At 59.0% G+C, this 137,015-nt stretch overlaps 6 protein-coding genes across 14 annotated transcripts; 3 read left to right on the top strand and 3 right to left on the bottom strand.

Annotated features, from left to right (window-relative positions):
- Positions 1–7,635: 7,635 nt before the first annotated feature.
- YTHDF1 (YTH N6-methyladenosine RNA binding protein F1) lies at positions 7,636–20,690 on the bottom strand. 3 transcript variants are annotated; one of them, XM_065921641.1, is made up of 5 exons: positions 20,389–20,690; positions 20,137–20,161; positions 18,952–19,031; positions 11,919–13,439; positions 7,636–8,895 (listed from the first exon to the last, which is right to left on the bottom strand). In XM_065921641.1, exons 1-5 carry the CDS (start codon positions 20,413–20,415, stop codon positions 8,869–8,871), a joined length of 1,680 nt encoding a protein of 559 aa, XP_065777713.1. In that variant the 5' UTR covers positions 20,416–20,690; the 3' UTR covers positions 7,636–8,868. The 3 variants fall into 3 exon arrangements, with proteins under 3 accessions (XP_065777713.1, XP_065777712.1, XP_065777714.1); XM_065921640.1 differs by having other exon boundaries at positions 20,137–20,194; positions 20,390–20,690; XM_065921642.1 differs by lacking the exons at positions 20,137–20,161; positions 20,389–20,690 and adding an exon at positions 19,915–19,963.
- A 9,949-nt stretch (positions 20,691–30,639) lies between these two features.
- BIRC7 (baculoviral IAP repeat containing 7) lies at positions 30,640–33,984 on the top strand. Its single transcript, XM_065919676.1, has 6 exons — positions 30,640–30,997; positions 31,763–31,862; positions 32,104–32,185; positions 32,292–32,337; positions 33,555–33,626; positions 33,791–33,984. Exons 1-6 carry the CDS (start codon positions 30,640–30,642, stop codon positions 33,982–33,984), a joined length of 852 nt encoding a protein of 283 aa, XP_065775748.1.
- Positions 33,985–36,187: 2,203 nt separating this feature from the next.
- Positions 36,188–50,025, bottom strand: NKAIN4 (sodium/potassium transporting ATPase interacting 4). Its single transcript, XM_065919165.1, is given in 11 exon segments — positions 36,188–36,287; positions 36,995–37,082; positions 38,137–38,197; positions 41,072–41,130; positions 41,133–41,225; positions 41,228–41,328; positions 42,247–42,326; positions 43,315–43,452; positions 48,348–48,497; positions 48,602–48,722; positions 50,009–50,025. Coding segments are annotated over 11 exon segments (1,008 nt in total).
- A 4,191-nt stretch (positions 50,026–54,216) lies between these two features.
- Positions 54,217–64,733, top strand: ARFGAP1 (ADP ribosylation factor GTPase activating protein 1). Of its 6 annotated transcripts, XM_065921633.1 has the most exons (14): positions 54,217–54,364; positions 57,237–57,300; positions 57,502–57,611; positions 57,725–57,896; positions 58,355–58,455; positions 58,844–58,930; positions 59,233–59,329; positions 60,040–60,096; positions 60,569–60,601; positions 61,301–61,330; positions 61,985–62,041; positions 62,518–62,577; positions 63,109–63,185; positions 64,085–64,733. In XM_065921633.1, the coding sequence occupies exons 2-14, from the start codon at positions 57,241–57,243 to the stop codon at positions 64,425–64,427; spliced, it is 1,284 nt and encodes a 427-aa protein (XP_065777705.1). In that variant the 5' UTR covers positions 54,217–54,364; positions 57,237–57,240; the 3' UTR covers positions 64,428–64,733. The 6 variants fall into 6 exon arrangements, with proteins under 6 accessions (XP_065777705.1, XP_065777708.1, XP_065777707.1 ...); XM_065921636.1 differs by lacking the exon at positions 62,518–62,577 and having other exon boundaries at positions 63,115–63,185; XM_065921635.1 differs by lacking the exon at positions 62,518–62,577.
- Positions 64,734–67,724: 2,991 nt separating this feature from the next.
- On the top strand, positions 67,725–94,912 carry COL20A1 (collagen type XX alpha 1 chain). The gene is made up of 36 exons (XM_065919163.1): positions 67,725–67,761; positions 68,809–68,900; positions 70,901–71,011; positions 72,273–72,416; positions 72,570–72,717; positions 74,080–74,234; positions 74,592–74,711; positions 75,264–75,428; positions 76,124–76,288; positions 76,484–76,638; positions 76,897–77,026; positions 77,812–77,957; positions 78,076–78,199; positions 78,355–78,494; positions 78,945–79,074; positions 79,295–79,437; positions 79,540–79,672; positions 80,006–80,148; positions 80,337–80,466; positions 81,421–81,456; positions 82,112–82,250; positions 83,033–83,175; positions 83,274–83,383; positions 83,783–83,941; positions 84,034–84,111; positions 84,629–84,715; positions 85,322–85,375; positions 87,230–87,283; positions 87,389–87,442; positions 87,745–87,798; positions 88,588–88,659; positions 89,029–89,064; positions 89,172–89,220; positions 89,422–89,568; positions 94,554–94,622; positions 94,725–94,912. Exons 1-36 carry the CDS (start codon positions 67,739–67,741, stop codon positions 94,910–94,912), a joined length of 4,026 nt encoding a protein of 1,341 aa, XP_065775235.1. The 5' UTR covers positions 67,725–67,738.
- A 1,405-nt stretch (positions 94,913–96,317) lies between these two features.
- On the bottom strand, positions 96,318–109,558 carry CHRNA4 (cholinergic receptor nicotinic alpha 4 subunit). Of its 2 annotated transcripts, XM_065919674.1 has the most exons (6): positions 109,483–109,558; positions 107,862–108,013; positions 103,660–103,704; positions 103,464–103,573; positions 99,016–100,351; positions 96,318–96,443 (listed from the first exon to the last, which is right to left on the bottom strand). In XM_065919674.1, exons 1-6 carry the CDS (start codon positions 109,556–109,558, stop codon positions 96,318–96,320), a joined length of 1,845 nt encoding a protein of 614 aa, XP_065775746.1. The 2 variants fall into 2 exon arrangements, with proteins under 2 accessions (XP_065775746.1, XP_065775747.1); XM_065919675.1 differs by lacking the exon at positions 109,483–109,558 and having other exon boundaries at positions 107,907–107,975.
- Between the last annotated feature and the right edge of the window lie 27,457 nt (positions 109,559–137,015).

The raw sequence follows: 137,015 nt of genomic DNA, 5'->3' as shown, positions 1-137,015 counted from the left end.
AGCCACCTCCTACATGCTCCCATTCTCTCTGCCCTGTTCTGACCCTGCCTCCAGGGTAGGGTGCCCTCAGGTCCAGGTACCCAGCAATCCTCTGGCCAGGGCAGAGATCAGGAACCCAGCTCTCTGACCCATCTACCTGGTCACCTCCTGGCCTGGCAGGGACCCTGAGAGCACAGTTCACCGGCACAGCCTTCACCCCTGGGCTTCCAGCAGCTGAGTGGGGTGCAGAGCAATGAGTGACCGTCGAGAAGCAGGAGTGGTGCAGGGCTGTTCCCCAGGTTTCCCAGTAGGAAGAGGGGAGGGGGCAGGGTCTGCCACTGTGTGGGGTCCCTATTCCAGAGGGACTGAGAGGTGGTGGGATCTTCTCATACACACACACACCTCCACCGCATCCCCTCCACATGCCCACGGGGCTGCAAAGTAGAGATCACAGAATCAGGGCCCCCACACTCAGGCAGTCCCTGCACTCGGCACGTCCCTCCTCAGTGTCACATCCTTGTTCTCCTTGGCACAAAGAAAACAAGACCAGTGCATCTCCTAGGGTGGATGAGAGAGGGGGCCCTGGGGAAGCCAAGGCTCGGCTGACCCCTTGGTTGAGCTGGGGGCATGTTATTTTGGGGGTGCATGGCCATACACCCCCTGTCCCACCAACATTCCTGCAGCTGTCCCCACCTCCACATAGGGACTTACCTGGCTCCCTGGTGGACATCAGCAGCCTAGACAAGAATGGACACAGAGACCAGCACAAATCTGCCCTCCTCAGGTCCACTGCCCGCCCCAGCTGGCGGGCTGGCGCCTCAACATTCACCACCAGGGAGCTTGAGCCGGAAGTGACCGGGGCGAGGCCTGCTGTGCTGGAAGATGGGGGCCAGAAGTGACTGGGGCAAGGCCCCCCGAGAAGCCACTCTGGAGACACTCTGGTGGGGGTGACGACAGGTGAGCCCCAGGGTCAGGGGGAGATGAAAACACACAGCATCCCCAAAAGATAACAGGGTTCCAGGCCCCACCTCAGGTCCTCAGCCTTGTTCAGCAGGTCCTTTCAAGCTGCCCCCAATTGCCCGTGGGCTGCCTGACTCCCCACCCCAGGGTCACCACCCGGTGTGGGACACCACTCTGGCCTTGGAGCCCAGCCTCACCAGGAGCCCCAGGTACTCGGGGAGGGCACTTGGGCTGTCCTGAGGTTGGACCACCTGTACCCTCCTGCTGAGCGTTGCAAGCTGGAACCAAGTCCTGTGACCTGCCCCGGGGAAGATCAGCTCTGTGAGCAGTGTGCACCCCACAGGCATGATGACCAACAAGACCAGGCTTGGGACACTCCCAGCTCCAGGCTGTGCCCTGTCACAGCTCAGAAGGCACAGAGGGCCAGCTGTCCTCAGTGAGTATTGTCTCTGCAGGTCAGGACAGGCCGCTACGCAAAACACACGCACCGGGGTCTGCGTCCAGCCTCTTGCAGATGCTGGGACTTACCACATGAGGGCGCCTCTGGGACGCTGCGGGATTCTACTGCAGCGTGTGAGAGCGGAGGGGCGCACCTAGATGCTTTCCTTTCTTCATTCAACAAACATTTCCCAGCCCGTTGCGGGGGACCAGGCCACAAGTGCTGCCAAGGTCTGGGATGGGACCCTGATGGGTAGAGAGAGGTCTGGGATGAGACCCAGATGGGTGGAGAGGGAACCTGACCGGAGCTGAGTCTGGAACAGACAGAGCAGGAGCCTCTTGATAACAGCAGGCAGGAAGTCGGCCCCTTAGTCATCGGCCACGACCAGTCTCAGGCCTCACCGAATTCTTTCACCTCTCTGTGCCTTATTTCCTCATCTGTGGCTGGAAGGTGAGCTCAGACACGTTCACTCAGTAAATCATCACCATCACCATAATGGTCACCACCACCATCATCTCCACCATCATCACCATCTATATCAGCAATGGCATACCATCATCACCATCAGGGCCCTCACAGGATGAGGTCGTTCAAACACCCTCTGGCTTGTCCTGTTTTCCATCCTTTGAAGCAGCAGGGGTGGATGAGTGGAATGAAGATGCAGACCCATGGGAACTGTAGCCACCCAGAGGTCACCCATGGCCACTCATAGCACTTGAAAGACCCACGTGCTCCTAGGAGAGTGGCCACATGCTGAGGACACAGGAGAGGCGGTGACAGGGTGAGGCGAAGAGCTGAGAGTTGAGTGGTGCTGTGTGGGGTTCTCAGAGACAGGTTGCTGGGTGTGACGCTCGGGTCCCTGACCCCACACAAGACAGCTCTCACCAGGCCATGGAGACCGCCACCTTCACTGCCCAGGCAGTCCCAGGCTCAGCTGACCCTTGGACAGTCTCCAATGTCCTTTCCCCACCATCCTTCAAAATGTCAGGAAAGACCCCTGTCCTGGCACCCAGATCACATCTTCCCAACCACGTCACACTCGGAGAAGTATAGACCCCACTGCAGGCACACAGCCTGCCTCCTGGTTTAGAATACACAGGGGCTATCCCTCTCAGAGCTTGCCTGTCCAAAGGTCACAGATGATGTCCCAGAGCCCACGGAAGGCCCAATCCCAGGTAAGCCCCACTTCCCTCACGCAGACCACCTGCCCAGATGGAGGGTCAGGCAGGATTCCTGACAAGCCGCCCTTGCCCATCTTGAACCACTGTCACCTTCACAACTAGCCATCGGTGTGGCCAGGGCCCATGTGCTTGTGCAGGGGTGTGGATTTGTATATGTTCACGTCTGTGTGTGTGTGTTTGTAATGGGTTACATGTGTGCCCACAATCGGGCACATGTGCTTGCTCATGCACATAGCCATGTCTGTATGTCTGGTGTGCACATGTGTGCATGCAGCTGTGTGTGTGTACAGAGCATAGAAGGCAGCTTGAGGGTCAGAAAGAAGCAGGGCCCTGTGCACTCCCAGGTGCTCTAAATGGAAAGTGCTTCCGCCATCCCCACCGGCTAGATGGCCCTCAGGTCTCAGCTCTGTCCCAGCTGCCCCAGGGGCAAGTGTCCCAGGGCACCCGTACTGTTTGCAGTCATTCCCCAGGGGCAAGTGTCCCAGGGCACCCGTACTGTTTGCAGTCATTCCCCAGGGGCAAGTGTCCCAGGGCACCCGTACTGTTAGCAGTCATATCCTCACTCCCTCCAGCTTCTGAAGCTAAGCTGGCAACCCTAGAGTCCCTCACTGGCAGCCAGAGAGGCCAGATCAGGACCTGTCCAGGGTTGCCGGGGTCTGTCTACCTTCCTCTCCAGCCAACCTCTGCCCTCCAGTCCTGGCAGGGCCTCCCCACAGCCCCATCTCCACCCCATCCTGGTGCCACCAGGCCGCCCCCTTTCACAGTCTGTGGCAGAAAAGCTGTGGCTGGAGGTGAGAGTGAAGCCAGCTCTCGGCCATCCCCTCCTGGGACCCCCAGCCTTGGGAAGGGGGAGGGGGTTGGATGGGCCCAGCCCTGAGCTTTGCTGCCTTCAACTGCCCAGGAGTAAGGCACTGGTGGGGACTGTCCCAGGAAGGCCAGACAGAGCCGTGTGTTTTCTGGCAGCACCTACATTTACACCCCACCCCCCACCACCAGTGCCCCCAACTCCACCACCAGCACCCCCACCTCCCATGCAGCTGGGACCTGGAGCACTAGGAAGTCCCCCTGTGGCTGGGCCTCACCCCTGGCTCTCCCTGTCCACCCCACCATCATTCCGCCGTCTGCTCACCATCCAGATGTGCTCTGTGACCCTTGGGGCCCACAGGGGTAGACACTGTGTCAACAAGCTTTGAAGAAGGCCAGTGACCAGAGCTCCAGAGGCTGGCTGAATTCCAGGTTCCAGTGACTGCAGGGCTTGGGGACAGTGGGAGGCCCTGGGGACCTGCATGAAGGTACATGTCCACTCCACAGGGTGACACCTTTCAGGTGTCGCACCAGGCATGCACTTGGGCAGGAAGGAGCCCGGACGTCACTGGGGGAGGTGACCAGGGCAAAGGGTGCCATTTAGCAAAAACAGGTGAGCCACAGGCCCCAGCCCCTCCCTGGAAACTACTTCTGGTGGAACTGACCCAGGGCTCAGGCATGAAGCATGGGGCCTCATCTACCAGGGCCACGTCGGAACCTTCGTTGCAGCTGTCTTCACAGTGGGTGCGGGCGGGGAGAGGCTGCCCAGCCTGCTACCATGGTGGGGCACTGAGGGCAGTCATCACTCAGGACCCCTTGGATGATGGGCCTCCCGCAGAGCTGGTGGCTAGTCTCACATGAGCAAGAGGACACCGCAGTTCATCCTCCAGTGGGGTGGGTCCTGCTGAGCGCCTGCTGGCCCACCCTGGACCCTTGTCCCTCCCTCTGCCAGTGGAGGGCCCTCCCTCCGCATGGCCCTGGGACAGCAATTGCCAGAGGAGGCCACTGTGGGGCCGGCCACCCAGGGAAGCCTGTAAGATGAGCTGGAGGGGTAGGAGTGGGGTAGGGTGGGAGGTCATCATCCATGGCAATGGCGGGGGAGGGGAGGCCCCGCCAGGAAGTACCCCCTCCTCCCCCAAGATGCTGCCAAGGACACTGTTGTGTTGACAACCAAACTGGGCCCAGCTGTATCCACTCACTGACGCCTAATGTGCTGCAGCCCAACACACAAGGGCATCCGCTGAGAGCTCCACACAGACCTCCCACAGGGCGAGAACATACACGCAACCTGTGCATACATGCAACACACATATACAGCAATACCTACCTGTACATACACATGCATGCGTCTACTGCACACATCTACACACAGATACATGCATCACACACCTACACACATATACAACAGTCTACCTGTACACACAGCCCACACATACAACACATACCTACAAACACACATATACATCATAAACACACACGCACCCCTACATGTGTGTGTGTATGTGCTGAGTTGCTTCAGTCATGTCCAACTCTTTGCAACCCCATGGACTGTAGCCCTCCTGGCTCCTCTGTCCATGTGGATTCTCCAGGCAAGAATACTGGAGTGGATTGCCATGCCCTCCTTCAGGGGATCTTCCCCAACCCAGGGATCGATCCCCCATCTCTCTCATTGCAGGTAAGTTCTTTACACCTGAGCCACCGGGCAAGCCCAACCCTACATGTACATATGACACATACACACAACACATACCCACACACACATATACAATACATACCTAGGTACATACACACAACCTTCCACACACATACAGCACACAAGCACACACACAACACACACATACACATACAAGACAGGCACACCTGTCTACAACATACATGTGTATGACACATCCATGCAAACGCAGCAAGCAAATGACCAAGGAAGTGGGGCCAAACACTACTGACAAGCAAATCTGGGTAAAAGTTGTCCTCTGTTCTCTTCTCACAGATTCTCTGTAAACTTGACATTATTTCCAAATTAAAAGTTTGAGAGCAAAGAATGTGGCTTCCTCGCCAGCCCCACACTGGTCCCTGCCCCCAGGAATGTGCCTTTCTGAGCAGCCATCTCAACCGGAAACCAGGGCTCCTCTCACAGCACCTGGTACCTCCCCATCTCCAGGTGCCTAAGCCCTGTCCCGAGGGCTGGCAGGTCCCCCAAAATAGCAAAGGGGAGCAAGGCCCTCCTCTGCCCCATGCAGCAGCTCTGTCAAGGGACCCAGATGTCTGGAGGCTCATCAAGCCCACCCTCCTGACTACTCTACCTAGACTTAGAAATAGTACTTGCTCCCCCTGTCTCTCCCACGAAGTCAGCGGTGGGGCTGGCCACATCTGCCCTGGCGATGGCCGAGGCCACCACTAACCCAACCCAGGCAAACCATCCAAAGACAGAGGGATGGCTGAGGGTGTCCTCCTCACTGGTGGAGGTGGCAGCAGAACTGACACGTGGTGGGGAGGGGCACTGCCTGGGCTGGACACCGCCTCTGGCCACTTGCCCACAGTACTGTACCTTGGGTCCCCAGCCTGGCAGGCCCCTGCCAGGGAGGGTCCCCCTTCTCCCCTCCACCTACAGAAGTCCCTAATTTCCGAGCCAGTTACACAGGGCTGAGGTGATAGGGCCCTGTGCTCGCAGCAGGGGCCACACACCAGCCCCTCATCTCCCTTCCCCTCCCAGGCCCCCAAGGGCATGCAGCCTGGTCACATGAGGAACCATCACCCAGACTGCCAGGCTGCAAGAGCCCAGAGTGGTCCATGGTGGAGGTCCAGCCATCCTGCTCCTGCACCCTCCCAGCTCCACACCTGCCAGGACCCTCACCCCATGTCACCACAGGGACAGCTGGTCGGGCATCTGTTTGCTCCCAGAGTTGCCCTCAGGAAGACCCCCACCAGAGGTGGGCCTGAGGCTGACATTGCGTCCAGGTAGCACTAACCTTGCACCTGCTGCCCGGCGAAGAGGGATCCTCTCCACCTTCCCCACACCCTCCTCTAGGGGCCCTTCCAGAAATAAGAACACTGTCCACCAGTGATGGCTCAGCTGGAAAACGTTCCCCACGGGACCCATCCAGTCGCTGGAGTGAAGACGGGTGGGACCGCTGCTCCAATTCCTTTACAACATGCTGGTTTTGGGAAAAAAGTTGATTGTGCAAATCTCAAGTGACTTCAGGATACAGGAGGAACCAGCATAGATGTGTGTGTGTGTGTGGGGGGGGAGGAACCAGTGCGTGTGCGCGTGCACATGTGTGTAGGGGGAGGAACCAGCATGTGTGTAGAGGGAGGAACCAGCATGTGTGTGTGTAGAGGGAGGAACCAGCATGTGTATGTGTGTAGGGGGGAGGAACCAGCATGTGTGTGTGTGTGTAGAGGGAGGAACTAGCATGTTTGTGTGTGTAGGGGGAGGAACCAGCGTGTGTGTGTGTGTGTGTGTGTGTGTGTGTGTGTGTGTGGAGGAGGAAGCAGCATGTGTGTGTGTGTGTAGGGAGAGGAAGCAGCCTGTCTATGTGTGGGAGAGCAATTTGCAGTTGAGCTCTTAGTTCAGCTCAGCTCTTGCCTCCCCATCCTGGAGATCTTGGATGGCAAGGGGTCAGAGGGGCAGGGCCCCACCAAGGGAGAAGGCACTGGCAGGCTGAGCTCTCTGCGGACCAGCCCGTGAGGATGGGGTCTGCAGTCAGACCCTCCAAGGAAACCTCTGGAGCTGGAAGGACTGCGTGGAGCACACCGAGCAGATGAAACCCATCATGGAACTCCCGCATGGCAGGCTTCTGGGTGAACAGAGGGAGGACAAGGCGGGTTGACGAGCTGGGTGTGAGGGGACAGCTGACAAGCAGCAAACCCTTTGAAAGCAGGATGGGACATGGCGATCATGCGCATCCCTGCAACCCCTCGCACACCTGCATGTGTTGCCCTCCTCGGCACATTCAGTCCCAAGTGTCTGCAAAGCCAGCGGGGGGAGGGGGGGGACACCTTCAGAGCAAGTCAGCAGCCGATCCTGCCCTGGCCTCTGCCACTGGCTGGCAGGAGCAGCTGGATGCCCTGGCACAGTGCGGCTGTCGGCACATCGCTCACCGACCACGTGCTGAGCCAGGAACCACATGCTGAGGCTGCCCGAGGACCGAGCACACGTGAGAAATGGAAGCAGATGTGGGGGACACACAGGCCTCTGGAAAGTTGAGTGAACCGGCTCTGCAGTTAAAACGTTAATTGGTAGAGGAGGAGTGAAGAATGAAGTGACAGAAGACATGCTAAACGGGTATTGTTTATTAAGGCTTGTATTCTTCTAGAGAAAGTTATCCGATGTCATCCGAGACTCCGCACAGGCGGTAACGGTTCAAAGAAAGTGACACGCTCTAAATACAAGTCTAAATAAAACTGTTTGCACTGTGACTCGGAGGGCCTGTCGAGCACACAGTTTTCAGAAGCACCTGCACTCTGCATGGGAGGCCCTCTGCTCGAATCGTGTGCAGTGAGCGTGAGGCAGGCATGCACACCACGTTCATGCTCTAACTCCCATGGCGAGTTCTTCAGTGGCCCCTCATTCCACAAAACATGACAGCAAATTAAGTTTCTAAAAGATTTTTTTTGTTTTACCCATTCAACAGGATAAAAGAAACTATATACCCCACACACTGAACTTTACAACCGGCAGCATCATCCATCACACCCCTCTGGACTACCAGATCTCACGTTTAAAGCTCAGTATTATTGATATAAAAACGTGAAACAGCTCGAGGACTCTCCAGTGAAGAAAAGGGGGAAGTAAAATGGTCTGCACACAGAAGGAACCCCTCCGCACCTGGCCTGTGGTCACCTCCGCAGCAGACCCCAGGTGCACACGGAGGGAGGAGGCAGGTGCCAAGGAGACAGCAGGTTCACCAAACTTTTCGAAAAACTGAAATTTATCCTCTGCCTAGTAGATATCAAGTGGGCAGATTAGCATCTCAGACACATAACAGAAGAAATGGCAAAGCAGCCGAACAAGTCGGTCATCAGCCTGGGGACTTCAGCATCCTGAAGGGAAGCAAAATTAAAACACAATACGCAAAACGGCAGACAACTCATGGTGTCTTATGTTCAGTATTAAAGCAAAAGGGGTGAGAGACAAAAGGTCTCACATAAAAATGTTAAATGACTGTGAATATAAGAATAGGAACATAAGGTTCCCCCAAAATAATAAATCTTTGGGATGAATTAGGTTTTCGTTTTTAAGGATACTTACACTTCGTGTTAGGTCAGTGTGATTGATAAGCTGACAAAAACATAGTCCTTTATTAGTGAGTTCTACAATACTATATGATACATAGAAAAAATACAAATGAATGCAGATTCATCTGGGCGAAAATAAACTACAAAGGACATAAAGATGTGAGCAGGCGAGCACTGCACGAGGCCAGCAGAGCCGCCGCCGGGAGACAGCACCAGGCACACGCCCTCAGCCGCGCAGCCCCACGTCAGAGGCACGAGCCTGCTGCACTCTCACTGCTTGCTTCGACTCTGCCGTTCCTGCAAGGAAAGGAGAGAGTGTGACACACGGGTCACCGCGCACACAGACAACCTGCCTCCAAGTCCAGCTGCTGTGGCCAGATCTGGACCCTGCTCCCCGCTTGGCCACCACCCACGGCAGCTCCAAGCTACAGGGTCCTGGCCACATGGGCCAGGCACCTGATAACCGCCGACATGTGGTGACACCTGGGCAGAGAAGGCTCCTCTGGCGAGTTTGCTTCCTACTGCCCACAAGACCACCTTTCCCAGGGCAGGTGTGTGAGCAGCCTGTGAGCACAGTTCCAGCCCTCCACGTCCCCACATCTGCCCGCCTGCTGAAAGCCATCTCAGCCTCTCCTTACGATATGCCACTTGACTCGACTGCAAATGCGCCAACGTTCCCTGCCGGCGCCACCCCCACCTCCACTGCCCCTCTCGATAGGATGAAGCTGGGAAGGACCCTGCTGGGCAGAGGCTGGTCGATGACACGACACGCAAACAATCAAGAGTCACTACTCATGTATAGTATAATGCAGTAAAAACGCTCTCTTTTGCTAAAACTGACCTCAGGTACCTTCAGGTTAACAAGACCCCAATACCCTGGTCCTCCATGTCATCACCCAGGGCTGGTCAACCTCAGGAGCACCTGCTGTACTTTTCTTACTATCCTCTTGTCCCGAAAAAGCCCCAAAATATGTGGGTGAGCAGGCAGGCTGTTGGACAGCTACGACTCCAGGAATTAACTGTGCCTCCCAACCCTGAACTCTGACTGGGAAACGCTAGGAGTTGTGTGTCCTGCATCCTCCTAGAAAGAGCCCAGCTCCTGCCCCTCCTGGACAGCAAGGCCGGACTCTCTTCTGAGTTCAAAGTGGCTGCGGCTGAAGTGATGCTGACAAGGGCAGGCGTCTCCCATAGCCCAGACTCCCTCTAACCATGACAACGACCACCACCTTGAGATTGGAAGAGCCCCTTCTCAGACCAAGCCCAACAGAGGCCGACTGTCTGCCTCCTCAGCAGAGGCTCAATCCTGACCCTCCATCTCTGCCCAGTTTTCCATGCAGTCGCTATGTCTGCAGAGCTGACTGCGGGCCGCGGCCAATCTGGTCGTATGAGGAACTCTCCAGCTTGATTCTGTCACTTAAAACCTGCACTATTTTAAGCGCCCTAGGGAATGGCCATCTCTAGATTTAAAGCCCAGAGGCTTGCAGGCCTGGGTCTGACCCAGCTGCCACAAGACCAGGTGCTTCCCAACAGAGCCAGCCCGCTTTCAGATGGACAGCTGAGGTGCAGGACAGTGGCACACCTGCAAAATGGCAAGCGCATCTTACCTTTCAATGCAACACGTTGCTAAGTGTCACAATCATGTCAAACACCAGCTGATAAACAAAAAGACTACCTGAGAATCTCCAGGGTGGGCTTCCTGGTGATGGTGGCCCCACCAGCAAGCTCAGAGGTTACAAGGGAGCTGCTTCAACCCTCATCTCCGTCACGTCTCTTTTAAGGACACACCCAATTCCTGCCAGGAAATCAGCACCAGTTGCCAACTCCAAAAGAAACCACAGGAACAAGTATCCTGGTAGACGTTTGTGGGGCCAAAACAAGACCCACCCACGTTCTTCCACAGTCCACAAAGCCCGAGAGAGACCTGAGATCTCTCCAGGACAGCAACAGGTTGGAGTTCCTAGATGTGAATTAACCTAGCACTGACCCTGTGGACAAACGCAGCTGGTTCATGGTGTCTGCTTGTGCAGTACCCCTGCCCCAGGGGGAGGGACAGCCCAGGGAAGCCTCCCAGCAAAGCCAGAGGACAGCCCTGCTAAGGAGACTCCCAGAGGAACAGCTGGAAGCCATGGGCCCCGAGGGTCTGGGCTTGGGTGGCTCCTCCGTCTACCTGTTCCCGACATGCAAGCGCATCACCACAAGGCAAATTCTAGGACAGGGGTACCTCACACACTCACCAGGACAGGGCAGAAGTCTACCCCTCAGCTCATTACAACCACCAGAACCAAGGGCCACAGTGCATGAGACACACATGTAGAGCCAACATCTGGTCACCAGGAGCCTCAAGTCTCGTGAGCAAGACCTACATCCTATCCAGGCAAATTCAGCATCTCTACGTTTCATTTCATCCCCATTTCACACTAACTGAAAATATAACAAGACATCTCTTTTCTGCCCCAGAGACAGTGGGACCAACCTATTTCCAAAGCTTTGCGGATGGTCAGTCTGTGTAACTTCCCAACTGCTACCAGCACTGTGCTCTATGTCCCATTTATAAGCCTTTCTGTCAAAAAACACTCAGGACACTGAATTCCCAGATGGGCAAAGCTTTTTTTCGGGGGGGAAAAAAACAAGGAAGACTATAAAGGGTTGAAAATCCACCTATCATCAACTGACATTTCATGAAAGAAAAGACAAAAAAATACCCCAAAAAAAAAAAAAAAAAATATACCAAAGCAGCAGGAAGAATCTCAGGCTCAACACTTAACAAAATGGCTCTACCAAGTGCGTCACAGTGTCCCTTTCCTTCCCGTTTCTGGGCCAGTCTCCTACCAAGCAGACTCACCCCGTGCACTGTCACAGGAGATGGGGACCCACTCAGAGACCAGTTCAAGGGTCTTTTGTTGTGCTTCCAGACACACACACTCCAGTTATGAACTGTCTGCATCCCAATCTCCCCTGCCTGCTGCTTACTAGATGGAGCAGATTCAAGTTCCCAGAAACTGCAGCATACTGGGTTTTTAAGACAAAAGAAATAAGCAGCCACTTCTAGACTGGAATGTCCCCACTGCTGAGGGCCACGCCCAGGTGGGCCTTGGTGGGGGCATCTGGCCCAGCGGCCTCGCCCATCCACCCTGGAGCGACAGAACTCTAAGTGTTCTGGACTGGACAGAGACTGGGAAGCCCTGTTCTAACGAGTCACCCAAGTCCTCTACAACAGTCTGCGACCCAGTGTTTCTGAACAACTGGCAAGGACCCAGGTGCTGTGGCGACAGCTGCTCAACGTCCGTGTTGGGCCAGGGACCCCGCCCGGCCAGGCTCACCTTGCGCACCACCTCCTCCTCCTCCTGGCGCCTCTCATAGTGGGAGAAGTCATCGAAGATGGAGGTGCTGTGCCTGTAGGAGGCGATGATCCGCAGCACCTGCCGCGCCTTCTCCAGGGGTACCTCTTGGGTGTCACGCGAGTTGGTGACCGGCTTGTTGTCGTTGTTTTCCAGTCGGATGTGCCGCAGCTGGCTGTTGGGCACGTCCTTCACGAAGATCCACTTCACGTCGAACTTGCCCTTCCACTTGTCCTGGGACCAGACCCCGGCGCTGGTGCCGTAGTCCACAGGCGACTTCATCTCGGCCACCCCGCAGAAATGGCCACTGCCATTGACGCTGAAGAGCAGGTAGACGGGCCCCTTGCTGCCCAGGGCACGGAAGGCACTGTCCAGTCGCCGGTTGCCATGCTCTGTGCTACACCAAAGCGAATACTTGATAGAGCGGTGCACGTCATCCTCTGAGTAACTCTTGATGATGAACACGCGCCCGCTCTTCAGGTTCCAGTCAAACTCCTTGGGGTTGTAGCTGTGGGCGGCTTTCAGTTTTTCTAAGACGGGGTGGGACTCTGCGCTCGGGGTCATGCTGGGCTGGGCGCTCCCAGGGGAGTTACTGTCACTGCCGGGGCCCCCGGCCTGCCCAAACGCCGCATTTCTGCTGCGAGGGGCAACCCAGCGGGTCTGGGGCAGCTGCTGAGGGGCCGTGTGCTGTGGTGGGGCCGGAAGGGGAGGTTGGGCGGGAAGAGGTTGCATGGCCGGCTGGAGCTGGGGGGCCGCCGAGGAGGCTGGCACCTGCTGGGGGGCCGAGGCTTTGGGCACAGACCCCTTGTTGTCCCAAGTACCAATGTCCATATTATGTTTAATAGGTGGCGGGGGCAGCGCCCCCCCGATGGCAGGCCCACTCTTGGCCTTCATTTTCGGTTGTGGTTTGGCAGGTTTGCTGGCAATGGCAGCCCATGAGGTCGGCTTCGATACCGGCAGGGGCACACTGGTCCCACCATTGCCAGAAAGGATGCCCGTCATGGCCACACTGCTGACGACTGACCCTACTGTCTTGACCGCAGAGGTGGTGACATCCCCAATCTTCAGGCCCACCATGCCCTGCTCCAGGCTGTTCATTCCTGGTGCCTTGTTGAGAGTATCACCGTGAAAGCCTGTCTGTCCGTCCACAATTGTGCCACCCAAGGAGCTCGGCGGGTAGGTGTAGCTGTTTCCATACGCTGAACTCTGAGCCTGTTGACCCTGAGACCCACTTGTTCCCCAGGCTGAAAAGGCAGGATTTTCAGGGAAAAAATTGAACCTGTGCTGGTAGATGTTGCTCCCCAGTCCCCCAGGCTGCCCGAAAACGGCATCGTGCACGAAGTGGTGGTCTCCGTTACTGAGCTGTCCGTAGGTGGTGAGGTAGGGGATTGGAGGGTCCCCTCCTGTAGACCATGGTGCCTCGTTGAGGGAATAGGGGAATCCGATGGATGGTGGGTAATAGCTGGACAGGTAGGGGTCGGCCATGGAGGGGTAACTGTTACTCTGTGGAAATAAGCACGGGAAAAGTTAGGCCGTGACATGGCAAAGACGCTACCGTGCCAAGCACATCCGCTTCAGCACAGGCATGAGCAGCACTGACTCTGCACAATGGGAGCCCAGGCAGGACACAGAAGGTAAACATCCAGACGACCCACATGGCCACCCAAATGCTCAGTACCACTTGTCGTGATCGTGACTCAAGTCAGGAAACGCCCCCCGCCCCGCCACTCTAAGAGTGACCGCTCACAGGAAGCAGCCTGAGGGCAGGTCTCTGTCCTACAGCATAACGCTCGAGCGGGACACGGGCAGCACAGGCACAGAGTGACAAAGTGCTCGCGAGGCAGCAGGCACGTCTAACGGCAGCCCAGGATGCTCGCTAGTGACTCCCCTGACGGATATCTTTCCCTCTCTCAACCCTCAGGACTCCCGCCCCTGTCAAGGGCCGCCCCAGAGACCCCTCCACAGGCTTTTCTTAACATCTGCCTGGACCCCCAACCCTGAGCCCAAAGAGTTCTGGCCCCCCGTTTGCTGGGCAGGCTCTCAGAGGGGACCCAGCTATGGGGGATGGGCAAGTCTCCATAGCGTCTCCACATGCCAGGGCCCCCCTACTGGGAGAGCTGGGCGCCGAACCAGCCCTGTCCGACCCCTCCTGACACTGTCTATCCCCACAGGACCACGGGGCACAAGCAGACTGTGTGCAATGACCTCCGGCACTGGGAACCGCATCCATTTTCATTCCCATCTCACTGGCAGCCTAGTCCCACATCAGCCAGATCTCCCTCCAAACTCTGAGAGCGAAGCAGCAGAGTAACAGGTGAAGCTGCAGGGATCAGCAGTGTGCGTCCCCTCCCCACAAAGATGGGGCTCAAGGCCTTCCATATATGGTCCTTAGGCCGACTGTCCAGGCTCCAGGTCACAGAGCAACTGAGCTGCACTCACTCTGTGAGCTGGGCCGCGGGGCCCACGGTTCGGGCTGCTTGTGATCACCTCAGTCCCTCGGAAGCCCGCCTGACCGCGCCCTCGGGCTCTACAGACACGCTCCCCAGCTGGGCTCCTGAGACAGCAAATACGCTGTCTGCTTAGTCAGCCATGCAACCGAGGTCAGGAGGCTCAAGCTTACCCGCCAGGGATATGGGTGCAGAGACCAAACGGATAAAACAAACTGCCCACTTCCTCTGAGCACACTAACACCTCTGTACAGCTATATCACGGGTCTAGTCAAAGGAGCAGTCCAGAGCAAACTCAATCTTAAGGAGGACTCAGGTAAAACAACCCTGACCACTGCTTTCACACAGGAGACGTCTAATTACAGCCTCTGTATAATTTAGGGCCTCAAAAAAGGAAGGCTGACAGGTCTTCAAGGCAGAATTAGTCCAGTGATGGTAGAAAAAACACCCCCATGTGTTGGACTCTTGGGGCACCTCCTTGTGACCAAATCAGTCACAGTGATAAGCAAAATGGACACTCCCAACAGTATAAACTCAGAGTTGTTGACAGTCAGCCCCAGGCGACCTTTTTCCAAAACCCAAACAGTAAAACACAATAAATCCATAAATTAATTCTACGATTAAGAGTCATTTTATACTTAAAACTTAGCCACGTTAGGAAAAAGAGTCTCTCATTCTCAATGACCAGAATCACCTTTTAAAAAGTTGAAATGTTTGATCCCTATATCCATTTTGCTGAGAAGAAAGAAATTCTGAAATTACTCAAATGCTTTAAGTTTCACAAACAATACAGTGACTCAACCATTACAATGACCAAAAGAAGGGACTGGAGGGGAAACAGAAAGGAGCCTCCAGAAGCCCAAGACACACACAACACCTGCGGAGCATGCTGAGGAGCATTCACACGGGGACAAGCCAGCTCGACCTCGCAGGATGGCGTGTGAGAGATGGTGGACATGAGGTCTTGAGGTGATGCCACGCTGATCCCACAGGTGGAGGAACACCACCCAGCACTTGAGGGGCTCTGCCCACATCTCATCAGAGGACACGACCAACGGCAAAGCTTTCAAAAAGGCTCCCAAACGGGTTTAAACTGACTACCAGTGAATCAGCACTAGAACTTGAAACGAGTAAATTTACACAACATTCTTTTCTTAGGAGGTGAACGTTTCTCATTACACCCAGAACAACTGAATTATTCAAGACGAAAAGCGAAAAAGGTGACTTTCCCCCTTTCTGTCAGCACCAGACGCTGCTGAGTCTGCCAACAACCAGATGCTCAAGTGAAGACGCTGAGCTCCGGGGCCCCCTCCGTCCACACACTCGGCCCTCAGCCAGCCTGTAGCACTCACACCAAACTCAGAGGCACTGTCTCCAAAACTCTGAGCAGGAATTTTCCGGGTCCTTTCAGTTTTTCCTTACCTTTCAGAGGTAGAAACAGAGAACCGCAAAGCAGGAAGGCCCTGAGGAGGGCAAAGTCAGGACAACCTGGTAGCCCCAGAAAGTGAAAGTGAAAGTGAAAGTCGCTCAGTCGTGTCTGACTCTTTGTGACCCCATGGACTATACAGTCCATGGCATTCTCCAGGACAGAATACTGGAGTGGGTAGCTGTTCCCTTCTCCAGGGGATCTGCCTAACCCAGGGATTGAACCCGGGTCTCCCGCATTGCAGGCTGATTCTTTACCAGCTTAGCCACAAGGGAAGCCCAAGTATGCTGGAGCGGATAGCCTATCCCTTCTCCGGTGAATCTTCCTGACCCAGGAACTGAACCGGGGTCTCCTGCATTACAGGCAGACTCTTTACCAGTTGAGCTACCAGGGAATCCCCAGGGCCCCACCCAAAGCCTCTCGTCCTAACCCCTGGGTCCCCTACCCCAGCCCCGCTGTCCTCCCCTGTGCTTTCTCTACCCTCATCATTTCCAAAATATTGACTGACGAGTATGTCAAGTCACAAAAGAAGATCCAGAGCTGATACATAAGGACACTCCTTGAGGCCACTAGGAAAAAAAAACACACCAGAAGCAGGGACCCAGGGCCTCCCCGAAGAAGGCAGACCTACCAGAGCACGGTACAAGTTACCTAACTTAATTGACACATGTGCTTTTAAATGTTTTCCAAATCATTTGAAGCCTTAAGGTTTCCCAAACCAGAAAACCAGTGTCTCCAACTGACTACTGCACACCATGTCTGGGTTAAAAAAAGATAGGTAAGCACCATAAGGCTGAAGGATATACCCAAAACCTCCACCTTAGCAACAGCTCCACAGGTGCACATGCATACCAGGGAAAGGTCACATAGAAAGCTGCCTTCTTTAAACACATACAGCTCATCTCATGTCAACAACACCTCAGTAAAGGCTGAGTGCACAGACAGGAAGTGGGCACTCACTTCCCGGCCACACCAATCACCACGCAGGCCTCCTCACTAGCAGCCTGGAGGGATAGAGCAGCAGAGCCCACATCTAGAGGAGGGACTCTTGATGGCATCACAGCCCTGGTGAAGACAGGAGTGGCACACACAGGACCCATGGACCCTGCTGCACACCTGAAAAGAAGTTCCGCCCCTCAGTCCACAGCCTGGCTCTGCCACTGGGCATAACAGAGCCTCTGTGGCCCTCACGGTCTGTGTCCCTAATATGAAAAGGCCAGGAAAACCAGGATCTAAGAGCCCTCCTGAGTGGCAGGCTTCCTACACAATTGGGCATTTCTGGACAGTCTACTTTCAGTCAAGAGTTTTCTCAACAGAGTCCCTCTTAAGTGATGTGCTGTCTAGCCATCTTGCTAAGAACTGCACATCTTAACACGCAGAATGAAGGGGCTATTTTTTAAGTGTCCACTGACAGCACCAACCTACCCCTGTCTTTCCAAATGGCCTCCCCAGAGTAAGGCAGCTACAGTACTCCCCTGACATCAGAAAGTCACCTACTCAAACATCCCTGGTGGTCCAGTGATTAAGAACCCGCCTGCCAATGCAGGGAACATAGGTTCAATCCCTGCTCTGGGAAGATCCCACATGCCACAGAGCAAGGAAGTCCGTGCACCTCAACTATTGAGCCGGTAGTCTAGAGCCCGTGAGCCACAACTACTCACCCCATGTGCAACAACTACTGAAGTCCACAGGCCCTAGAGCCCGTGCTCCATAATAAGAGAAACCATCACAATGAGAAACCCACACACCGCAACAAAGAGTAGCCCCTGCTCACTGCAGCTAGAGAAAAGCCCACATGCAGCAATGAAGATGACCCAGAGCAGTCAAAAATAAACTTTAAAAGAAAAGAAAGTCATCTACTCTTTTTTAAAACATCCTACCTTATGAAAGTTTGTTTTAAGTGAAGCAACCTCCTCTCCCGATATTTTTGGTTAAAATTTAATCCATAACACTGCTGGAGCAAATCATGCAAAAGAAATATTAAGTCTGCTCAACTTCCTGCCACACCTCAGGCTGAAAGGCCATCACCGAGCAGTCCCTTGTCCTGCCCAGAGGAGAGGTGGGTTCTTGGGGATGGGGTGGGGTGGGACAGGGTGTGTGTGGCCCTCAGCCTCTGTCCTGCCAAGTGGAGCAGGAAAGAGGAGAATGGAGAAAAGTCCTAAGACACTCCAGAGAAGAGCAGACAAGCAAGGAAACAGGCAGCCCAGCTTCATTCCACAGGAAAGAGGCAGAGCCTCATTTTATTCTAAAGCAAACATACACCATGCACTTTAGAAGTGGCAGATGTTTTGTTTAAACTTGAATTCAAACTGACCTAGTGGTTTTAGACAGGACAACGCATCCCCCCAGAAGACACCTGTGACATTTTTGGTTGTCACACGGGATGGCATGCAGATACTAATGACATTTCATGCAGGCCCAGGAGGCTCCTAAACATCCTACAATGTGCGAGATGGCCCCCCAAACAGAGAGCACTTCAATCCACAATCCCCTTACTGCCAAGGCTAAGAAAATCTACAACACCTAACAGAACAGGTGGCTACAACTCATTAGGTATTGCCTTGAGCTCTAAGGGCACCCTGTCATCTCACCCTGCCCACAACGCTGTCAGGAGTCACCTCTTCAACTGTCTAGAGAAAAGTAAGCGAGCACAGAGGGGGCAAGCCATCAAGAAAGCGTCACAGTCAGCAGCAGCGTGAAGAACCCAAAGATGGAGCCTCACTCCAGAGTCCTGCTCTAGCTGCTCCTAGACCAAAATTCCAATCGCTCAGAGCTAAGAAAAAAAAAAGTCACTGGAAAGATTCAGAGAACTAAGTGCTGCTCCACTTTGTAAAACGCAATGCCATCACTGACCCAGCAATACTGAGACCAACCAACTAGAATGCTGCATGCCTGCCAGCCCTGGTGGGATGTCATCTCCTCCAGAGAGAAGACCAGCTTCACTGCACTCATGCCCCACCTTCGATGTGATGCTGCTCTTCAAAACAAGCCTTTGTCAGCTTCTTACTTTATCTCTAGTACTTTATGGTCTGCATCTCTGTTGTTCAGGATGATAAAGTTAGAAATACAGTAGTAAATGTGCATTTACTTTTTAAAGCTCAGTTGAACTAAATGCAAACATGTTATAAAAAGATAAACTCACCTGGTTTGACTGTCCGGAAAGGTAGGGCTCAAAGTCATTGTCGTGAACGGTATCCTTCTGATGTAAAGAACCATTTTGTACTGCAAGAGAATTTGCAACATATTACCTTTGAATTCTTAAAACACTGCCTTTAATCATGGAAATTGGAAAAAGTCAAGTTTATGTCCATCAACTTCTAGAAATTGCTTTTACTTTAAAAATTGACACAGACGTTCAGAATTGATACACAGCTAATTAGAAAAATGATAACAAAACTTTCAGTAACTTAGGTTATGATTTTTATGAAAATTAACTGGAATTTGGTAGACACTAACAAAACAGATGGACAGGGAGGGCTGGCGTGCTGTGATTCATGGGGTCGCAAAGAGTCGGACACGACTGAGCAACTGAACAAAACAAAGGTGCAGATGAGACAATTCCAGGAACTCATAATCAGGATTTGGTAAAGGTGATGCATTCAAAGGTCTTATTGTATGCCCAGCAAGGAGTGGGGAGTGAGGCCGGGAAACTGTAACTGGATGTCTCTGAACTATTATCTGGCTGCACTCTTACTTTCCACTGTCACCACACTCAGCCAGGAAAGGAGGGGAAGGTAAAGAAGTGCTGGGCCTTTTCCAATCTCCAAACGTGATAACCCTATTTGGTTACACCCGAGGCACACACACCCTGGTTCAAAATAGTCTATGGAGTAAACATGAAGCGTCACCAGTTTTCCCAGGAGTGAGTTCTGGGAGTGGACCCCAAGCCAGACTATCCCAAGAGATTACAAGACACTCAAAAAAGACAGAGGCTTGAACTACTGGGGTAAGGCGTCAGAGTTACACGGCCAAAGGCCAGCCCCACGCCTGGGGTCACGGACAGGAGGGTCGCTCAGCCCCTGGGCTCCTTCCCTCCCCGCCTCCCCACCCCCGACCCTGCGGAAAGAGGGAACGACGGAATTACTCTCCCGGTCGATTTACTTACTTCTTGAAAAGTCCCTGTTTTCGACCTGTTTCGTCTCCCCCAGTATCAAATTCCGAAGTTTTCTCTCCCTGAAGCTGAGAGAGGAAAACTCCGCGGTCCTGGCCGCCGCTTCGGAGACCTCTCTCCCCCCAATACACGTGCATCGGGTCTCGGCGAGCGCCGCCCCCTCCGCTCCCGGGCCCCTCCGCCCTGGTCCCCGGCTGCCATACCGACTTCGCTCACCTTTATTATCTTGTCCTTTTGTTCTCTGATTCGCCGCAGGCCGGACATGCGAACGGACAGCACCCGGGAAGAAGAAACACAACTTATCCACCAGAACCCCTCCCGACGAGCGGCGCGCTCCGGCCCGAACCGGTCCGTGGCCCCAGACGACGGCGCTCCGGCCCCGTGACCCCAGCCCGACCCCGACTCCGGCCCCGCGAGCGGCCCCCGCGACCCCGCCGCCCGGCCCCGCGACTTCGGTCCCGCCGCTACCTGGGGGTCCACGCTGGTGGCCGACATGCTTCATGAACAGCCGGCTCGGCGCGGGGCCAGGGCGCCCGCCGGCTCGGGCCTCCCCGCGAGGCCGGGCCTGTCACCCGAGCTCTCGCGGCCCCGGGCCCGCCGCCTCCTCCCCAGGCGCCGGCCGGCCGGGCGGCGGCGGCGGCGGCGGCGGCTGCCGGGCGCGCGGGCCGCTCGTGGGCGGGCGCGAGGCGGCTAGCGGGACGGAACGCACTGACTAGGCGCCGACTCCAATGGCGGCAGCGGCGGCGACGGCAGCGGCAGCGGCTGCGGCGGGGACCAGGCGGCACGACGTCACTAGCGCGGGGCAGGCCGGGAGGTCGACGGGCAGCCACGCGCCGCGCCTGCGCGCTGCCCCCCGGCGGGACGGATCTCGCGCCCTGGTCCCAGTCTTGCGCGGAGGGATGGGGCGAGCCCAGGCAGTCACGTGGGCATGTCCTGGAGCGCCGCGGGCCCCGCCCCGCAGGTGTGCACCTGTCTGGCTTCGCTCCCGCAGCCACAAAGGTGGCAATGATGCTGCGGCTGCACGGCGCGTGCCGGCACAGGTTGGCGCAGATTGTGAGCCCGGGGGCAACCCCCGCGCTTGTCCCTCAGGTGAGAAGAAGAGCAACCCGCGAGTGCGAGCATCCACCGAAAGCCACTTTCAGCGGGCTGCAGTCCGCTCTACCCCACAGCTCGCCCCAAACGCCCCGCCAGCAACCCTCGGAGGGGAGCCCAGGCTCTGAGGTTAGCGGTCCTCCGGGTGGCTGCTCCTGGACTTCTGCAGACTCTGTCCCCATGGCGCCCTGGGCTCGGGCCTCCTGAGATTGCCACCTAGCGAGCGCTCTCTTGGGTCTCCTTGGACTCTCCAGCTTATAACCATTTTGCATTTAGATTCTTGACCTCGAATTTCACCCCAGGGAGGAAAACAGTTCAGCGCTGCACTTTTTCCTAGTCCAGGACCTGCTCAGGGCATTAGAGTCTCTATTCGGGGAATGGAGAGACCCTTCCTGCCCTCCTTCCTGAAGGGATGTCACTTCCCACTCATCACTCACTCCCACCATATCCCACACCAGGCCCCCATCCTGGACGCCTAGCCGGCCTCCCAACCCCTGTGGCCCTGCTCCAACATGGCTTCCAAGTGGGTCTCTTCTTTTCCATCTCTGGCATTTGTAACATCTTTCCAAGGCCAAGATCTGCTGAAGGTGAAAGGCCTGGAATGCTGGCTCTCCCACCTTCTGGTGGCCCCAAGTGTCCCTGGCTCTCTGCCTGTGTCTCACACAAGCTTCTCCCTGTGTTGTGTCTCTGAAACTTCCTCTTCTTATGAGGACACTGTCATTGGATTTAGGGCCACTCTAATCCAGGGTGACCTCGTCTTAGCTTCGTTGTATTTGCACAGACCCTATTTTCAAATAGGGCCATACTCACAGGTACCCAATGGACAGGAGTCTGGGAGTTCACTGTTCAGCCAAGACAGGGATCACAAATGATGTCAACTGAAACATTTGAGGTGCTCAACAGGGACTGAGCCATGGAAGGACTGGCCCCTGAAACTACAGGCCTCAGGTGGCGCAGCCACACCAGCCTGCTGACCAGGGAAGAGGCAGGCAGGATCTGAGAGCCACCACTGGACCTAACCCAGCCTGCCACCCAGCCAACTGGGAAATCTGGCAGTGGTCCTCACTGATATTGTGGGGTGGGGTAGCGTGAGGATCACCCAGAGCAGGGAGCAGAGGGTCCTCGGAGGCCCAATGTAGAGATTTTGTGGGCCCAGCATAGGGGCTGAGGCCCCCTAGACCAGCCCCGAGGGGAAACTTTTCTTCTGGCAAACCAGCAGACACAGGAAGAATGGAGTCACGGAGTCTGGAGCTGGGCTTCCTGTTCTGGTCAGGCTGTGAACGGAGTGGAAGAAACTGTCCCAGCTCCTGGTACAGGGAGGGGATGTGGGGACCTCAAGTGGTGGTGACCAGCTCAGGCTTTTGAGCAGACCGGGACCTCTGGGGAGAGGGTGGCCTGAGCCCAGGATCTGTGCTGCGACCAGCCAGCTCTCCCCACTGCCCAGAACACTCTGCTCCTGCCCTCCCCCACCTGACCCCTGGTCACCCTTCAGCTTCGGGGAGGAGCCACATCCATGCAGGCACATGACTCAGGGGTTTCCTGCCAGGAGGTCCATCAGAGAGAGCCCACTGTATACTGGGCCCTCCCCCCAGGCCCCTACTCCCTGCCATACCCAACTGGGATGGGATTGTCTAAATGTTTCTACAAATGATTTTAAAAGGTTTGATTTTCTATTTATTTCAAAGGCACATAAGTCCATGGTTAAAAACCTCACCTAGAACTTCCTCAGCAGTCCAGTGGTTAGGATTCAGTTCTTTCCACTGCTGTAGCCCTGGGTTTCGATCCCTGATGGCGGGGAACTAAGATACACCAAGACACATGACACTGCCAAAAACAAATACACCTATCTGTGTACTCAAAGGAACAAGGTGGGAGGCAGGCCTTCCTAGCCTCGCTGTCCCTGATGCACATGCACATGCACACACAGGGACACCAAGAAGGAGGTGCCTGCAGGCAGGATCACCGGGTCAAAGGGCATGCATATTGGCCACCTGCAAGGTGTTAGAACTGGCAAGTCACCCCCAGAAGAGGCCTGTGGATTCACCGGCAGGTAGACCTTCCCCCAGCTGGGAGTGGGGCCTTAAGGGTATAGGCCCTAAGTTCAGGTGACCCCCAGGCTGCAGCAAACAGCCCCACTGGGGTTGGACAGAACTCACCCAACAGCTGGCCTCCTGGGGCCTGCAAACAAAGACACCTGTTCACCCGAGGGGTGATGGAGGTGCCTGTGCTGGCATCGGCCACTCCCCAGTCCCCTTCTCACCTGAACTTGGGGCTCATGGCCTCCTTCCAGAAACCTCCTCCTCTGTACTTTCTCTGGGGCTACTGCATACCTCATAAACCTGCTCTTCCTGCTCCTGGCTCCAGAGGAAACTTGACGGGCTTCCTGTGATTTACAGAATATCTTTGAAACCGCCTATCTTCAAATGTCTCATTGGGTCACTAATTCCCTAAGTGTTAACTGAGCACGACTATGTGCCCTACATATGTGGGGCTCTGGGGATAGAAGCAGTCCTTCCTCCTTGCCGCCCCACCCCCTCGTGGGGGATACCTCACAGCCTGCAAAGTGCTGATTGGTTGACTATTCATTGAGGGGAAGGCTCAAGAACAGAGATGCTGCCCCATGACCCAGAGGAGAGAGAGGTGAAGGTGAACAGAGCACCTTGGACCAGAGCTGAGATGGAGCCAGGAGGGGTGACTGCCTGGGGTCTGTCCCTGAATGGACTCAGGACAGGCAGACATTCACCAGCCAGGACTGGGAGCCAGGGCACAGAACTGGCTGCCCACCCACTGGAAGAGGAGTTCCCACAGTCTGGGTCATGCCCCTGTCCACTGCTGAGTGCTGGGAAGACAGCTTGGCATAGGAGAGACACACAATCTAACAAGTAGAGAGCAAATGAGTGAGATAGAAGTGGTTCTGGCTTCCTGGAGCCACTAAGCCTCCCAGAAGCTAAAACTTGCCCAGGCCATGCAGCTAACCCGTGGCCAGCTGGAGGCAACGCTGGGCTCTTCCCTTGGGTGGTGTTTGAGCTCCACGTGGTCAAGGGCCTCAGCAGCAAACCATCATCTGTCCCCAGAGACAGTACCAGGTGGTGTGGGGCCCGGCTGTTTCTCAGGTATGATAGCAGGACTCACCGTATGCGGTGGTTGATATAACAGCAGGGAATATGTTGCTCTGCAGCATCCTCCCAACTCAGGAGGCATCAACCTGGGCAGTGAGGTGATGCAGGCAAGCTCCCAGTCCTGTGGGACTGCCATAGTGCTGGGCGAAACCTGGGCCCTTGTTTCAAAAGCCAGAAGAGCCTTCCCTTCCCTCCGCCATCTCTCTGTGACCCACAGTTTATTATTATCTGCTGTTTAATGTTGGGGGGGCTCACAGAGGGAACACAGACCCTGGTAGACACCTGGGGCCCATCCCTATTAATCAGTGTCCCCCTGTGTTCACTCCATCAGACCCCTCCCGAGGCAAGGGGAAGTGATGGTCCCTGGTGGGGGGACAGCCAAGAATTGGTCTTAGAGGAAGGGCTGTTGGGAGACCCCAAGTCCCTGCCATGTGCCCCTGTGTCCCAGTGGATGGCACTTTGTTGTTGTTGTTTAGTCGCTAAGTTGTGTCTGACTCTTCAGGACCCTATGGACTGCAGCACTCCAGGCTTCCCCATCCTTCACCATCTTCTAGAGTTTGCCCAAATTGATGTCCATTGAATTGGTGGTGTCATCCAACCATCTCATCCTCTGTTGCCCTCTTCTCTTTCTGCCTTTTATCTTTCCCAGCATTAGGGTTTCTCCAATGAACCAGCTCTTCGCATCAGGTGTCCAAAGGATTGGAGCTTCAGCATCAGTCCTTCCAAAGAGTATTCAGGGTTGATTTCATTTGACTAGTTTGATTTCCTTGCCTTCCACAGGACTCTCAAGAGTTTTCTCCAGCACCACAGCTCGAAAGCATCAATCAGATGGCACTTTGCAAAGCATACATTCAAAGACAGAAGTATTAAGACTGTCAAGATGGTGACCACAGAGCTTTAACCCCCAAGCGCCAGCTCATCTCAGTGTGGGTCAAATGCTTGAGGCCCCAGGACACCACAAGGACTCTCTACTAGAAGTCCATGGAGATCAGGGACCATGGGAGTAGTGTGGCCACAAAACGAGGGAAGGGGCAGCACCAGGAGAAGAAGCCAAGGGTCAGTGTGACAAGACCTAGCAAGACACATCAAGGGCTGCGGGTGGGCTGGGCGCCGGGGGAGGGCAGGCAGCTGGGGCAGGAATGAGGGGCCAGCCTGGGGGAAGGGACTGGCACCGGGAGAGGTCCTAGGGGCAGGGGAGGAGAATCGCGCTGGACAGACAGCCCTCCTGTGTGAGGACGGACACCCACAGCCTGCAGCAATTGTCCTGGGGCAGAGAAGACCCTCTGCACAGCTCTCCAGACGTCTCATCACCCCCTTCTGTCTAGCGGCACATCCTGCTAAAATTCTGGGGAGTCCCTCCCCGCCCTTCCTGTGTTTAAGGGTGGGCACCTCACCTGGTCCCATCGCCAGCCCAGTATAGCGGCTGGGCCCCTTGACGTGAGCTTCCTCTCTGGCGGCTGAGCTGTGAGCGCAGGAGCTGTCGGTGGTCACTCACTGGATGTTCCGGACTCCGCGTTCCCGCCTTTCCCTCCCCTGGGCGGTGCCTCAGTCCACGCCCTCCCCGCCCCTACCCCGCGCCGGGCCTCCCAGCTCAGGTTCAGGGGCACCCGGGCTTGGGGAAGGGGCAGGAACGAGTCAGGCTCAGCTGTGCTGGGTCCTCTTCAGAGACAAGCCGGTCGTCCTGCCCAGGCCTGGGGCCGCGCGCGCCCAGGAAACCGTCTGATTCCACAAGCCCAGGCGATGGGGACTGGGGCGCCTAGGCAGCCTGGAAGCTGTGGTCCAGACAGCCGCTCGCGGGCGGGGCACACCTCAGCCAGCGGGGAGGTGCGCGGGATTAGGCTGGCGGCCCTGGCGCTCGCTTTCCCCGAGCGCCCCCTGCTGATGGCTTGTGGCTCTGCCCGCGACTCTCGCCACAGGCCTGGAGTCACCGAGCCTGGCCCGGCAGCGGCTGCTGCGGTTGCACCAGCCCCAAGGCCCCGGAGCAGGGGTGCCTGGGCCAGAACCGTGCAGAAGCACACCCAACATCTGTGCCTTGCCCACCCGCTCTGTCTGCTTTCTGCGTTGACCCCCAAATAGAGCTCTTCCACCCCAGTCTTGGTTCAGGGTCTGCTCTGGGGGGCTCCACCCCAGCCTCAGGTGTTAGGTGGGTTAGTGCACAGCACACTTTGCTAAAGGCGAGTTTAAAAAGCCGTCCTCCACCCTCTCCCTCCCCCTCCTTCCGCCCTCCCCTCTCCCCCCACCCTGTCCTCCACAAGGAGTCCATGTGCAGGTGCAGGTGCAGGTGCAGGTGGGGCATGCCCCGCCATGTGGGGTCTGTCTACAGAGGCTCTGAGACTGAGTGTAGGTGGGGAAGGTAGGGGCCCCTGCCCAGGCCTCCAGCCCACACCTGCTCTGCCGTACTTGCCTGGTACCCTGTGGTCACTCGGAGTTCTGGCTCTGTGGCCACAGGTCAGCTGGTGCCTGGGACAGCCAGGTTCCCAGACCCTCGAGTCAGGAACTCATGCAGCTCTTTTCTCAGTCAGGAGAGAGGTGGGGCTGGGGTGCAGAGATGGGCCCCCACTCCCCTTTCCCAGAGGAGTCTGTGGTGCCCCTAGCCAGGTCAGCAGGCCAAGCATCCCAGCACTGTCTCCTGGAAACTGAGGAGCCTGGAGGGAGGCCCAAGGCCTGGACCTGACTGAGCTTGACAAGCACCCTCCCCTGCTTGGTGCTGACTCAGGTCTGGGTGTCGGAAGCCTCATTCCAGGGGAATAAGTCCAGTAGGTCTACCCACCACCCACATGGCCCTGGCCCCCGCCGTCCTGAAGGAAAGCCAGAGCACGTTCAAATAGCTGCATGGACTTTTTCCGTGCAAGTTTTCTCAGGTGGGCATGTGGCTCTCGGGGAGACAGGTGCTGTGATGATGCTGGTCTGGTTGCCACCATTCTTGCCTGGCCTTCCCAGGCCAGGCCCCATCAAGATGGGGGGACCCCTAAGCTGGGGATATTCCTCTTCAACCCCAGCTGGTTCTGAATCTTTTTTTGGTTTTGTTTTTGTTTTTGGTTCTGAATCTTTTGAGGAGAGTAGGGGTGTGGTCTGACTCCAGGAGCAAATTGTATGGGGTCTTGGATCATCTCTGGGCTCCTGTCTCTAAACAGGTTGGGGTGACCTACCCACTTTCTCCCTTCTGGCATCATCCTGCTTAGGGAGATTTCATTGTAAAGAAGTGAAATGCACCTCCCCCCCCCCCCCAAGTCTGTCGGGGAGCCATCCGAGGCATCGGCCAATACTCATTCATGTTTAAAAACTGAAATTCAAAAAGAAAAAAAGAAGTCAAAATCAAAACCACTCCAGTGAAAGTGCTAGTCACTCAGTCATGTCCAACTCTTTGTGACCCCCATGGACTGTAGCCTACCAGGCTCCTCTGTCCATGGGATTCTCCGGGCAAGAATACTGGAGTAGGTAGCCATTCTCTTCTCCAGGGATTTTTCCCAACCCAGGGATCGAACCTATGTCTTCTGCATTGCAGGCAGATTCTTTACCACCTGATCCACCAGGGAAGCTGCCCCCCATCAAAAAAAAAAAACAAAACTCAGTATGTGCCCATTAAAAAATAAAAGCTGGCATACAGCATTAAGTGAGGAAAAGGGGCAAACACACAGAGCATGTCTGAAAGAAAACAGCAAAACAGTAATAGCAGAACCCTCCCAGTGGAGGGGAGGCTGACAGCTTTTTTCTATTGCTTCTTTTGAAATAATTGTAAATTCCCAGAGAGTTGCAAAGAAACATGTGGGGCTCCAGGGAACTCCGGCCCAAGCAGCTGTCAGACAAGGTCCATTCTGGAAACCAGCCATGGTGGTGCCAGAGCTGGTTCAGATGGTGACTTCTATTTTCTTCATGCTTTCAGTATTTTTGAAATTTCTGGAACAAGGGTATGATTGTTATTTTTAGCTCCTGATTTCTTTCTATTTAATTGAATAAGTAAGACTTGAATAACTCCTTGTATTGAGAATTTCAACCATGGATGCAAACAAGCAAAGAGGCCAAGGCTGGTCCTCCTCTGAGATGCCCACGGCTCTGCTTGTGACCCTCTCAGCCCCTCGTCTGTGCAGCCCCACACTTGGATGTACTTGCAGAAATACTTGCTTCTTGGTGTGTGTACAGTATCAGGGGGGTTCCCTCAGCTCAGGTACTGCAGCCCCCCCTTCCTGGGGAGAGCCCACCATGGGGTGGGTGGGGCCTGGAGAATGCTTGTTTGGAATTTTCAGAAGTATGGGAGCTTGTTTTTCCTCTCCCAGCCCCCAAACTTCAGGATCCAAGGGAACAGACTGTAGACATGCCTCTGGGGGGTCGCTGCCCTTGCTGCCAGTCCATCTCAGAGGGTTCTCAGACTGGCCAGTCTCCACCTCCAGAGGGTTCAGAGCAAACCTGGAGACTGTGATTTCCCTGCTGAGATAGGAGTGGTTGGAGAGCCAGCACCTGGGAACCCTGGTCCTCCTCCCCATCCACCGAAGGGTGGGAGTGGGCAGGGCAGAGGGCTGTCCCAACGTGGGCACTCACTCCTGAGTTTTGCTGGAGTGACTAGAGGTAGCGATGTTTCCACACAGGCTGGGGAGCTGGAGTAGAGAGGGCGAAGACCAGGATCCCGAGGTATCTCGCTAGGAGGTCCCAGTTGGGGCCCATGTGTCCTGGGAGACTCAGCCCACCTTTTCCAGTTGCCTGCTCACTCCTCATCCCATGGTCCACTAACCAAGATGGGCAACCCAGGCCCAGGAGCCCGGGAGGGGTATAGGTGCCCGGCCACATGTTTCACTCGGGTTTCCTGCCAGAGCCAAGCCGCTGGGCAGCTGCCCGGAGCCAGGTGGCTCAGGCTGGGGAGAGGATTCCTAGGACTCCATGGGACCCTGGCCACATGGGGCTGAGCAGCTGGTGCAGCCAGGATGCCTATGGGGTTCCCTTGAAGGTGAGACTGCAGCTCCCCCTCCCAGGAATAGGATGCAGGCCTGGGCTCTGGGCTCCTTGGTCTGTTTTGGGTTTATGCAGCTCCATGCCGGGGACATGGTGGGGCTGCAGGCCTGAGTGAGAACACCCCTCCCTCCACCCTCTTTGTGATCCTCACTGTGCCTGGCCCACCCTGCCAGTCCGGAATTGGGGCCGGTGATCCCCTCCTCCCCCACCCTTATCAGGGTCCCACAGAGCCTGTTCCCCTTTGCCCTGCTCTAGGGAGCAGGGAGGAGGTTTGTGCTCTGGGGAGGGGTTAGTGGGGGGCAGGGCCCGCAACCTATCTGGTCTTCCTCTTTGTTCCTTCCACCCTGGAGCCTTTCTGTCCTTGGAACCCTGCTCTGCCCACCGGGGTTACAGTCCTTCTCATCTTCCCTCACTGGTGGGTTTGGGGACACTGGGGCCCTTGCCCTGGGCTCTGACCAGGATTGAGGGCAGCCCACCCAGAGAAGGGGGGCCCCCATGTGGCCAATGGCTTTTACTTGAGCCTGGAGCCACCCAGGGGCCCCCAGACCAGAACCTGGGGCTCCCTGGGCTAGCTGGGCACACAGCTAGCAGGGAGGGGGCAGGCAGGGGGGCCAGGCTCAGAGAGGGGTGGTTTGGTCACCCCTGATGACTGGAGGTACAGGGAGCTGGACTTGTGGGCCCTGGTGGCTGGGCCACAGTGCCTCGGGGATGCAGTTCAAATGGGAAGACTGACCTTACTGTGTGTGGCTCCCCCTCCGGATCCCTCGGCGGCTAAGGCTGAGGGAGGAGACAGAACCTTCAAGGCCCGAGGGCAGCAGCCACTGCATGGCCCGCTGAGGGTCTCCTGCCCAGCTGGACCAGGCACAGGGATGGCTTGGGCCCCTTTGAGCTCCAGGGTTCTGAGAACATCCAGGTAATCCACTCCAGAACCCAGGCCTAGCCCTTCACTAGGCGCCCCTGGGTCCGTGGCTGCCCCACATCCCTGTAGTGGGCGCTGCCCTCCCCTCCCCAGGCAGCACGGACTGTCACCTGGAACCTTCTGCTTTCAGAGGCCCCCTGGCTCCCAGCCCAGAAACCAGGAGCATAACCCGAGCATAACAGGGAGCATAAGCCACCCCTGCCCCTCCCCCACTAAGGTCCCAGAGCCAGTACCAACCCTCTGCCACCTTGGGAGGGGTCCCTGTGCTCTAGTCCCTCCCCTTGTGCCAAGAGACCCTGCCCTGCCCTGCAGAGCAGAGTGAGAACCACTGCCCCCGCCGTGGGGCCTTGTTGCTGAGGTCCCCGCCAGGGGCCCCGTGACACAGTCCTGCTGCAGCATGTGACACAGGCTGCCACGCTGGCCCCTTCCAGAAAGTGGTGGGCCCCAAAGGCCCCTGGTTGCTCCCCCACCCAGGGCATCTGGGGGGCAGGACTGTGGCTGCCCTACTGTTGGGAGTAAAGGCCACTGCTGTCCCCCAGCAAGACACAGGGGTCAGGAAGCTGGGGCGAGCTGGCTGGGCAGATTCCAGAACTGGCCGCCCAGGGCCATCACTCATCGGAACTCGTCGGAGCTGCTATCTTCGCTATGGGGCCTGAGGACAGGATCAAGTGCTGGTGCTATGGCCCAGAGCCAAGTCACTGGGCAGCTGGCGGCCGCCCCACTCGGGGGCAACATGGACCCCACTCTCTGTGCAACGCCCCCCGGGACCAGGGCACTGACAGTGCCCTGTCCTGGGGAGGCCGGGACCACACGGATGGGCAGATCCTGGGCCAGCTACGCCCCCTGGCAGAGGAGGAGGAGGAAAATGGCGCTGCCCTGGCCCCGAGGCCTGCCTTCCCCGGGATGGGCTCAGAGGAGCTGCGACTGGCCTCCTTCTATGACTGGCCGCTGAGCGCCGTGGTGCCGCCAGAGCTGCTGGCTGCTGCCGGCTTCTTCCACACCGGTGAGTCCCGGGGGTCCCCACGGCCCTTCTATGCCTGGTCCCTGCCCTGCAGTCTCTCTTGTGCTTCAGACCTGGGGAGATGCCAGAATAGCACAGAGCAGTTAGACATGTGCTGGGGAGGACAGTGTTGGTGTCAGAGGTGCCAGGAGGAGAAACGGCAGGTGTGGGGGTATCCACCAGCCCTGAGGTCCAGGGAGAGCTCTCAAAGGGCTGGTGGTGTGGGTTGCCTGTAGCAGCCCCCGATCTGTGGTCTCTGCTCCAAATTTGTTGATTGTAGGGGGTGAGGCAGGGGTGACTGCCACGGGGGTAGAGAGATGAGGTCTCTGTTCCCGTTTAGGGAGTTTTGAGCCCTTAAAACCAAGTCTGGACGCACATAATCCCCCTTCTTTACATCACTGGGAATCCATCCTAAGAGGGGGCATCTAAGGTGGGGCAGAGGTGCAGGGTGGGGGGCACCAGGGCTCCCCACACCTTCCCCCCACATCCCCTTCCCCAACACGCACCTGGATCCTGGTAAGTGCCCCAGCAAGGTATCCCCCCATCCCACCTTTGAGAAACGGGGTGCATGTGAATTCCAAGGAGAGTGCCAGGCGAAGTGATGGCCAAGGCCAGTGGGAGCCCCCAAGGCTCACAAATAACCCCAGAGAGCCCTGCCCTAGAAGGAAAGGCCACTTGGGAGCCCTGACCGCAGCCCGGCGGGGGAGAAACCCCTGGCCATACAAGGGACCTAGTGTGACCAAGACCAGTGTCTCTGCCCCACCTCAGGCCAGCAGGACAAGGTGAGGTGCTTCTTCTGCTACGGGGGTCTGCAGAGCTGGGAGCGAGGCGACGACCCCTGGACAGAGCACGCCAGATGGTTCCCCAGGTACCACCTCCCCCTCCCAGTCCCAGGGTGTCTCGGGGACTGGGGTGGGGGGACTATCCGGGGACAGCACTTCTATTTCTCCCTTAATGTTCAAGACTGTCTTCAAAGCAGCTTCCCAGCAAGTCCACCACCGGGGCGGGGGTGGGGGAAGCAGGGGTCCCTGGGCTCGACCTGGACAGTGCAGGGTCCTCTGACAGCCGAAGCCTACTGCCCGTGGGGCCTCTGAACCCGCTTTCCTCAGGTGTGAATTCCTGCTCCGGACAAAAGGAAGAGACTTTGTCTGCAGGGTCCAGGAGTCCTGTTGCTGCTCACCGGGCTCCTGGGTGAGTCCTTCCTGCCCTTAGGGCTTCGGGGGGTGGTGGTGAGGGGCCCGCCCCACCCCTGCTCCTCCTCCTGCTCAGGGCACTGGGGTTCTCTGACTCCTTCCAGGACCGGTCGGAGGAACCAGAAGATGCGGGTCCTGCCACCCCCTCAGGTGAGCTGGGATGCGCGGCGTATGCTAGCTCCCTTGGGCACCTCTGGCCCACACCATGGCCGGCTCACTGGGTGTGCCCCCTGCAGGACAGCAGGGCAAGTGAAGGCCGCTTGGCCGGACCTGAGGGTGTGCTGCTTGGGCTTGCTTCACCAGGGGCTTCACACAGGCACTGCGTGTGTGTCCAGCACTCCAGGGAGACCAAAACTGTCCCCTGCTACCCCTGAACTAGCTGCCATGGGCATAGCCAGTCCTGAGACTGGCAGAGGGGCATAGCGGGAAAGGTTGCCATCAGCCAACCGTGCCTGAGAGCTGATCGGTCGCTGCCTCCATCACACGGAGAGGCCGGCCCTCTGCCCTCTGTCGGTCCCCAGGGTCTGAGGGGCTCCAGGCTTGGGTCCGTACTGTGCTACATGAGCCTCAGTGCCCTGAGCCGTGAGGTGGGCCTGGTGCCAACCTCACTTGGGATCAAACAAGAGTCTGTGTGCCACCCTGGGAGCAGTACCTGGCTCTTAGTCAGCTTCAGTGATCAGGTTTACATCTTCCCCGTAACGTGGCACCTCTGACAAAGGCCCTGGGAACACAGCTCTGGACACAGAGGCAGCGGCCGTGATGGTGCCAGGGCCCCTTGTAATGACAACGTGGCCCTGGTGGCAGGCCACAGTGGCCGGCCGCTGCCTCTGCTGGGACCCCGAGGCCACAGCCCCTGCCTGCGCTTGGCCCAGCACCCCTCGTTCTGCCTTGCAGATGTGGGGGGTGGCCAGGAGTGGCCGGCGTGGAGCCAGTGCCCAGCAGTACAGGCCGTGCTTCGCATGGGCTTCAGGCCAGGCCAAGTGCAAGGGCTGCTGCAGCGCAAGTACCACCAGGTGATGCCTACCGGCATGTCCACGTCACAGCTGGTAGCCGACCTGCTCCAGGAAGAGGATGGGGGCCGGGTGGTGGGGGCCAGAGGTATGTTCCTGTCTCTGGGCATGGCCCACCTCTCCTTCCTTATTCCCTCTGGGCACAGATGCCCCTGCTGCCCCCGTGGTGCCAGGCACACAGCGTCCATCACCACTGCACAAGGGGCTGGATGGGCAGAGTTCTGGTGGAAAGTGAACTCTGGGACACTGGTGCGCTGCAGGCAGGGGAGCTGGGGCTAGACCCTGCCTGTGGCCTGTTGGCTGGGGGCCAGGCCTCAGGTCCCCTGGGAACCTCACGTCTGTTCTAACTGCCCACAGCTCCTGTCCCCCCAGGGCCTGAGCTGCTCACACCCAGAATAGAGGCTCAGGTGGAGAGTGCCCTGGAGTCAGGTGAGGGTGAGAGCCATCTGGGGTCGGGCGGGGCTGGCCCTCCTGCATTCCACGGTGGGGGTGGGCACTCCCCATTTGGCCTGCCTTGCCCCTCAGCCAGTACAGAGGGCAGAGGTCAAGGTGTTGGCACGGCGTCACAGGTCCCCCCGGGGGAGAACCAGGAGGAGCGGAGGATGCAGAGGAGCAGCTGCGGCGCCTTCGGGAGGAGCGGACATGCAGGGTGTGCCTGGACCGCACCGTGGGCGTTGTCTTTGTGCCCTGCGGTCACCTGGCCTGTGCGGAGTGCGCGCCCAGCCTGCAGCAGTGCCCCATCTGCAGGGCCCCTGTCCGCAGCTGCGTGCGCACCTTCCTGTCCTAGGCCAGGTGAGCGTGCAGCTCCTGTGGTCCTGACTTGGGGTCGCCTGCGGGAATGGGGGTGGCAGGAGGCAGCACCTCCATCCCCACTCCCTGACCCCGGCAGACAATGCAGGTCAACCCCATGCCTTCCCCTGATGCTCAGAGACTTGCTCTGAGTCCTTCTCAACACACCACCCCGGGGAGCCATGACCACTTTGCTTGGGCACCTGTCTGCTTTGGTTTTCCTAATGGTTGAGGGGATAAAGCCTCTTGTCCAGCTGGGCATACAGGGTGGCAGCCAGGCCAAGGGGAGGACCGCCTTGGAGGCACGTGGAGAAAAGCAGGATGCCCTTGTCAGGAGGAAGGGCTGGGGTCTTCCTGAGCAAAGACCCTGACAGGGATCTCAAGCTGGGAGCCGAGGCCTGATGGAAATGCACAGTGGGTGGGGGAGGGGTCCATGACCCTCCGATGTTCATGGGGGCAGGAGCCGTGACCCTCCTTGGTTCCCAAAGGCCACTGAGCCCCAAGATCTTTCCAAGAATCTTCCGGTGGGGGAGAAGTGGCAAGGAAGGGAACTCCCTGAGGGCTGAGCGACCCCAGCTGCATGGAGAAGCACGTGGAGCTGTGGACTCAACCCTTCTCCCCTCCAGGAGCTGTGAGCTGAGGCGCCCTGAACTGGCATCCACCACTGACCAGTCCTGTGTGGAAGATGGAGCTGCGGGTGGCTTGGCGTGGGGAGGTGGGGGCTGCTTTACCTAAGCATGGATGCTTCAGCAGAGTCAAAATAAAGCACGGGTTTTCCCTGGACAGTGCCCAGCAGCCTCTGTTCCAGAATGGGCAGTGCCCTCCCCTCCACCCAGCCTCCTCCCCTCCACCCAGCCTCCTCCCCTCCACCCTGCCCACCTTGCCTTGCCTCGCCTCACCAGCAGGGCAGCGCAACCGGTCAGGTCCATTCCAGGCCGTTCCCACCTCCCCTTACCCTCCCCATTTCTCGTGCTATCTTTTCAGTGTTTTAGGACTTTTAGAATGGACTGGCCTGGGCTGCTTCTGAAACTGAAATTGCAATTGTCCACCAAGTCTGGCAGGGCTAGTGATCTGGAGGCAGGTTCCTCTCTCCTCCCCTGGTGGGCACCTTGGGACGCGCTAGGACGATTGCACCTGGGGGCTTGGACAGTGTCCTCCACTTGTCACCAGGCAGCCCCTGCCCTGTGGCCTCCTGGGCAAGCCCAGCCCCCACTCCGGGGGTCCCACCAGCCGCAGCACCTGTGGCCCTAACCCTAACTCCCACAGGGCTTGGTGGGGTCACCGTGTGCTCACACTGACCCTTGTGCTGGGGTCACACTCGCCCCGTCTTGCAGTCCCCTTGGCCAGCCCCTCCCCCAAGCATGGATGTGTGCAGCCTTTGGGGGTCTGGCTGCCCTGGGGAGGGCACCTGAGGGAGGGGGCCCCTTGAACAGCTGCCCCAGGTATGCCGTGGATGAAGTGCGACTCAGTACTACCGAGGCCAGCAATGAGGTTTTCTCTCATGTCTTTTTTTTTTTCTCTTTAGAAAAAGGAAGCAACAAACTCTTCAGAGGTTGCAGCCATCCCCAGCCTGGCACTGGCCTTGCCACCCTGGTTCACGTACAGTTACTAGACCCTGCAGCACCTGCAGGGCTGTGGGGGTGGGAGGGTCCGCTGCCGGGAGTCTCCTGTCATCCACGATGGGTCACAGGCTGGAGGTCACAGGGGCGGGATGGCTGCTCTTCACTTAGGCGGGCCTGTGGGAGTGAGTTGAGGGGTGGGCAAGGTCAGAGATGAGGAAGAAAGGTGCTGCCATGTGGACAAAACCCAAGAAGGGGAGCGTGTCCTGGCCTTGGGTGGGGTGGGGGAGGGGCTGGACTTCAGCCAGGCCCACCCTGGACTGGATGGGGCTCCCCGTGCAGGCAGCTGGGGGCCTTGTCCCTGCAGAACCGACTTTGGCTGCAGACACCTCATTCAGGTTTGAGCCAGGGGGCTGGGAGTGAGGTGAGAGGCTCACCCTGGGTCCTCCTGGCCACCCCAGCTCCACGGCTGGAGGGAAACCCCAAAAGCCTGGCCAGCCTGGCCAGCTCTCCCAGCCTGTGTGCCCTGGGTCATCGACTCCCACATATGCTGCCCTGGCCCGGAAGCCTGAGCTGGGTCTCTACCCCATCATGGGACCTGAACACCTGCTGCCTCTGATGGCCCTTGGCTGACATGGGGCCTCACTGACAGGGTAGAAGGGCTGGGGGCTGCCAAGAGGGCCAGGGTGCCCAGGGGATGGTTGCATACGTGGCCGTGAAGGGGAAGCTTGTCTCCATGGGCCTAGGGAGGACAGAGGAGGCATAGCTTTAGCAGTGGGGCTATCAGCCGCCTCTTCTGACTCCACTTTGAGGATTCCATGTGGGACAGGCCCCGTGGCAAAGGCCATTTCAGAGGAGGGAGGTCAACAGTGCAGGCACCCCCACTAGAGGCCTGGGGGCTGCAGGGCTGTGGACATCGCGTTACAAGAGGGAAGAAGTCTGATCCTCCGAAAAGAGCAAACACTACATATTTCCTGCCACAGGAGATTTCCCCAGTGGTCCAGTGGTTAAGAATCCACCCTGCAACACAGGGGACACGGGTTCAATCCCTGGTGGGAGAGCTAAGATCCCACATGCCCTGGAGCAAACTGTGCAACACGACTGCTGAGCCCGCGCACAGAAGATCCTGCATGAGGACACAAAGACCCCTCGTGCCGCAACTCAGACCCGACGCAGCCAAATACATAAATTTCCTGCCACAGGGAAACCCAGGAAAATCAGCAGGACATTCTCCTCGGCGGGGGCCTCTCAGTGTCCCCTCAGCCTCTGTACCCCACACTCAGCCCAGAGTCAGCCCAGAGCAGATCTCAGGAAAGTGGGAGATGGACAAACAGATGGATGATGGATGGACAGACAGACAGATGGCTGGTGAGGCCTCCCCCAAGAGAGGAGCCTGGCGGCTGTGCACTCTGGGGTGGCCAGGCCAGCGGGCAGGCTCTGCAGCCGTACTTACAGGATGCCTGCTCGCACTAGAGGTTGGAAGGCTTTTCATTGACGTGGTAGAGAGGAAATGGGTCAAATCCACTAATGAAATCAACTGAAACAAACCAAGACCCAAATAAAACAACCCAAATGATGGACAGGATGGCACAGCAGAGAAGTTCCCGAGTGCAAACACTCAGGTGATGACACAGCAGCAGGAGCGGACCAGACTGGAGGGTAGGGGGCGGGTTTCCCACTAGGCGAAGGGTTTCACAGGACACTGGCCTCTCAGTGGGGGTCTGCCCCTTGCCCTTCTGGGCTCCCCCTGTCCTGGTGCCTCAAAGCTGTGACTGCACTGCACATGGGCGACCAGGGCCCGCTGAGCAAAGCTGAACCCCAGGGCTGGCTCCCGACCTAAAACATTTTAATGTAACCAATACAGGAAGCCCCTTCTGCTTCCTCCCAGTTGACTGTGGGGTGAGCGATAGTTTGGGGCCACCGGACACCAGGGGGCAGGATACCTGGAGGCTGGTCCCTGAGCAAATCTGGTTTCAGAGGACACTCTGCCCGCCCACTCTATGGCCACCTGACCTCTAGGGACAGAGGCTCTGAATTGTGCTTCAGATCTAGAGAAGTTTCTGCCCACAGGAGCCCTGGTTCCCCTGGGTCCACCCAGCCCCTCTCATCCTGGCGAGACCCCATCAGAGCCTGGGGTGGTCAGATCAGCAAGAACACCTGAGTGTTCATGCTGCAAATCAGAGGAAAGTTGAGAGCATTCTCAGATGGGGGATGTGCCTGCGCTTCTCAAATCTGTCCCCCCAGTACTGGGGCCTGAAATGGGGCCAGCTGCCCACTGCAAGGGGGAGCGAGAGGGCTTTTCCTCTGCTAGTCAGAGCTCAGCCTTCTGCGTGCAACAGCTGTAGGGACTGCAGAGTCAGCCCTGCAGTACAGGAACCCTCAGACCATGGGAGCTTGGGGTGTGTTGACCCCTGGTGCCCACAGCCCAGGACCTCCCCATCTCTGCCTAAGCCAACCAGGACTTGGGGACCCATTTAAGAGGCCAGCTCTCAGGCCTCTGTGGCCAGCCTGCAGCTTCTCTTCTCCTCCCCCTGGTGGGGCCAGCAGGTTGGTAACGGGATTCTGCAGGAGGCTGGTGGTCACTCACTTGCAGCTGTCCTCCTCCTTGGTGATCACACTGACCACATGGCAGGCACAGATGAAGCCCACAGGCTGAAAGACACGGGGAGGTCCCTCAGACTGAAGCCCTGGGAGATGCATTCACATCTTCATGGGACATGGACCTCAGTGCATCCTAACCATGTGGCCACCGCCTGCTGACCTCCTCATCTGTAACTCTGAACAAGCAGGGTGATCTGCCAGCCTCCTCAACTCTGGAGTTCCAGATGGCGTCCACTCCCCAGTGGAGCTTGCACATGCATCCCTGTGGGCAAGGGCTGAGAGGGGCGAGGGCAGTCAGTGGATGAGTGAGTCAGGAAGGTGATCAAGCCCCTGCTTGAACGAGGGGTAAGATGCAGAGAGATGCTCTGGGAGGCACATGGCCACAGCCAGGATGTCCCCTGAGCTGACACCCCGTTACAGCCAGGCCATCCTCCCTGGGGCCTCTCACTGTAAGTAATGACTGGATTTCTTCCCCCGGGAAGCCACCGTACAGAAGCTCCAAGTCAGCCAAGTTCACAGTCTGCACAACAGCACAGGGGAGACAGACTGAGGACTTGGTGCAATAGGCAATGCTGGGCAGAGTGGGTGGGGCAGGCTGCTGCCCTGCAAGTGGTGAGGGCTTGGTGGGACACAAGTTCATCAGCTGGGCTCCTCAAAGGATGCTCAGACTTCAGGGCAAAGAGGGCAGACCTGTGTTCAATCCCCACACACCCCCGGGCACCAGGGCCACTGCAGGAGACAGGGCTCCAGCTAAGATGGGACAAGGCCAGCACCACCCAAGCCTGGGCAATGGTAAGCATGGGGTGGGGAGGGGAGGAGTTCCCCCACGCCTGGTGTATATCTGTCTTGCTGGGACCTTGACTGATCAGGGGAACAAGCAGAAAGGAGGTTTCAGAGAAGGTGGTGGGGTCTGTCTATGGGACAATCACAATGCGGGGTGGGGGAGGGACATGAAGGCGGCCAGCAGTACAGCTTTAGGAGCAAGGGCCACAGGAAGGAGAGGCTGCCTTCTATCATCAGTGGTGAGACCTCAGGGGGTAGCTTAATCTTTGCGTCTTATCTCTTCATGCAATACAGCCCAACAGTTTCCCTCGATGCCCCATGTGCCTCGAAGGAGGAGCTGGAGCTCAAAGGGCTCAGAAGCCCATCCTCCCAGACAGCAGGCCAGGGGCGTCTGCTGTGTCTATCTGCTTGCCATCGAAAGGCAAACCTAGCTGCCATTCCCAACAGCCTTGCCCGAGAGCTGGCCAAGGTGCTGAAAACCTCATCACTGCAGCCCTGCTCCTCCTCGGCGGGCAGGCGGGGCGCTGGGGGAGGCCACCCTGTCTTCCACATGTCTGCCCTCACAATGCCCCTCCTGTCCCGCCTCGGGATCCTGCCCAGCTCCTCCATGGGGCTCTTGGACCTGCCATCCTCGCCCCCCAGCACCGGCCGACTGTGCAGTCAAGGGTCTGTGTCTCCTGGATCCTCAAGAGCAAACAGCAGAGCACTGACTGGTATTTAGAGACTGACATTTCACTGAAGACCTTCTGTATAGCACAGGGAACTCTACTCAACATTGTGTAATAACCTACGCAGGAAAAGAATCTGAAAAAGAAAGGACATACCTATGTGTATAACTGAACCATCTTGCTGTACACCATAAACCAATGCAACATGGTACATCAACTATGTGTATGCGTGCTAACTCACTTCAGCCATGTCTGACCCTTTGTGACACTACGGACTGTAACCCACCAGCCTCCTCTGTCCATGGGATTCTCCAGGCTATACGTCAACAAAAAACTAAATTTTAAAAAGGAGGCTTCCCTGGTGACTCAGTGGTAAAGAATTCACCTGCCAATGCAGGAGACATGAGCTTGACCCCTGGTCTGGGAAGATCCCGCTGAGGGAGGGGCAGCTCCACGTCCTTGGGGCAGCATCCAGGTGTCCCAAAAGTTGATTCCCTGCAGGTCCTGGGAGAGCAGGAGGAGGGGGAGCCCCGGACGCTCATGAGGCACCCAAACTGTCCTGTTTTCTCTGCCAAGGAAGGCCCTAGACTTGGAATTCAGTTTCCAATGTCAGCTGCTGGTGCAGAGCATCCATGTTGTAAACCCAGCATCCACCCAGACACTCTGCTCTTGACCCACTGTGTGAACCAGGGAGTCAGTAGCCTTCATGTCTGACCAGCGACCTGTGGTGGCCACACCTGTCCTGCCTCAAGCCCTGGAGTCAGTCCAGGTTGCCTGGCACTGGCTCAGCCTGCTCCCGGCCCTTCCCATCAAATCGCTTCCCTGGGGCTGCGGACAAAATACCCCATACTCAATTACCTTTGATTTTCAGATACACAGTAAAACTCTTTTTATTATAAGTAAGCCCCAAACATAGCATGGAACATGCTTACACTAAAACTTGCTGTTTATCTAAAATTCAACTTTAACTGGGCACTATGTATTTTTATTTGAAGAATCCACACTGCTATTCTCAATACCACAGGAGGAGAAAGCAGCCAGTGTTCAGGCCAGGTTGGGGTTCCCCTGCTACCCCTGGCTCCAGGACCCACCGTCGGGCATGGAAACAGAGTCTCTGACTTGGAGGAGCCCATTGGGAAGCTCTCAGGGCTCCTGACCTGTCATGCTGCCTATGGGGCAGGGAGAGGGCTGCAGAAGCCTTCATCTCAGTGCCCCTTGTGGAGGATTCCATAGGCCTGCCTGGCCCCGCAGCATCCTCAGAAGCTTCAGGTTCTGTCTCCTCGGCTCATCCTCATGCCAACCCTGGGGTCACAGTTGGTCCTGAGCCCACTTCACAGAGCGGGTGGCCCAGGCCACAGAGGAGGGGGTGGTGGTGTGGTTCCTTAACCTCTCAGCAGGGATGGGGTGAGGAGGGGCTTCCTGCCCTGGCAGAGGCCACGGTGCACCCTCCCCACCTCCCCTCCCCCATGCTCACTGCCAGCAGGGTCTGCAGGGCGCTGTGCAGGGCCTCTGTGTGGCCATGCTCCAGGATGGCTGTCTGTCCAGAGGACCCAGGCCAGCTGCTGGTTCCTCGTGCGTACAGCCCAGGCCATGCTCACACCACCAGGACCACTGCCAGGAGAGGTTGAGGTCAGGAGGTCACTGACCTTCTGAGGAGAGGAGGTGGGACCGACCGGGTGAGTGCCAGGGACACTACCAGCCTGCCCCCCCACAGCAGTGCAGATGGGCTCCCTGAGCAGGGCAAGGGGTTTGCTGTTGGGGACAGGGGCACCAAGGCCCTCCAGCCTTTCCCTGCAGGGAAGGCCTTACTGTGCTTGCCATGGACCCCAGCTCATATCCTCTCCTGCAGGAAGACCTCGCTGCCCAGGACACACTCTTGCTGTGCCCTGGGCCCCTCCTTCGCATCTCTGGCCAATGCTGCCATTTCAGGTATGTTGGAACTAACATCTGTCCCCCCACTGCTGTCCAGGTGTGGTCCCACGAAGCAGGGGTCATCTGCCCCACTGCCTACCATGCTACCCGCCCCATTCCTGGCTCTTAAGACTCCCCTCTGAGCTTTGGGCAAGGATAAAACACAGCACTTCATGTGACGTGCTCCAATGAGTTGCATAGGCAGGATTTGCTCACATGGATACTCCCAGCAGAACACAGCTTAGATGAGTTGTCCCCCAGCCCGTAGAGGGATCAGGGGCTTTATCAGCACTTGAAGGAGCAGTCCAGAGGGTGGGCAGGAGGACGGCATCCTGTCTGTCTGACCACCCGGGTGGTGGTCCCACCTGCATCCCTCTGCAAAGGCTAGTCTCTCTGCTCCTGCTCCCCAGCCTTGACTCTCCTTCCAGGTGCTGCCCAGGCTCCCAGGCCCCCTCCTCCAGAAAGCCTTCCCTGGTGCACCTCCTCCCAGCTGGAGACCACCTGTCCACCAATACCCACAACTCCTCATCCATCCATCAGATCACTGGTCTTTCTCCAAACCTTTACTGAGTGGCTGCTGTGGGCCAGGACTGCTCAGGGTGCAGGGGACACAACCATAAACAGACCTAGCCGCTGCCTCCACGAGGGAAACGGGCAATAAACAACCAAGCATGCCCAGTCCCCCTGGAACCGGCCAAGACCCCTCTATTTGCACGAGTTTCCTACAACTTCACTCACCTTTGAGAGGGCCCCATGTCCAAGTAGACGCAGATAATCAAGACATTCCAGGCCATCCAGGTGGCTGCCCACACTGCCTACTACTGAGACAGGGGAGGACAGGTGTGGGGTGAGCCCAGCTCTTCAGGGCGGGAACTTGATTTTGCACCATGCCCTTGGAGAACAAAGCCTCTGCAGGGTGGGGGGCTCTGCTTCCCGAGTCTGAAGACCAGGGTGCTCCATTTGGAGGAGGGCCTCCTCCGGCCCACCAGGGACAGGTCCCACACTGTGCTGATGGGGTGACAGGGCTCCTGCTCCCCTGGGGGTAGGGGGTGCACCCAGGAGATGGGAATAGCTGGTTGGGGGAGCCAGCATGGAGCACAGTTTCTGGGCTCAGTGTCCTGGCCCAGGGGTGCCTGTGGCCCGTCCTGCATAGACCAATAGTCAGCGAGAGCATGTGTGGCCTGAACTCCAGAGCACCCCCAAAATCCAACCCAAAGATCACCACCTAGAGCTGCCTGCAGGGGGAGGGCTGCCTGTTGGCACCCAGTTTTACTGAGACCCAGCCCTGGCCCACTGTGCCATACTGCTCAGCCTGGTCTGTGCCGCGGCGCTGAGCTGAGTACCTGCCACAAGGAAGGGAGCCCGCACCTGGGCCTTTACAGTAGTGTTTGCTGCACATCCTGGCCCAGACCAATAATTGTGATCTACACTGAAGGAAAATGCTGCTCTGCTTGCAGCAAAACCTCCTGCACATCCTTTGAGCTTCTTCTGCAACAGGGAGGTGGGGGGAGGTGGGTACGAGAAGGTGGCAGGGCAGGGGAAGTGGTGCTGGAACATTCCGGGTTTCAATCCCGCCCTGGTGCCCTGCAGCTCAGTTTCCCAGAAGCTTTCCTGAAGCCACAATTTCCATGTCAGAACTCAGAAGTTCAAGCTTCTGGCAGGTTTGTGCCTGTGGGTCTGTGCGGCTGAAATCCTGGCCTTTCCAGGTTTTCTAGTGGCTTCTAGGACAATATTGTCACTGAAGCCCCCCATGCTGGTCATCCCAGCCCACCTGCCTGCAGAAGGGCTGGAGCAGAGCCAACTCACCACCACAATGTAGCAAGGTCGGCACTGGATGGTGCCGAAGAGCCCCAGGATAACCACGATGGTGTGGGCGAAGGTGGCCAAGATGGGTGCCCACTGGTAGCCCAGGAAGTTGAATACCTGCAGCTCCAGGGCAGTAACCTAGGAGCAGGGCGGGTGCATGAGGGGCAGTAAACCCCTGGGGGCCCTGGACCCCCCTCCTGCCTGATCACCACTATCCAGCGCCCACTGTGGTCTCAACTCTTCAACAAAAATCTCCTGATGAGTCAAATGCACCCACAAGCATCACCACTGGGGTGTTCCTCTTGAGCAAGTCCCCAGCCTCAGTTTCCTCACCTGTATAATGAGAACACAGGGGCTGCTCTAAGTCAGGAGGCTGTCAGACCAAACAGTGAACACGGGGCAGAAAGGTCAAGTTCAAGTGGGACATTGTGCTCCTTGGGCCCCCAGATCAGCACCCTCTCTGTTTGCAGGGTTCTCTCACAGCTTGGGGGTGCTCTCCCCTTCCAGGGTGCTCCCACACCCCAGCACTGTGGGCATGAGCCTTGCAGGCTCGGCCAATGGAGGACCAACACTAAGGGATCAGAGGCGCCTAAGAAACCTGCCCTTTTATATGCAGGGGAGATGGACCAACTCCAAGCCTGGTCATGACTTCAGAAAGCATTCCCTCATTCATTCATTCATTCATTCACTCATCTTGTCTGTAGGCAAAGTTCATCACCAGGAGAAAGTAAAACTGAATCCACTGTACCCCGCAATTTCCCCACATGCCCACTGTGAACCCAGCACTCACTGCCAACAGGAGGGCTACAGAGGCAAGTGCACCATCCCCACCCAGAGCAAGTGGGGCAGGGGCTGCCAGCTGGAGCCCTGACATGGGGTGGACTCTGAAGGGTGGAGGAGAGAGGGGAGCCCTTCCCAGCAGGCAGCCTCAGGTGTTAGAGGGAGAAGCCAGTCCTCTCACAGTCGGGATGGACTGGACCTGGACGGGTTGAGGCAAGAGCAGCAGAGCTGGGACAGAGGGGAGTGAGGAGGACAGGGTGGCGAGGGGCGATCTCCCTCACACATGGCCCCAACACTAATGGATGGAGCCCAGCCAGGTAGGCCTGTGTGGATCGGCTCTGTGGTCACCAGGCCTGCTGGCCACAGAAGCCCCTACTGCAGCCAGGATGCTCGGCCCTCCCCCAACACTCCCACTCCTCTTCACTGCTCTCGGCCTGTGTCCTGGAGCCCTCATGGAACCCCAGCCAGCTCCCAGGACACAGCTGCTATGGGTGCATCCTGGGCACTGGCCAGAGCGGTAACAGCTATTTCCAAGGGGTCTCAGAGAGGGGTATTCCAAGTGTGTCCTCCGGGAGGCTGGGTTCTGCCCTAGGAGACAGCTAGAGTGGGGAGCAGGGAGGTGGGAACAGGCCACAAGCAGGGGATCACAACAGGCAGTTTCCAGGGGGAAGGTGTCTCTCAGCAGAGTGGCCGGGCAGGACCCCCATGGAGAGGCTCCAGAATGTTCTTCCCCTGCAGGAGGAAGCAGGCAGTAGGGCACAAAGTGGAGAACTTGTCAGCGAACTGGGCCAGTTTCAGGGTACATTTCAGGGTCTGATTGAGCAGATGTTAAGCCTTCTCCTCAGTCTGCTGGGTGCTGTCCAGGGAAGCCTGTTCCCTGCAGGGTGGGCACAGCAGCCCCCAGGTCTTTGGGGCACCCAGCTGCAAGAACACCCATGCCCTTAAGACAAAGTCTGAGCCCCTCATATAGGTGGGGCAGCCTGGCCCTGCCATCCAGCCCCACCCTCACTTCATTGCTGCGTCCTGAGTCCCTGCACCTCTCAACTCCTAGAGCCATGGTCCTGTCTCACTGCCCCATTCTCCCAGCATGTACACAGGGCTGACCTGGGCAGCAAGAGGGTCTGTCTGTCCATCTGTCTGCAGATACTGCCTGGAGCTAGACCACCGCCGGGCCCTGAATGAGCCTCACTGGCCCCATCTGCGCTCAGCTGACCCTGGTATGGCCCCCAGTACCCAGAGGAGCCCTGCACATAGAAACTCCTCAGTTACACAGATTAGGGGAAAAGAGAGACCAGTGTCTAAGGGCAGAGGTCCTGCCTCCCTGATCCAGCCTGACTGGGCAGCTGTGGGTGGGTAGACTTGAACCCCAAGCTGACAGCCTCCAAGGAGGATGGCCACATGGACTCTCTGCCACAGATGAGGGCAGGGAGGGATGGGTGGAAGGACTGCCATGAGGAGGCAAATATTAGAGGTGGTGAAAAAGGAGCAGGGAGATGGGGGAGTGGAAGCAAGAACACCCTACACTGGTGGGACGTTCCTTGGGGCAGGAAAAAGAAACACTCACCCGCATGCACACAAGAGCACACACAAACACACATATGCACACATGAGCACACATATGCATGCACGAGCACATATGTGCACGCACAAACACACACAAGCACACCTGAGCACACACAAGCATGCACACAGCCCTCAGGGCAGAGCTGGCCCAACAGCACCTGTTCTAGACACAGAATGAGCCCCAGTCTGAGCACAGGCCTCCCCTTGGTGTCCAGAAGCCCTGACCAATGGGCAGAACACCCGCCCTGCCTGAGCTCCTCCAGGTACCATGCACGGAGCGGGGAGGCAAAGTGAGGATGCCCCAAATGCCCTCTCCATCCCGCCCCCGACCCAGCCGGCTGTGCAGCCCTGCTGAGGGCTCTCTAAGTCTGAGGGGTGGTCCCCAGGGTCTGCTCACCAGAGACCCCACAGCTGGCAGGGTGGCCAGCACAGGTGGGGCTGGTGGGGCTGTCATTTTGTTTCCAAGCCAAGGTCCTGGAAGGCTCCGCATTCCGCAGTGCCCCAGCAGCCCGCTCGCCTGTCCCAAACCCCTCCCTGGGCCCTGGCTCCTACAAACCTGGGGCACAGCCTGGGAAAAGGCTCCGGGGTGTTCCTCAGGCTCAGAGCCCACAAAGGTCACGCTATTCTCCAGGGAGAAGGTTCAGAGATGCTCAGGCCTTTGTCCTGAAGTTGGGTAACAAGAAAACTCTCACGCTTGTCAGAAAGAGAAAAGCAAGCCAAGGACTCAGTTCACGGTTTCCCCCTCTGCTCCCCCTTCCCACACACACAGTGAGCCGAGCGGTGGACCATGTCAAACCTCTTCCTACTCCACTGCTCCCTCCACCCAGCAGAGCAGGGACAGGGGCATGGCTGGGACAAAAGGCCTTCTGCAGCTGTCTACTGCTCTTAGCTGTGGCCACTGGCCAAGTGGGGAGGCAGCTCTGTCCTGGCACTAGGACTTGCCTGGCTGAGACTAAAGAGTCCGCAAGAAGCCCCATCCAGGGAAACCCTGTTCCCCTCAAGCCTAGACAGCCTTCCCCCACTTCCCACCCAGCTGCAGCCACATCTCCAGAGGTCTGTGGGGTGCCCATCTGTGCACCATCCACCGAGAGATAATGAGTGCCATGGTTCTTCTAAGGCCTGAGGTGGCTCCCTGCTGCTGGCGGAACAGTCCCTGGGCCTCACACCTTCTGTAGGCCTGAGCTCTCACCTGGCCTGATGTGACCAGAAAAATCTCTGCAGATTGCCCACCTACTTCCTTGATACCAATAGCCCCAGACCTGCGATTCCACAGCACTAAGCCTGCCCCAGAGGAAGCTCCAGGAATCCCTTCCTGCCCCCAGGCAGACCTGTGTATCTCAGCCTCCTGCCAGCCCTGCCCTCAGGGAAAGGATCAGACCCCCCCATCTCTGCACCGTGGGGAGGACTTCCTACTCACAGCCTCTTTGAAGCAAGCCCCTTCCTCCTCCACAGCCCTCCAGTTCCAGAGAAAGCACCCTGCAAGCTGAGCTAGAAGCACACCCAGAGACCTCAACAAAGCAGCATTTCCCTTTTAAGACCAGAGACCCGGAGGCCCACCTTCATCTCCTCCCCAGCCCAGTGGCCTCCACCTTCCTTTAGGCCCTTCCTCCTGGGCAGCAGGAGCTCTTGGAAGCTCCAAGGGCAGAACTAAAGGAGGAGAAACTTGGAAAGAGGACTGCCCAAGTCCTCTGACAAAGCTTGGAATTCAAAGAGCTCGGCTAATCCCAGACACAAAAGATACGGAAGTGCAGCCCTGCAAGAGAGCTCCAACCCTCTTCTCCACTCCCCGAATCTTCAGGTCAGGACAAAGGGCAGGGGCGCCCTCCTCCAGCTTGGGACCGCCAAGGGCGGGCAGAGCGGGGCTCAAATACCCCCTCCACAGACAGGCCAACATACTGATAGATACTCCCAAACTCACCTGAACCCTGGCCCCCAGGGGCTGTCAGATCTCAGAAGAGGGACTCCACAGCTCACTCACTGCCTAGTGCTGGCTTCACAAACACACACACACACACCCTTGCATATGTTCCTTGTGCACACACTCGGGGCCACACACATCTTCGGACAACTGGCTACACACACACACACACACACACACACACACACACCCTTGCATATGTTCCTTGTGCGCACACTCGGGGCCACACACATCTTCAGACAACTGGCTACACACACACACACACACACACACACACACACACACACCCTTGCATATGTTCCTTGTGCGCACACTCGGGGCCACACACATCTTCGGACAACCGTGGACATCGCGCGCAGCGGCGCCCCTTCCCAGCTCAGGTCTCGGAGATCCAGGGCCGGGCGCTCCGGCCGGAGGCTTTTGTTCCGCTCCAGCCACTTTCAGCAGCTCCCCAGCACCTGTGCGGCCGCTTAGGACCCCTCTCCGCACCTCGCGGCCGCCCCGCACCGCGCCCCCAGCCCGGCCCCGGAGCGCACACACTGCGCGCCGGGTCGCACGGAGGGGCCTTCGGGGTCGCGCATTGGGCGCTGGCTTCCCACTCCTCGCCCTCGGGCGGCGGGGAACTGAGGCAACAGAAGCGTGTGGGCCCTGCCCAGTCGGGAAACCGCAGAGAGACTGCTGCGGACCCAGTGGGCAGGGCTGAGAGCCGGAGGCGGCGTCCGGATCCCCTGTGCGCCGGGATTGCCGGGCCCGAGGACCGGTCGCCACTCACTAGCTGGAAAGTACAAATGAAGATGAGAGCGCAACGGCCAGAGCAGCGGCCCACGGTACCGGCCCTACACCGGTGCACCAGGGACCCCCGGCGCGCCGGACTTCCGACCCTCTGTCCGCCGCCCCCGCCCTGCAGCTCCTCACATTCCCACTTCAGCCCCGCCCACGGGCCCTCCCCCGGCCCCTCCCTCCGGTTCCCGACCCCTCCCCGCACTCGTGACCTTCGCAGGCCAGGTCCTACCCCGAAGCTCCCACCTGCCCTCCGTTCAGCTCCGCCGGGCAGCCAGGGTCCCCCAGCGCAGCCGCGTCTCTCCGAATAATAGCTGTGCCAAGTCTCTCTCCCTCTCTAACTCGGACTCTGGGGGTTTCTCGCCAGCTAGGGACGGGGCGTGGGATCCCCTTCTTAAAGGGCGATGGCGCGGCTTCTCAGGCGGCCTGGAGTTGGAGGAGCCTTGCGGTGGCTCCGGGACAGACCTGGCACTGCTGCCAACCCACCCCACCCCACACTTCCTGAGCTTGCCCCCAGGCCCTTGCGGGACCCAACCAACCAGCCTCCTTCCTAATGGGGCCCCAGGCACACTCAATCACTGAGGCTTCCTGGACCAGGTTAAGTGCTCAGAAGTCCCCCTCCTGGGGGTGAGGGCCTAGGAGGAAGAGGAGGGGGTGGCCAGCCTATTGGAGTTCACCTTCCCAGGCACCGTGGGGGGCCTGCAGGCCAGGCCAGGATCAGGCTGGAGGGGGAGGGAGACCCGGGGTTGCAGGCAGGTTCCTGTGCTAACTGGAGGGAGGACTAGAGGAGGACCCCCAGGTCACAGATGTGGAGGTGGGACTGAGCAAGGGGGAAGGCAGATGGTGGGAGGGAGGCAGTTAAGGTGGGGGCCAGAGGTGTGGGCACAGCTGGGTTGGGACTTCTCCCTGGTCATAGGGAGCCTCTGGGTTCTCTATCAGTGTGAGCCATGGTCAAGTTGTGCCTCGTGCTGGGAGGGGGCATGAGGCCCTGGTTAGACCCCAGGGAGGAGCAGGACCCGAACAGAGTGGCCGTATGGGTGGGAGAGGGAAGGGTCACACTAGGTGAGGGGCAGCTCAGCACGTGGCACTTCAGTCCACCTGAAACGCTTCTTCTCTCCCACCTTCAGGCTGAGTCCCTGCCTCTCCAGACAGACAAGTTGCCCTTCAACCTACACTGGTTTCCTCCTTCCTTCCAGCAGCAGTTCCCCTCCCCATCCCTCTTACCCCACCCCAAAGAGAAGAGTAGTCGGACAGAGCCCCACCCAGGCATCTCCAGTGGACAGAGCCCCACCCAGGCATCTCCAGTGTTCATGCCAAGCTGGCTGGGCTCAGGCTGAGCCCCGGGGACACAGAAGGAAGCCACGAAATCCCCACCTCAACTTTGGCCACAGGGGAAGCTCACCTGACCCCCAGGGAACATGGTGGGCTGTAAAGCAGGTGTAAACTGCTTGCTCCCCACCCCTCAGACTTCTGTTGAGCCCTTGCAGTCCTGGGAACTGCCTCCCTCTGGAGCTCCAGGGCTGAAGCTTGGGTCTTAGATGCCACAGGTCAGCACATTCCATCCCTTTGGCCTGTTGTTGGTTCAGAAGTGGGCACGTGACCCAACCAACAGAATCTTGGGCTTTTGGCTGGGATGTGAACCACAAAGCTTACAGCATTAGGAGCGGCATATTGGGGACCTTCAGATGAAAATGGAACAGCAGAGCAAACATACAGAGAGAAACCTGGTTCTTAGTGATGCCGTTGAGCTGCTCGATCAAACCTTATCCAAAAGCCAGATTACCACTTGGCTTTTCACCACATGAGCCAATAGCATCCTTTTGTTGTTTAAGCCATGTGGGGTTGGGTTTTCTGTATCTAACTAGAATTTGGACAGATTCTTGACTAAGATAGGCATGGGAGGGGCTAAGACAGGGGGTATGTGGGTCTTCCTGTCATAACCCAGGGATCTGAGCCCTCAGGTCTGCAATCTGAGAAGCTGGCCCTGTCTCAACACATTCTTGGCTATGACTCCTTAGCCTGAATAACCAAGTGTCCTCTGGCACAACTGCAAGTTCCTGGGTGTTTTAGGATGATGACAACTCAGGTTCAGAAGTAGCTGTCCTCTGCAGTGGTGCGTGGTCTCGAGAATCAGCAGGGTCACATTCCGACTTCTTTCCACCTCCTTTATCCCAGGGCACAGTTCTTCCCTGTGCATCTTTCAGAGCCAGTGGCAGGGGTCAGATAGGCCAGGTCGATCAGGCCTTTCTTCACATGGGGCCAAGTCCATCCATGCAGCAGGTCAGAGGCCAGGAGTGTGACAGCCCCGGTCTGAGTCAGCCCCATGCCTGTCTCAGATGAAGGAGGGAGCCACTTCAGGGAGGCACTGGCTGTGAAAAGTGGTCAATGGAGGATAGAAACAGGCAGAGCACAGAAACCAGGCTGGTGTCCACAGGCCAGTGAGCATGCGCCCAGCTCCACCACCATTATGAAAATGGAAATCAAAGCAGCAGTGCCAACACATATGTTCACAGTGTGACAAAGATGAGCTGCCGATGACACTCAGCCAGGAGGTGTCGTACTTAAGAAACGGGTGCACCGGCATCAGGGTATTTGGTACAACGGCTCTGTGAACAATCTGGTCGAATCCACCAGAGCTGACCCAGCACTCACACAGTGAGAGTCGACACCACGTGGCCATTGCATGGGCCCATACCCAAGGGGGCCTACGGTGACTTTGTAGGTGGACTGTGGGCTTGGGCTGGCCCTTGCCTCGTGGCATTTACTCTGAGGTTTTCATTTTGCTGCTCTTGTGTTCCCTTCAGTTTATTCACATCGAGAACTTCGGGAGCCCTGGGGAGGAAACCACTAAGATGATCATGTTATTCTGACTGGAAGTGGTCGTGAAAGAAAAACAAATTACCTACGTGTTTTAGATGGGGCAGTAAAACACCTTCAGTTTGCAGTTCCATGTTCTGCACCATTCACCAAGTCATACCTGGATTTATCCTCTGTCACTTGGTCATTGTGCCAGCCTTGAGATGGCAGAGAGAGAGGCAGGGGCGCCACAGCTGCTGCAATGTAGCAGGTTTCCCTGTCCTTGGAGGGCCCTCCCTCTGCTCTTGGCTCTGGGGAAGACCGCGGCCCCAGGCCCCCCAGTGGTGGAGTGAGGATTGACTTTATGGTCAGAAAACTGAACATCTAGCCTCTACCCAGTGTTTACTCTTTGTTGTTGTTGTTGCTCAGTCATGTCCGACTCTTGCGACCCCATGGACTGCGGCATGCCAGTCTTCCCTGTCCTTCACTGTCTCTTACAGTTTGCTCAAACTCATGTCCATTGAGTCAGTGATGCCATCCAACCATCTCATTCTCTGTTGCCTGCTTATCCTCCTGCCCTCAATCTTTCCCAGCATCAGGATCTTTTCCACTCAGTCGGGTCTTCTTGTCAGGTGGCCAAAGGATTGGAGCTTCAGCATCAGTCCTTCCAATGAATATTCAGGGCTGATTCCCTTAGAATTGACTGGTTTGATCTCCTGGCTGCCCAAGGGACTCCCTAACACCCAATCCGAAAGTATCAATTCTTCTGCTGTGCCCTTCCAGGACCACTTTCCCTTTTCTTCTCCTACCTTTCAACATCCTTCATACCTCCTCCTCCAGGAAGCTCATGTAAGGAATCCAGCACAGGGATCTTGCTCTCTGAAGCCCAGGGTCTTGTGCTGAAATCTACACTGCCTCACATTGCCCCTGTGTAGACTCTGTGGGTGCCCTGTCCACATCACCTCAGCCCTCTTGTTTCTGCGCATGCCAGCAGTTTCTCCCTGTGAGACCTGCTGGCTCCATCCTGAGGGCTTCCCCTGCCTGCAGGACATGCTCATGCTAAGCTGGGCACAGCGTGGGCTGGACTGGCCAGGAAGCCAAGGTAAACCTCCAGGGCAACTTTCAACCAGCAGTGGAGGGAATTACAAATGAGATATAATTCAGAGTACCTGCAGACGCTGGAGCCCTCACACTGCTGCTGGGACATGAGATGGTGCCCCCATTTTGGAAGACTGATTCACAATTTCTTATGAAATTCAATACACACCTCCCCCATCACCCAACAACTTTCAGTTCAGTTCAGTGCAGTCGCTCAGTCATGTCTGACTCTTTGCGACCCCATGAATTGCAGCACGCCAGGCCTCCCTGTCCATCACAAACTCCCGGAGTCTACTCAAACTCATGCCCATCGAGTCAGTGATGCCATCCAGCCATCTCATCCTCTGTCGTCCCCTTCTCCTCCTGCCCCCAATCCCTCCCAGCATCAGGGTCTTTTCCAATGAGTCCACTCTTCGCGTGAGGTGGCCAACAACTTTACGTCTAAGTAATTGTGCAAACGAAATGTTAAGATACATCCACCAGAAGGCTTGTGTGTGAATTTTCAGGGCAGCTTTATCCACAATAGTCAAAATGCAGAAATGACTTCATTGTCCAGTATGTGACTGGATAAATGAGATGTTCATTGAATGGAATAGTATTCAGCAATAAAAGGAATGAACAGCTGAAATGTTAAGTGAAAGAAACCATTTAAAAGAGTACTTATTGAATGATTCTGCTTATGTAAAGTTCTAGGACAGGCAAACTAAGAAACAGGGATAAAAATAAGAACAGTAGTTGCCTGTAAAGGAAATGTTCTATGGTGGAGGTTACACTGGGGTATGCATTTCTCAAAACCTATTGAGTGTAAATCACTGAAAGTAAATTTTACCTCAGTAAAAATGTTCATACTGTGCTTAGTCACTCAGTCTTATTAGACTCTGCAAGTCTGTAGCCCAGCAGGATCCTCTGTCTACTGGGATTCTCCAGGCAAGAATACTGGAGTGGGTTGCCATGCCCTATTCCAGGGGATCTTCCCAACCCAGGGATGGAATCCAGGTCTCTTGCACTGCAGGAAGATTCTTTACCATCTGAGCCACCAAGGAAGCTGAAGAATACTGGAGTGGGTAGCCTGTCCCTTTTCCAGGGATCTTCCTGACCCAGGTATTGAAACGGGGTCTCCTGCATTGCAGGCAGATTGTTTACCAGCTGAGTTACCAGGCAACTGGATCGCTCCAAAAGTTACACAGATCAATGCAGAGTGTGTGGATACACAGAAAAGCACAAAGTAAAAACAAAACCAAACATCACTTGCAGTAACACTCCCCAGAGAGAGATCACCAGTCTGGACAGTTCTCTTCCTACAGTCATAGTTCCCATACTTGGGATTCTACTATTCACACTGCTTTGCAGCCTGCTAGCAACATCTCCAGCTGCTCTCCACATCCACCCCCACCCTTCTCTACCTCAGATTACACCTGTGGGTTTGGCCAGTGGGAGGCAAAATCGGGAGACCAGAGGGCAAGAGACCAGAGAAGCCGGTATTCACTTCTGTATCTTTTCCTTGGGCTGGCCATGCCCACAACCAGAGATGACAGCGCCTCTGGGGCCGCGGCATCGAGGGCAACACTGTCCTTCCAGAGTCGGAACCTCTCCCATCCCCTTGGAGCCTGTTGACGTCACAGCTCTTCTGCTCCAGCACTGGGTTTCCGCAGAATTCCTGCGGTGCCCTAAACCTGCTCACACCCTCCTAATCAGCCCCCTTGTTAAGTAAACGGCCATGAATCATCCTAATTTGAGCAGGCCATCTTTATCCCGTCCGAATCCTGACGGGGCAGCGCCGGCGAGCGTGACTGTCGGTCCCCAGGACACCGCAATCCCCGCTCGACTAACAGCTCTGGCACAGCAGCCCAAAGGAGGACGCGTCCCTATAGCGACGGAGGAGGGTCGCGCTTCCGGCCCAGCTGGCAGGGCGGAAGTCCCGCCCCCGCCGGCCCGCCCCCGGCTTCCCGTGAGACCCTGCGAAGCGCTACGTAGCCGGAAGCGGGTGGCGACCGGGTGGGCGGCCGGCTCGCGTCCTCTGCTTTTCGCGGCGCGGCAGACCCTGGCCGGACCCCCGCCGGGACCCCCGCCCTGACCCCAGCCCGACCCGGCGCAAAGGATCTAGCGCCCTGCCCGGTAAGCGCACGACCGAGACCTGGAGGTCCTGGTTCCCCCTGGGGCTGGTCCACGGCCCCTCCCGGCGGCCGCCCCCGCCAGACCCCCACCCCCCTTGAGGCAGTCCTCCACAGGATTTGGAAGCGCCCACCTCGCCCTCCCCCAGTCCTTCCGGGGCTGGTCCACGGCCCCCCTTCACGCCACCCCCCCCCCACACACACAGCACCCCTCCTCCGGCCGTCCCCGCCCAGACCCCCACGCGCCCTGCAGGGCTCCCCAGATCCCCAACCTTCTTTTCTCTGAGACTGTCACGGGCCCTTGTTCATCTGCACCCCTTGCGTAGGGCGAGCCGGCCCTGCCGGGTCCCCTCCTTCGGATCCAAGACCTGTTCCGGACTCAGGGTCCCGTCAGGCCTCTTTCTGAGTTCTGAAGGGTCTTCCACTCCTCAGGGGGAAGGATCCTCGTCTCGGGGTTGAAGAGCCTGGTCTCATAGGGAGCGGCAGCCACCCCTTGGCGGTGGGTGACCGTGTTGCGGGAGGGAGAAGAAACCGAGAGAGGACTTTGGAATCCTCCCTCAGCTTATGTACGTCTAGTAGAAGGACTGTGTTTCTCATCTGCCCTGTTAAAACAGCTGCTCGCCTGCCACAGATGTGAGAGCTAACTGTGCTCATTTGGCGCAGGCTTAAGGGTCCAGCCACCATGGGTTTCTGTGCCAAATGGGGCTGTCATAATGTTCCAGGGAATAACTAGTGTTGAAGTTGGCTTTGGCATCTCTTCCCCACCCAGCAGAAGTGCACAGGTAACAGTGCTTTAGGGTGAGAAACGGCTCTCCTTCCATGTAGGTGCTTTGAGTGCTCAGGTGGTTTCAGAGAAAGATGAGCATGATTTGTCCCTGTTGCTGGTGACAGCCCCAAGCGGTGTGCTTAAGTCATCCCTTTTAATCTCAAGTGTTGAAGAAGTTCCCACTTAGGGAACTGTGTTCTAGGGTCTGACAAGTGGCTTCTCTCATGAGCTGAGAAAGTATCTTGGTTTACTGTATACTGAAGCCATGTCCTCTTGCAGAGAGCTGTGTGTTACCATCTTGATTTCAAGTATTAAAGCAGGAGTTCTTGGATTCTTTTTCAGGATAAACTATGGTTTTGAAAGAAGGTATTTGTTTCTCATGTATTAAAGTTAGTATTTCACAGAATTAAATGGTTTTCTCATGCAGAAAAGTTGCTCTTAAATCTATTCCATGTCATTCACTTTCCTGTGAATTCACTTCTCATATCATTTACTTTCTTGTCATTCACTTTCATGTGAATTCACTTCTCACATCATTCACTTTCATGTGAGTTCACTTTTACGGGTTTCCCCCCACTGTCATTCTGTCAGTCCTCACTCTGCCTTCTTTTACACAACTACAAATTCAGGGCAGGCTCACCCTAGTTCTGACTTCTTTTTGCCTGTGTCCTATCGGCCAGAGCAGGGCCCCTGGGCAGGCACAGTTCTATGGAAAAAGCTCCCAGGGGCCACCCATTTCTGCCTTCCTGCTGTGGGTACAGCATGAGGACAGGGTCCCCCTTCGATGGGTCGGGCCAGGTGCCAGAGGCCTGGGAAGTTTGTGGGTTCAGGTGGCTGCCTTCGATACCTTCAGGAGCAGCACAGAGACATACAGAGCAGAAAGGTCTCTCGGGCAAACCCTTAGTTTGTTTCCCTGGATTGCAGAAAGCAGATATTTATTTACTAACTTCATCTAGCTTAAAAGTGGGCCTGTGAGTGTTTGGCATTCTAGATTCAGGAAGCGTGGTGGGGACAAGCCGGCTCCCCTTGAGGCGTAACTGAAGGTAACAGGCAGATGCGGACCAAGATACTCCTGGGTTTTCATGCTGTTGCATTGGCAGGGACACTGGCGGGAACAGACCCCTCTCAGGCAGTGGGCGCAGGGTTGGAGATTGCAAACACCGCTAGCAACCCAGGCATGTGGCTCTGTCTCTGACAGTGGTCTGTGTTTCCTCGACGGGACATGTCCTGCCAGGGAAGCTGGAGGGACAGTGGGCACACTCTGGTCCCAGGACCCCGGCCAGGTTAGGGTTAGTTTACACCCACCACCATGCTGGGCACCTTTTCCCTCCCTGACTTGATTCTTACTGTATCAGCTTTCCTGGTCATGAATTAAGCAGGCCACCGTTGAACTTGAACTTGGCCGAAGCTAGGAGATCTACAAAGAAATGAATGGCTTTTCTCTTCAGCCCAGGCTGTGTGGCTGCTATTTCCCACAGCGTCCCCGTGAGGCATTGTGGCAGATCTGCAGGTCCATAGGCCCCTGCCCATGCCCTGCTGTGGCCATGCTCTCTGTCACCTCCGTCCTTCAGGTGGCCCCTGGGAGGCCAGCCTTGTCCCATGACAGGACCACCGCTTCTGCCCCAGGCCTGGAGCCTCCCTGCGCTGGCTTGAGGGGGGTGGGGCGTTGCCGGGACTGAAAATGTGGGGCTCCCTGACTTCAGGTGCCATCAGCCTGTGTCCAGTATATTGCCCTGAAGGCAGGAAAAGAGATTTAGCAGCCATTTCTGAGCACATTTTATAGATATGCTTCACCAGTAACTGACCAGTAACTTCACCAGTAACTGTTCCATAAATTACACAGTCTTGATGCAACGTGGTAAGCGGCGTCTAGTAACTGCACATTGCTCCGCATGATCACTTTATTGGCCTGGCAGCATCCACACTGCTTTGGGCTTTTCCTTGCACTTGTAGAGCAGGTTCCTGCAGTGAGGGGCCCCTGCACTGCCTGCAGTGAGTTGTCCTGTTCCCTAACAGCTTCCAAGCAGCTTCTTGGGGTTCCTTGACGTTATATCTTGTAGTATGTTTGCACTGGTGGTTGATTTTCTTGTGAAAATCTTGTTTTTCTCAGCACCATGGCCAGCCCAAGAACCAGGAAAGTTCTTAAGGAAGTTCGGGCACAAGATGAAAACAATGTAAGCATCTGCGTTTCCTCAACACCCAGCTCAGGTTTCAGGAACCTCTCTGGGTGGTGTGTGGTCTCAGAGTCCTCTCTCCCTGTCACCATTCGCCTCATAACCAGCCTCCCTGTTCTTGCTCTTGGGGCCACCATTGGGTCTTGGGGGTCCCTGGGTCCTATCTCAGCCCCTGGACAAGCCCCTGGACACCCTTCGCAGGTGTGTTTCGAGTGTGGCGCCTTCAACCCACAGTGGGTGAGCGTGACCTATGGCATCTGGATCTGCCTGGAGTGCTCGGGGAAGCACCGTGGGCTTGGGGTTCACCTCAGGTCAGTGCGCGGGGGTGGGGAGGAGCGGGCCCCCATTTAGGTTGGCCCCTTTCACCCCCGGGCTCTGAATCAGGGGGTGGCATCGGTGACCAGGCCAGCCCTTTGTGGTGCAGCTTCGTCCGCTCCGTCACGATGGACAAGTGGAAGGACGTGGAGCTGGAGAAGATGAAGGCGGGCGGGAACGCTCGGTTCCGGGAGTTTCTGGAGTCTCAAGAGGACTATGACCCCTGCTGGTCGCTGCAGGAGAAGTACAACAGCAGGGCTGCTGCCCTCTTCAGGGACCGGGTGAGGCAGGCCGCCTGCCACGTGGAGGCTGCTCCAGCCACGGGCACGGAGATCCCCTGTGGTTCTGACCATGGAGGTCACGTGCAGTCCACATGGAGACAGCATGCATGGCCTTGGCTCTTCCCACCTGGGGGACTTGGGGGGCCTGTGGTTTACTGGGCTGAGGATGGGGTTTCCTCCCAGCCTCCAGGAAAGCACTGTGTCCAGACACCTCTATGCGTGTGGCTAAAACTCTCCTGAGAACTGCAGTGCCTGCCGGGGGAGGCCCATCATTTGCGGTGTGAAAAGGGGACCTCAGAGACCAAGAGCTTACCCGTTTGGCATCCACACCCGGCAGAGCCCCCAGCCCGTGGTGTTAAGCCGGAGGGGCTGTGTGGGGGGCAGGGAGTGCACTGCGGTCAGGAGCATTCAGGCCACCTTGACAGGCCCCTGCTCTCTGACCCAGGTTCCCTTGGCAGGTGGCCGCTCTGGCCGAAGGCAAAGAATGGTCTCTGGAGTCATCGCCCGCCCAGAGCTGGACTCCGCCTCAGCCCAGGACGCTGCTGTCCTCTACCCACCGGTAGCTACTTGTCCAGCCTTCTGGCCAGCTCCATGCTGGGTTCAGCCCAGCCCCTTCCTCTTCCCCCTTCAGTAGTGAGATTCTGGTCAGAAGGGCTCCAGACCGCGGCCCAGTGCTTGCTGTGGCCTTGATCCCCCTGGTTTCCCTGCAGCCCCCCCTGCAGGCTCAGGCCGGCATGGATCCACTGTGGCCCCCGTCCCCCCAGAGCAGTGCCTCCCCTGCTTCTCATGAGCTTCAGCCGCTGAACCTAAGCTTGAGCTGCCTTCTGTTCAGCTTAGTTTTCAGAGAAGCCAGGTGTGAGCAGGTGGGCGTGACTGCACCTCCCAGAGACCCCTGAGGGCATGTACCCACTCTCTGTTGGCCTCTTACTCTTGACCCACCATTGCAGAGCCTCTGGCCAGCTGCAGAACTCCACTGCTTCTGGAGACAAGGCTTTCGAGGACTGGCTGAATGATGACCTTGGCTCCTATCAAGGGTAGGGTTTTAGGTGTGCTCAGGGGAGGCTGGGGGCATGGGCCACTGTGAGAGTGGCTGAGGCTGCTGCCCATGTGTGCGGTGGGTGCAGGATTAGCAGGCCCTGTGGGGTCCTGAGTAGCAGCTTCAGGAGGGTGCTTGAGTGAGAAAACCAGTGAGAGAAAGGCCGTGATTCTTTCCTGGAACCTGCCTGACCTGTGGACGAGCATGTCCCACTTCTGGCAGTGACCCGGTATCTGGGTCTGGGTGCCTCTGCACCCTGTGGCTGTCAGGAGCAGGAGGCCTGTTGCCTGTGTCCCCCAGGGCCCAGGAGAACCGTTATGTGGGGTTTGGGAACACGGTGCCGCCTCCAAAGAGGGAAGACGACTTCCTCAACAGCGCCATGTCGTCCCTCTATTCGGTGAGGATGCCATCCCAGCCCCCCGGCCCCGATGCCCCAGGGCCTCCTGGAGGCCAGCCATCCTAGGATTGCACTGGCCCCATTCCCCTTTCCTACACTGACTTCGCACCTTAAAGCTGGGCTTACAGGGTTTAATCCCACTTGTGTTTTGTCTTTCATTTACTTTGGCTACAACATATAACACACATGCCCCAGGTTTAGCAAGGCATGTTTTCCCCGGAGACCTCGGGCTCTGAGTGGAGCCTGCCTGGCTGCCCCTCCTGACAGGGCTGCCCTAATGCATGGGTTCTGGGCTTAGTCTGCTCCAGGGGAGAAGGGGCCATCAGCCTGGCCTGTTTTTCAGAGGCGCTTCCCAAGGTGTGAAGTTCGTGTCCCTGTGTCCCTTCCATCCTACCCCCAGAAGCTGAGCGTCTTTGTCAGGTCCTTGTGAGGGTGCCTCCACATCTCTCCGGGAAGCACAGACCCAGTGGGGATTTAATCCAATGACTGGCTTCTCTTACGGAGGCTCAGGGGAAATGACCTCGGACTCAGAAAGGAGAACGGGTTTCATGACCCCTGCGGCCTGGTGGGAAGGGCTGTCTCCAGGGAGTGGACCTGGGCTGCTTCTGGGGCCCCTGGCTGTGTCTTTCCCACGGAGCATGGGTGCAAAGAATGCCCTCCTGTGTCTGTGCGTGGAGCTGCCACATGGCTTGTGTGTGGCTTCCTTGCAGGGCTGGAGCAGCTTTGCTACCGGAGCCAGCAGGTTCGCTTCAGCGGCCAAGGAGGGCGTAAGTACCCGTCCCGTGACACCACAGGCCGGGCAGCCAGGGGTCCTGACAGGGCTCCAGCCACAAGTTCATCTGCCCCACAGGGGTTTCTGTGAGCGGCTCCTCTGCCAGGGACCCTGAGAGCAACCAGGGTGCTGGCGAGAGGAGAGAAGTATGACCAGCTGTGCTCAAGCAAACAGCAGAGCTCGCTGGACGCGGCCCCACCCTGCCTCAGGGACCCGTGTCCAGAGTGCGAAAGTCGGCGTCGGGCCTGCTCCCTTGCCCTGGTGCCCCTACCCTACCCTGATGGTCTAGCTCCTGGGGGAGCAGGTGTGGAGGGCAGCCTTGCGGGGCCTGAGAGCCACTGTGGGGTGAGTGCCAGTCCTCGTGGCTGTCAGGAAACGGGCCTGGGCATCCAGGCCCTGCAGATGCGCAGCTCCGGCACCCAGTGTCGGGCGGCTGACCAGAAGACCCTCTTTGTGCTTGTTTTCAGGCGACAAAGTTCGGGTCCCAAGCAAGTCAGAAGGTACTGGAGGAAGCCTTTGCGTTGGCACTGGGGGCGTCTCTAGGCTGGGTGGCCTCCCCGTGCCCTGTGTTACACCAGCAGTCAGACGCACACAGGCCTGCACGGAACTGTCTCTCAGGCTCCCACGTCTCTGTGTCACTTCAGGCGCCTGTGGGTTTGGGAGGTGGAGGCCACTGTGCCTTTGGCCTTGTGGGGAAGGAGGCCATGTGCGGGTCTGGGCAGCCACGGGCGGGAGGCCCAGCACTCCCTGGGGATGGGGGTTTTACCCCAAGGGTACAGCATCCCTTGTCTCTGTTAGTGCCCTCCCTTCTCTGGCCACGTGGGGGCCCAGTGTTTGTCTTCTTTTCAAACCTTGGCTCGCAGTCCTGGCGATCCCCTGTGTGGTGTCCGACCCTGGGCTTGGTTCAGGACTTGGGGTAATGGCTTTGGGGGCCGGCAGAGGAGCCTCTGAACCATGCGGGCCCCTCCCACCCTGAGGGCTGAGCTCCCCCAGCCCCACTCAGGGACGTCTCTAAGCCCTCCTTTCACTTGACTTCCACCCCGCCTGCTCGTGTCATCCTGGGAGGGTCAGGTGGGAGGAGCTGGGTCTAGAGAGGGTGCGGTGCCCGTGGGACCCTGTCCTGGTTGTCGCGACCATGGCGCCTACCGCCTTGCTCTCTCTCTTTCCCCCCCCCATCTCCCCACGCTGTCTGGGTAAAGTTCTGGGGTTCCAAGCAGCAGCCAGAGCTGGTAAGGCCCCGTTTGTGCTCGTGCATGCCCCCCAGCCCCACCCTCCAACATGTATCCGGCACGCGCCTGCACTGCAGCCAGCATGTTGGGGCTTCCATTTGCTCACACTCAAGAGCTGCTCCCCAACCAGTGGGCTCCCATTTGAGCATCTGTGTCACAGGCAGGAGGCATGGGATCCAGCGCTCAGGGCTGCCGTAGGGACACCAGTGGGCCGGGGTACCCTGAGGTCTACAGGGAAATTTTCATGATGTGATTTAATTATCTTCAGCTGAATAATCTGAAAGAGTCTGGTCCTAGTGGTGAGGGCCCCGCACTGTGGTCGTCTCCCCATTGTCCTGTCTGCCCCCGACCTGAGTGGTTGGCCTGGCCTGGCCTCCCGCCACCCTCAGCTCCATCCCTTCTGTCTGAACTCCCTTGGGGGTCCCTGGAGGGCAGATGGGACTGGGGGTACACCTGTCTGTATGAGGGACGACGGGGGCTCTTCAGGAGCCCATAGGCCAGGGACAGCAGTGCCCAGCCTCCATGACAGCCAGGAACATCATGTGCTAGTGGCTAGGCGTTGTCAGCCACCTTCCCTCCACGGGCAGTTTGCCATCCTGAAGTGAACATGCCGCCACACACACATGACTTTTCTTCATCGTGTCCTTCTAACAGGCGTCGGAGTTGGGCCACAGTCTGAATGAGAGCGTCCTCAAACCTGCCCAGGAGAAGGTAACATGGGGAGAACTCCTGGTGTTCAGCTGTGTTCAGTTCCCAGGGCTCTCATTCGAGGGGCAGTTGCTCCTGGGGGCTCTGTTTGGGTCCTCAGACTCCCTGGTGCCCCTGGTGCCTGTGGGCCCTCACCCTGAGCTCAGCAAGGGCTGGCCTTGCACCCTGCTCCTGCGTGGCTGGGCATGCGTCCTGCCACTTGCCCTGGAGGCCCAGACAGGCAAGGGAACATGGAGTGGCCAGGGCAGGACAATGCCAGCCTGTGCGGGAGGTAGGGGGCAACGCAGAGATCACCAGGGGTGGGGGTCCAGTGAGACTGGCCCGGGCTGCAGGGTGGTCGGCCGGCCCTCCCTTTTGCTTCTGGGGAGGGGACAGCGCAAAGACAAAGTCCCTGGAGCCGGTGCTGGTGGGCGGCAGCCTTCATGAGTGCAGGCAGTGGGTGTCTGCTGGGCTGTGACGATGCTGTTCCCGTCTGCCAGGTGAAGGAGGGGAAGATTTTTGATGATGTGTCCAGTGGGTTCTCTGAGTTGGCGTCCAAGGTAGGGCAGCCCTGCCTGACATGCGGGCTCGGCTGGAAGCGTCTCCATGTTCCAAGGCACCCAGAACCGCGAGCGGGGAGGGCCAGCGCTTCATGCGCATCTCTTCTTGGTCCAAAGGGCCTGTAGGATCAAGGAGGGTCAGGCAGACGCTCTGGTGCCGACAGCCTGAGGAACATGGAAACCCCTGGACGAGCGCCGGTCCCAGCCACTAACCTGTTGCTATTTTCTTTCATTCTTTTCTTGCTGCTGCCAACCTTCCTGGTGAGTGTGCTGTGGGTGGCCTGCCTCTCCGCCTAGTGCTATGGGTGGGGGCTCATTGGTCCTGCTTCCCAGCACAGAGCCTCTCCGCAGGCTCTCCCGGCCGTGGCCTCTTAGGCCCACACGGCAGGCATCCCGCTGTCCCCGTTCGATCCTGTCCAGTAAACTGGCCTGAGTTTGGCGGTGTCACTGCATTTCTAATCTTCACCCTGGTCTCTGGACACTGCATACTCCCAGCAGAGCCTGGCTGAGCTGCCTTCCGCTCTCTTCCAGGTCCAGGGAGTTGGCAGCCGGGGCTGGCGGGACGTCACTACGTTTTTTTCTGGGAGAGCAGAGGATTCATCAGACAGGTATGCTGTGTCCATTCCTGAAGTGGGCTTCCTTCTGAGATCTCCACCAGATCTCAGAGGCTGGGCATCTCCCTCAGGGCCTTGGGTGATAGTCAGAAGCCCCTGGAGCCCTGGAGGTGCAGAGAGGCATGTTGGTGCCTCAACCTCTTGCTCTGAAGCCCTGCCTTCTACCCCGGAAGCTACTGCTGCCCCTGTGGTGAGGGTGGTCTCAGCCTTGCCCTTGTGGGACAGGCTGAGGGAGAGGAAGGGCTGCTGGGCTTTGACCCACCTCCTCAAGGTCTCCAGCACTCAGGACTCTGCCCAGGCCTTCCTGCTGGGAGCCATGGGTCAGCTTTCTCCTCCTCTGACTCGGATGGGACCCTGGGGCTCTGATGGACGAGCTTATGACCGACCCAGAGCAGCAGCCACTCTGCCAAGGCAGGTGCTGTCAGTCTGCCTGCTCATGGACCAGCCACTTCCTCCCGGCACTGTTGGACATGTTCAGTGGTGAGGTTGTGGTTGGGCAAGGAATTCTCATCCTGAGCTGGTTCCACCGTGCAAAGAAGGGTCAAGTCTCTGGGTTTTCTTCCCCTTATTTGTTGCAGGAAAGTAGTATTTTACATTTTCCTCTGAAACATCCTCCACGTAGGTGGGACTGATGGAGGGTGGGCTCTGGTGGCAAGCGGCCTGAGTCCTTCCAGCAGGTTCCACGGCCTCAACTCCATGGTGGAGCCACCCCGAGGCTGGGCGTCCTCTGCTCTCGAGGAGGGCAGAGGCTCCAGGACCCTGAGGGGCACGGACCGGGACTCTGGGTTGAAACTCGGACTTAGCTAGGGAGAGGCTGAGGGGAGGCCAGGTGGCTTGGGGCCCCCATGGTGACCTTCTGGTTCTGGGAGCTCAGACAGCCCTGTCTGTCCCAGACCCCCGGAGGGCCCGAGCTACCAGAACAGCGGTGGAGACAACTCCCAGAACACCCTCGACCAGAGCTTCTGGGAGTCCTTCGGGAGCACTGACCCTGCCAGGGCCCACCGGTCCCCAAGCAGCGACAGCTGGACATGTGCGGATGCCTCAGCCGACAAGAGGAGCTCGGACAGCTGGGATGTGTGGGGCTCGGGCTCTGCGTCTGCGTCCAACAATAGGATCAGCGACAACAGCGACGGCGGGGAGGCCTGGGGGGGTGGTGGGGAGGGCCGGGCCAAGGTTGCCAAGAAGGCCACGCCGCCACCTGCGGTGGACGATGGCTGGGACAACCAGGACTGGTAGGGCCCCGAGGCCAGGTGCAGCGGCTGCTCCGCCTCCTCCCTCTTTCCATTCCACCCAAGAAATGCCGGACGTGCAAGAAGACAGCCTCAGCCGAGACCCAAGAGCCACGTGCTTGTGGGAGTGGGGGCACTTCTGCGTCTCTGTGCTCGCTTTCCAGGGAACCCAAGCCGGGTGCTGTTGCAGGCGGGGCTCCCTGCTGCTGCGGGGCCAGCACACCCAGCCCCTCCCCAGTGAGCTCGGTAATAAATGCTCTCCCAGTGTTGCACGCGGCCACACATGCTCGAGGCCAGATTCTCTTTGAAGGGACTTTAACTTTCTGTTTGCTCTCTTTTTTTCTTTGCAAGAAATTGCTTGAGGTTTGAGCGCTGCCTCCACCTCCCCTTCCCAGTCCTGTCTGCACTAATGCTGACCAGTGGCAGCCCTGCCTGAGCGGCAGCTCTCCTAACCTCAATCCAAACCACTGGGCTCCCCTGGGAGCGCTGGGCCCAGGTGGTTGTCAGCCCTGTGCTCCTGGCTGGCTTGGCGGCAAGGGCCTGAGCATCCAGCTCCCCTGCCCCCGCGGGGCTTTGCTGTCACAACAGCACCTGGAGACACAGGGTGGTCTGGGCATCGCCCTCACCAGCGAAGGGGAGAAAGGTCCCCAGTGGGTGTCTGCCTGGGAGAGCAGCTTTGTAAGGACAGACTGGCACTGCCCCCTCCTGCCCTGGTTAGACATGGGGCAGCCAGCAGGTGGTCAGATGGGCCTTCGTTTTCCTGAAACCTCCTGACCCTGGGCACCTTGGGCCACTGGAGGTTCTGGACCAGAGCTGTGCTTTCTGGGTGGTTCCGTGTCCTCCTGTCCCGGGGCAGCACTTTGGGGCAGGTGAGGTCCCTGGTGGGATGGTCTTAGAGCCTGTTCTCAGCTGAGTCCCAGTTGTGATGACCAGGTGGGCCTGTGCTTCTCTGGACAGCACACCTGTCGGCCGTGCAGCCACCTGCGGCCCCTGGCTGCTGTGTGCTGTGCCACCCAGGCTCTGGCTCCAGGAGGCCAGGCCAACCACCAGCTGAAGCCTGGCCAGCCCTGCCACCTGTCTGCCCCAGGCTTCCTCGCCAAGGCTCCAGGGTTGACTAGGAGACATCTCAAGGCCAGTCTTTGCCCAGCTTAGCTTTCTTTTTGGGACCTTTCCCCAATGACCTGTTCATCTTCTGGGCCTCTGCTTTATACACGAACCGCTCTGCTGCCACCATGTCCGGTCATCACTCCCAGATGGTGGCCCTGCCCCGCAGGCCCAGACCTGCAAGCCAGATGATGGTGGCTCTCCTGGGTCCCCATGCCCTGAGCCAGGCCTGACAGGAAAAGAGAGCAGGGCTTCCTGGTGACTGGGCGTGGAGGCCCTGCCCCCTGCACCTCCTCCCCAAGAGGCTGGGGAAGCTCTGCTCAGCCCTGAAGGCCCCTTCCTGAACATCAGGACTGGGGTTCTTGGGGCCACCTCCCCACTACAGAGGCCCCACCTGTACACTGGAGTGAGGGCCACAGTGGCTGTGCAGCTTCCGGATGTTGACAGGACTCACCCAGCAGGGGCCAGCCTGGCCCCATTCTTCCCTTTCTGCTGCTGCTGCTGCTAAGTCACTTCATTTGTGTCTGACTCTGCGTGACCCCATAGATGGCAGCCCACCAGGCTCCGCCGCCCCTGAGATTCTACAGGCAGTAACACTGGAGCGGGTTGCCATTTCCTTCTTCAGTCTTCTCTTTCTGAGGGCAACTCAAACCCTGGCTGAGCCCTGACCCCGCTAGGTGGGCTGTGAGGCTCGGGTGCGTGGAGCACCTGCTGGATGCAGGGACTCCTGGGTGTATGCACAGGTGGGGGGCTGGATGGGGTCCGGCCGGGAGTGCTGAGGACCCGACTGGCTCGAGAGCGCCTTGGTGTGCTGTGTGGTTGTGTACACACGTGTCCCGAGCACCTGTGAGCCATGGATGTGCAAGGTCACGTGTGTCAGTGCTATCTGAGGCCGCTGGGCCAGGCGCCCTCTGCTGGCCTCCACTTGGGTCTGCAGGGCCCACCTGCACCCCCAGTGCCCAGTGCAGGGCATCCACTAGCTCTGCAGTGGTGGCTGTCCATGGTGGTGTCCAGTCATGAGTGCGAAGCCATAGGCGGCTCTCAGGCCACGGCAGGTCTCAGGACCGCCTTCGCCTCAGGTCCTCAGACCCCTCCTGGCTGCAGGAGCACCAACCACGGGGTAGGGCGGAGGCCAGAGGGGTCTCAAGCTACCTGGAGCAAGGCTGGAGCGCTGACTAGATCTAGCAGCACCTTCCTGGTGGCTGTGGGTCCAGGGAGGAGGACAGGAGCCTCCACAGGAGTTGGAAGGGCCTCACTCTTCAGCAGCATCCAGCCCCCAATATTTGCCCACCAGCCCCTCCCAGTCTCCAGTGAGTATCACAGCCCTGACTCTGGATGGTGGCCTCTGCCGGCCAGCAGCCCGAGGGCCCTGTGTTGTGCCTGCCTCCCCCAGAGCACCTCTGCCTCCAGAAGCTGAACCCAGAGGGGCCCTGGCAGCCTCGGAGTACTTGGGAGAGGGGGCTGGTCCAGATTGGAGTCGGGCGGTCCTGGGGGGGGGGTGTGTCCTGGGGTCCAGCAGGGGAGTGCTTGGGGCCTAGACTTGGTGCCTTTCCCCGCCCCCACCACAAGCCTTGGTTGGATCAGGCCCTGAGGCTGTTGGGTGGGCTGAGAGGGCTAGGGAGGGGCTGTGCTTGGCTGGCCCTCACAGACTGGGGAGGGTTGTGGAGAAGGGGCAGGTGCCGAGGAGGCTGGGCAGGGCAGAGTGGGGGTGGCCTGGGCTCTGGAGAGTCCCACAAGTGGCTCGGGTTTGGGGTCACAAGTCCTGGGAGGCGATGCTGGATGAGAGAGGAGGCTGTGGCTGCTGGTGTGACCCTGGGGTCCAGTTGCTCCAGGCTGCTACTCACCCAGGCCACCAGAAACCCCCTGCCCATTACTCATAGCTTGGCCCCCCAGGGCCACATGTGATCTTGGTCCCTGAGGGGCCTCCCCCATGGGTTTCTCTGGGACAGACCCTGTGAAACAAAGGGTATAGGTGTTTGTCCCTTGGTGCTTTGGGCCCCACCCTGCAGGGCGATGGGTCCTTCATGCTGCGGCCTGTGTCCCCGGCTCTTAGATGTTCTGAGCAGCAGATGGAAGAGCTGGTTGGGGGTTGGGGAAGGGGCGGAGGCTCCGGGTGGTTGGGGATAGGCCAGAGCAGTGACGTCGAAGAAAGGGGCCTCATAAGTCACGGCCTTCCTGTGACTGCAGTGGGACGGGAGCACACAGGACCAGAGGATGCCGCCTGGGGACAGAAGCAGGTTGGTGACTCGCCTGGAGGCTGGGTGGGGAGGGGCTGCTCCCATTAGGGGCTGCTCCAGTTAAGTGATTTGAAGATGAGCTTGACCTTCTAGAGAGGTTTCAGGGTGGGGGGAGCTGAGTTCTTGGGGGGGGCAGCAGGACCGGATGCATGGGGTTGGGTGGGTGTGGGGCCTGGCCCCCTAGGGTCACAGGTGGAGGAGGGCAGACGCCATCGAGGGATCCTCATCACAGCCTTGACCTCTCTGCCCCTGGAAGGGTCCCACGGGAGTTCTGGGGAGGGGAGCCTGGTTTCAGAGTGTGGAGGAGGGTCCAGAAAGGTCTCCAGGTAAACTGTGGCTTGTGCTCTAGCCCCTCCACAGCCCAAGGACACTGTGAACCCCACGCCAGGGGTGTGTCTGGGCTGGGGGTCCCAGGAGCTTGAGATCCTACCCTGCATCCACCTCTTTTCTGTCAGTGGAGGCCTGGAGGGAGCCCCCCAGTACCCAATCCCCCTTCAGGGCTTCCCCCTGCCTAACTGAGAGGCCGGCTCTGGGGTCGAGAGGCTGGTGTCCTGGGGGGCAGGTTCTCGGCCAAGGCACCTCCTCCTGGGCTGGCAAGCAGGCAGTACAGCTAGGGCCCTGCTCCAACTGGGGTCCCAGCTTGACGCTGCTCAGGGCGGCAGGCAGGACTGCCTACCTGCCCCCACTTCCTCCCCAGACCTCTCAGCCCTGATGCTGGCCACCCCACGCTGGTCTAATGACAAGTAAGTGGGCAGAGAAGAAACCAGGCCCCATGTGGGGCTGTCGAGAACATCACAAGGATGGGATGCAGAAGCTGATGGTGGGCAGGTGAAGGGCAGCTGACCTGTGGACCCAGGAAGCCCCCCAGGCCTGTTGGACACTGGCCCCTGTAGACAGAAGGGTGGGTGTCCGGAGGCGTCTGGGTGGGGCTCAGCCCCTGGCCCACAAGGGCAAAGATGAACAAACTCTGGCTTAGAGATCAAGAAGGGATGGACGGATGAACGGACAGTCAGACAGGTGGCTAAGTGGCCTCTTCTCCTCCCACAGGCTGCGCACCATGAGCGTCCATGTACGTCCTCACCTTGGAGTCGGCATCTGTCTGTATCTGAGTGTCACCCTGGGGCTCAGCCAGGGACAAGGTGAGGACACGGGTGAGGGTTCCTGGGACTGTGGCTCCCACCTGACCCCCCCAGGCCATACCTGCTCAGGGTACAGGCCCCCCTGCAGGACCAGTCTCCCTCTGGCCCCGAGCAGCTGCTGCTCCCAGGGGCTCAGGTGCTCAGGGGACAGAGACAGGAAGATGGGACAGCTCTGTCCCCAGCATCACCCTCAGCTGTGGCTTGACCTTTGGCATTGTGGTTTTTCCTTTTAGTTGGGCTTTTTTTGGTATTATCCATTTGTTTTTTCAACAGTTATTAACACATTGCACATTTGATTCACTCTTGCATTGGTGATTTTTTTTTTTCATCATTCTCTGGACATGTTTTTCATTGTGAAATTTTCAAATAACAGAATCTAGGGTGAAAAGTGATATTCCCCCCCACCCCCAAGGAGAACCCAAGATGCTGCCTCCAGTAGGTCCCTGGTCCTTTCAGCTCATTTATGGCCACGGGCAGCACCTTGGTTGGCTGTCCCCCACCCAGCAAGGGGACGCTCAGCTCCCTATGGGGCGTGTCCCTTTCAGGGTGATGCTCAAACCCGTCGGGGAAGGCTGGGACCAACCCTGGGAGGTGGTGTCTGAGTCATGCAGCGAGCCTCCTCCACACGCCCCCAGCCACATCCCTTGCATGTGTCCAGCTCCCAAGGGTGCCGAGAGGATAGGAGACTGCTGAGCTAGTCCTCACAGGGGCACGGCAAGAACCTGTCATGAAGCCACCCAGCCTGGCGTCCTGGCTCCTCTAACCACCTTCTTACCAGCGGCACATCCTCCTGGCTATGATTCTGCTCACAGATGGTTGGGCCCTCCATCCCTGGGGCTCTGACAAGATCTCCCTAAGGGGACCGAGTCAGTAAGGAACTCCAGACACTCATACGCAGACAGCAGGGGCCTCGTGCAGTCCACCACTGCAGGCTCTGGGTGGACTGCGGCGAGGCAGGGGTGGCTGGAAGATGGGGGTGGGACCCATACATCCAGGCTGCCCTTCCCCGAGAATGGCCCTGTGGGGGTCGCCCCTGGCTGGGTACTGTCTCCCCAGCGCCTGCCAAGGCCCCGACCTACAGACCCAGAAGGCAGTTCGGGATGCCCCCCCTACAACACGTCAGGGGTGCAGGGAGACAGAGGCTCTTCATGAGCCGGGCCCCCCACTCACAAGCGTCTTTTCAAGGCCCTCACTGCTGAGACATTCCTGCCTTTCAGCTCATGCTCCAAGGAGCAGGGGGCCCATCCGGAGGCCCGACTCAGCTGCTCCCCGCTCTGAAGCGGCCATTGTGTCTGCCACGGGCTCCCCCTAGCCCTGCCCTTCCCCTGTGCCCCCGCTGTGAGGGGGGCAGCCAGAAGAAGCCCATCTCTGTCCCCACTTTCCAAAAATAGTCACCCACACCAAGGAGCTGCCGGAAGCTTGGAAGTCAGGCTATGCCGGAGGGCTCAGGCCTCCATGGCCCCATCCTCCTCCCAGGATGGCCAGGGCACCCACCCCAGGGAGTGCCCGCCCCAGGGAGCCCCCGCCCCCAGGCACCACCACCTCCTGGGCTGTGTGACCATGGCAGCAGGGGGTCTGCAGCTATGTCTCCACTGCGCTTCGGGGACTCAGGCGGGGAATCGGGAGGGGTGGCCGCTGCTGGCTCAGACCCTGTGTCTCCACTGGGTGGGTGGACAGTTAGGGCCACTCTGGGATGCTGGCCTGAGCCTAAATCCACGGTGCGGGGCACCCCTAATAGAGCCAGGGGGGCCTCTCTGGACAGAAGTCTCCCCTACCCATATCTGCCTGGCAGTCTTGGACTGCAAGGGGGACCAGTCCTCCTCCAACCCTGGTGGGAGGGAGGTGGGCTCCTCTTCTCAAAGATCCCCCCAGTGGAACTGGAGTCCCCTCTGAGCCCCGGTGGGGCCACAGCCTCCTCAGAACCTCAGGATGGGGCCCCACAGCTGGTTGGGGAGGTCACCGAGGAGGATCAGTCCTGACCACCTGTCCTGCTTCCCCAGCGAGTGGCCGCCTGAGGCTGGCGGTGCTGCCTGAGGACCGGCTGCAGATGAAGTGGAGAGAGTCAGAGGGGAGCAGCCTCGGCTACCTGGTGCAGGTGAAGCCCAGGGCAGGTAGGGGCCCGCCCTCGCCTCTGTGCGGACCGACGGCGAACACAGCATGGCGGTCACTGTGCTGGCTCCCCTCGGCTCTGCCCTCCCTCCTGGCTGTCTCCCCGCTAGCACAGGGAGGATGTGGTGGGAGAACAGGGCCCTTAATGTCCCCACTGTGTGTCCCCACACCTGGCACATGCAGAAGGCAGTCAATGACTTTGCAGAAACAAGGACCTTCCCCCAGCTTAGAGCTCTCAGGACCCTAACAGTACCAAGCCCAAGTGGCAGACTCTCTCCATTTTAAGAGTTGAGATTGTTTGATGTTGGGCTTCAGCTGTTTCAAGAGCTGACATGTCCTCAGAAACCCTTGCTCCTGGGTGGAGCTCTTCAGGATCTCAACCCCAAAGAATAAGCGGGGATGTACCAAGGATGCACTCCTCAGAGGGCCTGCCTGTCCATCCCTCCCTGGCAGGCAGCAGGAACCCGACAGACCTGGGCTTAGATCCTGATTCCAAGCAACTGAGTGACTCGATTTCCCATCTACAAAATGGGTGGAGGCTTGTGAAAATTATTCAGCTTGAGTCACGTGAAGCACCTGGGACCTCACCCTCCTGGCCTGTCCCACCTCCCCATGCAGGGCTGGGCCCAGGCTGGGGGCTGTCCACCTTGCAGGATGTTGGACAATGGGCAGGCTTGTGGGTCCTTCCTCTCTTAGTCCCCTTTCTAGCACCTAAGGTCCAAGAATTGCCAGGTGCTTCCTGACCTCTGATCAGTCACTCCTATTGCCTCCTGGGCCGCCTCCCCTGAGAGCACAGCAGCACGCTCTTGGAATTGTTTCTTTGTTTTTAGCATAGACTCACAGTCACACTGGGACGTGCTTACAGGCTCATTGCCATGTACTGTCCAGCCCCTGTGCACAGGCGGCAGGCCCCTCCCCACATGTAGCCCTGTCTGCACAGACACCTCCATGGTGCCCCCAGCACTGCTCTGATGGCACCTGGAGAACTTACAGATCCTCTGGTGGACCCTGAGATGAGTCCCTCTGGGGAGGAGCACAGGCCACTCCCATCAGGTCCTAGAGAGAGACGCACAGACCTCTCCCCCTACTCCCTCCCCTGGCCCAAAGGGAGGAACTAGGGGAGGGTAAGAGGGGGTGCCAGGTGGATTTCACCACTCCCAACACACATGCACACACATGCACACCTGCTGGCATAAGTGCACACACTCATGCAGACACCACCCACCTCGGCCGCCTTGCTCCCTCTCCCCACCCCCGCCCCAGGGGACCCAGAGCAGGAGGTGATGCTGACCACCAAGACCCCCAAGGCCACTGTGGGGGGCCTGAACCCCTCCAAGGGGTACACCTTGCAGATCTTCGAGCTCACTGGCTCAGGGAACGTCCTGCTGGCTCGCAGGGAGTTTGTGAGTAAGTGCTCTGGGGGTGCATGTGTGCAGAAGAGGCTGGGAGCCCATGGAGCCTGGATGGGCCTTTGTGGGAAGGGTTGTGTGGGCAGCCCTCAGGCCTCTATTCCCCCTGCCGGGTGGTGGAGTCCTGATATCCCGTCGCATCTCTCTGTAGTCGAGGATCTGAAGAGTAACTCCATGAGCAGGAGCGGCCAGAGGCCACTGGGGGCAACCCTGGAGCCCACCCCCTCCCACGTGGGGAGCCCAGACCTTGAGCCCCCAAGGGCCCTGGCCCCAAGCCAAGACCCACCCACACTTGGTGGGTCCAAGTCGGATGATGGTAAGTGCCTGGGAACAGGGAGCAGTCTTCAGTGCCTCACGGTTTCCACATGGCCAGGAGGTCCTCCCTCCGTCTGCCCTCGCACTCCTGTACTTAAGCTTGGCTGCCCACTTCTGACTTCATTAACTCACTGGGGCAGCTCATCTGCTGGGAATGTCCCTGGGCTCCAGTGCCTGGTCCCACTACCTCGACCTCCCTCAGGTGCCTCCCAGCCTGAGTATGGCTGGTGAGGGGTAACACAGCTGTGACCACCCCCCCCCCCCCAGGAGTACCTGGCGAGGAGCAGCACCCACCCAGGGGCCCCACAGGGGAGGGCCCTGCTCAGCCCACTCCAGATCTGGAGGGGCAGAACCACTCCAGGACCTCGGCTGGAGGGAGAGGGGAGCCAGGTGAGATGGCTGGGGTGCCAGCATCTGCGGGCTTGAGGGCGGGACCACAGCACAGCATTTCCCATGAGGCCCTGCAGGCAGAGATGTGCCTCCCCCACCAGACCTGGGATGTTTCTGATTTTGTCTCCTGCATCAAACTTGGAATTGAAGAAGACACCTCCTTCCTTAGACTTCATGTGGGGTCCCGGGGTCCAGGCCTCCCACTGTCTCCCAGTGGACTTGGGGTCTTACAGGGTGATCTGCCCCACAGTGCAGAGCCTTGAGGCCAGAGGGTGCATCCCGCATTCGGTGAAGTTCTCACCACACCAACCCCACCAGGAGCCTCCAAGAAGGTGTCTGGCCCTGAATCTGGGTCTTGGCCTGGGGACACTGTGCGCAGCTCTGGGAGCCCCAGATCAAGGGGCATGGCTTTGTCTCCAAAGAGCTCCTGGTCCTTAGGACAACCCTCACACACACCCCTCACACACACGGTGAGGCCTCAGCCTAGAGCTGGCAGAATGGATGGCTACCTGGCGCTATCCATGGTGCTGACTCACCCCAGTCGACTCCCCTTTGGACAGACTCTGCCGGCTGGTGGGAGCCTGGTGAGCTGGTGGGCAAGGAAGGTGCAACCCCCTCTTGGACAATCACACAGTGACCAGCACTGGCCAGGTCAATAGAGGGTGGATGTGCCAGAGCAGCTAGATATCCTATGAACCCCCTTTGGGGGGACTCAGGCTGGGACAGTGGGCTGAGCTTCATGTGCGGTTTTCTAAGTCTGGTGAGACCCTGGTACTTGTCCCCCAACACTTTGCTGCCCACCTCATTTGAAGACAGAGCCCTGCAGCTCATCCCCCTCTACCAACCCCAGGGAAGGAGATCCTGGGCACTGGAGCCCAGCCACAGGCAGTTCAGGGTCCTGTAGCAGTGATGGCCTTGCCCAACACCTCACCTCCCTCCCCTCCCACCCCAGGCAGACCCCAGTTCCGCTGCACTCCCCCCACGCCTGCAGACATGATCTTCCTGGTGGATGGGTCCTGGAGTATAGGCCACAGTCACTTCCAGCAGGTCAAAGACTTCCTGGCCAGCGTCATCGAGCCCTTTGAAATCGGGCCAGGCAAAGTCCAAGTAGGTGGGTCCCAGCCCTGCCCTGTGCCCCGCTGAGGTGGTTCTCACAATTCTACTCCCTACCCCCAGTTTGGAGAAGGAAGTGCGAAGTGAGGGAGGAATCAAGGCTAAGTTCTCACCCAACCAGGCAAAACTGAGGTCCCCACCTGCACTGGGAAGACAGATAGCTCCCAGGGGGAACTTGTGTGGAAAGTGGAGCTTTGCAAACATGCCTTTCTGGTGACCCAGGCAAGGCTGTGTGTGTTCTGCCCACCTGCTGTGTGTCCAGCCCCACCACCACCACTCCTAGCCTGATTCAGTATAGTGGAGACCCCTCCCCTCCCAGTATAACTCAGTAGAGTGGGGACCCCTCCCCTTCCAGGCCTGACTCAGTACAGTGGAGCTCCCCAGACCGAGTGGGACCTGAATGCCTTTGGCACCAAGGAGGAGGTGTTGAGTGCTGTACACAACCTCCGCTACAGAGGAGGAAACACGTTCACAGGTCTGCCTCAGCCCCACCCTCAAGGTCCATTCAGGTCTTGTCCCATGGTCAGTCTCCCTTGAACCCTCAGAAAAGGAGAGGCATGCATGAACCACACCCGAGTCCTGTGTGTTCATGCCTCTGCAGAAGGCCAGTCTGCCTCATTCATCCATGGTGAATGTGGCAAGTCAGGCAGTCCTGCTGAAACCAAGTGGCTCCTCTGGTCAGTAGAGGCTCCTGGGAGGGACCACCAATGGCTCAGGAGAGCCCTGCTGTCAGCAGTCCTCCTCAGGGGGTCTCCCGCAGGCAGACCATGCCCCCATAGCACAGTTCCCTCCCTGATCCCCATTCACCCTGTGCATCCTGCAGCAGCAGGGTGTGGGGTGCTGGCCCCTGGGTCTCAGGCGCCTGTGAGGGAAGGAGGGGGCGTCCCTGCCCTCAGGGCACCTGCAGCCTGAAGGGGCCAGGACTGCCCTGGTGGGCAGAGCCGGTGGCCAGTGGCTGGTGCAGCCATCGCGGGTGGGCAGGGAGAGTGCATGGGGGCACCAGCACTCTGCGCTCACTGTGCCCAAGGCCTGGCCCTGACCCACGTGCTGGAGCAGAACCTGAAGCCCAGAGCAGGTCTCCGTCCAGAGGCAGCCAAGTTGGTGATTCTGGTGACGGACGGCAAGTCCCAGGATGATGCCCACGCTGCTGGCCATGTGCTCAAGGGTCTGGGTGTTGACATCTTTGCTGTGGGTGAGCAGCTCCTCCCCCCCGGGCTCTTGGTGGGCATTCTCACAGCACGCATAAGGGTGGCTCCTGGCTCCCCAGGCTGCAGGTCTTGTGGCCTCTGAGCCTCAGCCCCTCTCCCGGCCCCCGCCCCATCTGTGATTGGGAGGAAGAGTCCCTGCTCTGAAGACCTGAATCCCACCTGGACAATCGGAGGTGGCCACACAAGTTGGCGTGGGCAGCCTGGCCACTCCCCGGTGAAGTGGCCAGTTGGCAATGTCACCTGTGGACGTGTCTGTGGCCCCTCGGTGCTCCTCACATCATATGCCCTGGGGACCTGGCTCTGCTCCCATAACCAGCCGGTCATTAACTCCATCCCTTGGAAGGGAACTCCAGACCTGGGGGCAGGGTTCCTGGAAGCAGAGACCCTGCTCTGTGCCTGACCCCAGCCCCTGGGTGAGCAGGACCTCAAGGAAGGCACACTGACCTCTCTCCTGGCTACAGGCTCCACAGAGACCTGGGCAGGCATGCCACAGGCACCTTCACACCAACCCATCTCTCACGGGCACCTGGCCAGGTGACCCTGTTCCAGGGTCTGTGGGGTCTGGGGTCCTTGGGAAGGGCCCTCTGCCCACTGGGTGACCAACAGGGGCCCAGTGGCCCTGACTGTACAACAAACAAGGGTGCTAGGTGAGCTAACCCTCCCCCCAACCCTGCGGCAGGCGTGAAGAATGCCGACGAAACCGAGCTGAGGCTCCTGGCCTCCCAGCCACTGGACATCACCGTTCACAACGTGCAGGACTTCCCCCAGCTCAGCACGCTTTCCGGCCTGCTCAGCCGGCTCATCTGCCAGAAGGTCCAGGGCAGGAGCCCGCGTGGGGGCCCAGGTGAGCGACGGGGCTGGCACAGGGGCAGGGTCGCCACACCAGGTGCAGCCCCACCAGGTCCCCTCCCACCGGGCTCTCAGAGCTCCCAGGACAACTGGGGAACCCCTGTCCTTCCTGGAAGTGGCCGCCAGGGGGCGCAGGCCGAGCCACTGACACCAGCCTCCCCCTGGGCCTGGACTCCTCTTCCTCTCACAGTTACACCGGCCCTGGACCCCCCTCCCGCTCCCACCAGGCTGGTCCTGACCCAGGTGACCTCCTCCAGCGTCCTCTTGTCCTGGAGCCCAGCCCCACAGCCGCCCCTCAAGTACCTGATTGTTTGGAGGCCTTCCAAGGGCGGCACCCCCAGGGAGGTGAGCACCGCCCTCTTCCCCGCCCCCCCCCCTCCCCACCTCGCCCACCAGTGACAAAATCAAGGTGAAGGAGGAGCAGGTGCAGGGGGTTTATGGAACCACGGCCCCATGCCCCTGTGGATGGCAGGGTTGTGCTCACGCCTGTGACGGGCCGATGGCCCAGACCTGCCCTGGGGACACAGCTGTGCAGGGAGTGAAGGCTGAGCCAGCACCCCTGCCTGCTCCCCTGCACCCCGCTCCTCGTGGCTGCTATTCCAGGTGGTGGTGGAAGGGCCCACCTCGTCAGCGCAGCTGCACAACCTGACTTCCAGCACTGAGTACCTGGTCTCTGTGTTCCCTATCTACAAGGTCGGCGTCGGCGAGGGCCTGCAGGGCCTGGCGACCACAGGTGTGTGTGTGGGCCCAGGGTTGTAGGGGCTTCCCCCACCTGCACCCTCAAGGGTGGTCTGAACCCAGGCAGGGTACCACACCCAACAAAGGCTAAGTCCTTGGGCTGCTCTGACCCTCGTGTCCTCTTCTGAGCACAAGTGACATCATTTGTATCATGACCCTAACACAGCAGGGACCCATTACTGTTGCTGCCACACTGTGGAGCTCCAGCCCTGCCCGGGCTGTGGTTCCCCCGGGACTGCATGAGACCACCCCCCGCACCCCGACCTGGCAGCCTTATTGAGATACACCCCACAGTCACCTGTTCACAGTGGATGATACTCTGGTTTTCCATATAGTTCCAGCATTGTGCACCCCTCACCCTGAAGGGAGCCCCATATCTTAGTGGTCACACCAATCCTCCCCTCCCCGACAGTCCCCACCAACCCCTGATCTGCTCTCTGTCTCTGGAGTTTGCGGATCCTGGACCCTCCATCTAAATGGGACCACACAGGCTGTGGCCTCTTAACCCCAGGTCACAGCCCTCCCACCCTCAGGGCAGGTGGCCTTAACAGAAACGTGCGGGGTGGTCCAGGGTGAAACCAATTCCGGGACTTACAGTCAGTCATCTGTCCTCCCCCACCCCTGCTGGTCTTTCCCTCTCCATGTCTCCATCAGGACACACCTAGCCCGCGCCTACCAAGTGACTGACAGCTGTCTGTCCTCCCCCGACTCCCGCTGGTTTATGGGTCTGATTTCTGCCTGCTGCCGCATTTTTAAACTACTTGCCCCCGTCTCCCCCAGCACCCCTGCCCCCACCCCAGGCGCTGACCCTGGCTGCAGTGACACCCAAAACTGTCCGCCTCACCTGGCAGCCCTCGGCAGAGGCCACCCAGTACCTGGTGCGGTGGTCCCCTGCCTCCCCCAAGGGCGAGGAGGAGAGGAGAGAGGTGCGGGGCACGGGGCGGGGGTGGAGGGGGGGAAGGGGGGCAGGGGTATAGGGGAGGGGGGGAAGGGGGCAGGCAGGGTGCGGGGAGCACAGGTGGGCCAGCGTGTGTGTCCCTGCAGGTGCGGGTGGGGAGGCCGGAGGTGCTGCTGGATGGCCTGGCCCCAGGCAGGGACTATGAGGTGTGGGTGCAGAGCCTTCGAGGGGCAGAGACCAGTGAGGCCCGGGGCATCCGTGCCAGGACCCGTGAGTGCATCCTGGGGTTGCTGCCTACTCTGGTTCCCCCCAACTTTCCATGGGTGGGGGATCCCAACCCTATCCAGTAGGCCCCCAACCCCGGCTGTCACCTGCCCTTCCCTGGTACCCATGGGGCAGTCCTAAGGCCTTGGTGTGCCCTCCAGCTGCCCTGGCCACCCCCAGACACCTGAGCTTCTCAGACGTGAGCCATGATTCAGCCCGCGTGTCCTGGGAGGGCACCGCAAGACCTGTGCGCTTGTTCAGGGTCAACTACATCTCCGGCAAGGGAGGCCACTCGGGACAGGTGAGGGCAGGCCTGCACGTCCAGGGGGGTGATTTGTTCACGGGGACCAGCACCCTCAGCCTCCCCGACCGGACCCCCTAAATTCAGGGTCAGAGGGTGTCGCCGCATTCCCCCAGGCTCAGCCTCAGCAGTGTAGGGGGAGTGGAAGGCAGCAGACCTCACCCCAGCCCTTGTGGGCCCCAGTACAAGTCAGGGGGGATGAGGCAGAAGTGAAGCAAAGAATTGTAAGAATCCTCACACGTGACAGGCCAGATGGGATGTGCTGGGGAAGCAGGCCCTGAGAGGCAAAAACACCGGCGTGTTGGGGGAGTGGGCAAGACCCCACCCAGGGCCACGGGTTCCGCTCCTGGTCCCCTCTCTCCAGTCTGGGAGTGGTTGTGGGGCAGGCCTGGGTCTCCTTCTGGCAGGAGCTGCCCCCCTCAAGCTGCCTCTGTCCCCCCCCCACCCCAGACGGAGGTTCCTGGGAACGCCACCTCGGCCACCCTGGGCCCCCTCTCCTCCTCCACCACATACACGGTCCGCGTCACCTGCCTCTACCCTGGGGGCAGCTCCTCCACCCTGACCGGCCGCCTGACCACACGTGAGTGGCAGTGGGGTGGGGTCCCCAGGCCACCTCCCTCTGCTCCCCTGGGTGATTCAGACCAACACGAGTCAGGTGAGGGCGGGTACCTAGACGGTGAGATGGTGGAGCCCGGGACCAGTACCCAGCCTGCAGCCCACTCTGGGAAAGGGGACTGCAGGCACAGTGAGTGGGGACTGGGGGCCTCTCTGCCACCCCAGCCTCGGTCTCCCTCTTCCAGGGAAAGTCCCCAGCCCGAGCCAGCTGTCGGTGACAGAACTGCCTGGGGACGAAGTCCGGCTCCAGTGGGCGGCCGCGGCGGTGTCTGGCGTGCTCGTCTACCAGATCACGTGGACGCCCCTGGGAGAGGGGAAGGCCCATGAGGTGTGGGGGCAGCGGACCCTGCCCACCCCAGCTTCTCCCATGAACCCGGCCCCCAGGGAAGGACACCTCCCCCCGGTGGACACCAGTCCCTCTTCTCCACAGATTTCTGTCCCGGGGAACCTGGGCACGGCCATCCTGCCTGGCCTGGGGAGGCACTCAGAGTATGAGATCACCATCCTGGCCTACTACCGGGACGGGGCCCGCAGCGACCCTGTGTCCCTCCGTTACACCCCTGGTAGGTGACCCTGCTCTGCCCCAGAACCCCCCAGTCCGTGGGCCTGACAGGCAGCCCCTCCAGTCCTGACCCTGCGAGTGGGTCACTGGGTCCACAGGGCCTCCCTGAGCCCTCCAGGCAGGCATCCCTGGGGTGGCCAAGGGTCCAGGTCACGTGGTGTGACACCGCACCCAAGGTGGTCCCACAGCTGGCCTGGTGGCCCTGTCTGGGCCAGGGCCACTGGGCAGTGTGGTGGGCATGGTGGGGGCCATGGAGTGGGAGGGTGGCGGGCATGGTGCAGAGTGGAGGGGGTGTTGCCACCTGCGGTGCCCCACGCCCCTTGCTCCCCCACAGTCAGCCGGAGCCCACCCTCCAACCTGGCCTTGGCCTCAGAGTCGCCTGACAGCCTGAGGGTCAGCTGGACGCCCCCGAGCGGCCACGTCCTCCGCTACCGGCTCTCCTACGCGCTGGCCTCAGGCTCTGGACCTGAGAAGTCGGTGGGTCTCCCTGCAGCCAGGGACGCCGTCGCCCCTCACGGGTCACCAGATCCTGGGCCTGGGGAGCCACGTCCCATCCTGCCTGTCGAGGGGGCCACTCTTCTGCGGCGGGACCCACAGATAGGGGACCAAGGTGCCCACACTAGCAGAGATGCTCATGTGACCACCTTCACCCCGCCCCCGCCCAGATCTCCGTTCCAGGACCTGGGAGCCACGTGACGATCCCTGACCTGCTGGCGGCTACCAAGTACCGGGTCCTGGTCTCAGCCATCTATGGAGCAGGGGAGAGTGTGGCAGTGTCTGCCACCGGCCGGACGGGTGAATGGGCACCAAGATCCCAGATCCCAGCAGATCCCTGCCAGGCCCGGGACCGTGGCAGCCAGGACGTGTGGGCCCTGTGACTCCCAGATGTACCCCACATTGCAGAGCTTAGTGAGATACCCTCCGGTACAGGATTAAGGCCACTGAAGTCCAGCTGAGCACGTGCAGGCTGGCGTGGAGGGCACTGTGGCTGTGGCCTGCCTGCAGAGGCCCGGGGCTGGGGGATGGGCGGTGTTCTTCTGAGTCTGTGTCCAGGAGGTGCAGAGCAGACGTGCAGCTTGTAGGAGTGGGAAGCCGGACACATGCCATAGACGGGGTGGCTGCAGCACAGCCCAGGGCCCACTCTGGGTTGGCCCTGCCCTCGGGGTATCAGTGATCCCTGAGGTCCCACCACCTCCAGGCCAGGACCCAGCTAGGAGGAGCCTCAGTTTCTGTTTGATGTTCCTGCTGCTTCTCTCGACAATCAGGCGCCCAGAGCAGAAGGCCCTCGGCCAACCACCCCAGCTTTCCTCTGTGTTCCCTCCATGGTGTTGCCCAGTTTTGACTTGAATACCTCTGAGGACAGGGGCCTCACTACCCAAGGCTCAGCACCTTTCCTCTTCTGGGTGGCAGGGAGCCACTTCCTGCCCTGAGAGTCTCAGTTCCTGTCCACACTCATACGTGAACACTCAGAGTGTCCACGCAGTGCTTGGAAGTGGAGCAGGCTGGCTCAGTCCGGCCCCAGGATGGTGTGGACCCGCGCATGTCCACACACCCAGATCTCTCCTGGCCTGCACCTAGGGCATCTCACCTCTCAACGCAGACCCTGTGGGAGCACCCGGCCGGGTGCTGTCTTCCCGGGGGTTGGACACTGTCCCTGTCCTATCCCTGAAGTGTGGGACCCACAGGGCAGGGCATCCGGCCACAAGGGGCCCCTCCCCGCTGACCCTTGCCCCTGTCCCCTCTCAGCAGCCTGCCCGGCCCTCCACCTGGACGGCTCCCTCCCAGGTAGGTCCCACCCTGTCGTGGCAGCTGCTCCCCACCAGCCCCCACCCACACTTCCTCCTCTGGGTCCTTGTTGGGGGAGGGTGGCCTGGGTTTGGGGTCAGGCAATGCTGGGGGCCATGGGTCCTGCGTGGCCTTTGTGAACCTGTGCTGACCAGGAGGTGGGTGGGCGAGGGGCTGAGCCTGGGTCCACAGCATCACATCTTTACTGCTGTGGGTCTGAGACCCTTCCCAGAGAGAAGGCTGACACGTGGGCCCCACCTGGTCAGGGAGATCTGCCAGCTGGGGGCAGTGGGAGTAGTGAGGGTGGGGGACATATCTTGGTAGCTGGGTCTCCTGAAGGATGTCCACAGCTGCTCAGACCCAGCTGCAGGGCCGGCTGAGTTGGGGTGGGAGTGGGAATGGGACGGGCGAGGGTCTGGGCACTGAGACTTGCGGGGAGGTAACAGCTGTGAGCATGGAAGGGCCAGGTTGGTGCTCCCTGCATGTCCTTCCTGAGTCCAGGATAGAGGGAAGGGGGGACCAGACCCCTGAGGGCCGACATCCCTGCACTGCCTCTGTGGCTCCCACACTCTCCTCTCACCAGACACGTGGTTTTCTACTCTGCCTCCTACTCACCCCCACCTTCCCTCCTGTCTAATGGCGCCCCCCTCCTAAGGCTTTGACCTGATGGTGGCCTTCGGGCTGGTGGAGAAGGAATACGCCTCCATCCGTGGTGTGGCCATGGAGCCCTCGGCCTTTGGCCCCACCAGGACCTTCACACTCTTCAAGGACTCTCAGCTGACCCGTCGGGCCAGGTGGGAGCTGGGGTGGGCCAGAGAGCAGAGAACCCTAGGGGCGTCAATGGGGCAAACTCCTTGGGTCACGTGGACCCTAGGAGTCTGAGTTCCACAAATTAATAACTCTCCTGTGGGTGGAATGAGGCCCCTGGAGGTGGGATGGGAGGGCTTTTGCCCAGGTGGCACTTCTGGGCAGGGGCCAGCACCCTTGTCTCCCTGAGAACTCCAGCTTCCTGTGTTTTGAAGGAACTTCCAGCTTTGATCCTGCAAATCTGCACTTATCTGGGGTTTGTGAGAAGCCACTGCTTTGTGACTCACCATGACCATGGCTTGTATGACCCCCGATGTCTAATAATCACCCCACTTCATATACAGATGTGTTTTTAACACACGTTGGAACTTCCACACTCATAGCATAATTTTTCTTAAGTTAAAGTGTTTTAAATTGCAAAGGTAAATCACTTGCTTTATAATATTGATAGGAACTTGAAAAATACAAAATGCAACTTTGGGGTTGCAAAGAGTGGAGGGCTCCCAGGAGGTGGCAGACAGTAGGAGCTATGAGGAGAGAATGTGGGGGAAGGGCACAGGAAAAGAAGCAGCACGTGCCAAGGGATAGCCTCCTGTCCCCGTGGGGTCATTGTAGGGGTCTCAGAGCTGCTCCCCTTGAGACCCGACAGGTCAGGAAGAGAGGGGAGTTCCACTGCTGACACTCCCCAGCCCGGCCCCGAGGACCCTGTTCTCGGTCCCCAGGGTCCGACCTCCTCTCGGGTCTGTGGTGCCCCTCCTGTTCCCTACAGCGACATCCACCTGGCCACCCTGCCCCCAGAGCACACGGTCGTCTTCCTCTTGCGCCTGCTGCCCGAGACACCCCGAGAGGCCTTTGCACTGTGGCAGGTGGCGAGCGAGGACTTCCAGCCCATCCTCGGGGTTCTGCTGGACGGTCAGTTGGAGGGGCAGCAGTAGGCCAGGTGATGCTCTGGGGGGTCCCCTCCCGCCTTCCACGTAGGGGTCTCATGCGATCCTTGCTCCTTCCCCCAGCTGGCAGGAAGTCGCTGACCTACTTCAACCGTGACCCCAGGGCCACCTTGCAGGAGGTCACCTTCGACCTGCCCGAAGTGAGGAGGATATTCTTTGGGAGTTTCCACAAGGTACTGGAAAGTCCTGAAAGGACTACAGCTCATGCCTCCCTGCCTGAGACCCTCTGTGCTCCCAGGTTCTGGGACAGAGCCCCATTGGGCTCTGCAGGACATAGGCTGCCCTGTCACCATGGCATCCCCCAGAACGCAGGAACTTTCCTCTGCCCTGGATGCCCCCACCTTAATCTGGGTCAGAGAGCATCCAGCCCTTGCTCCTGGTCCCACAGCCCCTGGAAGGGGCCATGGGGGTGTCATTGTACCTGTGAGGGATTTCAGGAGATGTGGAGTGGTCAGGATCCAGACGCCAGCCCCAGGAATGGTCCCTGCCCCTCCCTGCTCTGGCCCTGGCCCGTGGGCATGGAGGGAGCTCATCCTGGCTGGGGCCCCAGGGAACCTCCCGCTGTCTCCCAGGTGCACGTGGCCGTGGGCCGCTCCAAGGTCAGACTCTACGTGGACTGCCGGAAGGTGGCTGAGAGGCCCATTGGGGAGGCCGGCAGCCTGCCCGCTGCTGGCTTCGTCATGCTGGGGAGGTTGGCCAAAGCCCGGGGCCCCCGGAGCAGTTCAGCCTCGGTGAGCCAGACCAGCTGGGGCTGGCGGGCCCCTCCCACCCCCTGTGCCAGCCACACCTGACCAACCCCACCCCTCTCTCTTCCTCTCCGAAGTTCCAGCTCCAGGTGCTACAGATTGTGTGCAATGACTCCTGGGCAGAGGAGGACAGGTGCTGCGAACTCCCAGCATCGGTAGGTGGCCAAGTGCCCACTGAGGGCAAGAGTCTGGGGGTAGACAAGCCATGTAGGTCATCGCCACTCTGGAAGAAATCTAGGCAGGCTTCCTGGAGGAGGTGAGACCCACAGGGCCAGAGCTGGAGCTCAGGGCAGCTGAATGGGTGTCCTGGAAGCCCTGGGGCAAGGAGAGCTAGAGCAGGCCAGGCAGCCCCCAGCTCCGGGGTGGCTGCTGCCATGTACTCAGGGCCACTGCCCTTTTCTGTGGGCTCAGGTGCAGGTAGGGGTCCTCACTGACTCCCCTGTGTGCCCAAGCTGGGCTTGGCCCTGCCGGGGGCTTGCATGGGAGCGAGGGACGGCATCCTGTCAGCAGGCTTGTACCAGGCAGCCAGGAAGGTGGCAGCCAGGACCAGGTCTCCACCCTTTACCCCTCGCCTCCCTGGACCCTGGTGTCAGTGCAGATGCTGAGCTCTGGGGTCAAACAAGAGCCAAGGCGGGGCAGTGCATTTGATGGCGGGAGTCTCCTTTCTCCCAGAAGGAGCGAGAGTCCTGCCCTGCCTTCCCATCTGCCTGTGCATGTTCCTCAAAGACCCCTGGGCCCCCAGGCCCCCAAGGACCTCCGGTGAGTCCAGCAATTCTTCCTGGGGTAACCAGGGACTCCAGCAACATTTTGCTGCCAGTGGTGATGGAAATGGCCCCCTCCCCAAGCCTCGAAGATGTCCCTGGGCCTGCCTCACTGATGGCCAGAGTTCATGAGTGTCCAGGCTGCCTCATCCACCCTTGGCCCTTGAGTTCCCTCCTGGAAGCCCCTTACTTCCCACTGCAGCCTTCTCCTGAGCCAGCTCCTCTCTGGTGTTGGAGCCCACATGTTTCCCCCGGGGGTGGGAGCCCAGCCCATCAGGCTGTAGCATGGTGCTGGTCTTGGCCTGGCCATGAGTCACAGCTCCAGGCCTGGGCCCCACTGTGGGGCAGGCCCAGACCCTCTGGCTGCCTGGAGGGTGCAGGACCCATTTCGGCTGGTGGTCCACAGACCTCTCCAGGGAGGGGCCAGGGCTGGAAGCCATGAGCCCATGTATGTGGTGACCAGTGACTGTGGGGGAGGCGGGCCAGGAGACACTGGCCCCCGGAGTCCCTCCCTCATCTACCATGAAGGTGGGGAGTGGAGTCCAGGGCACTGCCAGAGGGGCCAATGTGCAGCCTGGCCTTTGCCTTGCTTGTGCCTCTGCAGGGCCTCCCCGGGAGGAACGGAGCCCCAGGAGAGCAAGGCTTCCCAGGGCCCAGGGTGAGTCAAGGGGCATCCTGGGGGTGGGTGCAGGAGTGAGCCCCCCGCAGCCCAACCCTAGGCAGGAGGGGGACCCAGTCTGGGCACCGTGTGACGGGCAGTCTTGGGCGCCTGGCAGGGCCATGTGTGCTCTGCCCTCCCCTGTGTTTCTACCATTAGCAGCTCCACCGCCTTGGAAGTTGCTAGCATATTGTTGTTGGATGCATGTCTTGCGGCCCCAGTTCGACTGGCTTATCTTTTCTCCTTCATTTGAGGGGCTCTAGGTTTTATGGGAACCCTGTGCCCTGAGCTGTGAGGAGTGTATAGAGTCGTGGTCTCCTGACCTGGCTTACGATATGTGTGGCAGGCTGATTTAGGATCCCCTCTGTCTCGTCGGCTGTGTGGGTCTGTCTCCACGGCTCCTGACTCGCTTTGTATCTAAAAACCTTCCTTAGCCTGCAAGGACCACCTCCTCATGGGCCTCAAAGCGCTTCTAAAACCTTTAAGCCCAGAACTGTGGTTCCTACTTCCTCCCCAGACCACTGCCCCTCGTTCCTCTATTTATTGAGTATCCAGTCCCCCACCCCACCCCCGCCACTTCAAATGCGGTCTAGTCACATCACCAGCTTTGCACGGAGTCCAGAGTCCAAATGGCTCTTCAGACCCAGGAACAGCCACTGTCTAGGCGGGGATGGGTCCTGGTGTCCAGCTCCACATCCTCTCCCCTAAACCCCCTCTCCTCTCTGTGTATTGTTTTGGGGCCCTATTTAGTACTTAATTATCTTATTTGCAATTGTTTTTTTGTTTCATATGGTTTCCTTGGACTTTCCTGGTTTTTATTTACAGCACCTGTGAAAAATCATATCACTGTCTCCTTTTCAATTTTCTCTTTGAAAAAAATTTTTCTTGCTTATTTCTCTGGTGTGATACTCCAGAGTTTGTTAAGGAACCTCGGTGATAACAGACATGTCCACGTTGGCTTCACAGAAATGTTTCTGCGGTTTGCCCGTTGAGTGTGGGGCCGGCCTGGGAGCTGAGACAGATGGATTTTGTCATGTGATAGTCAAATCCTAACCTTATTTTATTAGGAGACTTTAAAAATCAAGAATGGGTGTTAAATAAGATTTAGTGCCTCATCAGCTGCTCTGAACACAAGCAAATCGTTTTCCTTCTTGGAGCTATTAGTTTGGTGAATGATTTAATCTCCCTCGAACTCTTCCTGCTCCTGCTAGAAGCCGGCATGGTCACTGAGCCCTCACCACTCATTTAACAGGCTACAGGCTTCTGTGTGCTCATGTTTTATTTAGGATTTTCACATTGATATTTGCAAATGGGAATACCTGTGGTTTTCTTTATAGAATTTGGTGCATTGATATGCTTTAACTCACAATTATTTGAAAGCATTCTTTAAAAAAAAAAACCAACTGAAATCAAGCCATTTAAATGGTACTGGTGTCCTCTGTCCCTTAGAGGTTTGGTAGGATGTTCCGGTGTCTGGGGTTCAGAGCTCTGACTGGACTGTCAGAGCTGGCCCAGCTCCTATCTTTAGGACGTGGTTGCAGCAGGACCCTCTCAGGGTGGGCCGTGAGGGTGAAGATGCCTCTGTGCAGGCAGATCTGCACCCCCAACCCAGGGCAGGATCAAAGGAGGGGGTGTAGGAGGAGCCACGTGCATCCTCAGCCCCCCACCCCTGTGTCTCCAGGGAGAGCCCGGACCACCTGGACAGATGGGACCCGAGGGCCCTGGGGGTCAGCAGGGGTCACCGGGCACCCAGGGCCGCACCATCCAGGGACCCGTGGTAGGTGCTGCCTCCCCCCGCCCTGTCCCCCCACTCCCTCCCCTCGCCTTCCCGCCCAGTCCATCTTCCCCCTCCAGGGTCCGCCAGGGGTCAAAGGAGAGAAGGGGGACCATGGACACCCCGGCCTGCAGGTCAGACCACACTGGGGACGCGAGGGCCGTGTGCTCGGGACAGAGCCTCCTCCTCTGGGTTGGACCTCAGCCCCAGCCTGGCCGATCACCTCTGTTCTATTTCAGGGCCACCCCGGCCTCCAGGGCACCCCCGGGAAGGTTGGCGTTCAGGGACCGAAGGTGGGAGAGAAGCCTGGCTGGAGGGTCTTGAGATGGAGGCAGTGGGGGCTTCCTTCTCTGCCCCACCCAGGTCCTCACAGGCCTGCCTTCTGCATGGCCTGGCCAGTGGGGAGGGGAGTGTCAGTCCATACTGACTGGGGACAAGTGCGGTCACTGCCCAGGGCGGGACCAGGCCCTGAGATGGGCCAGCTTCAGCCAGGCACAGGCATGTACCCCCCACAGCTGTGGGTCTTGGGGGCCATCATGGGAGGGACTGGCAGGAGTACCTGTCCCGCCCCTACCCACCCTTCCTTTGCCCTCAGGGAATGAGAGGCCTGGAGGGGACTGCTGGACTGCCTGGCCCCCCAGGCCCTAGGGTAAGCATCGCCTCCTCCGTGAGCCCCCCAGCCCTGCCCACCCCACTGGCATCCCTCAAGTTTCCTTGAGGCTGAGCTGAACATGGTGACCCAAGGAGGCCTCTCTCTCCTGGGCTGGGGCAAGGACTTAGACTGCAGTGGCGTGTAAATGTCCTGTGCCCAGGAGCACAGAGGTAGCCCCTCCCAATCCTGCCCCACCAGGGAGGTTGGTAGGAAATGTTGCATTTGTGCAGCCCCCAGCCTCGCCTGCACCATGGCTGCACACAGCAGGAAGGTGCCCGAGCCCCTGGTTGGGCCTGGGCAGGGCAAATGGGTGGGTCTGGCTCCCTTCCCACCAGAGGGAGAGGGCATCCCCCTCACTTGGAAGTAGCTTCCTCCCAGCCCAGTGTTCCCAGAGGTCCTAGCTGAACTCAGAGCCGGGGAGCTGCTCTGGGTGGGAGGCTGGGGCCAGCAGCCTAGACCCGACCAGGGTCTCCTGGGCTCAGCCTCACTGCATGTCGGGGAGGCCAAGCTGCCCCTCCTGCAAGAGGTCACCCCTGGGAGACCCGGCCTGCAGTCACACCTGGACAACTGGGTTGTATTCCTATAGAACCAGTGCCAGTGGTCAGGGTGGGCCAGGGCCGCCCTGGGTGGGTGAGGAAAGCAGGGCCTGCTGGGTGGGTGTGGGGCTCAGCTGGTGCAAGGCTCAGGACAAGCTGAGGAGTCTGATCTTGGTCCAGGGTGGGGGCACTCGGAGGGAGAGGCCACCCCTGGGGGACAGCCACCAAACCCAACCTCCCACCTTCATAGGGCTTCCAAGGTGCTGCGGGGGCCAGGGGCAGCAATGGCGAGCGAGGACCCCCAGGGGCCGTGGGGCCCACAGTAAGTCTCCTCCCCACCCATCCCGACAGCCAGGGGGGCCAGTCGTGTGCGCTGATGCCCAGGGGTGCCCGGCAGCTGGCACATTTGTAAAGCGAGGCTGACAAAGAGGGAGCCCTGGACTGCCACCTTGCCAAGCCCGAGACAGAGGTGGGGGACAGGCGGGGTTGGGGCTTCCCCGCTTGGGCTCCAGGGGTCAGGGTGGCAGCAGACCTGAGCCTGCAGGCTGGATGGGGCCTGGGGACAGGGAAGCCTGAGTCAGCCGGCTGTCTCCATCTTGCAACAGCAGAGGTGGGTCCTCTGCTCTCTGGGGACTCCTGGGTCTCTGGGCAGCTGCGGGGTCCAGGCACTTCTCCTTTTCCTCCCACTCAGGGGCTGCCGGGGCCCAAGGGGGAGCGAGGAGAGAAGGTGAGTGTGCAGAGTCTGGGGTCCAGGCCGACTCTGGGGGAACACAGGGAGGCACTGGTCCCTACGCTGCCTGAGCTGTCAGCCACGTGGCCTGTCCTCCCTTGCAGGGAGAGCCACAGTCCCTGGCCACCATCTACCAGCTCGTGGGCCAGGCCTGCGAGTCCGCCATCCAGGGTGAGTGGCCCCGCCTCCTGTGGTGCCCAGTGCCCCTGTCTTCACACTTGGAGGGAAGGGAGCCCCACGCCGGGTCATTGGCGCCCCAGCCTCGAGCAGTTCTCCTGGGTCACTGCCTCCAGGCAAGGAGGGGAGCAAGGGAGGGTCCCCCCACCCCCACTGACATCCCCCCCTCAACCCCAGCGCACGTGCTGAAGCTCCATGCCTGTACCCACGAGAGCACCCGGCCCCCGATGCCCATCTTGGAAGCCCCCAGGGCCCTTGGCACGAGCAGCAAGGCCCGGCTCCCTGGAGAAGTGGGGCATGGTGGCCCCCGCCCTGGGGACAGAGGTACTGGCCCCTGGGGGAGGGGTCTTCCCCAATCCTGGGGCTACATGCTCTGAGTGGACTGGCCACGGGTTGGGGGACAGGCCTTCTCAGCCCACACAGACCTGGGGCTGCCTGGCTGACTAGGGTCTCCGAAATTCCCCTTCCCCAACCTCCCAGAAACCCTGAGCTTAGAGTCCCCTTTCTCCTCCCCCCTGCCCCGCCCCCACCCTTCCCCCCACCTGCCACCACCCCTCCCCTCCCCCACCTCTTCCCTGCCCCTCCCCCTCTGCCACCCCTCCCCCCTCCCCTCACTCCTTCCCTCTCTCCTTGCTGGGACACAGTGGGAGTCTTGGTCCAGTGACCTTGTCATGATCCGTCCGTGTGACAGGGCTGCGGCTGCTCATGGCTCAGATGCTGAGATGGATGGAAGGGCTGATGAGGGGAGATGAGCTCAGAGTCTTGATGGGGAAGAAGGAGATGGATGGGGGTGGGGCTGAGGCTGGCTGGGGGACAGTTCTGCACCTAGGTGGGTGAGGGAGGACAGGGGAGGGGGAAGGGACCCACCCACAGCACCTTGCCCAGGCCCACGCATTTGTGGAAAGAGAGGGGTCCCTGCCCCCCAGCACCCACCACAGTCCCCCAGACACGGCCTTTGCCGTAAGCACCCCCCCTAGTTTGTACCTGCTGTCCAGGCAAGGCTGGCAGGTGCTGTCATGATGCCCTCCCCAGCCCCCCCTTACCCCCCACCATGCTAAACTTCAGCGTTTGAGATGAAACAAGGATCAGTGCCTGTCTGAGGTCAGGGACCGCCAGCCCTAAACTTTCAGCCTCAACTTGAGGGTTTGACCTGATGCCCCCAGGCCCCAGGGGGTTCAGGACCCACCTTCCCCGGGTCAGAGCAGGGCCCCTGAGAAAGGAAGGCAGTGCCACCTGCTCCCCTCACTCAGGCACATCCTCCTACCCCTTGGCGGAGCCTGGAGCCCTCAATCAGACAGGGTGGGCAGAGGCGTGGGCAGCCCGGTCTGTGGGGGCCCATAGGCCCCGGGAGGAGCCCAGCAGGTCTGCAGGTAGGTGCAGGAGACCAGGAGGTCGTCATGGGGCTCAGCACTCCGGGGACACCCAGCCAGGCTGGCAGGTCAGGGTTGGGGGCCCAAGGGTCAGTGCCTGGAGGAGTAGGTTCAGATAGAGGGCTCACTGTCCTACAGGGACCCGGGGGCCTGGTGCACGTAGCATCATGTCAGCTGCTGTGTGCACGTTGTCATCATGCACATGGTGTCAGCTGTCCACCAGACCCGTCCAGCCTCTGCTTCTGCAGGGCGGTCCCCCTGCTGCCTCGAGTGAGCCCGCATGTGCCCCTGGATCCTGGACATCTGACATCCGACCCCCAGAGCAGCTGGAGAAGAGGGTCCGAAGGTGCAGGGAGAAGCGGCAGAGACCGGGCCTGGAAACCTCCCCTCTGTGCATTTCCTGTTCAGATAAACATGCCTGCTTGTCAAGGGAGGTGGCTGCTCATTGCCAGGGACCCCCCCCCCATCCGCCCCTTCCCCCACCGAGTGGAGTCCCAGACTCCCTCCCCCACACGCCTCTCAGAGAGAAGCCGCCTTTCATCCTTGGTCGTGAGGATCCCCGCACCATGGTCTCCCTCACCAGCTTCTTCCTGTGAGGCCACTGAAGCCTCCAGGCCCTGGTACCCACAGCCCCACCCCTCTAGGGATCAGGCCCCACTCAGAGCTCTCAGCCTGGGCCCAGCCAGGGTCTCCCTACCTCCCTCGTAGTGGCCTCTCTAGTAACGTCTGGCTCACCCCCAAGTGCTCAGTCCTCATGGAACCCCCACTTACATTGCCACATTGCCCCTTACATTGTCAATGCCCAGTGCCTCTTGCCTCGACCAACCTGGGCACCACAGCCTGTGCAGTGACCACATCCCTCGGCTCCCCCTCCACCAGGGAAGCCCGCCAGCCATGGGCCCTGGGGTGGCACCTGCTGTGGCCCAATCAGTAGCTCTCTGAACACTAGGAAGAGTTTGGGGGGGCACCGGTGAGGGCTCCAAGGTGACATGGGGGCAGAAGCAGGACAGGCTGGGAGGGGGAGACTGTGGAACGTTCTGGTCAGGGGCGCCCACCTGAACAGGCTGGGTCTGTGCCTGGCCAGGGTCAACCCAGAAATGGCAGGAGGAGACAGCAAACAGGACAGGCTGGGCCAAGGGTCAACCCACTGACTGTAGTGGGGGTGCTGCAGGGAGGGGTCTGAGTCTTGTCCTCAGAGTGTCTGGAAGCCCCTGGGATTCAAGCACGGGTTGCCATGACCTGATGACTATATGAACGGCCTGTAGATGAGAGCGCAGGTGGCCACCAGCATCACCTCTGGCTGGGTTCAGGGGCTGGAGAGAGACGAGCTGGGCCCTGGCCCTTCACAGTTTGACCTGACCAAGCGCTGACATGAAGCCTCACAGGACAGTCAAAGTCCCTCCCAAATCTCCCCTGTGCACACACACTCTTGCACCTCCCTTTGTGTGCATACACTCACTCTCACACATCCACACTCACAGCACTATTTCCAGGTTTGGGAGCCAAGGTAACCCGGAGAAAAATGACATGTGAGCCGAGCAGGACTCGAGAGAAGAAGGGGAATGTGAGTCCCCGTTTAGTCCTTTAATTTAAAATCACAGTATCTTCGAAGAGTTGGAAGGATGGGTAGTAATAACACAGAGCCAAAATTAACAGGCTTGAGGAAATACAGCACGGAAACATAAAAGGAGAAGTAAAGTCAGTGAGGCAGGCTTGGTAATTACAGCCTGACCACAGACAGGCTGAGAGATCACTAGAGAGGCTACCCAGGAGGCTCGGGAAAGGATAAAATAGCAAAAGCAAGTGTTGCCTCAACACGAGGGGCTCCCAGAGGAAGCAGTGAGTCTATAAGGGGTCAGATTGTTGAAATAGGTGCTTTTTAAAGATTTGGGAATTAGAGAAAGACTTAAAATCCCAGACTGAAGGGTTCAAAGGGCCAAATGGGACCAGGTTTTAAAACATGCCTTTAGATTCACTGATGCAAAAACAGAGATGGTGGGGAAAGTCTTTAAACCCTTTTCTACAAGAGGACAAGAGCCGCTCGACATCAGAACATGGGAGAAAATGACCTCAGAGTGTTGAAGGGAAAGGCTTGAATCTTAAACCTGGCAGAACTATTACTGAAATGAATAGGATGAAAATACATCCTGAGACCCAAGCCTAAGAAGGCAGGTCACACATCACACAGGATCCCTTTGAACCTGGCTGGGGGCATTTTCAGCAGAAAGGGAAAATCATCAGCACTTAGACTCACTACACCAGAAATCCCTGGTGAGTGGGCTTCCCAGGTGGTGTTAGTGATAAAGAGCCTGCGTATCAACGCAGGAGATGTAAGAGACGTGGGTTCAATCCCTAGGTCGGGAAGACTCCTTGTGGAGGAGGGCACGGCAACCCACTCCAGTATTCTTACCTGGAGAATCCCATGGACAGAGGAGCCTAGCGGGCTACAGTCTATAGGGTTGCAAAGAGTCAACACGATTGAAGCAACTTAGCATGCATGTGACTTAACATGCGCACACACCTGGGTGAGTAAAAACTCTAGTGATGTTTGCCGTTCATGGAACCATCAAGCCCTCCCCAGACCCTCATGTCCATAGTGACCTAGAACTAGATTCCAGGTTGCTCCAGAATCCCCGAGGGGCAGCGAGGTGCTTGCTTTGTCTGGAGGTGGGAGGCCTGATGGAGGCAGTTTCCATACCATCTTATCAAGCTCTTAAAGAATATATACATGCGTGCATCCGTGCTAAGTCGCTTCAGTCATGTCCAACTCTGTGGTCTTATGAACTGTAACCCACCAGTCTCCTCTGTCCACGGAATTCTCCAGGCAAGAATACTGGAGTAGGTTGCTGTGCCCTCCTCCAAGGGATCTTCCCAACCCAGGGATCAAATCTACTCTTCTTACATAGCATTGGTAGGTGGGTTCTTTACCACTAGCACTACCTGGGAAGAACTCAAAGACTACAGACACTGTTATATTAAGGGCAGCCACCAGGAGGGAAAAGACTGAACATATGACCCTCAAGATTAGTCAACGAGATCAAGTTTTCTTCTGTGGGAGGGGACAGAACACATGAAAATAAGGGAGAGGCCTAACCAGATATAGGTGGAGCAGAAATTACAATAAGTGGTGGGGAGGGTTAGCTTTTCAAAAGATTGCGTTAAAAGGCAAGATACAGCTTCCTGCTTCTAGCCCTGATAGAGTAACTCACCCCAGACCAAAACCCATTAAAGAGCAGGGAAAATATACAAGGAAACTTTTTAGGCATTTTACTGTGGAATGGTCAGTGTTTCAACAAATGGTGCTGAAACAACCCTCCCAGGCGGGTCTGGGAGGCACCCAGGTGTCAAGTTATCACAAGACTCAGAAAATGAGACACAGTCAACACTAACAGAGGAAATGGACGCCCAGAGAGACCTGCCCATGGGCCGGTGGAGGCGACGGAGACACAGACACGTTTTAGTTTATTGGGACAGAAGAACGTGACTCAGCACAACAAACTGCTTACGGATGGAGACACGGTCATGGTGGATGCTGACTGCACCACACCCAGTGGAAGAACAAGACAGAAAGGTTGTGAACCAGGGGTTCCACTCAGACCAAGGTCAGGGAGGGGGAAGCCCCTCTCCGGGGAGGAAACCAGGCACAGGCTGGAGGGGCTGGAGGGGTCTGGGGTCGAATGTAGTTAAAACTCACTGACCTGAGGGCTTAAGACCAGGCATTTTGTCGTAGGTAAATTTTATGTCAATCAAAAAAAAAAAAAAAAAAAACACCTGGAGGCAAGTAGCCCAAAACAGTGGTCGTGGTTAATTTGGTGGGAATGTGGGTGATCTATTCTGCATGTGGATTTTCTGACTTGTTTTTGAGTCTCAAGGAAAACACAGAAACCAGAAAGTGGGGGCTGTCCTCCTCCCTGGGGCTCCTGGTCTCTCCCAACCCAGGAAAGAGCATCTGCACGCGGGCCCCAGGGCCCCCACTGCTGCCCCACATCTGGCGCTGGATCCGCTTACGTAAGGAGGATTGGGGTGATGACGTCTGAAATCTGCGTCCGGGCTGCGACCTTGGGGCCTGTCCTGTGTCCTGGTGAGCTGCCAGTCTGGGCTCTCCCCTAGCATCCCGAGATGATTGGTGCCCCAGTAGCCCCCAGGGGGGAAGGTGCCAGTCAGATGGGGTCCTGAATGTCCAGGGGGCTGGTCTGCGGTTCACCGGCGGCCAGGTGGAGGCTGTGAACTCCACTCTCCTCCGCCCGGGCAGTGCCCTCCAGCGGGACCTCTGCAGAAATGTCTTTGAACTTCACTAAATTATTCATTCAATTCTCCCAAGTTCCTCGTGACCCAGGCACAGCCTGGGGGGAGACCCAGGGCTCCAACCTGCCAGCTACACCCCTGACACACAGGTTCTGGAGAGGCATAGCTTGACCGTCAGTGGAGAAGGGATTCCTTGGGCCTGGGGAGGCTCCCTCTACCCAGATGTGGCTCCACCTAGAATCTGGAGCCTAAGAGCTTGCAAGAATTCAGAGAGCAGGGGCAGCCCACCCCTGCATTACCACAGGGCCAGTGTTTCCCCGGGGTCTCAGGGGACACTGTGGTGGTCTCTGGTGCTCAGCCTTCAAGAGGAAGAGACACTAGGCCCCTGGGTCCATTGCCTTCCAACCTCCCCCGGCCGCCTCGGGCAGGCAACCTCCACATGATGTGAGGCAGGGGCTTTTGGGCTGTGGAGGGTCCCCTCCACCCCCGTTTCTCAGCCCCTCCCCTGCAAGGCACCACACTCCAGAAAGCCCCAGAGCTAGCCAGACAAGCAGTCCTCAGGACCTCCAGAGTCACCACGGCTGCCATGTCAGGGAGGTCCTACCTGTTACTGTGCCCCAGAGGGGTCCCCTGACTGTAAACAGAGGGAAAATCAAGGGAGGTGTTCGGTGGGGAGCCTAGATCTGGGTCCCTCACAAAGTCTCAAGTCCACGGGCGACCTGGGGACATCACCAGGCCAGCAAAGTGTCTGCCCAAGACCCAAGCACCCCTGACAGGGAGACATCTGGGCTGCCTGGGGCCAAGGGTCCCTCACCCGAGGGGGACCTGCACCTGATTCTCCTCCACAGGGACCATGTCTAACCACTCCAACCCCAAGGCTCCTCGGGTGCAAAATCTGGGCTTTGCCTAATGTGCCCAAAAGAAACCAAACCCAGCCCCTGCTCAGAACCGGCCCCCCCCACTCCCCAGCTTGGGACCCCACCCCCAGCCACTCAGACACCCCCCTGCTTGAACCCTGCCCCCGGCAGGTGAGAGTCACGTGTTTGCTGACTCACCTCTGGGGTCAGAGAGAGCAAGCCTGTGGACCCAGGGGTGCCCCAGGCCAGGATCTGTGCCTGAGTCTCGGGGATCCCACAGGGATCAAGGGCTTTGGGAGCTAAAAGGGGCTGAGGGTGGCTGAGTGGCATGGCCTGGGGATAGTCAGCGTTGCTGGGATGTTTGCTGAGAGCCATCAGCCGCACGTCCTTGTGGGAGGCCATCATATCGCCATGCTCCGGTTAAACTTTAATAAGACAGGCAGTGACACCACCCTGCAGAGACAGGCATTCACCAGTCCCTCGGGCAGGTCCTCGTGGGTCAGCAGCTCCTCCCAAGGTCATCTCATAGCAGACAGAGGATAGGGGGCAATCTGGTAAGTGGCATGACCCCATCTAGTTCAGGGAGTCCGAGTCTGGGCCCTTAGATCATGCCGGCCAGCCAGGGTGGCAGGAAGAGGCCGGCAGTCCCCAGTAGGCAGACGATGATGAACACCCAGAGAAAGATGCGGTCGATGACCATGGCCACATACTTCCAGTCCTCTTTCACCTGCAGACAGACACACACGGTCACTCTCAGCCACCTCCCTCAGGCCTCGCCACAGCAAGCAACTTCTAGAAGCTCTGTTCCTATTCTTGCCACCAGGGTCACCAAGGTTGCGGGCATACCTGTACTGAGGTAAGGGGTGCAGAGGGGATGCAGCGAAAACGGCTTTGTCTGAAGTCTGGGCTCAGAAACCCTGGGCTGCAGGTGTTAACGCTGTCTATGGGGGGTGGCAGCAAAGCCACTGTGGGAAATGGGGTCCAGCATGGTGGCCCTACCAACTCCACCAGCCTGGCAGGTGCCTGAGCTCCCAGGAGGTAGCGATGGGGACACCTCTGAAGGAAGGCTAGGGTCCAGGCTGTGACATGGTGAAGTGTGCTCTGGGTTTTTGATAGTTGGTGGCACCACGGGGACCACCCGGCCCCCGCATTTACAGATGGAGCCAGTGAGGCTGGAGTCGGCGGGTACCCACAGCCCCTTGCAGTACAAGTCAGGGGCCAGAGCATCCTGGACAGTGGTGGTGGGGGGGAGTTGACCTCCAGCAAGAAGCCCAGGGCGGTGCTCACAGCTGGCTGCCCTTCGCTCCTGCCTCTGCCCAGGGCGGGGCTCATGGCTGGCTGCCCAGGTGGCCTGAGCCCCTCATGGTCAATGGGTCGCTCAGGTCTGTCCCCAAAGCCCCTGAGGGGGAGGGTCACACATAATGCAGGCACAGCCCTGTGCTTCGAGCAGGCTCTGAGCCTGCAGCTGCTGGGTGGAGGGCTCCCCGGGGACAAGGGAGGGGACCCCGGGCTCGAGGTGGGGAACATGCTGAGCCCACCACCTGCAGCCACTCCCTGGACCTGACGAGGAAGGTGGCTGCACCGTCTGGGCTGTAGGGTGGACACAGAGGCCCAGAGGCAGGACAGGTCACGTTACTTGTCCACGCTGGGGGAGTGGGTCCCGACTCCACCTGGGGTGCCCCCAGGCAAAGCCTCAGGGAAGTCACGGGTGGGTCCCGGGTGGGCAGTTGTCGGCACTTGAGGGACCAGAAAGGAGGGGCACCTGGGCTTGAGCCAGCTGGACCCTAGCAGGTCCCACAGGCCTGGCCAAGAGCAGGCTCAGCCTCCCGTTTTGGGGGCCTTGAGAGAAAGAAAACTTTTCACCGCCGTTTTCTGCTCTGATGTTTAAAGTAATCGGCGGCATCGTGATGGTTTTAAGCCAAAGCTGGAAGGGCCGAGTTTATTCTCGGGTAACCAGAGCAAATGGGGTCACTTGTAAGTGAGGGAGCGACAGGACCCTCTGTTCCAGGAAGCAGCCGGTGGTGCTGCTGCATCCGAGCAGGAGCAGTCTTTCCAGCCACCCCCTCAGAGGTTGAAACGCTGCTCACAAAGCCGCCCAGCCCCCATCCCAGGTCGGTTCCTCTGAAGTCGCTTTGCTTCCCAGAACCTGGGCACAATGCCGGAACCAGAACCAGGTCATGACAGCCGGGCCTGCGATGTAGATGGAGGGGTCTGGGGACAAGGGGCCGGTCCTGCACTAAAAACCACTGGGTGCCTCTGAGACCCTTCAAAGGCATCGATCTCTTAGCAGCCCCTCAGACCTGCACGTCAGAGCTCCTCAAGAACTGGGGAACACGACGGGCCCAGAGCCAGTGTCTCCTGGGTGGAACCTTCCAGAAACCCTCGGATGACTTCACAGCCCCTTGGGATTCAGGGGACAGCTAGGAGGCTGGCTCGCTGTTGGGTGGGGTGGCCCAGCCACAAGACAGACAGTCCCCAAGGATCATGTGTGTCTGGGAAACATTCACGGGCTGTTCTCGAGGAGGCAGAGGGGCGAGGAGGTGGGGGAGGGAACCGCAGTGTCTCGCCTGCCCACGAGCCTGCATTCCTGCAGGAGGAAGCTGATGTGGGGCAAGGTCACAGCCCAGGTTGAGCAGCCAGTACTGGCCAAGGAGACTGGGCGGTGCCCTCCCTCGCCCACCTATGTGCTCCCCTGCTCCACCCCACCCAGGATCTGAACTGGGGCTTGGCCCTCAGCCTGGACCCACCCTTCCAGTCCCCGACTCCACAGGGCCCTGAATGTGACCCGTGTCTGAGCACCTGCCCTGCCCGCCCAGACCCCAGGAGCCCTCTCTCTGGTCAGGCATGAGGGTGCTGGCCAGAGGGTCCTGTGTCCCAGGCCTGATTTCTCCTCTCCCCGTGCTAGGCCACAGAGGCCACTCAATCTCATCCCATTTCCTCTGAGCACCTCTCACCGCAGACCCTCCCTGGGGGGCCCACAGAAGTGTGGGGGGCACTTGAGGTCGAGGCGCTCGCCAGGTGTGGATGGTGCTGGGGGTTGCCTAACACCCCACTTGCAGGCTCCTTGTGCCCTGAAGCCCAAAGGAGATGCCAGAGGTCCACTCTGCCACTGGGCCACCACGGGGGTACCTCCTGCCCCCAAGCTGATGGAGGCTCGGGGCATAGGGAACAGCAGGTTGGGGTCCTGGTTTCTATGGCTTTCACCAGTCACCTCCTCCTTCAAAGTGGATGGGGCGGTGGGGCCCCACAACATGGACAGGGCAGTGGGTCCCCCCCAGGTGGCCGTGGTGCGGACTTACCGAGAAGTCTGTGTCTTCCGCCTTCAGGTGGTCTGCGATGTACTGGACGCCCTCCACCGCCCGTGCCAGGGCTGGCGACAGAGGCAGAGGTGGCGCTCTGGTGCTGGGGGTCTTGAGCGTGGCATTTGGAGCCCCCGGCTCCTTCCTGCACTGGCATTTGCAGGGGGAGGCCTGGTCTGGGGGCGGGAGCTCGGCTGAGGGGGCCTTGGTCGGAGAGGAGGGGGAGCTATCTGCCAGGTGGGCGGCTGGTGAGGCAGCCTCCTCTCGCGGCCCGCAGTACTGGATGCTCCGGGACCGGCACCGCACGCCATCCTCCACTGCTTTGCTGGGGCTGGACACGTGCTGGACACTTAGGGACCGGGTCTTGGTGAGTCCTGGGGCCCGGGTGCCAGTGGGGGGACGGCAGGGCCCAGGAGATGGGCAGGGGCTGGCCTTCTTGGCCTCTGAAGGCTGCAGAGTCGGCACCTGGTCTGAGGGCGTTGTGTGGGCTGGCTGGGGCTTGCTGGACTGGTCCACCCCACAGGTCAGGGACGGAGACCAGGCGGACTCCCCCTGAGGCTCCGGCCAGAAGTGCGGAGCGCTGGCCGCCTTATGCATGGACTCTATGAGCCGCCGGCAGTGGTCCTTGACCACGGATGGCCGCTTCATGAAGAGCAGGCGTGGCACGATGTCCAGGAAGACGCGGCGGACCCAGGCGGGCATGGTGTGTGTGCGCGGGGAGCGATGATGCACGTTGAGCACGAAGACGGTGATGATGATGGAGAGCGTGACGAAGATCATGGTGAAGAGCAGGTACTCGCCGATGAGTGGGATGACCAGCGAGGTGGATGGGATGATCTCGGTGATGAGCAGCAGGAAGACAGTGAGCGACAGCAGCACGGAGATGCAGAGGGTGATCTTCTCGCCGCACTCGGAGGGCAGGTAGAAGACGAGCACCGTGAGGCAGGAGATGAGTAGGCAGGGGATGATGAGGTTGATGGTGTAGAAGAGCGGCAGGCGCCGGATGATGAAGGCGTAGGTGATGTCCGAGTAGACCTCCGCACAGCACTCATACTTGCGTGTGTTGTAGGTGCCCACGGCATCCACAATGACCCACTCGCCGCTATCCCAGAAGTCCAACTGGTCCACGCGGCTGTGCATGCTCACCAGGTCGATCTTGGCCTTGTCATAGGTCCAGGACCCGAACTTCATGGTGCAGTTCTGCTGGTCGAAGGGGAAGAAGGTGACGTCGATGCTGCAGGAGCTCTTGTAGATGGCTGGGGGTGTCCACTGCACCCGGCCGTCGTGGAAGAGGTGGGCCTTGGTCAGGTGGGTGACGGCAAAGTCCCCGTCCGCACTGGGCGGGAGAGAGAGGTGGTGGGTGAGGCATCTGACACCCGAGGTCCAGAGCTCTCATGCCTCTGCCCACTACACACACCCTCACTTCATAGTGAGGCCTCACCCGGGACCAGACAGCTCTGGGCTCATTGCTCATGGTGCCCATGTCCAGCTCATTGCTCACCTGCCCACCTTGCTGTTTCCCCTACCCTTGGGGGTGACACGCTGTGGAGACTGTCTCAGCAGCCCACACCACGCTTGACATCCAAGCTTGACCATGGTGATGACCACGATTATTTGGGGGCTAAAAGGGCCATCTATGCCACACTGGGGGCTCCAGATGCACTAGTGGCCCCAGAGCAGCACACAGAGTGCCTCGTTCCCTGCTGTCACCCTGGAGCTGGGTGGAGCTGTCTCACCACCTTCTCCTGCTCTAGGCCGGCATTTTCTCCCCCACAGATCCCTCCAAACTTAGAGGCAAGATCCCTCCCCTTCTTGCATAGGTGAAGACTCCGGGGCCCAACGAGGCAAAGACCAGGCCCCCCAGAGGGGGACGTGGACTCCAGCCATCACATCCCAGGCCCTCGGCCCTCCTGCCTGTTCCTGGCCTTGGGGCGCCCTGTCCACAGACCTGGGAGCCAACAGAGCTAGGTGCTGCTGCCCTGGCCCAGGCCTGGGTCTCCCAGGGACAGCCACTGAAGATGCCCATGGTGAGGAGAGGGGCATGTTGATGCCATGGGGGACCTGGGGACACCTGCCCGCAGTCCGCTGAGAACACTGCCTGCCCCCACAGTCAGCCAGTCTCTCCTCTGCTGCTGGAAGTGCCCAGTCCCCAGTCTGGGTCCCAAGCTGTTATTGCCTGAGTCGGGAGGGCCCTCTCTCAGCCTGTTTCCCTGCAAGGCCTGAGCTGCCCACACTGACCACGTGGGGCACCCACAGGCAAGTGAGGGAGCAGCTGTCCCGGGTTTCAGCTCTGAAATGCTGATAGGAGACCTCCTCTCCTCCCACCGTGGACAGCCCCACAGACACTAGTCTCCAAGCCCGTGTCTTCACACTCCTGTGCTAAGGGCACTTCTACCCCGGGGCAGCCCCTCACTCTGCATGTGGGACTCTGAGACCCAGCCACCCAGGGCAACCCCAGGAAAAAGAAGCTTTCCCAAGGGAACCTGTCACCACCCTCACCTCCCTGCCACCCCCACCTCCCTGCCACCCCCACCCCACCCCCATCACCGCTCTAGGAAGTCCCATCCCTCCCCCACAGTGGCCTTCCCATGCCAGGGGACAAAACAGCCCCCAGAAGCTGGGCCAGCAAGCCCAGGGGGAGTGGTCATTGGGCCAGGTTGTGGGGAAGAGGGGTCACCCTGGCCAATGAGATTCCTGCTCTAGGCTGAAGATGCCGTCCACGTGAGCCCCTCTGCCTGACAGGCCAGTGGAGGGAAGCCCCCGTGGACAGCACAACCTCACATGCACTCCCCCCAGCGTTGAAGGGGTACCCCAAAGCTCTCAGAAAAGCTACCCTCAACCCTTCTCCTTGCCCAGCAGCCTGCGCTGACCATTGGGCCACATGCAAGTGCACATGGGCCTGATCCCTGCAAACAGGCCTCCCCAGTGGCCATCTGGCCAACATCACCACCAGCCCTGGGGTCCATCCTTGCCCACACCCAACCGCCTCCAAAGAGGGCCTTGGTGCTACCCTCTATCCCCAAGGGAAGCTAGGGGTCCAACCCGCTACCTCTGGGTCTCGGTAGGGGGTCTAGAGAGGGAAGGGGCTGGGCTGCCATCCTGGGGGCTGTCTGCCTCCCAGACCCGCTTACTGGGCTCAGTGGAGCAGTCTCGGAGCACGATGCTCCCCTGGGTCCCAGGGTCCTGACCATGGTCCCTGTGTTTTGGGTCAGAGAGGTTCAGGCAGATTCAGTGCTGGGTCCCCTGGGGCAGGGGGCTGGGGGAGCTGAGTGGGGACCCCGGGGGGCCTTAGAGGGCCTGGAGGACTCCAGGGCTCAGGGTCTGACTGGGCAGCTTGCAGAGGGAGAACAGAGAGCCTGCCCCACCTCCCACTCTCCAAGCGGCCCCCCTTAATGCATCCCTAAAACCCTCTCCTCCACGTGCGGCCGCTCTCCCCGCTGCCATTACTGGAATCAATTAAGCTGCAAGTGGAGCCCAGTCTTTCTTAATCAAATAGCATTTGTAGGTCAGGCCCGACCCCGGGGCCCAGGAGGGCTTTTGTGCAGAAGCACCGGGGTCTGGGTGGGAGGGCAGGGGGCTGTGGGCAGGGGGACCAAGTGCTGCCATTGGCTGTGTTCGTCAGTGCTGTGGGACCACAGCCACCCAGAGCCTGGGTCTTCCAGCGTGGATTCAGCTCTGGGTGAGCTGGCCTGGCAATGACACAGCAGACAAGGGACACAAGAGGCTGTCAGGCTGCCCCGAGGTCAAGGACCCAGCCAAGGTCCCGGGAAAGGACAAGTTCAAGGAGCCCAGCCCTCTGGAGCCCACGTCTGCCACAGCAGTGCTCATAGCCCCCTGGCCCCCCAGCACAGAAACACCCTCCCGAGATGAGATTTCAGCTCAGCTTCCGCAGCCGGGACACATAGCCCTGACAGAGGCTTTGTTTGCGGAGTGTGATGAGCTGGGGTTTGGGGACTTTCGGTGATGTCTGTGCAGGGAGCTGTGAGCACAGATGGAGGGGCAGGGGAGGGCAGGGACAGGCAGGCTGTTCTGAGGCTCCCTCTCCACGCCCCGTACCCCGCTCTCTGCTCCAGGACTGGGTGACCAATGTGCAGGGGCCCAACCTCCCCAGACAGGAACTGATTCTGGAACTGACTCCAGACCAAGGGGGAACAACTGCAGGGCCTGTAGTCATCCTGGGAGGGGCCCTGACCCCTTTCTTGCCCCCCAAGAGACTGAAGCCCCAGGGCTGGCACGGGCAGGGAAGGAGCCCTCAGGCTGCTGCAGGCCCCCAGAGCCCCCATCTCCTTGCCACTTTGCCCGTCAATGGGCCTCAGAACCCCCTTTATCTCCACCTCAGTCCTGGTTCAAGGGCTGAGCTGTCTGCCTCTTGCTCGCGCTGGCTTTGGCAGAGATTCCTGGAGGGGGCATGGCTGGGCGTGGCCCCACCCACTAAGGCCCCAGCTCACTTGTTGTACAGGACAATGTCTGGCCGCCAGATGAGCTCGGAGGGGATTCGGATGGAAGTCACGTTCTCATAGTCGGCGGGGTCCCAGTGCAGCTTATAGTCATGCCACTCCTGCGGGAGGAAAGGAAAGAGGGGGGTCAGAAGAGAGGGGTAGGGAGAGGGTGGGGAGGGGGCAGCGAGGGCTCTCTCCCACTCACCTGCTTCACCCACACATTCGTCGTCATCATCTGGTTCTTCTCGTCCTAGGGCATGAACGAGAAGGCAGGTTGTGATCCCCTCTGGTTCAGGACACATCAATCTGGCCAAGCTTCCTTACCCACAAGGACGGGCCAGGGTCAAACATGGGGACTAGGTGACCTCAGGAGGGAGGGAGTGTCTCGTCCCTGGAGGCAAGCCCAGGATGGCAGGCCCAGAGGGACTGAGGGCCACAGGGTAAGTCCCCATGACCCTTCCGAGAAGGAAAGTGAGACCAGTGTCCAGCTGACTTTATAGGTGGCCAGGCCTGGCCCTCTCCAGCTATGTAAGTAAGGGTGTATGTGGCGCCCAGGGCTCCTGGATGCTGGAGGAGCTGCCCCCTTCCCAGCAGCCCATGCTGGTCCTGCCCACCTGCATCCCTCCCTCCCAGCTAGCCAGCCTGCCCCCTCTGTTATCCCTGAGCCACCCACTCACTAGCCAAACTGCCCCTCCAGGCCTGGAGCCTCAGGACCTAGAGATAGACAGGTGAGGGGCAAGAACAGGTGAGGTGGGAGCAGGACACCCGGCAGGCTCTTCTCCAGGCCACTGAGCAGCCACCTGCCAGGTGAGAAGGGCTGGGACACACACACCGCTCACACACAAAACACACACACACACACACACTCTCACATGCATGCATACACACTGACACACTCACAATACACACTCATACACATACTTACACACACTCACATACACACACACACTCACATGCATATACACTGACACACACATACACACTGACACTCACATACACACTGACACACACAATACACACACACATACTTACACACACTCACATACAACACTCACATGCACGCATACACACTGACACACTCTCACACAATACACACTCACACACATACTTACACACACACACTCTCACATGCATGCATACACGCTGACACACACTCTCACACAATACACACACACATACATACACACACACACTCACATACACACACTCACAACACTCACATACACGCATACACACTGACACCCACATACACACTGACACACCCACACAATACACACACACATACTTACACACACTCATATACAACACTCACATGCACGCATACACACTGACACACACTCTCACACACATACTTACACACACACATGCATGCATACACACTGACACACTCACAATACACACACATACTTACACACACACTCACATACAATACTCACATGCACGCATACACACTGACACACACTCTCACACAATACACACACACTCACACACATACTTACACACACACAACACTCACACGCATGCATACACACTGACACACACACTCACACAATACACACACACATACACACACACTCACATGCACGCATACACACTGACACACACATACACACTGACACACTCACACAATACACACACACATACTTACACACACACTCACATACAACACTCACATGCACACATACACACTGACACACACTCTCACACACACACACTACACACACACTTACACACACTCACACACATACTTACACATACTCACACACACACACTCCCTGCTCCCTCCACCCCTCTTCCCAGCCCTCCTTGTTCACTGGACACAGGCAGTCAGGCCCCAGCACAAGCTGGAGAAGAACACCAGGTTCTGTGTATGGACGTAGGGGTCCTTTTAGCCCACCCTGAACCTCCAGGGACCATGCCATACCCAGCCCAGGCAGAGGCAGCTGGGTTGGGGCTGGAGGGGGCTGGCTCCTTGCAAAAGGTTTGGGGTGGGACACTTGCTGCTGATGGAGGGTACTTCTCAGAGAGCAGGGTACCCACAGGGCCTGAGGGGCAGGGGCTGTTCCCCTGGGGTGGGTAGCCTGGACACAGGCTCTGGGGGGGTAGTACTTGAACCAGCCTCTCCACACTTTCTGATGGCCCAACTTTTTCCCTTGTCGGCTCTAGACTAGGGACACGCAGGTCGTCAGGACAACTGCTCAGGCCAAAGAAACCCGAGGATGGTCAAGAAGTGAAGCACCCAGTGCCCAGACCAGGGCCAGGGGCAGATGGTTATTCAAAGGCAAGGCCCGGGAGCCTCCCCTCCTGCCCCCCCAGGGGACAAGCCCTGGGTCGGCTGAGTCACGGGAGGGGACATCTCCTGCCACCCCAGGCTCTGCCCTTGGTCCTGATCTCCCTCGGGGCCACCCGGAACAGGCCGCCAGAGGACACTGAGGATAAGTGTGACCTGAGCGGGGCCCAGACACCACTCCAATGACCTCGACCTTGGCAATGCAGTCCTGCAGTGGTGCTGCCCCCACCACACATCCCTGCATTCCCCCGGAGGCAGCTGGCATAACTCTGCCCCATTCCCTGCCCCCAGATCAAGCTTCCAGGTGCCAAGTCTGGCCTCCTTCCCCTTGTGCCCACCCCTCACACACCCCCCTTGCAGCTGTCCACTCGCACACCCCACCCGTATAAAGTGCCCTTCATACATTCGGGCACCTGAAACGTCAGCCCAGGGCCCAGAGGCACCCAGGGATTCCTAGCCTCCTCTGCAGGCATGAACACACACACACACACACACACACACACCGGGGCACAAACCTGCAGCAAACACTACAGCCCTTCAAAGGGTGGGCAGGGAGGTGGCCCCTTCTACAAAAGGCCAGCACCCAGGACGGGCAAGGACGTCTCATCAGCACACGTGTGTGCAGGAGTCCTTGGCCGACTCGGCTGCAGACAGCAGGGCTGGGAGCAGCTCCTGGCCAGCCCAGTGTTGCCATGGGGCCTCCGGCGGGTCCCTCACCAGGGTCTCGGGACTGGTGTGCTCCGGCTGTCTCTCCTGGGAAAACTAGGGAGATGGAGGGGAGGAGGATGCTGTGACGTGGGAGCGGGGGAGATGCTGCAACATGGTGGCCAGGGGACGAGAAAATCCCAGGAGCTCAGGTAGGAGGCTGGACCACAGTGCAGCTGACTCGGAATATGAAGCCACAGCCATCCTGGGAACAGTGTTTGCAAACGCAGTGGGTCGGAACCCCCATCATCCTAAACTGCCTTCTGGCTGCACCCCAGCCAGGAGTACTTTACAGGAAGCATTTGAGACTTGGTTCCAGGAGGCCTGAGAGCACAGGCCAGGATGGGGGACTGACCGGGTCTCTCTGCTAATGGGGCACAAGCATGGCTCTTTCTGTCAGTGTGAACGTAGCCACAGCCCTCACCCTCCACCTCCCAAAGCCCCTCGGATGTGGCCAGCTCACTCATCCCATTCCACAAGTGAGAATACCAGGGCCCCAGGGGCCACTCAACACACCTGGCACGAGCCAGAAATGAGGGCCTCCAGGCTCCGAAACTGGTGGCTGCCCCCTCACAGAGCTCGCTTGGGGTTGGGGTCCTGGCAGGGGCGTGGGGTGGGCATTTGGAGAGATCTACAGCCCCTGGCAGCTCCTCTTGGAACCCGAGCTGACTGGAGACCCCAGTCCAAACCCAGTCAGCCTCAGACCCCCTTGCAGCCAGCAAACCAGCTCCTGGAGGACTCCAGGCCAGGCCGGAGCCCGCACTCCAAGGCCCTTTGGCTGCTGCCCCAGGCTGTGCAGCCAACACGCAGTTAGACCTATAGGACGGGCCCCCACCCTGAATGGTCACTCCCGCCCCTCCAGAGCTGCAGCCACTTGGAGGCTGGACCTCGGCCTCCTCGCAATAGCCTCCTCGGTCCCCATCCAGGAAAGTAAACACACCTGACAAACAGCCTGTCTGACTCGCCAGGTTGCCCCATTCCAGACAGGTTGGGGGAGCCTCCTGAGCAAGATGAAGGTCAAGAGGTGCTGCCAGGGCACCACACGGCCCCACCCTGACTCACTCAGTACCAGGACTGACCCTAGACCCTGCACTGGCCCCACAGACGAGTTTTCTGCTCTCTGTCTCTGGCTGTCATAGCCCTGATCCCCTGCTGCAAATCTGGCCCTTTGAGCTTTTCTACGTGGAGAGGGAAGAATGGGCGGGGCCTGGGGGGGCATCGTATGGAGCAGTCCTTGCCCCCCCGAGTTACTTAGGTGTATGTGCAGGACTCAAGCAGGGCTGGGACTCAAATGCAGCCCTCCCAGCTCATTCAGCCCCCTGCCCCCAGCCCCGGGGCCATCTCCAAGCCTGTCCCTCCCTGACACAGGTTGGCCCTGAGTTGCCGACCCCCATCCCATCCCCAGCACCTACCACGTCAATGAGCTGCGCGATGGACAGGCCGAAGTGGACAAGAACCACATCCGAGATGTTGGCCACGGGCCGGGACCACTTATTATAGCCAGAGAAGAGCTTCTTCAGCAGCCGCTCCTCTGCATGAGCCCGGGTCTCTGCGTGGCTGCTCACTGGGGGGACACACGGGTGCGTGGCTCAGAGGCAGGGTCGGTGGCCATCCAGGTTGCGCCCTTGAGCCTCCTGCCAGGCCACACTCAGCACCTGGGCTCCCTTCCAGCCCCTCAAAGCACATTCTTCCCTCCTACCTCAGGACCTTGGCACCTGCTGCCCTGCTTCCATTCACAGTTTCTCCTCTACCCCAGGGAAGGGAAGACTTCTGAGTACCGGGTCCATCACCGTGGAAGGGTATCACTGATGTGATGAGTGCTGACTGGACGGCTCCCCATCAGACAGTGACTACAGGAGAGAGGGGCTCTATCTCGAGCTACTAGCACAGTCCTGAGCACTTTGTCTCAAAGCACAAAGTTAGGGTAACCTCAGGACAAGATGGGGCAGGCCCAGGTGGGAGAGAAGGACGAAGAGTGAGGGTTCGACCCCTGAGGGTTTCCTGTGGCTGCAGCAACTGCAAGCGATCGTGCTGGAAGATCATCCTGGATGCATGAGTGACCTGGCACCCCGTGACTCTGGCACACTGCATTCCTGGATGGTCTCTCCTCGATGACCAGGTCTGGAGTGAACCTGGGGAGGGGCTTCCTCATTCAACCCAGCGCAGTGGCCAATCTGTGGTCTGACGGCTTCCCTGCCACTCTTGGGCACCTGTGCTGCGACCACTGCATCGTGGAGGGCATCTGAGGGCAGATGCAGGAGACCCTTGCAAGGACAGGAGACCCTTACTTACCTGCTCCTCTCAGCTCAGTCCTGCTCACCTGGGAGTTACAGCTGGACCCATGAGGGCATTCACAAATACGCCTGGGGTCAGTCCTAGACCCCCAGGACCTTCACTCCCAGCCCAGAGCCCCAGCCTGGTCCCTCAGACAGTACAGTGTCACTCCTTCCTCACTGGGGAGGCCAGAGGATTAAATTCCCTCCATGCACCCCTGAAATAGCAAGGTGGCTCCCCAGGGAATGGGGAGGAGCAGGGGTCTGGAACCTCAACAGTCCTAGTGAGCCTGGGGGAGCAGAAGTGGTTTGGGTGGGGCCCTACCAAGGGCAGAGACCAGCCCTCGGATTCCCTAGCCCCCAGGGGTGGAGGGTGGGCAGGCATGGTGCAGCCTGCAAGGAAACTGGGCAGAATGGATAAACGGGGGTGGGCCGCACCTCTCTCCATTCAAGTTGGAGCTTCTGGGTCCAGCTCTTGAAACAGCATCTCCCCCACACCCACCCCAATCCTTTTCTTCGAATTGCCGAACAGGTTAACTCTTTCTTCGCCTGGCTCCGCCCGCACCCGCAGGACAGTCTTTAGCGTCTGGGGGATGAGGAGGGATGGGGGGGCGGGGGGAGGGGGAACCTCCGCGGCTGCCCCGTTGCGCGCACCCGCGGCTTGGGACCGCAGCCAGCAGCCTCCCTTCCTCTGGCTCCGGAGGTCCGAGGCCGCCCTGAACCGGACGAAAGGGGGTCCTTCCAGCGCCCCGAAACTTACCAGGCAGGAGGCCGGCCCCCAGCAGCAGCAGCAGCAGCGGCGACAGCGGCGACGTCCCCGGGGCCCCGAGCTCCATGGCGCACAGAGCCGGCTCTAGATGCGGGCGGCTCCCGGCTCCGCCGCGCCCCTGCTCTGAGCTCCGCGCGCACCCAACTTCATGCCCCCCGCGCCGCGCGGGCCGCTCCGTCCTCAAAGCCTCGCTCGGTAGCTCCTCCCGGAGGGCGCGGCGGCAGCTACCGGGCCGGGATCAAGGGCTGTGGGCTCAGCGGCGCGGCCCCGCCCGGACCTGCCCGCCTCCAGCCGGCGAGGAGGAGGGGGAGGAGGGAGCAGGAGGAGGGAGCAGGAGGGAGGGCGAGGACCGGGAGGAGAGGGGGAGGGGGATGCACCGCGAGTCGAGAGGGGGCGCGGGGGCTGAGGTCGGCCCGCGCCGGGGCAAAGTTTCCTTAGACCTCCCAAGGCCGGGCACGTGCCGGAGCCACGAGTGGGGGCCCGGCAATCGCTGCGTGCGTCTCAGGGATCCCGGCGCGGGCTGGTTTGCGGACCGCTAGACATTAACCCTCGCCCGGTCCCCAGCCCCGCGCCTCCACCGCCTGCCTGGAGGGAGGACGCGCCCCAGGTTCTCGGGCGCCAGGAGCGGCGCCCGGGCGGATGTGGTTTACTTCACCACCCCCGCTCCACTGTGCGGTTTGGAAATCACAGGTCCCTAGTCGTCTTCCCCAACCAGGCGCTCAGGACAGAATCGCCCCCATCGGCCTGTCCCCCGCGGACCGGGAAGCGTTCCGAAGAGCTTCGACCCGACAGCCGGCCTTTCTGGGGCGAGGAAAACCCTAACGTCCCCTCCCCAGGCGAAGCCGCTTCTTGCCGCCTCCAGGTCGGGCCCGGGCCGGGGTCTGCTGCCCCCGCCTCTGAACGGCCAGCGGCCGGGTGGACTGCGCCGGCGAGAGGGCAGACCCCATCCCATGCGCGGTGGGCAGCGGCTGAGGGGCGGCTGTGGAGGGTCTCCGTTGAGACCCCCGCAGAGCAGTCCGCGGCGCCCCTGGACTAGTCTTGAACTACATCGGCCGCAACCGAGATGACTCGGTGTCACGCTCGATGACCCCGCAGGGGCTCCGCCCTTAGGTGGGTCGAGGGGGCCGCCGGCCGAGCAGCAGGGTCTCGAAGGAGGGCCGGGAGGGGCCGCTTTGTGCGGCGGCGGAGCCACAGTCTGCGGCGCGCACACCGCGCTGCTCGGCAGAAATGCGAACCCCGCAGCCATCCGTGCGCAGCTCCTGGGGATCTGCGGCCGGCGCGGGCTGGGGGGAATCCAGCTCCCAAACCGAGACTTCGGTTCCGGTCGAGTATGAGGGCAGAGAAGGAGGGGCTGGAGCTGCCCCCGCGCTTCTCCCGCTTTGGCGCCCGGCCCTTGGGAGGACTGAATGATGGTCCCAGAGGCCCCTGGTCCCCGCCCCTCACAGACGATGCTCTGCAAGTAACAGGCTTGGTCCCAAGGTAGCAGCTTCAATCAGGGGAGGCCCCTGCCCCTCCGCATCCCCCAACTCCTGCCCCCTTCCAGCTGGTTTCCCTGAATTCCCTCTTCTCCCTCCTCCCTCTCTCCCCTCCCCCATCTCCCGTCCCTTCCCCCATCTTCCCTCTCTCTCCTCCATCTCTCCTCCCCCTCCCCATTTCCCTCTCCCACTTTCCCTGCCCCTCCCCAAGCCCCCTTCCCCCTACTCTGGCCAAATGCTCTGAGGCCTCCAAGGTTCCCCACCCCGAGCGGTCTGTCCACTCTGGCTGGTGCCTACGGAGCTTTCAAAATGCCTGGTCCTGGGCAACCTCAACAGCGACGGTTGCTCCCTTACTCTGTCCACAGGCTCACTAGATGCTAGCCCAAGCCACTGAGACAGGTGGACGTGGCTCCCACAGCATCCCTAGGTGGACGTGGCTCCCAGAGCATTCCTAGGTGGACGTGGCTCCCAGAGCATCCCTAGGTGGACGTGGCTCCCAGAGCATCCCTATGAGGTGGGTTCTTTTGTTATCTCTGTATCCCAGTGAGGAAATGAATGGACAGAGGGGTTGTGCCACACACCAAGGTGATACAGTCAGCACCAGGGTTCCTACTGGGAGGTCTGGGTCTGCACCCTGGCCTCCCCTGGACTCAGGCATAGTGTGTCCCAAAGCTGGCCTGTGCTCCTGCAAGTTGGAGCTCCCCACTGTCTGCCCTTCAAGGGGCCTGCCCTCTGGGAGTCCTCCTGGACTGTGAACCCCCAGTGCGTGGCCTTCCCTCGGATTCCCCGCAGACTCAGAGCCTGCTCCAGTTTGTGGCCTCTTTCCCTTTCCCCAGCCAGCTCTGTGCCAGGATCCTGAAAGTTCTCTAAGGTGAAGATCTGCCCTGAACTAGGAGCTGGGGAGCAGGCCCTGGGATGGCTCACTGGATATAGGGGCGGGGAGGGCAAACCTCCCCCTCGCCTCTCCTGGACCTCTCTCCCCACTCACAGTAAACACTTGATCACATGAGGTTCAGAGCCGGGGAACCCCCTCACAGGGAGGGGACGAGCCCTGGTGTCTTCCTGGCGGTTCTCTGTCCATCCCTGTTGGGCGCTGTCCCAGGGCAGAAGGTTTCTTCTCCATGACCTTCTCTTGGTGGCAGAGGCCAGCTGTGCTCCAGGTCCCTCCGAAGTCTCCTCCAACCACCTCAGCATCCCTGGGAAGCGGAGGTCAGCCTTCCCTCACCTGGCAACCTAGAAAGGTGAGGTAGAGATGGGATTTGCCTGTCTGATGAGATCCAGGTGTTCCTGGGAATGTTGGGTTGGAATCAGGACAGAGGGTGAACTGGCCAATCTGTGAAGGCTTCCTGGAGGAAGGGGCACCCAGGAATGCAGCCCCTGGGACCGTGTATGTCCACTCATAGCTGGGAATCGTCTGGGGAGTTGGCTTAAGTTTCCAACCCTGGCACCCCACCCTCAGAGAGGACTCATCCTCGGCCAAGACCCCAATTTCCATCTGTTGACAACCGTCTCCAGACCACCCTGATACAGGAAGCCTTGGAATCAAAGATGACTGGGCCCAAGGACCAGGCAGAGGTCAGGCCAGGCCCCCGTGTAGCCTGGCATCCTGGCCTGGTCCAGGTGCTACCCTTGCCGGGGGTGGGGCATGTCTGAGTAGGGAGCGAGGCCTGGGCCCTCTCAGGAGCCTACAGCCTCTCTCAGCCGGGTCAGCTCCACGTCTTTTCCCTGCACCTTGGCCAGCTCACACAGTGCACAAAGAGGCTCTCCATGGCCATTCCCATGGGTGAGCACAGCCAGGGAACTCAGCTGCGGCCAGCAGGCCCATCCCTTCCCGTGCTGGAGGCCAGGCTGAGGTGCTGCCCGTTGTTGGGGCCCTGGCAGGCCCAATGGAGCGCCCACTGTGTGCCCACGCTCACACACATCTGTCCAACCTTGTTAGGCTTTCCCCGTGGATTTGCTAATGCAAAGAGATTAATCGGGCCTAACTCATTAATTTGCAGGGCCCTCCCTCCCCACCTGCGCCCAGCTGGAAAGTACTTATTGCAGGAACCTAGTCATCATCCTATCGCTGAATTAGACTCTTACTCCAGGCCTCGTGCCCCTCCCTCCTGCTGCTCCTGAAAGTGCTGTTTCAAGGGAAAGGAAAACCCCCATTCACAAGCGGTAAGACCAGCTTTGGGGAACCGCCGGAGTGCTGCAGCAGGAATGGTGTTCTCTGAGGTGATCTCCGGCAGGGCCTGAGGGCAGGAACAATGCAGAACAGACACCCCGAAGACCCCTCCCCACACGCTCCCCCAGCCAGTTCCAGGCCACTGGATACAGTCTCCCTCTCTCCCTCCATTGCCCTCTCTGCCCTCCAACCTGTCCCAAGGACATTGCCATGGTAACCAGTTTTTGACATAATCAGAGGTTGGAATTAAAGGTGGGGTCTTAGGCTGGGTCGAGGGCTGAGAGAGATAGCAGGGATGACCTGGGAGTGGACCAGAGTGGGTCCATCAGCCCCAGACCCCATGTGAGCCCAAGGGCAGTGCTGGGAGCCCAGCAGACCAGGAGGAGGGGTCCTGCCTATACATCCACCCTCTGGGGGATTTCCTCTCCACCCTTTCAGCCAGGCTTACCCATAGGGAAGGCGATGGTCCACCCTGACACCAACCCCATCCCCCTTCACCTCCCAGGCCCACCCTGCTCCCTCCCTCTCTCTGGCCTTCTTCTCTCAGCATCACCCCCACACATAACCCAGCCATGGAGGTCCTTTGAGACCCAAATACCCCTGAGAGGGGCCACTTGACAGCACAGAGCTCCCCTTGGGTGGATTTCTCACCCCACCTCCACTCTGCTCCATGACAGCGCTTCCCTCTCTTCTTAGAACCTTCATTCCTCCACATCACATCTATGGGGCCCTCCCTGCTCCCTGCTGACCGCCCCCCCCCACCAATAATGGAGGCTCTAGGCTTTGCACACACACACACACACACACACACCTAGCACTTAGCAGGACTGATAAGTGTGTTGAATGCATGGATGGATGGATGAGTGGGGAGTGGGTGTCTGGCAAGAGGGCATGAGCGAGGCTGGGTCCACAGGGAGCCCCTGTGTGTCACTTGTCAACCCCACCCTGGCTGAACCCCACATATTCAGGCTGAGAGGATCCAGGTGTTGAGGGTTGGTCCTGGCATCCAGGAAGGTGCTGCCAGGAGGGAGGGATGGTAACCATGTTGGCTGAGGCAAAAGGAAGGATGCTGGGAATTGGAGAGGGTTCAGAGAGCTCCTGTCTCCTCATCCTTTCCCCATCTTTCATCAGAAATGAATCCGGAGTGAGACTAGTGGCCTTGCCTCCCTGGTCCTGGCAAGCCACCCTGCCCTCCCTCAGGTCAGAGGTCATGCCCACTCCTCACAGCCAGTCCTGAAGTGGGACCTCCCCCTGCCCCCACGCACAGGGAACCCTGCCCCAGGCTGGCCCTTGCACCATCTCTCTGGGCCTGTGAGGAAGATCCTGGCATGGCCTGGGGATCGAATCCCCCAGCAGGAGCCCTGGTCCAGCACACATGAGAGTGAGTCCCTGAGGGAGGGGTGCAGTGTCCAGCCCACAGGTCACTCTAACTGCCACAGGGAAACACGCAGCCTCCTGGCCTTGGTGGCGTCCCTGTTGTCAGCACCACGGACAGCTCCACTCCTGCTCCAGCCTCCAATGTGCCTGCTCCGTCCTGTCAGGCTCTCTGTGACCCCATGAACTATAGTCCACCAGGCTCCTCTGTCTATGAGATGTTTCCAGGCAAGAGCACTGGAGTAGGTATTCATTTCCTTCTCCAAGGGATCTTCCCAACCCAGGGATCGAACCTGTGTCTCCTGTTTTGGCAGGCAGATTCTTTACCACTGAACCACCTGGGAAGCCCAGCCTCAGTGGAGACCAAATGCCTTCCCTGAGTCTCTTGGGAGATAGCCTATCTCTGAGTCTCTGTCTTTGCCCATTTCTTTCAAAAACATTTGGAAAACCATCAAATGCAGGAGCAATGTGAGAGAATCGGGGCCATTTCTCCAAAGGGGACACGCCCTCGTCTCTTCCCACCTGAACATGCTTCTGATCTCATGGGGGCCTTGGTCTGCAGTGGCTTGAAGCAGGGTTTCAGTTCCTGGCCAGAGACTGAAGTCAGGCTGCAGAAGAGAGAGCACTGAATCCTGGCTACTAGACCACCAGGGACAGTGGCTAGGGACAAGGCCCTGGCCTGTCATCTGTATAGAAATGAATTCCCACAGAGAGAGGGAAAGTAGTGAAAAAAACAAAGTGTTTATTAGGAGGAAAAAGAGTATGTCTGGATAGACATGTGGGTGGACTCAGAAAGAGTCATGCCCTCAGGGTGGTTTGAATCACTTTTGTGGAGCACATCTTTTTGGTTTCCTCTGGCCAATCATATTGCTGTTTCTGAGTCTGTATAGACCTCTGTTCAATTCTTGGGTTGGGAAGATCTGCTGGAGAAGAGATAGGCTACCTACTCCAGTATTCTTGGGCTTTTCTGGTGGCTCAGTTGGTAAAGAATTCTCCTGCAATGTGGGAGACCTGGGCTTGATCCCAGGTTAGGAAGATCCCCTGGAGAAGGGAACGGCTACCCACTCCAGTATTCTGGCCTGGAGAATACAGTCCATGGGGTCGCAAAAAGTCAGACACGTCTGAATGACTTCCACTTCACTTTCAGTCTCAGGGTCCTCCCACATGTACATGCATCTCTCAGCCAAGATGGATTCTGGCGCAGAGGCCTATGGGTGGGTTGACATCACCGACTATGGAGTGGCACTCCTCTCTTTTTGATCTCTGAGGAGCCTTTATGCTCATGTGTATTTGGGAGGGTCTCCTTGAATTCAAGGAGTATGGGGGCTTTTATCTCTGATCTGGGCAGGGCTCAGCTCTCCTCGCTCCTGGTATTTTGGAGTGTCTGCCCACAGGGGATGAACTCTAGCTGTTCAGCCTGAGGCCTGTCTAGTTCCTGCCTCACTTCCAACCAGGTCCCTTAGAGAGACACCCCTGATGACCAGCCAGAGGCCACAGGGATCTTGGGAAGAGGGGTGGGAGAGAGGGCAGAAGGAGGCTGAAAGTCCTTGAAATCTAAGAAACATGGAATGTTTCCTGTCAGGGGAGGGATAGATGGTAGCACAGAGGAAGCAAAGACTGGCCCTCCTGAGACACTGACAAGTCCTCCTCTGAGCTCTGGATTTAAGCCGGAACCTGCAGTGTGCAGCCAGGGCCAGTCATGCCGACAGGTGTCCTCCCTTCCAGTGCTCTGCAGGGCCCCTTTCTCCCTGAACCAACCTGGTAGGGGCTCAGCCCCGCTGCCCCACTCTCAGGAATCCCCCTGCCCCTCCCCCTGCCCCCACAATAACCAGGGTCCCCATGAGCTGGACTTAGCCCTCCAAAACCTTGCAGCATCTTTTCAGACCATATCGATCTTCTGCCTTTAGCTAGCCTCTAGTTTCACAGTTCCACGCCTGCCTGCCTCTCCACTAAGTAGTTAATTATCTACAAACATACTCCAGAGGAGGGTGGAGCACTCTGCAGGGTGAGGAAGCGGCTGGGAAGAAATGAGATTCCTGGGCCTGCATCTGCTCCCAAGTCCTCTGTTGGCCCAATAAGCATGACGGGCAGTTCAACTTCCCCTTCCCTCACACCCCACAGCTGGCACCTCTCTGAGTCTCCATTTCCCCAGCTGTTAGGTGGGGGTGCTAACCGTCCCCACCCATGAGGCCATCGTGAGGATGAAAGGGGCAGGCCAGCTAGGCACTTGGTACCTGGCCCAGTGTCTGGCAAACACTGAATTGCCACTGCTGAAAATGACTGTTAAACAGGAATCGCCCTGTAGTCATCCTTCTCCAGGGAAGGCCCGTGTATTGACAACTAAGAGCTGGAAGCTGGGTGCAACTCAAGTACCGTCAGAGGCCAGGCAGGGGCCCATGGGCCAGACCAGGTGTGGCAGACACCTGTGGGCCATGCCACCTGCCTGGGGGCTGCAGAGCATCCCAGGGGCACCATGCCTGAGGACCTCTTCCCAGGCTCTGTTCCCTGCAGCCTGACCCATCCCAGGAATAGCAGGTGTTGGGACACACGCTTACCCTGAGCCAGTGGACACAGCAGACATTAGGAGAGTTAGTGAGTTTGGCTCTTTGTGAAGAATTACATCCTGACAGGCCACAGGCACAGAAAAGCCCTTTGTCCCGGCCAGCTGGCCGCCTGCTAATGGGTCTCAGCCTGAAGGGTGGATGCGGCTTCTGCCTGGAGGCAGAGGGTCATAGACTCCCTGGGAGGAGAGGGCAGGGGAGGCCAGAGGGTTATAGCCCCCTTGGGAGGAGGGGACAGGGTGAGTGTGGGGGATGGCCACCCTGAGTCACTCTGGCAAGGACAGAGGGCAGGTCCAGCAGGGACTTTGGGACTCTCCAAGGGGACCCTGAGTCCTCTTGGAAAGTTCTCCTCTTTCTCCTTGACTCCCAGGTCACCTTGCTCTCTCAGGCCCCAAACCTGGCCCTTCAGTTCCAGACAGAGCTTGGCCTGGGGTATAATACCCCCTGGGGGTATAAGGCTCCACTGGGGTCTCCTCCAGCACATGAGGCCTGGACCCCAAACTGCTGCTCCTCTTTGGATTCGCACAGGCTGATTGCGGCCCAACGTGCGTGTCCCCGGGCCCCCTCGGGACCTCCCCTCTGTGAGGGTGTGTGCTCTGAGCCTAGCCCCGACTAGGAGAGGTCCTCCCCTTCCAAATCTGAACCCCTTGATGCAGATGGCTGCCAGCATGTCCCGGGGGAGGCCCTGGGCAGGACATGGATGAGCCCTGTCCAGGCCAGACTTGTCCGTGGCCCAGGGACCTCCAGGGTGTGGAGGAACCCTCCTGGGGGTGGAACTCGGGACTGGATTCTCAGAAACTGGCCCCACAGCCCCAAGGGAGGGGAGAGCAGCTAAGTTCCTGCCTCCTGCTGACTACCTGGCTTGACCAGCCAGACCAGGCAAGGGGAGCTGTTCCCTGTGGACTTGGGACAGAGCAAAGGCTCCTTCCCCTATTGCCACCTCCACCCTCAAGCATGTGCCCTGGGGCTCCCATGTTCCAGGAGGCATATGTGAGCAGGGTCCAGACCCAGGCCTGCCCTGACCACAGGCCTTGGGCTGGCCTTCAGCCTCCCCACTTGAAAAGCAGAGTGCTGCCCCTCACCTCCCAGGCTGTCCTAACCAAGGGAAGCTCTTTGCTATGGTGAATGCCTGATTGGGGTGTCAGCCTGTCTGCCCAGGGTGTCCACCCTGACTGAGGCGGCCCCCTGCCCCCCAACTGAGACCACCTGCCCATTATTACCATCCTGGGCTCCTTGGAGCCCCTTGGGCTGGGCTAGACCCTCCCTGCTAGGCCCTCTGGACCAGCTTCCTAGGGGCCTGAGTTCCCACAAACACAGGCTGGCGAAGGCAGTGTGGATTCCTCCCCCTGGCCTCCCCCACCTGCAGTGAAAACAGAACCAGCATCAGAGATGGGCAGAGGGTCCCGGGAAGGCTGCACAGCTCCTGAGGGGCAGGGCCTCTCTGGGGCCCAAGAAACTGGGGAGGAAGCCCGTGCATCTCCACCCAAGGCTGAGGGGCAGCCGCACATCCAGAGGCTGATCACCCCGGAGGCCGCCCGCTGCTTCCCAATGAGTTTCCACAGGGACCTGTGTGAGGGCCATCTGCCACCTTCTCAGACACCCTTCGGTGGCCCTGGGCCTGGTCTGTTCTGCCCACTTCCTCCCCCATCTCTGTGCCCAGTTGGCCTGCCTAGGAGGGGACTCTGAGGGAAAGGAAGATCCCCAAGATGCAGAGCCTGCCCGAATTCTGGGGACTGTGGTGGGAACTCAAGTCCCAGGCCCAGCAGCTGATTGCAGAGCGTGGAGGCTCCCCTGGCCAGTGACTGGATTTTCAAATCAGCACATTCCTGGGAAGCGGGTGGCTGGCAGGGGGGCCTCGTCCTCAGACGTCCTCTGCATCCTCCAACCAGCTCGGGCCCCTGAGATTCTGAGGCTGCTCACGTACCACAGCCCACAGCCAGGAACTGTCAGCAAGCCAGGGGTGGGAGGGTGGCATTGCTCCCCAGCCCCACCATGAGGTTGCTGACCCTACCCTCAGTGGGACTCCAATCCAGGTCCTGGGGGACCCACTGGACCCCAGGCCATGGTCCACCCCACAGAGCCCAGCTCCGCAGCTCTGTCCAGGTTCATGATGGGGTGGGCGGTAGTTCCAGCTGGACCCTCAGGCTCTCAACTTCAATCCTGTCCTGGGAGGGGCCACTGAACTGTCAGCCTCAGGGAGCCCTTGTAGATGCCGTGTTGGTAGCTGTCCTTGGTCCTGAAGCAGGGAGGAGGTGCGCTTATACTCCTTTGTGTTTCTCAGCCCATCATTTTAGGGAGGGGGATGGGAGGACTCATTTGCAGGGTGGGGTGCTTTTCTATTTCTGGTGTGTTCCATCGTTTGTCACACCAGATGGATGGACACAGCATGTGGGGTGGCATTATTATTCCGTCACTCACATGATGTCAAAGCTGAGGTCATCTGGCCAAGGAGAGGACCCAACCACGGGACCGCAGCATCCATGTCCCTGTTTTCCAGTCCCAATGGACATCCAGTAGGCCAAGCCTTGTGTTACCCACACCTGCCATCGTCCACAGCTTCCCACAGAGCTGTAAGCCCAAGAGGGCCCCATAAACTCAGCTCTGCTTCCTGTTGACAAAGACACATCTGCAAATAGCTCCTCAAGGCTCCCAAACGAGCTGCAGGAGCCGGCACAGCCATGCTAGCAGGGTGCTGGCTACCTGGGCAAGGCTGTAGGCTATTGAATATTCACAGCAGCTTCCCATTTATGGAAAATTAAGCTAACCAAGCTTCCCTTGCAGTCTCCAATCTCCCCAACTTCCTGCTCCCCCTCTCCAGGCTTTTATCTCTTCCTTCCAGCTCAGCAGGACAGGGCAGGCAGGTGGGGGCTGCCTTGAACCCCCTCCCAAAGTCCTGGCTGGGCCAGTGTCTGTGCGGGCTGTCACGGTGCCAGCACCCACCCCATGCCAGTTCACTTTCTCTGAAGCGCTTAACACGTCCCTGGCCTGTTCTCAGGAAGGCCCTGGACCTTGTCCCAGTCCCGGGTGGAGATAATTACCCTGACATCCATTTGCAGAGTTTAAATACATCCTCTTGGCGCTGGAAGCACAGATTTGGTTGTGGTGAGTTGGGGGTGAAGGCATTGTCCCTTCCTTGGCTCAGTCTTTCTGGAAGGGCCGTTTCCTCCAATGACGGGCAGGGGTGTCCTCACCAAGCATGCTTGGGACCTTGTTCTCTGGACCTACTGTTGGGGGGTGCCACCACTGTCCCGCTACCCATCCCTGCTGCCAGGCCCACAGGCTCCCTGAGAGGCAGGGAGTTGGACACAGTGAGGGACAGGACAGAAGGGTGGGGGCTGGAGAGCCTGACCCCGGTGCCCCATCTTTGTGGAGGAGCTGCAGAGCATTTGCAGGTACCAGCAGCAACAGCTCCCATCTCTGTAAAAACAGTGTCCTGGGCCCCTCAGGTCTGGACACTCAGCTCGGGAACAGAACCCTCCAAACAGGCCGCCAATGGACACCAGGAACTGAGGTGGAGTTCGAATGGGATTCACACTGCCCTCCAAATCCCATTCAAGCCAGCAAATACCTCCCAGAAACTGGGCAGCCCCACAGGAAACCGAGACTGGCAGGGCCATCGCTCCTGCCCTTGGATAGAGCTTAAATCCAGGAGGGTCTCCAGGACAGAGGACAGGGTTCCTGGGACAGCACTGTCCTCCCTCATGGGCACATGGGGACCCCAGGGGTCTGCCAGGGTCCTCTCTGGCTGCCATGTGTATAGTACTAGAGATTCGATCTGGGCCCCACCCTGCTCGCCCTGCCCCCACACCACCTGTCTCCCTCTATTCGAGTCCCTCTCAGGAGATGGGGTCCTGTGGTCCTGCCTCGGTCCCTGCCAACCCTCCCCCAGGACAGGGCCTGGCACATGGTTGGGAGAGGATTGGGGAGCGAGGGGCCTGTTGCAGTAGGACCCCAGTGTGGCTGCCATGGCTCAGGCCAGGTCAGGGTGGCCTGTGCTGCCCAGTCATGGAGTCCCACCTCTGTGCAGGCTCTACAGCCCAGGAGGTCAGACAGCAGTTGTCCAACAAGAATCGGGTCTGCCTCCACCTCCTCTGCACCCACCCAGCAGCCCCCACTTCCTCGATGGTCACCTTCATGAAGTGGTCCAGCGGGTCAGGACTCAGGGTGAGGGGAACCCGGGAGCTCTGACCCCACCAGCCAGGCAGCCTCTCCTCCAGCCACCCCAACAGCTCTCTGTTCCTCCCCCTGCTGCCTCACCACCTCTGTTCCCATCTCTGCACAACCTGCTTGGCCTGAGTGGGATGCATCTGCCTGGAGGCCACAGTGATCACGGCCCTTGTCCCATATCCCAAGAGCTCTGCCTCCCCAGACACAGCTCCAGATTCCTAGACCCCAGGGAACAGCTCCCCCTGTTGCCCGCAGCCTCCTCTGCAACAGACATGTCTCAACTGCTCCCCTGTGGCAAGCTCTCTGTCACCCGAGTCCCACCACCATCCCCTGAGCCTGCCCTCCAAGTCCCACCACTGTCCCCCATGTCACATCTGTTCCCCGAGTACTACCACTGTCCCCCATGTCTTGTCTGCCCCCAGAGTCCCACCACCATCCCCAGAGACTGACGCCTGAGTTCCGCTACCATCCCCCGAGACCTGCTCTTCTGCTCTCCGCATTGACCTCCTCTGGCTTACTGAAGCCACGCTGCTGACTGCATCTAGAAGGGCCTGTCCCTGCTCCTGCTGGCATCTGAGCCCCACTGCTCCCTAAGATCCTCTGGCTGCTCCCCTCCTTGTGAGCCTGACCTGGCAGGTAGACAGTTGAAAAGAGCCCAACTTCAGAATCAGGGCTGAGAGCAAGCCAGGGCAACCAGAGACAGGCTGAGGCAGACGCCAGCTGAGGGTTGGATAGGCTGGGCAGAGCAGGGGACAGTGCAGGGGGCTCGGCCACAGAGGACCTGGGATCTGAAGGCCAAGGTCATCCCTAGGCCCTGGGCTCATGGAGAGCAAGGACCAGCCCACACTTCCCACCTTCAGGCCGATCCCATGAGCTTCCAGTGGAGGCATCACTGCAGGCCCATAGCTGGCCATCAGAGGATGGCCCCGGCAGAGGAGAGGCTCTCCATGTTCTAGAAAAACTTGGAACCCCAAGTATTATGCAAATCCTGAGCCTCACTTGTTAAAGACTTTTGAAAATCTAGGTCCAGAGTGAGGGGTCCTTCAATTTACTGTTTTCCTGTTCCCTGGAATGAGGGGTCTCCAAGGTCACAGGCTGCGCTCCTGAGGGGAGTGAAGAGCCCCAGAGCCCCTAGGAGGGGACGTTCAGGCTGGAGTGGGGTCTCTGAGCCAGGCTGCTCCCCTGTGGGCTGCCTCTGCACCCACAGATCATACTTCCATTTAAGGAAATGCCTTGGCAAACCGGGGTGGGCAAGGCGGGCGCGAGGGGATGCTGGTGATTAGGGCTCCACATCTCATCTTTCCGGCTAATTAGCTGTGATGCCCCTCTGCCCGCAACGGGCTCTTCCCTGTCTCCTGGGGAGATGCTGGAGACTGAGCAGCAATGAGTGTGTGCAGGTTCTTTATCTCCAGTTCCGGATTGCAGGTGCCCCTCGCCAGCAAGCCTGATGCCTGATGCTGGGATCCATGGGAGACTGTTGACTCAGAGAGAAGAGATTCTAACAGAATTTCTCCTCTCAGGGGTGTGACTTCTTTAGAGGCAGGTGAGGCTGGGGGAGGACATGCCCCAGGACAGGCTCAGAGCCAGTGCCTGGCCTCTTATCAGAGCTGAATCCTCACCCACATGTGACAAGGGCATAGAGTCACAGCAGTCCCTTCCCAAGCACACAGCCAGAGGCTGATTGGGGTGCACCCATCACCGGGCCCAGACAAACTGGCATCTACTCCTGGCTGCCCACATCCTGGCATTGTCTGACTTCGATTCTCCCCGCCTCCACACAAGGGGTCTCCCTGTCCTGACTGCAGCCACAGCAGGATGCTGGACACTTTCCAGGGACCACACAGACCAGGACACTTTGGGACACATCCCGGAGCAGGACCCCTCCCCATTGATCATCCAAAATCTGGGACAAACTGGTGGGGGCCTTGATGGGGGCAAATAAGCAACTTGAGGTGCTCCCAGTGGACCCTGGCTGTGACCTAGGCTGCACAGACCCTCCGCCTGTGGTGGTGGATGAGGAGCTCAGCCCCTGGACAACCCTGTTCCTCTGTGCTTGCCTGGTTGGCCCCCAGGTGCCCACCCTCTGCAGCCCAGCTGTCTGTCTGGGATCCCACGTGCATGGCCATGACTCTGTCTGTATGCCCAAACCAGGGAGAAGACAGAATGGCCTGAGCCGTACGACCAGCTTTGCTGAGAGATGGTTCAAATAAACAGGTTCCTGGAGCTAGGCATGGATCAGGATGAGTAATCCCACGTGTGGGGGTTTCTCCTTCATCTCAGAAGCTTCTCACTTGCCCAGAAGAACACACTTTCCCTCCCACTTCCTCTGAGCCCTGCCGGGCTTGGAAGCTCATTCATCTTCCGACACCCAGACCCTCCAGGCCCATCCCCCAGCCCATAGCTCACAGTGTTTCCATAGCAACATGCAGGTGCCTCCGCTGGTCACAGCTCATTGGACTGTGAGCTCTTTGAAGGTTGGGGACCCTGACCTGGCTTACAAGAGCAAGGGGTTGTGGGGGGGGCACTGTGACCCTGAATCCCCTCCTATAGGGTCCAGCGAGTGAGCACAGGTGCTAGCACTGCCTGCTGGTGAACTTGGTCATTCCAGAGCGGTCTTGATGGGCAGCTGAGGCCCAGAGAGAGGGACCCTTCCCCTTCACTACAGTGGGGGGTGGCATGCTGACCAGTGACAACCACACTCTCTTCTAGGAAGCCGCATAGGAGACAGAGGTCACCGACAGGAAGGGTCCCACCTGGGCGCATCCTTGGAGGAGGAAGGCCAGGTGCTGGCCTTGTGCATGCAGTGCTGGGCGGGCCCTGGCCTCCTTGTCACCCGGAGCCCCCCTAGACTCAATGATAGGACATGGCCCATTATCTGCTGCTTCAAGCCAGGGGAGGCTGAGAGTAAGAGGGGACTGGGGCTGGCCAGGAGAACTTCCAGAGCAGCTGGCTTTCCCCCTCTGATGGGTGTTCCCTGCAGAGCAAGATGCCTTTCTTCCCACCCCACTCGGAAGATGCCCAGGGCCCGGCAGAGGGGCCCAGACGTGGGGAGGCGCACACCTCGGCAGGAGGCTGTCGGGTCCTGGGTGGGGCGGGCACAGCGGCAGTCCAGCTGTGGCCACCGTCCTGCTGAGCCGACCAACTTGGCAACTGATAAAACTCCCGGGGGGCCTTTCCTCGGGCTATTTGAATAACGAGGATCATCAAGGATCGAGGATCATTTCAAACACACACAGGTGCTACATTTCAACTTTCCTCTCAACTCAGCAGGGCTGTTGGAAGGAAAGATGAATAAGCCAGAGATTGGGCCCTCTTGGCCTTGTCAAGATGGGGAGGCCGAGGCAGGGGCTTCCCCCGGGACTAGGGTTCCCACCCGGCCAGAGCTCAGGCCCTGTTCACAGCGGGTGATAGACCTTGGTCCTGGATGACAGCCCTGGGTGACAAAGGCAGTGAGCGCTGGGAAGGACCAGGAATCCCTCATCTGCCCCCCAGGGAAGGCAATCCCACTGTGAGGGCCTCCAGGACCCTAGAGTCCCTTCATTCTGAGTCCTAGCTCCCAAATTATGCACAGGCAAGTGGGCCCGTGCTCCCTGCCCCATGTCACCGCGGGCGCTGTCACCCGGGTAGCCCCTCCCACTGGCACAGGCAGTCTGCCTTTGTCCTGGCACCTGCCCTTCAAGTGAGGGTCTTGTGGCCCTGGGTGCTACATGCCCTGCCCTGGCCCCTGGGAGCAGGTGGGTGACGGGCAGCCCTCAGAGCTGTGACATGCCTGTGGTTTCCACATCACTGGTCCTGTCAGTGCCTGCAGGGCTGTCTGACAAACAGAGGCCTTTCTCAGCCAAATTTTTTAAAAAGACACATAAAATATTTGCCTTCTTGCTGCTGAAGAAAATGATGCATTTTTGTGTTCTCGACAACCATACCCACTTTGGCCCTGGGACACAGACCCAACAAACTGTTTTCTGAGGCGCCTGCCTGACTGGGGGCCCCACCCTTGGTGCTCAGCCCACAAGTGTGGGTTTTCCCTGCAGGGTTGGCCCTGCTCTTGGTACTATGTTTCCTCCGTGGTGAAATAATTGAAGATTTGTTTGGTGTTTTAGAATTGCAAATCTAGCCCGTGATGCCTGTAACTGCTTCCATAAAGAGCATCACAGAGAGCTGGAATAAGGAAGGCTCTCTCATACCCACTCCACACCACCCCCCTGTTCCCCTGCCCAGCCCTCTGCCTGTGTTAAAGACATTGAAAGTGAAAGTGAAAAAGTCACTCAGTCGTGTCCTCCTCTTTGCGACCCCATGGACTATACAGCCCATGGAATTCTCTAAGCCAGAATACTGGAGTGGGGAGCCTTTCCTTTCTCCAGAGGAATCTTCCCAACCCAGGGATGGAACCCAGGTCTACCGCGTTGCAGGCAGATTCTTCACCAGTTGACCTACAAGGGAAGCCCTAAAGACATTGAACTTGAGGTTAAAGTCTTCCAACAAAGAAAACTCCAGGCCCAAGGGTTTCTCTGGTAAATTCTAGTAGGTGCGTAGTGTTATGCAATCACTTTCAGAAGGAGAGGACATACTCCCACCAGTTCCCCAATGACTCCAAAGCCAGGGCCCCGCAGAGTGAGGGCACCGTCTGTCATCACAGGGATCCAGCCACAGACAGAGAGGGTGATACGTCACCTCCATTCAAGCTCAACACAGGATGCAAGGCTGGCTCAACACTCCGAAAGTATTCAGTGTAATTCGACGTGTTAACAGATGAAAAAAGAAAACCCTGTGATCATCTCAATAAACTCGGAAAAAGCATATGGCAAAATTCAGCATCCACCCCTGATGAGAAGTTCCCGATCACTAAGAAGAGACCTACTGCCCACGCCAAGTCCATGCCAAGTCCACGCCAAGTCCACGGCATCTCCACACCATCAGCAGTGTACAAACACCGCACTCCAAGAAGGGAGGCAGCAGGCAGCTCCCTGCTCTCAACCTGTACCCACAGAGGCCACACTCTCTTTGCCACAGAACTTTGTCCTATGTGCACTGTGATCCTGTGTTTGTGTACCTGTTTCCACACAACAAACTACCTCGAAACCCAGTGGCCTCAAACAGTGACACCCATTTATCACCTCACACAGCCTCAAAGGCCAGGAATCTGGACAGGACACAGAGGGGCCAAAGGTCTCAGCTCGAGGCTGGTGTTGGCACAGGCTGTGGGCCGAGCATCCCCACATGGCCCTGGGCAGCCGTGGCTGGATCCAGAAGTGAGGGTTCCTGTGAGAGGAGCACCCTCCCCACTCCGGGGTTTTCTGTGTGGCGAGAGCACGGGGGTTCCTAGCCTCCGAGGGGCCTGGGAGGAACGTCTTGGGTGAGGGTCCAGGCCAATCCCTGGATGGGCAGGCAGCACCTCCTCCCCTCCAACAGGGACCCCATCCCCGTGGAGGCCACAGTCAGGGGGACTGTCAGCAGCTCACAGGGGTTCCCTCCAGTCTGGGGGTGGGTTTCCCCTTCACAAGAGGAGCACAGGCAACTGCTCCACAGGTCCCACTCCGTGGGCTGATTCTGCAGGACCAAGAGGGGTCCCCAGGCGTTTGAGACCCCTCCCTCCCCCAGCTGGCTCCTCCAGCTCCCTCACTCTGCCATCTGCAAGTTCTGAGCCCGGAGGGGTGGCCCAGGTGGCCAAGGGGGAGGCCCACAGCTCCCGAGGTGGGCACAGGCTGCGGGGAACCAACTGTTCAAACCACATGGACCCACCTCCTTCTGAAACCAGCCTGTGGCTCCTTCAGGGTGGCTCTCAGAATTCATGGAAGCTGTGTTCAGTGTCAGAGCCCGGCTGCCCACTCTGCTGTCTCCCCATCTTCTTGCACAACTCCCTTCAACCTGGCACCTCTGGCCAGGCCCTTTAGCTCCTCCAAGGCATGTGGTCCTCTCCTCAATCAGGAGGGGGCTCTGAACGCAGGCCAAGCCACAAATGAAGGACAGACTCCCAACAGGCAGACTTGTCCTGGGAGAGGAAGGCTGGGCACTGGGCCTTCTTGGGGTGGGAGGCACTCGGCTCTCAACAGGGGCTCTGCCCAGGCCCCTCCCACCTGTAAAGCTTTCATCTAGTCATGCTCTGCCCACTCACCTAGGCTGTCTCCTGAGGAAGCCCCTCCCTCCCACCCCAACCCCCATCAGAAGCCTGGAGACAGGCAAAGCTGGGGTCACAAGGCCCGTCCCCCTGGTCCTTGTCTAGGACTGGTGAGTGAGCCTTCCCGGCCCGGGGTTGGCGGGCACCCATTCTCCGGATGTAAGTACAGCACAGCAGCATCAGGAGCGTGGAGGGATGGTGCGCCCCGTGAGGCTTGGATGCTGCAGGGAGCGTGCTCCTGGGCTGGCTCGTGCCAGGGGGTGCCAACGTGTGTGGATGCTGGGATGAGAAGAAGGGGGCCACCCTGACCTGACGCAGGTGACATGGGACTTGGGCACTAAAACAGTAAGGGGCAGGTGTGCTGGGACTTCACCAGGGAAGATGGCCCCAGGACCAGGGCCCCCGGACACACTTGTGGGGGAGCTTCCCAGGGGCCAGGTGGGCAGCCATGTCCTGAGGTCAAGGTGGAAGCAGAGATTGGGTGGAGGACCAGGTCTGTGTCTAGGTGGCCGGGCCCTGAGCCTCCCCCGGAGCGGGTGGGGGGGTGGACTGCAGGCAGCGATGCGGCAGACAGGAGGATTCAGTCTGCGCCAGCCAGCCGCCAGAGGAAGTTAACAGAATCCAATTCCAATGCAAATGTCAAACCCACCCTGTGATGAAAAATTAGCAGCTCTGAATGTCAAGGAGGGAGTCCCAGCTCCAGCTGTCTGGCTCCGGCGAATGGCGCGGGTGGCGGACAGGGCTGAGCTGTTTTCTCCAGCTCCTGGGCCGGGGGTCAATGGAGGAGGTGGCTGGATTGGGGCCACTGTTGGTGCAGACTGACCACTGGATAGTCAGAGCACCATTGTCCTCTCAGCCCCACTCCCAGAAGTCCAGCGGGTCCCTGAGGGCCTCAAGGGCTTAGCCACGCCTTCTCCCCTGCCTCCCCACAATGCAGAGAACAAAGGATTCATTCAGTAGGTGCTCTATAGATACTCTTGGCTGAGGGAGCACAGCTCCTGTGAGCATGAGTCCTGCCCCCAGCGCCCTCCTGGTCCACTGGCCCATGGACACCCTGGGTAGGTCCCACCCAGGGTCACTCCAGGAAGGAAGGCAGTGTCCCAAGCCACCCCCTGTGTTCTCTGCTCCCAGCAGGCCAGGTGTCAAGGCCATGCTTGAAAACTGACAGGCGTTTTCCACCTAAAAATGTCTGAGAAGCACAGGCCACGTGCCAGCATCACCAGCGAGGCCTCCTTCTGCATGTGCAGAAGTAAAACGCCAATTGCTTGAGTTAAGCTGTTTCATCTTAAACTGAAAAAGAAATGACATTCTTGCAACTCGTAAAAGCAGATGCTGGCTGCTATGGGGCAGGGTTTCCTGAGGACCAGCAGTGTCTGGATTTGGGGCCTTTTCTGGTGTCAAATCCCCAGCGAGTCTGCAGGAACTCAGGCACCTAGGCTCAAGAAACTGGCCCTGGACAGATGGGAGGGCCTCAGAGGTAGAGACCCATGGTGGGAGGACAGAGGGGGCTGTACGCCACCCATGGGACACAGGTCTATACGAGGGAGGGTCCCTGGTGCAAGGCGGCACAGAGGCTACGAGAAGGTAGGAGTGGAGGTGGCCTCAGAAGGACCACAGGATTGGGGAAGAGCCATGGAGGAGGGAAGGTGTCGGTGGTCACCCCCCGCAAAGGTCCAGATGTGGGAGGAAGGTTTGGACATTTCCTTGCCGGCACTGGGGGGCCTTAGAAGGGTTCAGAGCAGGACACTGCCAAGGACAGAGGGGCAGAGTGCAGAAGGAGAGGGCACAGCCAGCCAGGCAGAGAAGACCACAGACTTGGTGAGGTGGGCTCACGTCTGCCCTCACACGGAAGAAATTTCTGGGCCTGCCCTCCATTGGGACAAGCGTAAATGTGCAGCTTCTAAGCCGGCAGCCTGGTGGGCTGGTGTGGACAGCTGTGTCCCACAAATCCCCATGCCACCATTTGAGGTGCGGTCGGGGGCTCTCAAAACACCAGGCAGTGATGATGGCTGGGCCCCTGCTCAGTAACCCCTCTTTCCCACCTGTGAAAACCCTGAACTTCACCCAAGTCTCACCAGATCTTAGAGCCCTGCCCTGCAGCACAGGCCTCGGGGGTGTAATAATGTTTGCAGACAAGTCCAGCATCCCTGCCTGCCTCCTGGGTACCCAGCGCAGGGCCTGAGCTGAGCTGTGTTAGGAGAAAGTCAGGGAGATTTGCTCCGTCAGCTTCCGGAAAAGGAGCCGGTGACAATAGAACTTGCTCTGGGCAGCAGCTCTAGTAATGGGAGATAGCTTCCAGGTCTGTGTCCATGACTCCCTCCCCAGTCTGTGTCTGTTGCTCCCTCCCTGGGATTCAGCTACTTGGGCGGGATGGTGGGATGGTCCCAGCACCAGACACCCCACTTTGGACTCCTGGAGGGTCAAGGGTCAATGCTTGCCCAGGGCCTGCTGCATCTGGACCACTGACCCAGAATTGAATTAGGCTTTGCCTTGAGACAAAGGTGCCTGACAAGCCAGCAAGGGCAGCCTGTCATCATCCATGGAGCTGTCTGACCTCTGACCTCACACACACACAGTGGTATTTCTGTCCCTATGGTCTATGCTCCAGTAGCCGTCATGAAAAGTCAAGCTTCGTAAGTGGTGTCCACAGTCTGGGTTTCAGGGTCCCTGAGCTCAAGGCCATGTCTGCCTCATTCTTGTTGCTGCTCTAGGGACTGACACAGACCTGTTCGGTGAATGAATGAATACCTGAATGAATGAATGAGTGAATGAATATGTGAATGAATGAATGAGAGAATGAGTGCTTGAATGAATGAAGGGCACCACTCCCAGAGAAGCCTTCAGTCTTGTTGTGTGCTAAGTCACTTCAGTCGTGTCCAACTCTTTGCCACCCCATGGACTATAGCTCATCAGGCTCCTCTGTCTGTGGGATTTTCCAGGCAAGAATACTGGAGTGGGTTGCCATTTTCTCCTCCAGGGGATCTTCCAGACCCAGGAATTGAACTTGCAGCTCTTATGTCTCCTGCTTTGGCAGGCGGGTTCTTAACCACTAGCACCACCAAGCCAAGTCCAATTCTGAGAACACCACCTCATGGTCTTGGGATCCCAGGGGCTGCAGGTTTGAGGGTCCAGGTGGGACTGTGGCTGCAGCCACCCCAGCTTCAAGCCCTGGATTGCAGAGCAGTAGAACAAGCACCAGGAAAGTCAGTAGACACAGGGACCCAGACCAAAGTGGTTGGATGGAGCAGTGCCTCCTACTGTCCTGAGACCTAAGGGCCTGGCTAGCATCTTAGCCTCTCCCCCTCCAGCTTACCAGCCCCCACCACAAGGAGCCCCCACAGCAGGAGCCCTTCCCTGAACCCTCAGGCCCTTCCCCGGGTGCCACAGAGTCCAGGGCCAGGCCTGAGGATGTTGGCACAGCAGAGGCCACTAGTCAGCCTTTCCAAGTCGAGGAATGATGGTCCCTGGAAGCTGCCGGGGATGCTTCCCCAGATGGGCTCCGTGTCCCAGAGCTCCGGGCAGCTCTCCTCCAGGTGAGTGCTGCCACCTAGTGGCACCAGGATGCAGAGGCCCTAGGGCCCGGAAGGGCGAGAGGGGGCATCCATCCTGGAGGGGCTTAAGGTTGGGCAGAGGCTGGACACACCTAGAGGCTGGCATTCCCCGCCAGCCTGCCTATAGCCCATGCCTGCCCATGGCATCTGTCCACCACATGTCCTGTCACTCTGTCACCACAGTCTCCTCTGACCCTTCCAGGCCAGCACTCACACGCTGGGTCCCCTGCCCACTTCACTTTCGGGCACTCAGAGACGCCCTGCATGCCAGAAACCCTGGTGGAACATTAGTCACAGGCAGGGGCATGTGATCAAGGGGGCACATGAGCTCATGGGGGGCTCGTAAGCCATCAGGACACGCACCACGGGACGGGGTGGGGGGGGCGTGGGCGGACATCATCTTCTTACTCCCAGAGGGCTTGTCCAGGTGGGTGGAAGGGGCAGGACTGAGGGGGGGCAAGATTTCAGGATGAGGGAGGGGCCAACGGACTAGTAGGTGCCCAAGTGGCCCTGTGGAGGGCAGGCAGTGGGTGAGCTGGTAGACAGCAGGTGCCCATGGCACCCTTGGACCAGCGCCCCTAGGAGGGAGAGCAGGGCCCCCAGGGGTCTGGTATGACCCCTCATCTCTGGAGCCCTCTCCTCTGGCTCTAGCAGACAGGCAGGAACACAGCAGGACCCGGGTGGGTGATCTGGGTGGACACAGGTGAGAACGGCAGGGGACCCTGCGCCTGCAGGCAGTAGCCCAGCTGCACCTAGAGCCCAGTTCTCCCCCAAACCCAAGGCTACCCCGGGCAGAACTTTCTGGAAGTTTCACAGCACAAAGGCCTCTGGTGGGTGGCCTGGGCCCTCCAGGCCCCTCCCTAAGCCCCTGCTGCAGAGCCAGGTGACCTGGGAACAGGCTACAGAGGCAGCAGTCCAGGCCTGGTCACTGCCTCTCAGGCCATTGAACTGCTGAGCTGCTCTTCCTACTCAGCTGCTCTTCCTACCCCCAGGAGGGTCCAGCAGAGTGGAAAATTCCAGAGGGCAGTGGGCAGTATAGTTGAAAACACACGCTCAGCTTGCCGCCATGTCTCAGACCCACCTGCAGCCCATTCCTCTCACAGAGAGCAGGGATGGGGGCAGCAACAGAGCAGGTGCCACACTCAGCAGAATGGCCTGGAGGACTTCAGAGTCCAGGCAGGAAGCCAAGGGCGAGTTCTGGGTCTCCACTCATGTACAGAGCCCATACCTGAGAAAAGGCCCCTGCTGGCACCCACCTAGCATTTCCTGAGGGCCCCAGGCTGGAGAGGCCATTCCCAGGACTCTTGCCACTCCCAGTGGAGGAGAGAAGGGCCAGATGGGGAGCTCGGTGCACTCAGATCCCAGGCCCGAGGTCATGAGCATGTCTGTTCTATGAGCCACCAGCTTGCCCTCCATCATCACACCAGTGACAGGACACTGACAGGGCTCGGTGCCCTGACCTTGGAGGGTGCAACCTCACCTAGGCCCTGTCATAGGCCAACAGCCCCGAGCCCCGAGGAAAGAGGCCACACACGGTCCAGGTTGAATCACTGTGTTTTACTAAGTGCACAGGTCCACTGGGCATCCGACTCATCCCTGTGGTGCTACAGCTTTCCAGAACCTCCCACGTGTGTTCCTGTCACCAGATCCCGCACCCGCCGTCCCCAGGCAGCCTGCGCTGGGCCCTCGGGGTGGCACACGTGTCAGCCTGACAGTGAGGCAGTCAGTGAGTCTCAGCTGGTCTGTAGAAAACTAGATTCTTTCCCTGGGCATCTGTCCCTGGAAAACGGACGGCACGCAGGTCACCTGTCACAGGGGTGACAGGTCCAGGAGCAGAGGCCCGGCTGTGCTGCAGGGGCGCGGGCGCGACGGTGCTCATCAGCACTGAAGGCATCATGACATATTCTTTGGAGCATGAACATGAACAAAAGTGCAAAGACAGCCAAGACAACAGCGCAGACGGGGCCAGAGCTGGGGCCAGGGCCGCCTTCAGACGGCGTGGGATGAGGGTGGGGTCCCCAGGTGGGCGAGTAGGCAGAGCCCCACAGGAACCATGCCGTGAGGTCCCCTACCCCCTGTACTTGCTGCAGACCTGGGCTCGCAGTCCCTGGATGGAGGAGGCGGCGGGGTTGCAGGTTGGTGCCTGGCAGAGGCCAAGGGGGCAGGGGATGACCACGGTGAATTTTTGTCAACGTGCATTAAGGCAACAACTTTATGAAACTCAGTCAGAGCTGGACGTGCAGCATTCAGCAAAGTCCACACACCTGCCCAGAAACCCCAGGACCGAGGGCTGTCCCCCAGAAGGGTCCCCGCCTCTCCCGGTGCCTGATCTGCCTATACTGAGGGGCTCTCCAGACAGGGCCATCCAGCCACACCTCTATCAGGCAAGGGGACCCATGCAAATATCCAAGACAAGAGCCACCCAACTCCTCCTCAAGACAGAAGGGTCTCTCCTCTCGCAAGCATCTTTTTCAAGCTCCCCACCTCCTTCCTAGGAGGAAGGGGCATTCTCCTCCCTCCAGAATGCCCTCCATGCCTGCCCCCATCCTCACAAGTCAACAGAAGCCAGCAAGCTGTGTGCCCCACTTGTGCGGCTCCAGGGGCTACAGTGTCCTGCCCTGGGCAGCCGGCTTTCTAGGGCCCTTGGACAGAGGGTAGGTGTAAGCCCCTGATCCTAGCACATCACCTCCTCCAGGAAGCTCCCCGATCGTCTCTCCCACTTAGAACTTGGTAAAGGCCCAAGTGGAACCGCCCTGGGGGCAGGAACACAGGAAGCAGCTGGCCTGGGATAAGTGCACAGGTCCACTGGGCATCCGACTCAGGGAGCCTGGAGCTCCCCTGGGCACTAAAAGCAAGTAGCCCGGTCCTGCGGGGCCAAACATCCATCCACACAAGCAGGCAGCCTGGAGTTCTGCTCAGGGGTCACAGAGGGCAGGACTGTTCACATCACTGCCCAGGGCAGCTGAAGACCATGCAGGGCAGTGCACGTGAGGAAGAGTGTATAATTTGGAGCCGTGTGTACTGGGGGTCATGGAGGCACCCCGCGGCTCAGAACTCCCCACCCCACTACGAGCAGGGTGCCCTGAACCCTCCAGGTGGGGCCTCCCTGCTGGACCAGCCCTCTTCACAGACATGTATTCTGGAGACTTGGGTGCGGAACCAATGTTGGCTTAGCAGCAGGAAATCCAGGCCGATGCCTCCACCAGCGCCTGGCGTGGTCTTGATGTCGGGGGAGCATGGGAATTAACACCAGCACTCTTACGAAGGCCTGTCTGCAGCTCCCACCCTCCGGGGCTTCAGAAGCATCAGCAATGTCCCAGGGCCACGTTCTGTCCACAAACAGCAGGTACACGGTGTAGCAGACAAGAGGACACCTCCCCCCGTCCCATGTTGACATCTTAGGCCCATGACCACCAGGGTGGTCATGCACACATGAAAGCTGTGCAGAGCTGCTGTCTGGTGACCGCTCCGGCTGAGAGTGTTAATTAGAGGGCAGTGACTGGCTCTCCTCATGGGGTGGACCCCCTGGCAAATCCCCCCAAAGGAGGGTGGTGCTCCCGTGGGGGTGCCATGGCCTCCCAGAGGGAGGGGCCCGGCAGGGAGGCACCGGAGGGAGTCCCCTGCCCTCTGGCTGGGTTCCTTCATCCTTCACGGTGGCCACGGCTCATGCTGTCACAGAACAGGGGGGTGTGGGGCAGAAAAGGGAGAGGGTCCTGAGGCTGGGCCGCATGGCTCAGGAGGGCGGAAGGAGCCACCAGAGCCCCCACATTGCAGCTGGATACCCACAGACACCAAGACCTCCCTGGCCCAGCCGAGGCCATCCTGGCATCTGGACAGCCTCCGGGGCAGCTAAGGAGGAGGAAGAGGGTAGGTGGGAACCTGCCTGGGCTCTGGGGATCCCCTGAGGTGCTGCCCAGAGGCCAGAAGAGCAGGAACCCCACCCAGGGTCAATGTCCCAGGACTGTCTGCAACTCCCAAACTTGCTGATTCCTACGGATTGAAGCAGACAAGGTGTCTGTGCGTGTGTTGGTAAGCGTGTGTGCACATGGGCGTGTGAGTATGTGAGCATGGGTGTGTGCACATGGTGTGTATGATTGTGCACACATGGGTAAGTGTGTGCACTCTGGTGTGTCTGGGTGAGAATGCATGTGACTCCATGTGCAGGTGCTGTGCGTGTACCTGTGGGTGTGTATGCATGAGTGTGTATGTGCTGTATGTCTGCAGGCAGGAGTGTGAGCACAGGCATGTGCAGGGCTGAGGGAGCCACGTGATCAGGTAACTGAGATGCTTCTCTTGGGAAGCGCCTACCACACGTGCGGTGGGGCAGGGTGGGCCCGCAGCCACAGGTCACCCAGGAAGTGCACCGATGTCCCCGGAGTGCCAAGCACTCTCCTGCCACAGCTCCTGAAGGTGGGGGCCCTGGGGCAGCAGATGGACACAAAGGAACACATGTTGCTCGGACCCCTAAGAAGGAGCCTCTACCCCATCATCTCCTAAAATCGCACCCCAAAACGGTCCCCCGAGCAGAGACCGGGGAGGGGGGGGCAAAATTTCATGGAGGAGGCGTCACAGACTCCTTGCTGAGCACAGCACGTGGAGAGTTGGGCCTCAACCCCTCCTTCTGCAACCTTGGAGGCCCTCCCAGCAGTGGCCTTGGCGCCAGTATCTGGCTCAGCAGCTCTGCGGACCAAGCCAGCCCTTCTTGTCACCAGGGACCCACAACACAAGGCATGCAAGTGACAGGACACGCACCTCTCTCCAGGGGAAAAAGGCCTCTTCTAGCAGGCCAGGGGCCCACGCAGGCCAAGATCCAACAGGGGTGGGTCCCTGCTGCTGGCAACCTGAATTGAACCCTCCCAGAGCCGGACAGCAACAGCTGGGGCTGGAGCAGCTGTGGATACACTTGGTCCAGGGGCTGGCCTGCTCATGCCTTGTTGGGGGCCTCCAGCTGGGGCCTCTCTCTCCCAAGATGGGGGGCAAAGGGGGGCTCTACCCTCACCCAGAGGAGCTGTCACTTGCCAGGGCCTCTTCACACAGCCAACACTAAGGAGGAGCTTTGCTCACCACTGAAGGTCTGAGGGGGAGAACACCAAGGGGGCACAGAGCAGACACGCTGGGTGGAGGGAGCCAAAGAGGCACCCCCCGCCCGAGGCCACATGGAAGATTCCACAGCCAACCTTTCCTTGGAGACTGGGGTGGGGGGGCATCCTTGTGCCTTGGCTCTGAACACAGACCACGGTTCTGACTCCAAGCTCGGGTCCTCCTGCACTGGGCTAGCAGACAGGTGCACATGGCAGGGACCTGGGGGGTCCTGGTGAAGGGGGGGAATGCACAGGGGCTATAGTAGACACTGCTCCCCAGGGATCTCAGAGGGCCAGGACCCCAACAGCCAGGGGCATTTGACCCTCGGATGCTACTTTCAAAGTCTTTCCCAGAGAGCAAGCAGAGACTCTCACTGACCAGGATGGATGGAAGCGTCCTGAGGAGACAGCTCAGGCTCTCCCTGGACCTGGTATTTCAGGGGAAGTCGCTACGTGGTAGGCTTCGCGGACCCAGCCCTGGCGCACAGGAAGGCCACTGCCTCAGAGGACGCTAGGTGCCCAGGCTTGCTGTCCTGTCACCCCAAATGCCAGATGCCCCTGCACACTGACAGCTGGGGGCCCAGGATGGGGTCCACCCTGCCTCCTGGGGTTGGGCTCCTGGCTCAAAGCGACTGCTCCTCAGGCCCAAGACGAGAAGGATGGGCACCACTGTTTCCCAGGGCCCAGGGTGGGAACAGGCATCTCCGATCCCAAGACACCCAGCGGTCATAGTCAAGGGCTGGTCAGTGAATAGAGTGCGGGGGATGGTCAGCCTAGGAGGGACAGGAGAGACCACCTACAAGGCAGCTCCTTCATCTCTGGACAGTGCGGGGCAGGACTCTACTGAAGGGTTTTCCCATCAGCTGCAGCATCGTCCAGCTGGGGTCCTGTTGGGGGGCTGATGGGGGACAGGTGAAGCAGGGTCCCTGGAGGACAGCGAGCAAATCAACTCACCACAACCGGCCTGGTCAGGACCCCAGAGGACGAGCCCAGCCAGGGGGCCCCCTAGCCACTCAGCACACATTCCCAC

The sequence above is a fragment of the Muntiacus reevesi genome, chromosome 2, assembly GCF_963930625.1.
Source record: "Muntiacus reevesi chromosome 2, mMunRee1.1, whole genome shotgun sequence".
Lineage (NCBI taxonomy): Eukaryota > Metazoa > Chordata > Mammalia > Artiodactyla > Cervidae > Muntiacus > Muntiacus reevesi.
This window is presented reverse-complemented; position numbering and strand designations above follow the sequence as displayed.

Bases quoted from the DNA above. Each gene is read 5' to 3' on its own strand.
- YTHDF1 (XM_065921640.1), bottom strand. From the start codon at position 20,422: ATGAAGCATGTCGGCCACCAGCGTGGACCCCCA. The intron at 20,195-20,389 runs GGTAGCGGCGGG...TTCCCGGGTGCT, and splicing joins GCCACCAGCGTGGACCCCCA to GTCCGTTCGCATGTCCGGCC. The intron at 13,440-18,951 runs GTGAGTTTATCT...TTATTTCCACAG, and splicing joins TTTCCGGACAGTCAAACCAG to AGTAACAGTTACCCCTCCAT.
- BIRC7 (XM_065919676.1), top strand. From the start codon at position 30,640: ATGGGGCCTGAGGACAGGATCAAGTGCTGGTGCTATGGCCCAGAGCCA. The intron at 32,186-32,291 runs GTGAGTCCTTCC...GACTCCTTCCAG, and splicing joins GCTGCTCACCGGGCTCCTGG to GACCGGTCGGAGGAACCAGA. The intron at 33,627-33,790 runs GTGAGGGTGAGA...GAGAACCAGGAG, and splicing joins GGAGAGTGCCCTGGAGTCAG to GAGCGGAGGATGCAGAGGAG.
- ARFGAP1 (XM_065921633.1), top strand. From the start codon at position 57,241: ATGGCCAGCCCAAGAACCAGGAAAGTTCTTAAGGAAGTTCGGGCACAA. The intron at 57,612-57,724 runs GTCAGTGCGCGG...TTTGTGGTGCAG, and splicing joins GGGCTTGGGGTTCACCTCAG to CTTCGTCCGCTCCGTCACGA. The intron at 60,602-61,300 runs GTACTGGAGGAA...GTCTGGGTAAAG, and splicing joins GGTCCCAAGCAAGTCAGAAG to TTCTGGGGTTCCAAGCAGCA.
- COL20A1 (XM_065919163.1), top strand. From the start codon at position 67,739: ATGCCGCCTGGGGACAGAAGCAG. The intron at 78,495-78,944 runs GTGAGGGCAGGC...CCCCCACCCCAG, and splicing joins AGGGAGGCCACTCGGGACAG to ACGGAGGTTCCTGGGAACGC. The intron at 88,660-89,028 runs GTAAGTCTCCTC...CCTCCCACTCAG, and splicing joins CAGGGGCCGTGGGGCCCACA to GGGCTGCCGGGGCCCAAGGG.
- CHRNA4 (XM_065919674.1), bottom strand. From the start codon at position 109,558: ATGGAGCTCGGGGCCCCGGGGACGTCGCCGCTGTCGCCGCTGCTGCTG. The intron at 103,574-103,659 runs GTGAGTGGGAGA...TTCCTCCCGCAG, and splicing joins CGAATGTGTGGGTGAAGCAG to GAGTGGCATGACTATAAGCT. The intron at 96,444-99,015 runs GTAAGTCCGCAC...GTCTGTCTGCAG, and splicing joins CGGAAGACACAGACTTCTCG to GTGAAAGAGGACTGGAAGTA.